The sequence below is a fragment of the Silene latifolia genome, chromosome 4 (assembly GCF_048544455.1).
Source record: "Silene latifolia isolate original U9 population chromosome 4, ASM4854445v1, whole genome shotgun sequence".
NCBI lineage: Eukaryota > Viridiplantae > Streptophyta > Magnoliopsida > Caryophyllales > Caryophyllaceae > Silene > Silene latifolia.
The window spans coordinates 17,681,741-17,825,919 of NC_133529.1; the positions used below are offsets into that span (position 1 = coordinate 17,681,741).

Sequence of the window (144,179 nt, forward strand, 5' to 3'; positions counted from 1 at the left end):
ACGAGTTTTACTCTTTCATGGATTTTTTTTTTCATTATTTTTCTATAGCATGCCCTTTGCCTAGAAACAAAACAAAAAAAAACTCTCTAATTTTCTCCCTCACAAATTTAATCGAATCCACAAAATTAGTCAAATCCGTCAAATTGCACAATTATGGATGGTAATTCTCGTATCGAACGAGTAATAACTCTAATTCTTAATTTTATCAATTATATTATAAAAGTATCAAATTAAAGAATTGATTTACCCTAATTAATTTAGGGTTTGTGTAAACTGTTCCGACATTAGCGTGAGGGACGGCCATGAAAGAGTATAGAATATCCCTATCTCCTATCACCAAACCCCACACAACTCTTTTCCTCCTATTTTATTACTTTTCTTAATGTTTTAGCCCCACAACTCCTTATTTAACTCCTAAAATTCATCTCTCTCATATCACCAACCCCACCAATGTTCTTTATTCATTTTTAATAGTATTCCTTAAGTACGCCAAAGACAAAAGGGAACATTATAACGAATTGGAGGGAGTATAAGGTAGTTTTTTACAAATACCTCTAAATATAAGATAATTTTTGACAAAAAAAAACCTTAAAAAAATGCATAATTTGAAGAGTCGCACCTTATTTAATCATACTCGTACCTAGACCTGGCAAAAGTAACCCGATTAACTCGACCCGAAAAGACTGACCCGAGACCCGAAATTGACCCGAACTATATCACCCAAATGTGACCAAAAACCCGAATTGACCCTACCCAACCATAACCTTGACTTTCTTGACCCATAACGAACCTGAAACCCGAAATAACCCAACCTCGCCTCAATTAACCCGAAATCAATGGGAGACCGAATTGATCATACCCGAGCTGGCCCGATCCAAACCCAACACGATTAACCCGTTTATCAAGTCTACTCGTATCTACTATTAAAAAAAAAAACTCCATCGTCAATACATTCTTCCATAGGAAACATTAAGGTACTGAAGCCATGTAGTGATCAGAAAGTGCCCTCCCTTTGTTAATAATGTTCACGCAACACCAAGCTCTCTTCATAGTACCGATTAACAATATGACTTTGAATCATACTCCCTCCGTCCCAACCATTTGTTCACCTTTAGTTTTGGCACACAAAGATCAATGAAAAATGAGTGGCTCATTTGGGGGTGGTATTGTCGAGTGACAAATAGACAATAGGTTATACGGATGATCAAATTATCCTTACAAAATATTCCCAACATAGAAAGGTAAGAAAATGACCGAGACACCCGTCTACACCTAACGGCTAACGCCGACACGGTGATGTGTTGAATGAATATGGATCGCCTTAAACTGCAATGGCAATCAAAATGGTTGCACCGACTGCTATGCCAACAATTCATCTAGATTTACTACCAAAAGGTAATATTTTACAGAACTAATCCTAATTAAATGAGTGTTCAGTTAACTAGTCATGCCACACCAAGGCAAAAAGAGCATGGTAACCGAGGGTCAGCAAACATTTACGCTTACAAAAGGACTTGACGTCAATCGAAAAGCACTTCAATGGATCTACGGCACCTTGTCTGATGACTTGTTGCCCCGTGTTCTTGAACCCGATTCCACCGCACAAGAGACCTGGGATCGTGTCAAAAACATATTCCTCAATAACAAGGGCGCTCGTGCAGCCAGGCTTGAGAGTGAATTTCATAATCTCAAGCTCGGAAAATTCCCATCTTTCGATGCCTATTGCCAACGACTACGAGAGTTGTCGGCCAGTTGAAAGATGTCGGAGTTGTTGTCACGGATCAACGATTGGTCCTTCAGTTGGTTCGTGGACTGCCCAAAGAATATGATACCGTAGCCGCGTACATCAATCAAATGCTACCCAATTTCGAAACAGCATGCAGTATAATTGAACTTGAAAACCATCGTCAATCCAGCCGTGAGGAAGCCACGGCCCTGGTTGCTCCGTCTGCTCCCACCACCGAATCCCGTGCCTGGGATGACGCTTCTCCTTCCTCTCGCAACAATAAACGCAACAGTAGTGGCAAGCGCGGGAATAACAAGGGTGGCTACAATGGTGGCGGGTCTCGCAATCAATCGAAGAATTCAACTTCCACTGCCTCTGCACCCCAGGCCTCTCCGTGGGGCCCTATGCCTGCCTGGCCTTCTCCATGGACACCACCTCCCTGCCTGTACCCCCACATACCTAGGGTGGACTAGTCCTTGGCAGCCGTGGCCTGCTCCTGCACCATCCCCTGCTTCACGGCCTGCTCGTGGTAGCTCTCGCCAGGCCCGGTTTACGCTATGGTCGAGCCCATTTGGCCTCGGATGATGGACAGCAGACGCATCCCACAAATTTAGCACAAGCATTCGCTGCACTTCAGATGCAGCCGTATACTCAAGGACCGTTCTACATGGACATTGGCGTTTCATCACATTTGAGTGCGGACGCATGTATGTTTCGTTCCCCACTCAATCCCAGTATACGATCCACTCTATTTACGTCGGTAATGGTGCTCGCATTCATGTTAATGGGTCTGGAAATACCAACTTAGCCACCCCGGCAACGGTGCCAAAATTTGATACCGTCATTATGTACCAAAAATAAAAACCTAAATATAACTAACAGAAGCTAGTGATAAATAGGGTCGATCTCCACAGGGAGGCAAGATATCTATCCGTAAGTCCGTCTATCTAAGTCACAAATGAAGGGGTACCAAAAAAGAATGGGTATGAAAACATATACAAAAAGGTACATTAAATTGATTTCTTAATAACTCAATGAGAATCCGTCTTTTCAAAGTTTTCAAATAAATAATGCTCCAATAAGAATAGTCTTCAACTCTTCATTGATCTTATTTTACAAAAATTATTGACTTGTTAAGAACTCTTTACGTGAATAATATTTTAAATGGGTGCAACATTTGACCTGAGCATATTCTTTTTTTTTTTGGCAGTTGTGAAAAAAGAGTTTTACATTATAGTGGTACGGCTCACTAAACCATATTTATAAACTACAACATAAAACACCATAGGGCTACTAATAACATAAACTAAATCATGGTAACAATTGCATCGGTAAACAACGTCGTGTTGTGACGTACGACGGAAGTCGGACACGCTCTTCAAACTCAAAATCCACCCCAATCTCCAATGGATAAGAAACGCTAGCCAAAGGAAGACACCCATCTTTGCTTGTCTTGATTGATGTAGCTTCAGAGAAATACCTGCAACAAGACTCAAAAAAAGGTCTTGGAGATTCATCTCCTTGGCTGTGAAAATCTTCCTCTGAAAACCAACGAGCCTCCACAGACTCATTTTTACTCGTCTTAATCAAAACAGCTTCAGAGAAATACCTACAACAAGACCCAAGAAAGCGTCTTGGAGATTCATCTCCTTGGCTGTAATACACCTTATTTGGACACCAACGAGCCCCTTGACCCAACGAGAGAAAACAAAGTGCACTTACGCCCCAAGGACATAGAAAGAAAAGGCGGAAAGTAGACCACAAAAATCTGTCTCCAGAGGAGAGTAAACTCCTACACTTTGTAACACAAACCCCGCTGACCAGAACCCCATAGCGAAGAAAAGCGAGTAAATAGGTGGGAACTAAATGAGGAAACTGACCGAAAGTAAATTTCATGAGATAGTCGGAACAACAAGAACGTTATTAAAAATAAGAGTATGAGTAGGGGTTGAAATAGAATATGAACCAATATGAGTTATCGGAAGTGAAGTGCCGTCACCGATAATGAGGTCGTTGGGTCCATCGTAGGGTTGATACATAGAAAGATTTTGGAGGTCTTTAGTGACATGGTGAAAAGCTCCACTATCAATTAAATAGGAGGAGGTGGATGGGTTGGAGACGGTGGCAGTGTTGGCATAGGGTCATGTTTGACGGATTGGTGGTGGATGGAAGGTAACATTGGGATCGTCACGCTTGAAGTCGGGACAATCACTAATCACGTGACCAACTGATCGACAATATTGACACCTTCCTTTAAAGGGTTTTGGTTGGTTGTTTGGGTTGTCACGGTTGGAGTTGGTGGAGTAGTATGGTTGACGGTTTTGGTGGTAGTTGGTGTTGTGGTTGTTGTGGGAGGAGCGAGTTTGGTTGGAGGTGGCATAGGGTCGGGTTGTGGCGGCATGGGCAGAAGGAATGACCAGGATGATTGGGGTTTGGTTTTTGTTGATTAATTCCTGATTAATCAATTTCTCATGCAGGAGCTCGAAACTAATTGGTTCATCTCGAGCATGAACAGCATCGATGACCGATTTGTATAGTGTTTGGTCGAAGCCATTGATGATATGGGTGGTAATATCTTCTTGGTCCATTGGTTTACCGAGTTGGGCTAGTTGGGTAGTACAAGCTTTGATGGAGAGCATGTACTCGGAAATGGTTTTGTCACCGAGAGATATGTGTCGGAGACGGTCTTTTAGTTGAAGGATATGGCCACGAGACGGGTTTGCATATGTCGTGGCTAGGGTTTGCCAGGCTTCATGGGAGGTGTTTGCATCAAGAATAATTGGGGAGACGGACTCATCGAGGGTACCGGCTAAGGCACCTAGGATGAGCTGATCTTGACGGAACCATGTGTGGTAGGCCGGGTTGGGAATGGGTTCGGGGTTGGGTTTGGCATCGGTAGGGGTGGGAGTGATGGTTGGTGCCGGGGCTCGGGTGGTGCCATCAAGATACGAGAATAACCCGTAACCTTGAAGAAGGCGAGTGATTTGATATTGCCAAGAGCGATAAGTGGTGGCAGTGAGTTTTGTGCATGTTGGGAAGGACAAGGAGACGAGCGGACGGTTGGGTTCGTCGGAGTTGGGAATGAGGTTATTGTTGTTGGATGCCATGGGTGAGACGAGAGCAAAAATAAGAACGATGAGGGTTACGATAGGTTGGATCGAAGAGGATCGTGATGCCATGTAAAGAATAGGTTTAATGATAATTGTTGATGGGGCATATTCTGCACCGCTGACCAAGTCAACACATTGAGCAAGGTCAAAGATATCCACAGCAAAGTCAACGACTTAGACAGCCTAGCCGATGCAGTCCATCGGCCTGTCACCTGGGTCTCGGCATGGCAACCAGCTAGCCGGGGCACATATCCGCGTACTCATATCCAAGACCCTCGGCCAGCCTGCCATAGGTTCATCGGCCGAGGGCACAACGGTCTTTCCACCTGATAGCCACTTGGCCACTTGGCCACTACGTGACAAAAGGTGAAAGTCTATAAATACTCCTAAACCTTCATTGAGGAGGAGATCCACGAATGAACCTAAAATACACTATTCATCTGGTAATATCTTCCTTATCTCTCTACAATACATATCTAGCCAAGTAACACAACTTAATCCTTTAAGTTTACTGACTTGAGCGTCGGAGTGAGTACGCTTGGCACAAAGCCAAGCCCTCAGTTCGTTCATTGTTGCAGGAGAGGCCGAGAGGAACGATAAAGGCAAGAAGGGTTCAACTCAAGACATTATTCTACAAGCCACGGGTGGTAACGATACTTGCTCTGGAATTACACCCGGAACAATTGGCGCCGTCTGTGGGAAAAAGATACTAGAAGCTAGTCACATTCATTCCCAAACAAAAAAAAAAAAAAACACGAAAACCCACCCAAAAAGCTAAGAGGATGTCGAAACAACAAGACGCAGTCGTGACCGACGAAACCGCATTCTACCAAGATGATACCTTCAACAATTCTGGGGTCGTGCAGCCCTCCACCGGCGGAGTAGTCCAACCGGAATTCGGGATGCCGATAATACCAGGCACGCCGCTGCCAGCCAACCAGGTCACCATCATGGGACATGTGGTTGACGTAGCAAAACTGAAAATGCTCCTGGACCTAATTAGTAATACGCCTGCTCACACTGTCACGCCGACAAGAGCGGCGGAAACCGTCCAGGAGACCAGGGCCCAGAACGTGACTCCGAGAAATTTGAACGGAGCACTAGGAGAAGCTGACCCAGCCAAGTCGCCGGGGGAGCCCAAAGTGGGCGTGGTAGACCTAAGTCCTTCCCGTACTCATGGGGGGACAGCGTCCCCGCAGCACGAACGAGGCATACCCCAAAGGAGCCAAAGGAGTCCAACTCAGCAGAGTTGGAGGAGAAGTCCGAGTCGAAGAAGGAGTCCTTCCCGATACGAGGGGAGGAGCCGGACTAGGAATGCGAGGAGCCGATCGCCGCGTGTCGTTCGACACGTGGTCGACAACCCCTCGGCGCCTACGTCCTAGAAGTCCGGGTGCCAACTAAGCTCAAGTTGCCACCTCTATCATACAAAGGGGACGGTGATCCGGCCGACCACGCCGAGGCTTTCGAGTCTTACATGTCGGTATGGGAGCAGCCCGATGAGGTCAGTGCCGAGTTTTCTCAACAACTCGCATGGGATGGCTCAAAGTTGGTACAAGGGGCTTCCCGACGGCTCGGTATACTACTACGCCGACCTAAGGGACGCCTTTCTAGCCCAGTACTCTTGCAACAAGAGAAGGGCCGTGGAGACATCGGACCTCCTAACTATCAAACAGGAGGGGGGCGAGTCTCTACGGAGCTATGTGAAGAGGTTCGATGGAAAGGTCCAGCAGATTCGGGAGATTAATCCCGAGCTAGCGGCCCGCGGCGATGAAGGGCCTCCCAAGGGGAGACTTAAAAAATGAGCTCATCAAGTGCGGAGGCACGGGCCGGGATGCCGCCGGGAGGATGGCCGACCAGGCCATCAAGGTAGAGGACTATCACAAGACCGGGTAGGCCCTAGCGAGGCCGAGCACTCAGAAAAGAAGAGCCACCGGGAGGACAACCCGGATGAAAGACGCCGTGACGACAAAAGGTCACGATCCGACGAAAGACGCCGCGAGAATAATTGGTCACGGTCGGACAAACTGCCAGAAACAGGACTCGACGGGCGCGGGTGGAGTTCAGAACGTACCACCGAGGCGGTATAATGATAAAACCCCTCTCGTCGTATCGCCGCCGAGGTCTTCGCCCGAGCAAAAACGAGGGCGGAAGTGGGAGAGACCTCCCAAGCCAAAAAGTGACGGTGACACGAGCCTGTGAGTACCACGGCCACACCGGCCACTTAACCAACATTCACGCAGCACCGAAGAATGCCATTGAAGAGTTGATCCGAAGGGGAGCCTCGGCAAGTACGTTGCCCAAGGCCAAAAGCGACCGATGCGGTTCGGGTAAGAAATCCGTCTTGAACGGATAGGAGTGATCCATGTTGTCATCGGGGCAACGAGAACGGAGGGTCCGCTAATGGGCACAAACGGCACCTGAACGAGCTATATCAGGCCATCAACTTTGTGCCCAACACAGCGATCCCTGCTTCCAACATCCCCGATATAACCATTGGAAGGAAGGACTACGAAGGAGTCATCGCTCCTCACAGCGACCCCCTTGTAGTCAATTTGGACATATCCAACCACCTGGTCAAGAGGTGCCTGATTGACACAGGCGCGTACACGAACATCATGTTCAGGGAGTGCTTCCTGAGCCTCGGCCTGAAAGTCAAGGACTTGAGCCCCTGCACCAACCCACTATACAGCTTCTCTGGGGCCGGCCTGGTACCACTGGGATCAATCAGACTCCCGGTGACGTTCGGCGAAAAGAACGCGGCTAAGAATGTCCTAGCTGAGTTCGTGGTCATCGACGGCTCATCCGCCTACAACGTTCTCATAGGCCGAGTCACCCTGAGCGAGGCTGACGCAGTGATGTCCATCCGGGCTCTAACACTAATGTATGTCTCGGACCGGGGGGAAGCGCATAAGCTTGTCTCCAAAGATGAGAAAGACGAAGTGGTCAACATCCAGATAGCTGCCAGAGGATGCAACATGCAATCCCTCAAAGTAGCCAAGAAATCAGAGAAAGAGAAAAGTCTATCCTTACAACAGGAGGGCGACCTCATGGATATAGCTAGCGGCTGACCAGGAAGGTGTGCATTTGATAAACCGTTAGGACACTGGTAATCCCGGGAAAACCCTGTGTAGCGGCGGAGGTGTCCAAGACGGCTGTGGGCACCCCGACGCATGTTTTTAACTAAATGAAAAATCGTCCCAATCTTCCATCAAAATGTTCATTTTCCCCAGTCACTAGGAAGCGGCAGACGTCGGCTCACACTGTCATACCGACAAGAGCGGCAGTCTCCATTAGTAAGCAGACGTCGGCTCACACTGTCATACCGACAAGAGCGGCAGTCTCCATAAAGAAGCAGGCGCCGTCGCAGTCACCCCAAGTAGTAGACGCCACGGCAGTCACCCCAAGAGGTTTGACGCCGTCGCAGTCACTCCAAGTGGTAGACGCCACGGCAGTCTCTATGAAGAAATAGGCGCCCTCGCAGTCACCCCAAGTAGTAGACGCCACGGCGATCACCCCAAGAGGTTTGACGCCGTCGCGATCACTCCAAGTGGTAGACGCAACGGCGGTCTCTATGAAGAAATAGGCGCCCTCGCAGTCACCCCAAGTAGTAGACGCCACGGCAGTCACCCCAAGAGGTTTGACGCCGTCGCAGTCACTCCAAGTGGTAGACGCCACGGCAGTCTCTATGAAGAAATAGGCGCCCTCGCAGTCACCCCAAGTAGTAGACGCCACGGCAGTCACCCCAAGAGGTTTGACGCCGTCGCAGTCACTCCAAGTGGTAGACGCCACGGCAGTCTCTATCAAGCGCCGTCGCAGTCACCCCAAGTAGTAGACGCCACGGCAGTCACCCCAAGAGGTTTGACGCCGTCGCAGTCACTCCAAGTGGTAGACGCCACGGCAGTCTCTATCAAGAAACCGACGACGGCTCCCACTGTCAATCCGACAAGAGCGGCAATCACCCTCATAAGGCAGACACCGCGACAGTAACGGCAAGCGCAGTCTGTTCCCGCAAAAACAATCGAAGTGCCTTGGAAGCGTTGAAACACAGTTGAGATACGCACTCTAAAACTGCCCCGGCCAAGCCGAGGCGGAAACAAAAGAGGCGCTCAATTAGTAATATAGGAAGACAACTCAGACAAAAACGAGACAAAGACCTCGGCCAAGCCAGAGGCAAAGTGAAAACGCTGAATACAGTTGAGACGCTCAACTTTTTAAAAGCGGAAGTAAAAGAAATAAAACAAAGGCCTCGGCCATGCCGAAGGTAACTCTTATTAATAATAACAGGTTACAGGTGAAAAGAATGCAGACGACGGCCATCCTCATTGGGATAAGCCAAAACACAACCTACCTAAGTTGTACAAAATTCAAGGAGAAAAGCAAATGCTACAATTATGTCATTTGAAGCACCAAAAGATGGCGGGGAGGAAGGGCTTAATAATTGGCCCCCAAACAGCTGAAGCAGATCTGCTGTAAACTTGTTCTCATCAAGCAGCACATGGTAGTATGTGAGGAGCTGAAGCAGATCTGCTGTAAACTTGCTCTCCTATGCCTGTTGCTGCCTACCATCAGCAGCGGTAGCCGCATCTTCTTCAGTAGGCAGCCCAGCAGCTTTTCTAGCAGCCTCAGCTTTGGCCTCGGCAGCATCAGCCGCCCTCATCCTTTCGGCTTCCTCCTTGGCCGCCTTAGCCTTCTCAGCAAGAGCTGCTTTCTCCGCGGCCGCCTCCTTCTCCATCTTCGCCCTCACCGCCTCCTTGGCCTTCTCCGCCACGGCTTTCTCCTTAGCCTCGAGCTTGTCATCAAGCAGCTCGTCAAATCTGCCCCACGGGAAGGAACCATCAAGAGGGAAAAGCTCCCCGATCACTTCCCTAGCAGCTCCTTCGGCCAAGTCCCGGAACTCAGCGCACAGGTTGGGGAGCATGACGGTTTGAAGCATCTCAATGTCCTCCTCCTTCTGCTTGATGATGGCCTCTTTGCTCCGAATCACCTCCGCCTGGGCCTTAAACAGGTCCCTGGACTCGTTCCTCTGCTGGAGATAGAGGTCGGCACGCCTCTGAACAAGGTCACACTTCCCCAGCAGCTTCGCAGCTTCGGCCGCCGCAGCTTCGGCCGCCGCAGCCTCGGCCTTAGCTCTCTCAGCAAGGACCTCCTTTTCAGCGTCCTCCCTAAGTTTTCTCTCAGCCAAGAGCGCCTTCTCGGCATCTCCCCTAAGCCTCTGCTCATTGAGGAGATCCGGCCGCCGACGCGACCACCGCTTAGTGGCATTACGCTCATAAACAGCTCGAGCCACGGCCTTCTTCTGCTCCATGAGACGAGCACCGGTAACCACGTTCCACCTCGCCAGCTCCCTAATTAGCTTCGTGCCTTCCTCTATAAGCTGGGAGACGGAAGCCTTCTGGGATGAAGGGACGGTGGTGACAATTTGACCACCAGCCTGCGGCTGGGAGACGGAAGCCTTCTGGGATGAAGGGTTGACGGTGGCGCCTTGATCACCAACCTGCGCAGAGGACCCCTCCGCCTGCTGCCCAACGAGAGCAAAAGCCGACTGCGGTTGGTCTGCAAAAATTTAATAAAGACATCAGTATCAACGTATATCGGCATATCAGAAAGCCTGGCTAAATTTGAGCCACAGAATAGATAGGTACCATGCTTGGCCTTCTTAGCCGGAGGAGGCACTTCCTTGCCAGCGGTAGAGGCTGTCTCTTTCCTCTTACGGATGAGGGGAGATCCCTCCGCATCAGAGTCCCCCTCATCGGGAATATCAACAATCTCCACCTTCTTAGGGGGGGGATAGGAGGTGGAACCAGGGTCGACGCCGTCGCCGCCGAAGACTGTGTTTTCCGTGTCCGACGCACTACACCGCTAACAACCTTCGCCTGGGCCTCCTCCCTGCTCAAGCCCTTCAACCGCTGCTCCATGAGATCATTCAATGACGTCCTGCGGTCATGGGCTAGGGCCTTGGGATGCAAGTTAGCAACGGTTTTATCTTTGTGCAGCCCCATTCTCCGGAGGATATCCTCAGACAGGTCCGGCCCGAAGTAGTCTGCGAAAGAAACAAAGCAAGAGTTAAATAGAAGAAATAAATCGAAGTTCGAGAAACAGGAACATTGAGAGCGGTGATGGGCCTCACACCGACCCCACTCACCCTGCGCTAGGGCTGGTATGAGGCCGACATAGCAGAGCGGCTCATCCTGAAGGATGATCTGCGTCGGGGGAATCCATCTCTTCGGCACCCCACTCTTGTCCACCTCAAAAAGCCTCATCGCCAGCTTCTCATCCTCCGTAAGAAGGACCTTGCTGGCATCCATTTTAAGCTTCTTCCGGCTGACCCATCTGTCATGCTCCGCCTTAGTCTCGCACCGCAAATTAACTTGGTGCTGGAAGGAGCAGGGCAGCGGATAGTCACCCGGCACCTTAACGTACACCCACCGACCTTGCCAGTCCTTGCAAGAAGAAAGTTTGTCAACAGAGACATAACCCTGCTCCATTTGCACACTGTACCATCCGACGCGGCCAGAGAATGGTTTGAGATGGTGAAGCCGGCGGAATAAATTCACCGTTGGAGCCTCTCCCTTGAAGAGACAAAGCCAGACGAAGCCGATTATGGTCCTCATAGCCAACGGGTGTAGTTAGGCAACAGCGACGTTCATGGCTTTAATGATGGCCATAACGTATCCATTTAGCGGAAATCGAAGCCCGTACTCCAAATGCCGCATATATACGCCGGTGTAGCCCGGTGGAGGGCAACAGACGGCCTGACCCTCCTCAGGGATAACAATCTTGTATCCCCTACCGAAGAAAAAATGGCCCTCGAAGAATGTCTCGCCGGAGCAACTGGCGAGCTTATGAGTCCAAGTACGGTCAAGACAGACCTTACAAGCGTCACCATGATCCATAACGTACTGCCTCTCCTCATTAGGACGAGGCCTTTCCACATCATCACCAAAATCACCACCGAAATCATCACCAAGATCACCAAAGGAATCATCATCCTCCCATTCCTCCAAAATTTGAGGATCAACTTCAGGAGAAGGAGACCTAGGGCCCCCCGACGCAGGTTTACTAGGTCCAAAGATCGCGAGAAGACATGATTCACAACAAATTACTAGCAAGAAAAATAAAAAAGTTTGCTTGTTTACCTTAAAGAAAAAACACTCGCCGGATCAAATACTCCGAAGATTAAGAAGACAAAGGCAGCCCTTGAAAGTTTAGAGAGATGAAGATTTTGGAGAAAATTTTCGAAAATAAAATGGAGGCCAAAATCACGGAATAACTGCCCTATTTATAGAGAAAAGCCCATGAAGAAGGACCAATCAGGGCACAGCCCATGAAGCGTCAACCAATCAGCGAACATACACGTGTCAGACATGCAACCGCGGAATGTCAATCGTTGCAACAGTTGAATGTCAATCAATACAACAGTGACCAAGCGTCTTCAACACGCCCATTCACATCTCTTCACCTGTTCATCTTCCTCAACAAACTCCTAGGTACCTGCTCTCCGCCGGCCACATGATCAACCAAGCTAGGAAGCACCGGCCTGGGGGCAATCAAAAACAACCGGCACTCTCAACCCTGGTCTCGGCCAGCGTCACTTTCTTTTCCACATCGGATGCCCCTTTTGCACATCCATGTGGAGGGGGGATATGGTACGGCCTACGAATGGTCAGGCCGAAGTAGAAGAAGCCGAAGCAGAAGAAGCCGATGCAGAAAAATTTTGCAAATCACTTGCGCAGAATATACGCTCAACATACATCGGAGCCCATACCACGGCATAGACTACGCTGGGGGCAAATTGATGGGCCATATTCTGCACCGCTGACCAAGTCAACACATTGAGCAAGGTCAAAGATATCCACAGCAAAGTCAACGACTTAGACAGCCTAGCCGATGCAGTCCATCGGCCTGTCACCTGGGTCTCGGCATGGCAACCAGCTAGCCGGGGCACATATCCGCGTACTCATATCCAAGACCCTCGGCCAGCCTGCCATAGGTCCATCGGCCGAGGGCACAACGGTCTTTCCACCTGATAGCCACTTGGCCACTAGGCCACTACGTGACAAAAGGTGAAAGTCTATAAATACTCCTCAACCTTCATTGAGGAGGAGATCCACGAATGAACCTAAAATACACTATTCATCTGGTAATATCTTCCTTATCTCTCTACAATACATATCTAGCCAAGTAACACAACTTAATCCTTTAAGTTTACTGACTTGAGCGTCGGAGTGAGTACGCTTGGCACAAAGCCAAGCCCTCAGTTCGTTCATTGTTGCAGGAGAGGCCGAGAGGAACGATAAAGGCAAGAAGGGTTCAACTCAAGACATTATTCTACAAGCCACGGGTGGTAACGATACTTGCTCTGGAATTACACCCGGAACAATTGTATTTGATGATTAATAAGATTACAAGAGCTTGATATATATACTAACTATACAACAACTAATAGCTAAAGTTAAGCTCACTAGAAGGCTAGAATATAGGATAGTTACAAACAGTATTTGACTAGTTAAATAACATGTGTTAATCTCAAGTTGTTAAGCTATTTACGTAGAATTAGGATGTTGTTGACTTTCGACCATTGACTTCGATATTGTATTGTTAACAGAAACCACTTAAAATTCCCCCTAATCAAAACCATCTCTGCAGACAGCAGAGAATTAGGCTCAACACAGACCCAATGCAAAGTACCAGTCGTCCTAATTAACCCGTGTATAAGAAACCACCAGGAGTTTATTAAATGAAAAAGCAGAAAACACACAACCACGAATTAAACATGAGCTAAAGATGGATTCCACCGCATCCGACCCGAACCAACAACACAGCCAACACCCGACTCCACCATACCCCACACATCTCAACCAAAAAAAGCCCCAAACACGACCTCAGACACAAAACAATTGACGCAATCGACGGATCACCAAAACCTTGACCGATGAAACGGAACAAGCTGACACCAAGACACCAACAACAACAACACCCGACACCAAAGAATACTCCCCAGGACCATCGGCCTGCATGCAACTAGATCAACCATAAGAGACACACATACAGACATAACCTGACTCAGAAAGGGACCAAAACAGGAGGAGGGGAAGGGGAACACAAGACCGGCCCCAAAACCGCCACCACAAAACACAAACAAACAGAGCTAAACTCATTAACGCCAACCGACAAAACACAAGGAAGATTTCTACCAGGGGCGGGGGAAGGGGAGACACCCCTGGGTTGCATGCGGAACTTTTAATGACAGGACAGAGCATTGTAAGAACGGGAAAGGCAGAAAAACAAACCAGGAAGTCCACCGAAAAGACCGGTCAAACCAAGATCCGGTCGCCGTCAATAGTCGAGGTCAATCGGAGAGGACAAAGACAGAGGAGAGATGCGATGAATCGCCGGAGATAGGCCTTTGGATGACCTCATCTCCGGCGATTGGGTAGGGGAGACGGGGAAGGCGGTGCGTGGTCGGAGGATGCGGCGGAGCAGACTAGAGGATTTTTGGAGTTTTTTGGGGTTTTTTTGGGAAAGTTAGAGAGAGAATAATTATTTGTCTTTGACCTAAGCATATTCGAAAGGGTAATTTAATAAAATGTTTATAAAAGAGATTTTTTTTAAGAAAAGTGGTACTATAAGGAAGTAATTTTTAATTTGATGTTGTAATGAATAAAAATCGTTTTGTGAAAATAAATTATGTTATTAATTCACTCTTAATTAGCTATTAATATATAAATTATAAACTATTAATAATAGGTCTCTAATATACGGAAACTAGAAGGTTTTTTCGATATAACAAAACCTAATGCATACCCTAGGTAGATTTCCAAAACCCTATTACGCAACTCGATCGAGGATGAAGATGAAAAAAAGGATGAATTGTTTACCTCCGGAACTATTATTTGAAATTTTGACATGTTTACCAGCGAAAGATTTGCTAAAGGTAAGGATCGTATGTAAATTATGGAACTCGATTATCTGCGATCGCAGTTTCCATCAAGACCATCTTCATCAATTACGCAAGAATAATATTCAAGGTTATAATAGGTATGTCGTATCATCTTATAGCTCAGGTTACATTAGATCAGTGAATATTATTAGTAGCGAAACTCTTGCGACTATTGAGAAGATTGAACTATGCAAGTCCCATGATGATCGTCCTATAAGTTCTATAAAGGGTTGTGTCGATGGAGTCTTGTTGGCCTACACTACGTTAGGCTTATACTCCAATAATGTTGTAAACGTGATTTTCTTATGGAACCCGACACTTAGAAAAGTCGTTGATATCCCCCTTTATGGATCGTTAAAGAAGAAATGCTATGATGCTGGGTTCGGTTTTGGATTTGACTCGGTGAGTAATATTTATAAGGTGGTGGCACTTTATTTGGAGAAAAATGATTTGAAAATCAAAGTATATAACCTTGGTACTCGTTCATGGACTTCAAATAAAGTCAAGAGAAGTTCAATTGACAATGTCAAGTATACGTCAAAAAATACTTCACGTGCCGTGAATTTTGAAGGTTGTGTTTACTGGCTCGCTAAGGCTGAAACAACGGAAAATAAGAAAACACATTACCTATGTTTTAATCTGTCGAGTGAGGCCTTGAGTTGCTCCAAATTGCCTGACGTTAAACGTGACGCACCAATAAAGGACGTGTTGAGGGAACTATCAGTTTTATATGATTCACTTGCACTTGTAGACACGTCCGTTCATACGTTGTACAGACATATTCGTGTATGGATCAGACGAAAGAATAATACAACAAATTATGTATTTTCTTGGGTTGAGCTCTATAATCTTGATTTCCATGGTAAATCTTTTCTATACTTGACGAATAATGGTAAGCTGTATCTACAAAGGCCTGCGTTTCGTGTGACGACAACATTTGTTTATGACTTGAAAACCGGCAAGGAAAAGGTTTGCTCAAAAGCGCAAGGGCATAGAATAAACTTCATGGATAGTAATCTTGAAAGTTTGGCATTGTTAAGGTAAATCAACATTATTTTTGTGTTTTCTCAAACCAATTTATGTACTCCATAATTTATTGAACTTTCTATGCAGTACGTGTTCGACCGTTTTGGAAATAATGCCGGCACTTGGCACTAAATGTTAATTATGTAGATCGAGTCATGTTGGGCTTCGTGTCGAATTCGTGTTTCACCTAGTAACGATTATTGTCTGGATCAGGTCGGTTTTATTTGAAGTGAATCAGTGATTGATGGCCTAGGTGAATTTGCCAACTACTCTCTTTTATTAATTAAGATGGTTTTGAACAAATATTATGTACCACAATTCTTGTCGGATTCGTGTTTCACCTAGTAACGATTATTGTCTGGATCAAGTCGGTTTTATTTGAATTGAATCAGTGATTGATGGCCCAGGTGAATTTGCCAACTACTCTCTTTTATTAATTAAGACGGTTTTAAACAAATATTATGTACCACAATTCTTGTCGAATTCGTGTTTCACCTAGTAACGATTATTGTCTGGATCAGGTCGGTTTTATTTGAAGTGAATCAGTGATTGATGGCCTAGGTGAATTTGCCAACTACTCTCTTTTATTAAGACGGTTTTAAACAAATATTATGTAAAACGGATCCAACCACAAAGAAACATGATACATGTTAGTGAAAAACCTAATCTTAAACCGACCTCTATTACAAGGTAGTTCATAGTTGCAAAAGGGCACCATATAAAGTAGTATTGTGTTATACTTCACCGATTCATTGATGAGTTCTTTACGTATTCTGTTTTGAGGCCGTTCCATTTGATTGTTTACGCTTTGCCAACAATTCATCAAGATTTACTACCAAAAGCTAAATTTTTACACAACTAATCCTAATTTAATCAGTCATGCCACACCAAGGCAAAAAGAGCATGGTAGCCGAGGGTTACCAAACGTTTACAGTTACAAAAGGACTCGACGTCAGTTGAAGAGCATTGCCGCCCTTGAGTAACTAATCGACTCAAACCTGTATTGACCTTGATGGTGCCAAAAAAAAAAAAAAACTGACCTTAAAATAGCAACATAATTTATAGCCTAATCGTTTGTCTTCAGTTGAAAAGAAGCCTAATGGTCCCCAATCCAAGTTTTAGCTTTTGTCACTTTCTCATTGGGTGCATTCTTTTTCCTTTACACCATATTCTCAATTCCAAGTACATCATGACTTCCCAAGATCTGGTTTAGGCATAATTTAAACATTAAAGAGTTGTGTGAGATAAGTTAATGTCGCTAAATCAATCAATTCTCGTCATATCGTGAGCTTAGGTAGTTTTTATTAACAATATCTCACCAACCAATAATTCAAAATAACAAGATCAAATCTTTACCTCATAATCATATCATTCTTGCTGTCAAATATTTGTAAATATAGCAATAGCATCAATTAGTTGATTGTACAAAGGCTCCTATCCTAATTTAACTCAATAGCTGTAGTATATATACATGTAATACTCAGTATCAATATATCATCAATTCTCATTACAATAAAACCTAGTCTTACCTTGTCTTATATGGTATCTTCGAGCTCCACACGATCCAACCAACTTCGACCAAAACGCCACCAATTCAAACGCTCCGCTCTTTCCTCATCCCTTTTAATGGCCACTGATCTCAGCAACACCGCCATCATCAACCCGCATAACGCTGATCAACCCCTCACCGCACCAAACCTTAACAATGTTATCAAACTGACCCCCTTGAACTATGTTTCATGGAGGTTTCAACTAACAAACATCTTATTTGGCTTGAGTCTATTCGGATTTCTCGATGGCTCAACACCGACTACGCCCTCAACCACCATTAATGAGGCAAACCAGGAAGTCCCCAACCCCGCCCATATGTCTTGGCTTAAACAAGACGGGCTCATTCTCGGTGCTCTAATGGGCACCCTCACTGCCGCCCTCCAAACCCTCATCATTCAGGAAAAAACGGCTAAAGAGGCTTGGGAAATCCTTGCCCATACTTACGCGAATCCTTCTCGCGTTCACATTCAGCAGCTTAAAGACCGCCTAGACTCGATAGTTAAAACCTCGGAACAATCCATTAGTGATTATATCCATTATATCAAGTCTTGTGTCGATCAACTTGCTCTCATGGGCAAGTTAATTGACCCAGAAGACATAGTTTCCAAAGTTTTAAAAGGACTCGACTATGACCTTTATAAACCCGTAATTTACACGATCCGAGCCCGAGACACAACCATCAGTTTTGAGGCTCTTCACGAAAAACTTTTACAACATGAATTATTGATTAAAACTCAACCAACCTCAAATCAATTTACCCCCTCTGCTCACGCTGCCTACCGCGGCCACCACCAAAATCGCAACCAAAATCGCTATTTCAATCAGACTCCGGCAAACAACCAGTATGTTGCCCAAACTCAGCCTCTCACTAATTCCAATCCTCGTCCTTTCAAAGGACGTTGTCAATGGTGCCGTGAAATCGGGCACGTCATTGCAAACTGTCCGCTGTTTCGCCGCCTCTTCCCCAACATCGTCTTCCCCGCGCCGTCCTTCAACCGCCAGCCATCGGCCGCACCTCAGGTTCACACTGCCACCAACATTCAGGCGACTCCAAACCCTAACCCGAACTTTCTACTTTACAGTGGTGCGAGCCACCACGTGACATTTGATCTGGACACCCTTGCCTTTCACTCCCCATACACCGGCTCGGATGACCTCTTAATTGGAGATGGATCTGCAGTTCCGATTGCTAATATAGGTAATTTTCAATTGAATTCACTCAATTTTAATAACGTACTTCATGTTCCCAGAATTTCAAGGAATATAATTTCGATTTCTCAATTATGTCGTGACAATAACGCGTTTGTTGTTTTTTCACATGACTCTTTTGTTATTAAGGTGATAGCAACGGGCCAAACTCTTCTCCGGGGCCGAGTTAAAGATGGAGTATACGAGTGGTCTCCTTCAAACCCGAAAGCTTACACCTCTATTAAAGGACCGCTCTCATTATCTTGGCATCATCGTTTAGGCCACCCAACGTATGATGTAATGAAATAAATTAATAAAAGTTTATCAATTACTATTCCAGATTATTGTCATTGTGAATCGTGCAATCTTGCCAAAAGCAAGAAATTACCGTTTTCGACCTCCACATTTAAAACCAATTCCGCACTAGAACTCGTTTTTCGGACCTTTGGACCAGTCCGATTTCCTCATACGACCATTATAAGTACTATATTGTTTTTGTTGATCATTATAGCAAATATATTTGGATGTATCCATTAAAACGAAAATCCGACACTACTAGTTTATTTTTACAATTTAAAGCGCTAGTCGAAAAATATCTTGACAAACCAATAAAACATTTTTTCTCCGATAATGGAGGCGAATACATCAAATTAAATAACACCTTGCTTAACAATGGCATTTCTCATTCAACGTCCCCTCCGCATACTCCAAAACATAATGGATATGCCGAGCGCCGATACCGTCATATAGTTGAAACGGGCCTCGCCCTTCTTAATCATGCACATCTACCCAACAAGTATTGGACTTTTGCTTTTAGTACCGCCACCTATCTTATAAATCGACTACCAACTCGGTCTCTCAATGGTCGATCTCCTTACTCTATTATTCACAATACAGAACCCGACTACACCAACCTTCATAACTTTGGATGTCTATGCTACCCATGGCTTCGCCCATATACAAAACACAAATTAGAAAACCGTTCTGTGCCATGCATTTTTGTAGGATACTCCAATACACAAAGTGCATTTCATTGTCTTGACCCAAAAACCCATCGCATTTACACTTTCCGTCATGTTAAATTTTATGATGACATCTATCTCTTTGCAAAACTCAACTCAGAACCATTACCCTCTCCATCAATCGATGAATGGACTACACTTACTATTCCGATTATTCCTCTTGTTGACAGCACCCCACCATCATCGGTCTCGACCTCCACTACTCCCCCACGGCAATCCAAACACCCCGTCCAACATGTCTACTCCCGTCGCACACCCTCCGCAGCTGCTCCGCAAAATGTTGATAAACCCATCACCAATACGGGCCCAGTTAGCACTCCTTCGGTCGACATTCCCACGGCCACATCTACTAATCCTTCCTCTACCAACACTAATGTTGCCGCTCCACCTAAAACACGGTCAAAACCCATCCCTCCTCCTCGCACGGTCAAAACCAGACTCACAAATAATATCCGCCAACCAAATCCAAAATATGCTAAAACCGCTAATGCATCAACCTTAATTACAAGCCTTCCCAACACCGTCAAACAAGTACTTGTCCTCCCTCATTGGCGCCAAGCGATGCAAGATGAATATGATGCTCTTGCACGAAACAACACTTGGACCTTAGTTCCACGCTCTTCCGCACACAACGTTGTAGGATGTAAATGGGTGTATCGCAACAAATTTAATCCCGATGGTACACTTAAACAGCATAAAGCCCGCCTAGTTGCTAAAGGTTTCACCCAGCAACCAGGCATAGACTACACTGAAACCTTCAATCCCGTTATTAAGCCCACCACCGTCCGTCTCATCCTATCATTAGCTGTAACAAAATCTTGGCCCATTCGCCAACTCGATGTTAACAACGCGTTCTTACAAGGCACTCTAACCGAGAATGTTTTCATGACTCAACCACCTGGTTTCGTCGATCAATCTAAACCAGATTTCGTTTGTAAATTACAAAAAGCTATTTATGACCTAAAACAAGCTCCGCGAGCTTGGTACACTGAGCCCAAATCCTATGTTATCACTCTCGGTTTTAGTCAATCCATCTCCGACCCATCTTTATTTATATTACAAACCAAGACCAACATCATATACATGCTCATTTATGTCGATGACATTATCATTACAGGACCTAATTTAACTCAATTACAAGCTTTCATTACAAACCTATCTAATCGTTTTTCCCTAAAAGACCTTGGACCGCTATCCTATTTTCTTGGTATCGAAGTTACTCCGAATAATCTCGGACTACACCTTAGTCAATCTAAATATATACATGACCTTCTAGTTAAATACAACATGGCCGACGCTAAGTCCATCACTACGCCGATGGCCACATCACCCTCACTCCTCCGAGAAGACAGAATACCCGTTCATAACCAATCAACGTATCGTGTCATCGTTGGAAGCTTACAATATCTGTCTCTCACTCGCCCTGACATTGCCTTTACTGTGAACCGTCTTGCTCAATTTCTTCATCACCCAACTGCCAACCATTGGACGGCCCTAAAACGTCTCCTCAGGTACCTCCAAGGCACCCAACACCACGGTCTCCAACTCTACAAAGTCACACCTCTGTGTCGTCATGCCTTCTGTGACGCAGACTACGGAGGTGATAAAGATACATACTTCTCGACGACAGGCTACATTGTCTACCTGGGACGCAATCCTATCTCCTGGTCTTCAAAAAAGCAAACCGGTGTCGCTCTCTCCACCACCGAAGCATAATTTCGCGCAGTTGCTTCTATCACAACAGAAACTCTCTGGCTTCGGAATCTCCTCTCTGAACTCCGTATATCTGTCACCCAACCACCTGCAATCTTCTGTGACAACATCTCCGCCACACTCTACGCCAAAAATCCAATCTTTCACTCCCGAATGAAGCACATGGCCATATCCTTCCACTTTGTCAAAGATCAGCTCCAACGACACAACATTCGAATCGCCCATGTTGCCAGCAAAGACCAGATCGCAGATATCCTCACCAAGCCACTGCACAAATTACAATTTCAAGAGTTACGAAACAAGCTTGGACTTATCGACCGAACGTCCAACTTGAGGGGGCGTATTAACAATATCTCACCAACCAATAATTCAAAATAACAAGATCAAATCTTTACCTCATAATCATATCATTCTTGCTGTCAAATATTTATAAATATAGCAATAGCATCAATTAGTTGATTGTACAAAGGCTCCTATCCTAATTTAACTCAATAGCTGTAGTATATATACATGTAATACTCAGTATCAATATATCATCAATTCTCATTACAATAAAACCTAGTCTTACCTTGTCTTATAGTTTTTGACCAAGAAAAGAGAAAACAAAGGTAGTTTAAAACAAGAAAAATAATATAAGATAGTTTTTTTACAAATACCCCTAAATATAAGATAATTTTTGACAAAAAAAGCCCTTAAAAATGCATAATTTGAAGAGTCGCACATTATTTAATCACTCATACCTAGACCTGGTAAAAGTAACCCGATTAACTCGACCCGAAAACACTGACCCGAGACCCAAAATTGACCCAAACTACATCACCCGAATGTGGCCAAAAACCCGAATTGACCCGACCCGACCATAACCTGGACTTTCTTGACCCATAACGTACCTGAAACCCGAAATGACCCAACCTCACCTCAATTAACCCGAAATCAATGGGAGACCCAAATTGATCATACCCGAGCTGGCCCGACCCAAACCCAACCCGATTAACCCGTTTGTCAGGTCTACCCGTATCTACTATTTAAAAAAAACTCCATCGTCACTACATTCTTCTATAGGAAACATTAAGGTACTGAAGCCATGTAGTGATCAGAAAATGCCCTCCCTTTGTTAATAATGTTCACGCAACACCAAGCTCTCTCATAAGGGCGAGTGTTGGGAAGAGTACTGATTAACAACATAACTTTGAATCATACTCCCTTCGTCACAGCCATTTGTTTACCTTTAGTTTTGGCACACAAAGATCAATGAAAAATGAGGGGCACATTTGGGGGTGGTATTGTTGAGTGACAAATAGACAATAGCTTATACGGATGATCAAATTATCCTTCAAAAATATTCCTAACATAGAAAGGTAAGCAAATGACTGAGACACCCCGTCTACACCTAACGGCTAACGCCGACACACAATGATGTGTTGAACTGAATATGGATCGCCTTAAACTGTAATGGCAATCAAAATGGTTGCACCGACTGCTATGCCAACAATTCATCTAGATTTACTACCAAAAGGTAAAAGGTAATATTTTACAGAACTAATCCTAATTAAATGAGTGTTTAGTTAACTAGTCATGCCACACCAAGGCAAAAAGAGCATGGTAACCGAGGGTCAGCAAACATTTACACTTACAAAAGGACTCGACGTCAGTCGAATAGCATTGCCACCCTGGAGTAACTAATCTAATCAAACCTGTATTGACCTTGATGGTGCCCAGAAAAAAAAAGCCAGACCTTAACATAGCAACATAGTTCACAGCCTAAGTATGACAGTATATTTTGTCTCGCATGAGAATCCTGATCAATGATCATGAGAATGAGCAGCAGAACATTTGTCTTTCATGTATCCTGCAGGTGACATGGAAACAGTTAGGTTACTGGTAGAACCAAAATGATGATCTGACTCCGGTTAGCATAACAAGGAATGCCAGATTAAAAGGTAATAGGTGTAGTTATACGTTTTCAGTTTTGTTCCATTCCTAAAGCAAATCATGAACATCCGGAGAAATGTAAATAATGACTAATTCCGAAGAACTGACCATGTAGGCTTGTATAATAAGACAAGTAAAACAAGTAATCAACTATAAGCACACTGACGGAGGCACGGAGCCAGGATTCGAAGTTATGTGTGCAAGAACATAAATTGAAAATTTCAGGGAGACTGTTAGTTACTTAGTTAGGCAACAAGGTAACTTGGGAAAAAATTGGAAATTTTAGCATCTGCAGATTTGTCATAAAGACATTTAATCAACCAAACAATTGTAAATCGTAAAAATATTTTAAAAATAGTGCTAAATTGGTAGGATTCCGACTCCCTCGCGGTTGTTCCCACACCGGGTTTTCCGCGTCACCAAAATTCCTCGTGTCACTCTCTTATTTTGTTGCATTTTCGCTTGTCCATATCATTGCATTTTATTTCATCAGGAGGCCATAACTCACAAATTAGAATAATAACCTGGTAAATTTTTACCAAAACAACATACACAAAGGTTATGTACTTGATAGCATAGGAATCTTGTTTTGTCTTCACTTGCAAAAATTGTTAGGCCCAAAATCTGGATATGGGCTGACTTGGGGCAGCAGGCCTGGAAGCATTGCGGGATGCAGGGTATCAGGGAGTCAGGGTGACAGCATCAGCAAGTAGCGCAGGATGTGGGCTTTGATCTGTGCGGAAGAAGCGTGTGAGAGTCCAACCTCTTGCCGAATCCAAAGAAGGAAAGTCCTACCCGGTGTCAAATTAGGAATAACTTGGAGGGAAAGCAGGAAACCCTAGCTCATCGAGCTCCCCTATATAAAGAGCCTCAATGCAAAGAAGAAAGATCATCAGAAAATACGAGAACTAAACCCTAGCATTCATAGCAAGCGAACAAACTGTACTTCCTCTCGAATTATAGTGAAAATATTGGTGGGATTTCGTCTCCCCCCGCGGTTGTTTCCCACATCGGGTTTTCCACGTCACCAAAATTGCCTGCGTTCTTTATTTACGTCGCTCATATAGGTTAACATACAACAATCTAACAAATCATAATTCAGACCTAACGTTAAGACTACTTTAACCCTAAATTGGTAGAAATTTACCAAAACAGTTTGGCGCCCACCGTGGGGCATAGTGGTCGTCTTCGTTAGCCAGTCCACTTAGCAATCAAAACATGTCCGGACACAAGGAAACCAACCCAGACAGCACTAGCGGTGCCCCAAAGAAACAGTGTACCGCCCCCTCAGCTCAAGAAGAACACAGTACCGCCCCCTCGGCGACACAGGCACCATCTCCTCGGCGGCCAGCAAAGCGGCAAAGACGTACAACCGGTCCGGACCACCACCGCTGCTCGGATACAAAGCGATCAGCGAGTCAAAGTTCCCAGGCAGCAGCAAGCCCATCTTCGGGGAGGGTCCAGACTAGAGATCCAGGAGTCGTTCAGGGACAGCAGGGAGTCACACAGTCTGAAAGAGGAGCACAATCTAGGCCACAGGTTCAGGCTCCTCTAAGTCCCACCAGCATCATGATAAGCGGATTGGACACATTGGCAAGGACAATCCGGACAATGCAAAACGAGAATAGAAGCATGAGAACCCAGATGGAAAAGGACAACAATCTCCTCCGAGCACAGATCAACGAGTTGAGGAGCCATGCCGCTAGTTCGGCCCCTTGGATGCAAGAAGACAGATCCGGAGGGCCACCAGGAGGAAGTGGAGACCGGAGGCAGACACAGGTATTGCCGCACGAAGTGGCGCTCAGGCTGGATATGGATGCAACACCGCAGCCAAGAGGAGGCCTGGTCCCAACTGGACTGGGGGCATTGACATCAGATGAGGAGCCAGCGCGCCAAGAGCTTGCACCCGCATCGGATGCAGAGGAACGCCAGAGGAACAGGGCTGTAGCTGCGGTCCCAATGATCAGGACTCCAGTTACAAATCAAGTGGAATATACCTGGGAAAGCACCCCGGCGGCAGCAGCGTCGCAGATGCACCCACCAGTAGTCCAGGAACAGCAAAACTTCGTACGAGGAACAGGACATCAGTCACAGGAGCATCTGCGACCCACCAGGAGAGAGACATACATAGAACAGCAGTACCAGGAACTACGGAGCCTCCTCCGGAGGGTCCCAGGAATGCCTCTGCCTATGGAGATGGCTGCACCAGAAAGCTATGCCGACTCACCGTTTCTTCGACGATATAGCTACGGTGGCCTTACCAAAAGGATTTAGCGTCCCAACGATGACCCTCTTCGATGGAACCACAGACCCCTGCGATCACATTAGTCAATTCAAGCAGAAAATGATGGTTACCACTGCCACGGGAACCTCAAAAGAGGTATATATGTGTAAAGGATTTGGTTCGACCCTAACCGGAGCAGCATTACAATGGTTCGTCGGCTTACCTAACGGGACCCTATCTTCATTCGCCGATCTGGTCAACGCATTCAACCAACAGTTCTCCAGCAGCCGGAGAACACCCAAGCAGCCAAGTGATCTATACAGGATCGTCCAGGAGATAGGTGAATCAATCAAAGATTACGTCACCAGGTTCAATGCAGAAAAAGTCTCCATACGAGGCTGCGATATGTCCACGGCCATCAACGCCTTTAGGTAGGGCCTGGACAAGGAATCAAACCTCTACAAGGAATTAACAATGTATCCTTATGAGAGGTTCGAAGAAGTCCAGCAGAGAGCTACAGCGGCGTTAAGGTTGGAAGAGGATATACAGGCTAGAAAGGGAATAACAAGCTTCGACAAGTCAAGCAGGAAATTGTCAACCGAAAAGAAAGACGAACGAGTTAAGCCGTACAGCAGACCCAATATCAGCAGAATAGCATAAAAGACTCAGCAAATTGACGACTCTCCGCATCCTCCTAAGCTATCTGAATACGGATTCAACACGGGAATGGAAGGGTTGTTGAAAGCACTTAGAAGCCTGGGTGATCAGGTGAGGTGGCCAAAGCCTCCCACTCAGGATCGACCAAACGACGACAGACACATCAGCAAGAGGTGTGAATGGCACCAGGACATAGGTCACAGGACAGAAGATTGCTACAGGTTGCGGAGGGAGGTGAATTTCCAGGTACGCAAAGGAAACTTGGACCACCTGTTATCACGTGGGGCAAGCGAGGGATAGGAGAGAAGCAAAGACAAATCGGGTGCTTCCTTCGCTCCACCTATATGCACGAAAATTATTAACGTGATAACAAAGCGGATCGAGCTATCAGGTTTGACATATTCCGCTGCCAAAAGGAAAGCCACCGTAAGTAAAGGGGATCATCCAGAAACTTCATACAGAGTAAGCCAGAGCAATTTACCCCCTGTAACTTTCGACGAGACTGACATATAAAGCGGTGCAGAGCAACACGACGATGCCCTAACTATAACGTTATCCATTGGCAATTGCACCGTGCGAAAAGCATTAGTGGATACAGGGAGTTCTGTGAACCTTATCATGCTCGAAACCCTCAAAACCATGGGTTTCGATAAAGAGAATCTGATAAAGAAATTTGTGCCCCTGGTGGGATTCAGTGGTGAGACTGCGCACTCAGTGGGTGAGATAACCATCCCAACATATATTGAAGGAGTTAATAAACTAGTGAGATACCTAGTCATCGAGGGTCCAACCACCTACAACGTGATACTAGGAAGACCGTGGCTGCATCAGATGAAGGCGGTGCCTTCAACATATCATCAGTGTCTCAAGTTCCCAACACCATGGGGCACGGTTACAATAAAAGGAGATCGAGAGGAATCCAGAAACTGCTACGCCCAAGCCCTCAAGGCTACAACCAAGCTCCCCTCATAGCAATTACAGGACCGGGGCACCTCGACAGAATACAAGGAACCTCCCTCAGAGGAACTAGACCAGATACACCTGGACGAGGAACACCCGGATAGGACAGTGTTGATTGGAGCAACTTGCAGTGAAGAGCTGCGCAGCCAGCTGATTCAATTTCTCAAAAACAACATGGATTGCTTCGCTTGGTCCCACAATGATATGGTGGGTATAGACCCATCCGTTATTTTGCATAAATTAAGCGTGAACCCAAGCTGCACTCCGGTACAGCAGAAGAGAAGAAAATTTGCGGCAGAACGAAATGAGGTCATTAACAAAGAAGTAGACAGTCTCTTAGCAGCAGATAAAATTAGGGAAGTTAGCTACCCCGAGTGGCTCTCTAATGTGGTAGTGGTGCCCAAGAAGAACGGCAAATGGAGGGTGTGCGTAGACTTCACAGATCTAAACAAAGCTTGTCCCAAGGACCCCTTTCCACTGCCACATATCGATGCAATGGTGGACGCTACTGCGGGACACGAGGTACTCACTTTGCTCGACGCATGGAGCGGCTATAATCAGATCAAGATGCATCCACAAGAACAAGATAAAACAGCATTCATGTCGGAAAGAGGCATATATTGTTACAAGGTCATGCCCTTTGGCCTAAAGAACGCCGGGTCCACTTATCAAAGGTTGGTAAATAAAATATTCAAGCAGAAAATAGGAAAGACCATAGAAGTATACATCGACGACATGGTGGTGAAGTCCAGAAAAGCAGAAATGCACATGGAACACTTGGCAGACACCTTCCAGACGTTAAGGGAATTTAAAATGAAACTTAATCCGTCTAAGTGCTCGTTTGGGGTATCTTCAGGAAAATTCTTAGGGTATATGGTGACCCAGAGGGGGATTGAAGCAAGCAAGGAACAGATAAAAGCAATACTCCAGCTGGAATCTCCCCAAAAGCCAAAGGATGTGCAAAGGCTGGCAGGGAAGGTGGCGGCCCTAAACAGGTTCATATCAAGGGCTTCAGATAGGTGCAAGCTATTCTATGATATATTGAGGAAGAGTCAGAAATTCGAGTGGACTATGGAACATGAAAAAGCATTCGCAGAACTCAAAAGCTACCTAAGCACGCCGCCGCTACTCGCAAAGCCGGAGCAAGGGGAGCCACTATTCCTGTACCTATCTATCACGGAAGCAGCTATAAGTGCAGTCTTGGTCAAAGAGCAAGAAGGAGTGCAGCACCCCGTGTATTACGTTAGCAAGTCTCTGCTTCCTGCAGAGACCAGGTACACTTCCTTTGAGAAACTAGCATTGGCTTTGGTTACTGCTTCTTATAAACTGCGGCCGTACTTTGAATCTCACACCATCCATGTAATAACAAACTACCCGCTAAAGACTATTATGAGGAAGCCTGAACTTTCGGGTAGAATGACTAAATGGTCGGTACATCTTAGTGGGTATGACTTGCAATTCGAACCCAGAACGGCGATAAAATCCCAAGCCCTAGCAGATTTTGTCTCTGACTTTTGCCCCGCTACCCGTGGGGAGGCAGAAGAAGGAATGCTGTCAATGATGGGGAGTCAGGATGGTGAGATATGGACCCTATACATTGACGGAGCCTCAAATGCAAGAGGGGCTGGTGTGGGTTTGGTCCTGCGATCTCCTAAAAGAGATATGATAGTACAAGCTATTAGGTGTGAATTTAAGGCAACCAACAACGAGGCCAAGTACGAAGCCCTTATACTTGGGATGCAGATGGCGTCAGGGCTCAAGGTAAGGAACCTGAGGGTGTATAGTGACTCCTTACTTGTGGTAAATCATGTGAACAACGAGTATGTGGCACGAGATTCAAAGATGATAGCCTACTTGAAGATAGCCACGGAACAAAAAGCAAAGTTTAGAACATTCAAGATCACTCAGGTGCCACGGGATCAGAACGTGGAGGCAGACGCCCTAGCAACGTTGGGAGCAACCTTCCAGCCCACAGAACTGTCAAACATACCGATTACCCATGTGTTGACCCCAGCCATCCAGAAGGAGCCAGATCAGGATCCAGTGAAAAAGGATGTATACATACAGTGTGCACAGGGAGCCAGAACGCTGGTTTCCACAGTAGGACAGCAGGATGCAGATTGGAGGGTTCCATACCTAAATTGGCTAAGGGATGGGACACTCCCTGAAGACAGAAAGGAAGCACAAAGTTTCAGAATAAAAGCTTTCAGATATATTATGATTGATAATATTCTCTTCAGAAAGTCATTGGCAGGGCCATGCCTCAGGTGCTTAAGCAAAGAGGAAGCAGAAACAGTGCTGCAAGATGTGCACAGCGGAGAATGCGGGAACCATGCTGGAGGGCGAAGTCTGTCAAACAAAATCTTGAGACAGGGGTATTTCGGCCCCCACCATATGACAGACGCCGTAAATCATGCCAAACGCTGTGAGTCATGTCAAAAGGCGGCTCCAGCAATCCACCAGCCAGCAGAACCAATGCATCCGATTATCTCTCCATGGCCATTCATGATGTGGGGCTTGGACATAGTGGGTAAGTGTAGATACCTCGTTTCTGCACCTCCCGCAAACCACCCGGTGATGATTGGGCCGCATGTTTGATACGCGAAACGATTTGTGACAGTTCGTAAGATTATCGTCAAGTGATTGCTCAAATATTAAATATCTACCTCTTAGATGTCATCTACGCACCGATACGGTCGTTTTGGCAGTAATTAGAGTACATTCGGAGTCCGGGTCAAAAACCGTCTCTATTTTCTGATAACCGTTAAATCCCGAGTCAGAATGTTCTGGAATGTTCCGGATATTTCTATTCCATACTTCATAAATTTTATCTTTTGGCAAATAATATCTCGTAATATTCATAAGATATTCGAATTATTTCCGTCCTACCATAACTCAAACGCGGAAATCTTTCTTCAGCAGGAGGAAACCTCCTGGGAATAGACGCAGCAGAGTCGCGCCTCTTCCAAGAGACGCAGTGTGGGCCGCGCCTCTTCCCGTGCCCTTTCTCGCATGTTTCACGTATCTTTTTCATATCTTTCCGAGATTCACTTTCAAAGAGCCTCTGAAACCCTAATTCCTTCACGTGATTAGTATAAATAGGAGCCTTCGCTCCTCATATTTCTCACGCGAGTGTCCGCCCTTCTCTTCTCCCTTTGCATTCTAGACTTTGTTCTTACTTATTGGCGCCTACGTGCTTGAACTTTCGACCACGTAAGCTCGGATCTTTCCGGGTACCAGCCTCTCCGTTGCATGACCGACCAATTTGACCAACTACACTCAATCAACTTAATTAATCAATCGTTTTCCTCTTACGAGGGCACTCTCTTTGCATTCGCGTCGAGCATCACTAATCGATATCTTAGTTCTTCTCGTTTCGTCAACATGTAAGTCTGAGGGTGTATAATCCTTATTTATTTATTGTATTTACTTTTCGTATCATCAATTGTAAGGTTTACGTCGAAAATACCGTTAAAATCGATTTCTAAAACCCTTTGTTAAAACCTGTTTTTGCGGATTTCCAGTAAGTAACCGTCGAGAAAGGACGCAACAACTGCTGTGCCTCTTCGAAGGAGCGCAGTTCATGCTGCGCCTCTTTGTGAGGCTGCCGCAGTTCCTGCTTCCTTTCTTCTTCGTTTGTCCTCTGTAATTCGTATTCAATTCTTTCTTTTGCTTGTTCGTCTGTTAATTCTTCGTCATGATAACATATAAATCACATGTGTATGATTCATCATTCATTAATATGTTTTAATTATCATAAATCCGACTTAAATCCCTTATATCCAATATTTGCGGGTTTTCGTCATTATAATTCAATTCCGGGTTTTAGAGGTTCAATTTGTTCATATTGGGTTTATGGAATTCGTCCTTGATATAGTTTAATCCGTCTTTTATCATATTCATTGCATATTCGTCATGTATCATCATGTTTAGACTAGTTAATTGATTTCAATAGAGGACTCATTAATATTTATCACTTCTATCATTGTTTCATAATCCGTTTGCATCTCATTCATGTTTTACTGTTTCTATGACCATCATTCACATGTAATTAACCTATTAATCACTTCCATCCGAGTAAATATTTTAATCCATCATTAAATTCATCAATTCCAATTAACGATCTGCAGATTCGGCTTACTGGCCAGAACTCACCCTTGAAAGACGCGAAAGAATCTGCTGCGCCTCTTCGTAAGCGCGATCTGCTGCGCTGTTCTGATGATTTCTGTCCCTGAACTCCGTTTCTGCCTTGACATAGTTTAATTAGCATACGTATAATTAACTATTATCCGTATTATCACTTTCTGTTTCGTTCGTTAATTTATTTGATTCTTTCTTTTATTCTTTTTTTCTCAAACTATCCGTTTTAAAGGTATTTTCGACATAAATCGCCTATCCTTTGTAATTAATTTAATTTTCATTATTGTAGTTTATAATTATTGTATTTCTTTTATTGCTTGTATGTTTTCACATGTAAATCAACATTAAATCCTATTTCGACATTAATTGTTTGCTAAATTATGTGTTTACCGACCTAGTTAAATTCTCACATGCTAGGATTAAAACTTGGATGTTGCATTGCATGCATATAGCCGACGATATATCAAGTACGAATAACTTCCCTAATCATTAGTAGAGGCCGCTATCGAGGCGGGCGGGATTAGGTGTTCGATCAAAAGAGCTTCCTAATACGTACCCTCACCCCTTACTCCAGATCTCCGTGAGCACCCGTGTTCATTGGCATCCACGAGAGTCATTATAGACATAGAATGCTAAGGGTAACGATTGCTTAGTGTTCATGTCACTACTTTGTGTCTTGACATGACACGAGGTATTCGAACGGTTCCAATTTCCCATAAAAATTGGTGGCGACTCCATACAAAATGCAAACGCTTGTTCCGACCTTCACCAAGCGCCCCCGTGGGCGGCCCGCTGTCCTTAACCCGAAGTTTCTGTCTTGTACAAACTTATTCCCTAACCTTGTTCAAGTTTCACCCTTGGCTACACGTAAGTGTATGATCGCCTAGGATGGATAGCGATTGACGTCGTCCATACCATGATGCTTACTCTTGTTTGTATCAAGGGCCTTCACTACTTGAGGAAATGGACTAGGAATCGGCCTTACTCTTGTTTGGCACGAGCCTCTCCACAGACTTCGGGTTTGATGGTTCGGTATGGCAACCCACCCTTTAAACTAAAACCCTTCTAAATGCACTCAGCATCCCGTTATAATGCTTGTATAAATGTGTAAACCTTATGTGATCACCACTTCTAAACAAAATCATGACGAATTTTCAAAAATCAAAACCCAATTTCAAAACAAAATTCCCAAAAAAGGCCTTCAATTAGCGCAAAAATCCGGTCAAAACTCTGTCCGTTTGTCGTGTCAAAATTCGGGCCACAAGCCCATTTCAAAACCTCACTTCGAGTCCACTCCTACAACTACACTACAGTTGACTAGGACGCACATTTTCAAAGACCTTGTCTTTCTTCAAAACTCACTCAACACAAGTGGCACACACCCACTTCACGAGTCAAAACTTTTCCTCTTTTAGCAAGTGTGATAGAATGGTCGGTCGTGTTCTGATTCGTCGCCGATCTCTTATCCAATTTCCAAGATGCCCGGATCAAGTGATGAAACGAATCTCCAGCAAATTCAAGAAAGTAATGATCGAATCCTAATCGCGCTAGCCCAAATGCAAGTTACCCAAGAGCAAACCTACGACCGCCTTGAGCACATCGAAAGCCGTATCTATGACGTAGAGGGAAGGTTGCCTCCCCTTAAAAGTGAAGTGCTACGTAATTCCGATGACGAGTCTAGGGATGAGAATCCTCTCATGGGGATGACTGCAGCTGAGAAAAGACTCCAATACCTAGAGGAGCAATTGATGTACCTTAAGGGAGATGACATTTATAGGGAAAACAATCGCAAGTATGAGGCCGTCAATTCCAAATTGCCAACTAACTTTAACATGATGGATATCCCTAAGTTCAAGGGGCATGAGAACCCTTTGAATCACATCCGCGCCTTCAAGGATTACATGTCTATCAAAGGCATCAAACCCGAGATGTTCTTAAGGATCTTTCCTTCATCTCTTGACACCATCCCAAAGCAATGGTTCTACACTTTAGATCACAAGAAGGTCGCTACTTGGGAAGACGCCGCAATCGAGTTCTCTAAACAATATGCGGATAATGCCGAGATCCAAGTCAACATGCGTACTCTAGAGGTTCTTACCCAAAATGACAAAGAAGGATTCACCGACTTTCTAAGTAGGTGGAGGAAGACTAGCACTCAACTAGTTGAACGCCCGGATGAGGCTACTCTTGTGGAAAAGTTTGTGGATAATCTCAAGCCCATATATGCCAACCATTTGAGATATCAAAACATCAAGACTTTCAAGGACTTAACCGTATTAGGGACACGAATTGAAGATGACATCCGTAAAGGACTCTTGTCCAAAACGGTAGGTCGAGGATATCAAGGGTCCACAAGTCGTTCATACGGCTCTACTAGCAAGACCGATGAAGTTAACCTTCTCGAGCCATCTAAGAAAACTACTCCACCAATAAAATTCACGAACCTTGGGGATACGTACTCCAACGCTCTAAAAAGGTTAATGAAGCAAGGTAAACTCCAACCCATTGGACCTACTCCCGAACCCGAAAGGAAGTCCAAGTTTTGGGATGAAAATTCATCTTTGTGAATACCATAGGGGCAAAGGACACGACACGAAAAATGCTACAAGTTGAAACACGTGCTTCAAGATATGATTGAAGATGGTCGACTTCCAATTCCACCAGGAGGTAAGCCCAACAACACTCAGAATCCTCTTGGAGTTCTAGTGATTACAAGTGACGAATCTACCTTAGATTGCTCGCATCTTATCTCCCCGAAAGAAGAGGTCATTAATGGGATATGGACGGATAGTGAGGAGGACGTCTATCTCCAAGATCTTTCCTTAATCAAAAGCGCCGAAAGCATCATAGATGAGATCATTGCCATGTTTGGGACTGCAGAAACCAACGCAAAGCAGCAGAAAGGGTGGAGAAAATCTATCAAATGGACTAATAATCAAGGAAGACTCTTCAAGCTCACCACTGGAGAAGGAGAGATGTTCAAAGGAGAACCAGAAGACGACGAGTTCGAGTCGGAGTCGGAGTCAGAGTCAGAGTCGGAGTCTAGAGAAGTCATTAGAGAGTCTACTTCTGTTGTCACCCCCACTCCCTTCGTTTCTCCTAGCTTAGCCTCGAGTAGTCACAGTAGTTCGGGAAATGCCCCAATTACTGTCCCTTTGCCGCCACTGATCATGGATCAGTTGGCTTCTTTGTTTCAACTTTACTCAAATCTTAATATGAATAAATCAGGTTCTGCTTACTCTTCGTGTTATCTTGAGTGCAATTCTGTTTACGATGATACCGAGGATGACCAAGACCAGACTTGCCGAAATACCTCCCTACGTAGCCAAAGAAATACTACAGGAAGGGGAAGGGGGACCAGTAATAGAGGACACCGAACCCATCAATGTAGGAACCGAACTAGAACCCAAAGAACTTAGGATAGGGACTACCTTGAGCTCTACTGAAAGGGCCGATTTCATAGACCTCCTAAATGAATTCAAAGACGTTTTCGCTTGGTCCTACAAAGACATGCCAGGGATCGACAGGGATATCGCCGAACATAGGATTCCGATTAAGCCAGGTTTCAAACCCGTGAAACAGAAGCTTCGACGAATGAGAACAGAATGGGCTCTAAAGATTAAGGAAGAAGTGGACAAGCAATTCAAAGCCGGATTCATCAAAGTTTCCGAGTATTCTGACTGGGTAGCTAACATAGTACCCGTACCCAAAAAGGATGGGAGAATCCGTGTTTGTGTTGACTTCAGGGACTTGAACAAAGCAAGTCCAAAAGATGACTTCCCTCTACCTCACATTGACATATTGGTAGATAATACTGCAGACCACGCATTACTATCCTTCATGGATGGATATGCGGGTTATACGGTAATGTTATACGGTAATGCTATACGGTAATGCCGTTCGGATTGATCAACGCCGTTCGGTTATACGGTAATGCTATACGGTAAGACCGCATTTGTCACCCAATGGGGAACCTATTGCTATACGGTAATGCCGTTCGGATTGATCAACGCCGGAACTACATACCAACGCACCGCAACTACACTTCTACATGACATGATGCACAAAGAAGTTGAGGTATATGTAGATGACATGATTGTCAAATCCAAGGAAAGAGAGGGACATATTGCGAACCTTCGCAAGTTCTTCGCAAGGCTACGAAAGTACAACATGAGACTCAACCCCCAGAAATGCACATTTGGGGTAACATCTGGAAAACTCCTGGGATACGTCGTTAGCCAACACGGTATAGAAATAGATCCTTCAAAAATCAAAGCTCTGATCGAAATGCCACAACCTCAAACAGAAAAAGAAGTCCGAGGATTCCTGGGAAAAGTACAGTACATAAGTCGATTCATATCGAAACATACGATGATTTGTGAGCCTATCTTCAAGAAACTCAAGAAAACAGACCACACCATGTGGGATGACGATTGTCAAAAGGCGTTTGACCGAATGAAGGAGATATTGGCTAAACCACCAGTGCTCATGCCGCCACAACGAGATCAACCTCTTGGTTTATATCTCACAGTAACGGAAACCGCCATGGGTGCCATGTTGGCTCAAACTGTAGGAAGCGAAGAAAGAGCTATTTACTATCTAAGTAAGAAGTTCTTGGAATATGAGTACAAATACTCACAACTCGAAACGACATGCCTCGCTCTTGTGTGGGCAACGAAGAAGCTACGTCACTACATGCTTAGCTACTCCGTCAAGATATACTCCAAAATGGATCCAGTCAAATACCTCTTCGAGAAACCCGTCCTCAACGGACGTACGGCAAGGTGGACTCGATGCTCTCGAATTCGACCTCAAATATGTGCCACTGAAAGTTATAAAAGGTCGCGCCGTCGCCGAATTCTTCGCAGAAAATCCTATCAACGACGCACAAACCATAGATACTTGGTCATTTCCCGACGAGGATATACTTCAAACAGATGTAGACTCCTGGGACCTATACTTTGATGGAGCATCCAACTTAAGAGGGTTCGGAATAGGAGTGTTGCTCATTTCTCCTGAAGGTGAGCATACACCGATTGCTGTCAAACTTGACTTCGAGGTGACAAACAATGCTGCAGAATACGAAGCTTGTCTCATTGGACTGCAAGCGGCAGTAAGCTTAGGCATTAAAAACCTCCGAGTACATGGGGACTCATCACTGATCATCAACCAAGTTATAGGATCTTGGAAAATCCGAAGTGAAAGCCTCGCACCCTATCAGGCTAGGATAGACCAAGTCGCTCAATTCTTTGATCATGTAACATACCTACACCTACCTCGGGAGGAAAATCAATTTGCAGACGCTCTTGCGAAACTTGCATCTTTGATAAATATGCCAGATCACATGATGGAAATGCCTTTGTGTATCGAGCACGGGTGGAGCGGCTTATGTCCATCAAATCACCGATGAAGAAGAAATCGCACAGGAACCCTGGTTCCAAGCAATCCTGAATTTCAAGCTTAATGGTACCTATCCACCAGATATGGACGAGAGGGGACAACGCGCTATACGCCTACTAGCTTCCCAATACATTCTGATGCAAGGAGAGTTATACAAAAGAACACCTCTTGGTGTAGTCCTACGATGCCTTGATCATTCACAGGCACGAAAGGTGATGGAAGAAGTCCACGACGGAGAATGCGGTCCTCACATGAGTGGGCCCATGATGGCAAAGAAAATCACACGTTTGGGATATTATTGGACCACAATGGAATCCGATTGCATCAAATACGTAAGACATTGCCACAATTGTCAAATCTTCAGGAATGTACAACATGTCCCTCCTTCGTTGCTCTACACGATGACATCTCCTTGGCCATTCTCTACATGGGGAATTGACATAATCGGGAAAATAACTTGGTAGGAACAGGAGGTCACTGTTTCATTCTAGTGGCGATTGACTATTTCACCAAATGGGTAGAAGCGGCTTCCTACACTGGTCTTACGGCCAAAAATGTGGCCAAATTCATACAAAATAACATCATCTGTCGATATGGTTGCCCACATGAGATCATTAGCGATAATGGGTCACACTTCCAAGCTGAAACCGAGCAATTGCTAGCCAAATACAAGATTAAGCATCACCACTCTTCGCCCTATAGACCATAGACTAACGGCGCGGTAGAGGCAGCAAACAAGAATGTTGTCACAATTCTCAAGAAAATGATTGACAACTATAGAGATTGGCCAAGCAAGATACCTTTCGCCTTATGGGGGTACCGTACATCTGTCAGGATGCCCACGGGGGCTACTCCTTTCTATTTGACCTACGGCATGGAAGCCGTACAACCAGTCGAGCTAGAGATACCATCCCTGCGTATTCTACTAGAAAGTCAAATCCCGGAGGCAGATTGGAAGAGGGACAGATATGAAGAACTCATCCTCCTGGATGAACGTAGGCTACGCGCCTTACATAATGTCCAAACATATCAATCACGTATCAAACGAGCTTTCAACAAAAGGGTTAGGCCAAGAAACATCAAAGAAGGAGACTTAGTACTCAAATCGGTTAGAGCTCTTTTACCTGTCGACCCAAGGGGAAAATTCAAACCTAATTGGGCCGGACCATTTCTAGTCAAATCCATACTCCCAGGGGGTGCGGTTAGAATTACAGACCTAGATGGGAATGAGTTTTCAAACCCCACAAACCTTGACCAATTGAAACGGTACTACGCCTAGAATAGGACAAAAAACGCGCCTCGCGTAAACCCATGTGTCGCTCTTGCGGCACTAAATAAACGGCCCCTGGCCAAGCTGAAATAAGCTAAATGTCAATGTGCTCTTGCATTTTGACAAGTTTGTCATCCTCATATCATCAAACAAACTAAATTCGCACCTCCAGAGTAAGTAAAAGCTCATGCTTATTTTCTATGTTCATTACAAGCTCTTGCTTCGAACAATTATTCTTTTACATTTACTCGAACTACGCGCAAGGGTTTGATTTCGCTTTTTAAGTGAATACGTAGGCAATCCTTCACAGGATTCAACCCATTATATCTAAAATATAAATAGAAGGACATTTGCATTGCATTTGAAATTCGAGAAGAATAATAATGTAGAAAATCTTAACGGTTCCATAACCATTTAACCTTTTTTATTTCATTCACTATCTAATAATAATAGTAGTACGTTACATAATAAAAATAGAATAGGCTAGGATTCTAAAAATCCCTCCTTTTTATTACAATAATAATAATAATAATAAAATAATAATAATAAAGAGACTTGAACTATTCCTCCATTTTCCCCTTGCCCTTGTCATTCTTGTCATATTTCCCGTCACGACCTCGAGCCGGGCGCTCTTGCACCACTTCAGACCTAATCACCAACGGTCTTTCTCGAGGCCTGACTCTTCCGTTCTTGCCAACCACCACCTCTGCGACAGGAGTAGTCTTTGATTTCTTTGAAGGATGAATGACTTGAAACCCGGCTTCTTCTTCTCCCTCTGTCAGATGCTTCTCCTTCTCTTTCTCTCCCTCGCGCACCTTGTAGTCAACAGGCTCGCGTTTCCTCAGTCTCTCGCGCTCTTCCGGAGTTGCGGCCTTTCTCCACCTCGGATAAGAATCGACACCCACAAAGCATTGGTGGAGAAGCTCAAGAACCACATGTTTCTTTGGGCCCATTTAATGGCCCACTCCCTTGCTTTCGTAGTAAGCGCCATAGCGATCTGCGGGGACGGTATCAAGCCTAGGGATCTTCTCGCTTCAGCCCAACTTGCCTCATCGGTCTTTCCGGAAAGATGCATACCATAAACTCCAATCCAGGAATGCGCACGGACCTAGTGGGATCCAAAGAAGATACTCGGTGACAAACTTGAGGTGCCACCACGGTGACAACCCACCTAATCAACGGACCATCATCATTCTTGACTTGTTCTTCCAATAGTCACGGACCCGGGTGAAGTCCACCATGTACAACCGCGTCCTCATCGCAATCGAACGAGCATGATAGGAAAGTGCATGAACTGGGGGCTCGATCAATCGGAGCCGTTTCATAAGCCAAACCTACCAGAAGCAGGCATTAGTCGACACAAAAAAAAAAAAAAAAAAAAAAAAAAAAAAAGATGATGTCTTTTATTTGCAAAATGACGGGACTCCCCAAGAACGGCAGATCGCGGTTGGATTTCCTATTGTCCAAACCCAAAATGATCTCTCCTAAGCACAAGCAAGCTGGGCTCCTGCGCAGCTCCATTTGCTCAATAAGACCCAAAAGACGGGGATCACCTCTCAGGTCTTCGTCAACGTGCCCCTAGAAGACGTACACGTGCAGCAAACAAAAGCCAAATGCCCTCCTCCTGGCAACATGAGAAACAGTAGGGTCGGCCCTGTTGATGAATCGGTCTACAAAGTCCAACATTCTCACACCTTTCGGGGTAACTAAGCGGTCCACCTCAAGTCTAGTCAGTCCAAACAAGTCTCTGAATTTGCTCTTATACCCTTGTGAAGTGGAAGGAACGGCAGGTAGATGTTCGGGGTCCCACCCACCAATAGCAGCAATTTCTTCAGGAAATGGGCAAATATCACCTCCTGGGAATGCGAAAACATGATAATTCGGGTCCCAATAGTCAAGGCAAGCATCCAAGAACGGTTTAACTACCTTAATGAGTTTCAAACTCAACAAAGACCCAAGGTTATAAGCACCCATGTCGTGCTTCTCCATATTCGAAAACTCGTTGGTCCATTCCTTCAAGCGGATCTCCAAAGTATTCATGATGACAATTCTCTTTTTGAAGATTTATTTTGGGAGTTTTATGTGAATAGACGAAGAAGAGACGAAAGATTTGTGTGAATTTAACGCCCCGTCGACGGTTCTATTTATACTAATTGCTGTTTCCAAAAATCCGCCAGAACGGACAAGCTTGGGAACAGGCGCAGCGCCTGCTGCGCCTCTTCAAAAGGACGCAGCTCATGCTGCGCCTTTTCCCCGGTCTCACTTCTGTGATTTCCGCGTTGGATCTTTCCAAATTCTATAACGCATGATTTCCTATTCCTGCGGGGTTTTATTTTGGTAAATACGAGAAGTTTACCATGTTTCAGACTTCCTAGATTCGCGGGCACGCATTTCAAGGCAACATCGACATTTCTGCCATTATATCACATATTTCATTTTAAACCTAATTTTCCCTTTAATTTTGGCTTGTGCATATTGATTTCTTTTATTTGATTTCTATTTTCTAAACTTATAGATTTCTTTTTTTTCTTTTTTTAGGGGGTAACCCTCCCTACCGTCCGGTCATTTCCGGCAAAATTTTTGCACTTTTGTGATCTTTTGCGTCTCATTTTGCGCTGATTAAAGGCCTTATGTATATAAAATGTATGTTTTGCGTGATTTCTATGTAAATTTCGGCAGCATGACGGCGTAAACCGTTATCTACCAAACCTATTCAAGAACTAACCTGCAGGTACAAGCAACACAACCCAGCAACAAAGGCACTCAGGCCATCGTATATACACCAAACAAAGCAAATGTACAAGAATCGGGGCTTGCGCCCGAACGAAGTCCAAAAGCACAAGCAAACTGGGGGCTTGCGCCCCAAACAGAGTTCAAAAATGTTTCAGAATCAAATGTCCAAATGTACAAGTCTACAAAACTACACAAGACTACTGCTGGGCGCCCTCCAACTCGGCAACTCTCGCCACCAGAACGGCGATCTCGGCGTCCCGAACCTCGAGCTCCCTCAACACGCGAGCGGTTTCCTCCCGAGACTGGGTCAACTCTCGCTCCAGCTCGCGGTCACCCTGTAAACAGCAACAAATTGGCTCATGTCAATCGATTCAAGCAAAATTGGAAATCAAAAAAAAATCAAACAAAATCAAAAGTCAAATAAGGTTCATACCTGACGACCTCGACCACCGACGAGTGCCTCGATGGCAGTAGCTCGCAGCCGGTTGGCCACCCTCCATAGCGCCACGAACCGGGACGGCCCGACCTGCATTATCAAAAGAAATTCTCAGCAAATTGAGCAAACTCAATCAAATGTGTTCTTACACAAAAGTCATACAAGTTGGAGGCTTACCCTCCGAATCGAGATCTTGCCAGTCATCTAAGCCGGATCCGTCACAGCTACGTCAAAGTCACGCAACTCGGAGATCGTCGTCCTCCCGGTCGCGTCAGTGTACTCGAGGGTCTCGGGGTACTCTGGGGGCTCGATGCCCGCTGCCTCAACCTCCTGCAAAGACAAATAGCTCTCGTTAATCGATGATCCTTCATCGCAATTCTCGAAGTCAAATCAAGAAAAAATGAAAGATACTCACCACTACCGGCCAGTACGCCAACCTCCCGTAAAGGAACGCCGAGTAGTCCTCGCCAGGCAGAAGAAGGTCGTCGCCACTGGCACCAGCCAAGTCCGCCTCCCTCTCGGCCTCGAAGGCTCCCTAAACATCGTCCGGGAGGATCGACGGAACCGTCAACACGTCCCGAGAGCACCGACGAGCCAACCGCTCGCCCAAGTACCACACAGGACCCATCGACGTCCTCAACAGCAGTCGACTCGGGCTCCTAGGTCGAAGGACCTCAGCGACAAAAGGAGGCGCTCCAGCGAACTCCGCCCAAGGTCTGGGCACCCACTGTAACAAGATAAGGCACAGATCATTCCTATGATCAATTAAAAGCAAAGTATAAGAAGAATAAATGAATACAAATGGGATACTCACGCTGCTCAGCTGAAGAGCGTTCACGTCCCGCCGGTAGACATTGTGAGAAGAACGCTTGCTCTTCGTCCGGCACATGACCCAATCCCTCACCACGGGATAGGCCCTCTCCAACGGCTCCGTCCTCTTGGGCGCGAGGCCCGGAAAGTAGGAGTACACCCACGCCTGTAAAACAGGATAATCAATGACGATCTTTCGTGATTTGATAAAGAAAGGAAGTTACTTTGGTCTAAAGGTTCATACCTCCAACAGTAGTCCAGGTCCGACAGCACCAGGAGAAGTCCCCTTCTCCATCAACTCCGGACGAACCATGGCCCTCATGAAGCGGATGAGGACCGCAAAACCAGCAGTGACCCAGTCCCAGCGCCCTAGGGAACTCAGGTCAGAAAGGAAGGAAAGGAGCTTCGTCGACTGCCTCTCGCCCTTGTCTCCGAGGTAAATCGAAGACAGAAACCACCAAAGCCACAGACGAGCCCTCTGCTCAGCTGTGCAGGGAGGAGGAGCCGTCTCCCTCCCATCGATCGTCACCAGCGCCGGGGTCTTCCCCGCAAAGTAGTCTCGAACGTAAGAACTGGGTACCAAACCCAAGATCGCAACGACCTTCGGCGACAAGTTCCAGCCAATCAACCTCCTCGCCTCGGCCGAGTCCGCCCTCATGGCGATCTCTCCGGCCACACCATCTCCTCGGTCCCACACGGACGGAAATCATGCCGTAATCCTCCAAAGTGACTCCCACCTCACCAAAAGGTAGGTGAAACGTGGAAGTCGTGTCCCAGAATCGGTCCAAGAAAGCACGGACCAGGCTAAGGTTAGCCCGCAACTTCCTCTTCACGATATCCCTCCAGACCTGAACCAGAGGACCGAACGCTCCACGCTCGATCATGGCCCTCTCCTCCGCCGAATTTGCTCGTAGTGCTCCATCATTTGTCGTATAACCCGAGAACGACCTGATGTTCCCGGCCTCCTATTATGATTTGAAACAAAGCTATCCTTAGTTTTGAATGAAATTTGAAAGAAATTTGGACAAAAAGAATGAAAGAGGATGAATAATGAGTAGTGAATTCCTATTTACCATGCTCTTCACCGTCCTGTAGGACAGGTGACCCTCTGCAGCCCACACGAGGTGCCTACTCTCCCAAGTCTCAGCCCACGCAGGAGCTCCTCTCAGCTGATGACCTCCTCGCCCGACGTTGGCCCGTCTCGGGGCCTCCTCCTCCTCGACGGCCTCCTCCTCGTGAGCCTCGTCTCCAGCAGCCATCACCGCAGCGGTGAAGGCCTGCTCTACAGCCTCCTCAACAACAGTGGCGTCTATCTCCATGGGAGCTCTCCCAGAAGTAGAAGCCTCATCACCTGCAAAGCAAATTCAGGCCACGTCATATGACGACGAGCCTTTGTTAAGGGGTTTTCAAGCCTTCAAAGCCCTGAAACTACTCCTCCCGTGCCATCATTGGCCACGTTCCCATCAACCCGGTCGCTCATGCGATAAATTGGGTCAAGTCAAGTCCAATTCGAAGCCTAGTTCTGGGTTCGAGTCGGAAATTCGGCAGCATTTCGCTATAACGGTGATTATGCCCTAGAAAGGTGTCCTGAAAAAGTTGTCACAAACCAAAATTCCGATATGGTAGGAAGTTTACCCATCATTCAAGGATCCCAAATATCAAATTTCATCGCCAATGGGCAATCCTAAGGCTATTTTCGAAGCAATTTACGGTTCAGCTGTAAAACCGTCTCAAAAATTCACTCAAAGGCTCAAAACTTGACGAAAATTCGAAGCGAATGCATGGTTATGTTTCTAACATCACCTACTATCCATTTCTAGTGTCAATTTGGCAAGGCAAAACCATTTGGGGGAAAACCCCAAATTTTCGATCAAAAGGGTCGAAAACCCTAATTTTCGCGGCTCAAAATTCGACAAATGTAGAAGATTAATGCAAGATCAAGACACATACCTCGATTATTCATGTTTAAAGCAAGCTTTTGAATCAAACCTTGGCGGAAATGGTGAAGATTTGAGAGAGAAATCGTGTGAATTGTGTTTCGAAATAATGAAACAATGCCTCTGATTTCGCGTTTTTACGCAGGAAAGCCAAATTGGGGAAAAGACGCAGCAGGCGCTGCGCCTCTTCCAAGAGACGCAGTTCTTGCTGCGCCTCTTCCTTCTGTTCCCTCCACACGGATTTTCAAAAATCCGTTATAAGTTCGTTATTTGTGGGCCCATCTTTGGTGCGCCTCTTCCTCGATGCTATTTTACTCTTTTGGTCCGTTCGACGATTTTCTTTCGTTCCGGCTCGCATTTCCAAGCCAGTAGCGGACTGTCATTCCTTCCAAGGCTCATTTTTCTTGTCGCAACGAGCATTTACTTACTTACAAAAATTTGACACACCTTCATTATGTCTCAAGCGAGAGTAAGCGTACGCGCTGTCTCTCTCAAGACGTGAGGATTGACATCTACCTAAGCAGATTTTTCCCTCTAGCAGTTCCCAACCGCGTCCTGCCACTCGCATTTGTTCCCAGCGTAGCAGTATTTTGCAGTATTGCTCACTCAAGATTTCTTCCATGACGATCAAGATGTTCCTAGTCGTCAAAATATTTGTCCCACAGCAAAAGATATTTTGCGATTATTGCTCACTCAAGATTTCTTCCATGACGATCAAGATGTTCCTAGTCGTCAAAATATTTGTCCTCGCCGCAGTGATATTTTGAGTATTGCTCACTCAAGATTTCTTCCATGGCGATCAAGATGTTCCTAATCGTCAATATATTCCCCAACAAGAGTTCGCTTGAGACCGACGCAAGCCGATTCAACCTCAAGTTTTGCCAGAGTTCGCTTGAGACCGACGCAAGCGGATGCCCCAGTAGTTTCTACCGACGTCCTGCTACCCTTACTATATTTTGTGTTTCCCCGCGGAGTTCGACAGGGTGTCGTTCTCCAGAAGTTCCTATACCCAAACCTTAGCTACCTTTAAGTTGACCTTACTGTTAGGCCTCCTTCCCGTCAATGCTTTCCTTTAGGGCCCCATACCCTAGCATAATCCTTATATATACCCTTTAGGTCTTACCCTTAGCTCCCATGCTCAACCTTAGCTCCTACGCAACTCCGAAAGCATCTCGAGAAGAAGTCTCAGGTATGGTCTCTTCTTATGGCTGGCGAGCCTCCTTACGTAGTCTAATGGACTTTAAACGACCCTCCCCGATAGTCGACAGACTCTAAAATGTTCCCGACGACAGGTCATTGGCTCAGACCCCTTGAGCCGCCTCGCGTCGCCATAGTCGTCAGGTTTTAATCTTCGATTGACCTGATGGCTATACTTTGACTTTCGCCTTGTCCAAGCCTCAGTCAAAGTGGGGGCTATGTAGATACCTCGTTTCTGCACCTCCCGCAAACCACCCGGTGATGATTGGGCCGCATGTTTGATACGCGAAACGATTTGTGACAGTTCGTAAGATTATCGTCAAGTGATTGCTCAAATATTAAATGTCTACCTCTTAGATGTCATCTACGCACCGATACGGTCGTTTTGGCAGTAATTAGAGTACATTCGGAGTCCGGGTCAAAAACTGTCTCCATTTTCTGATAACCGTTAAATCCCGAGTCAGAATGTTCTGGAATGTTCCGGATATTTCTATTCCATACTTCATAAATTTTATCTTTTGGCAAATAATATCTCGTAATATTCATAAGATATTCGAATTATTTCCGTCCTACCATAACTCAAACGCGGAAATCTTTCTTCAGCAGGAGGAAACCTCCTGGGAATAGACGCAGCAGGAGCTGCGCCTCTTCCAAGAGACGCAGTGGCTGCTACGCCTCTTCCCAGGCCCTTTTCTGCATGTTTCACGTATCTTTTTCATATCTTTCCGAGATTCACTTCCAAAGAGCCTCCGAAACCCTAATTCCTTCACGTGATTAGTATAAATAGGAGCCTTCGCTCCTCATATTTCTCACGCGAGTGTCCGCCCTTCTCTTCTCCCTTTGCATTCTAGACTTTGTTCTTACTTATTGGCGCCTACGTGCTTGAACTTTCGACCACGTAAGCTCGGATCTTTCCGGGTACCAGCCTCTCCGTTGCATGACCGACCAATTTGACCAACTACACTCAATCAACTTAATTAATCAATCGTTTTCCTCTTACGAGGGCACTCTCTTTGCATTCGCGTCGAGCATCACTAATCGATATCTTAGTTCTTCTCGTTTCGTCAACATGTAAGTCTGAGGGTGTATAATCCTTATTTATTTATTGTATTTACTTTTCGTATCATCAATTGTAAGGTTTACGTCGAAAATACCGTTAAAATCGATTTCTAAAACCCTTTGTTAAAACCTGTTTTTGCGGATTTCCAGTAAGTAACCGTCGAGAAAGGACGCAACAACTGCTGCGCCTCTTCGAAGGAGCGCAGTTCCTGCTGCGCCTCTTCGTGAGGCTGCCGCAGTTCCTGCTTCCTTTCTTCTTCGTTTGTCCTCTGTAATTCGTATTCAATTCTTTCTTTTGCTTGTTCGTCTGTTAATTCTTCGTAATGATAACATATAAATCACATGTGTATGATTCATCATTCATTAATATGTTTTAATTATCATAAATCCGACTTAAATCCCTTATATCCAATATTTGCGGGTTTTCGTCATTATAATTCAATTCCGGGTTGTAGAGGTTCAATTTGTTCATATTGGGTTTCTGGAATTCGTCCTTGATATAGTTTAATCCGTCTTTTATCATATTCATCGCATATTCGTCATGTATCATCATGTTTAGACTAGTTAATTGATTTCAATAGAGGACTCATTAATATTTATCACTTCTATCATTGTTTCATAATCCGTTTGCATCTCATTCATGTTTTACTGTTTCTATGACCATCATTCACATGTAATTAACCTATTAATCACTTCCATCCGAGTAAATATTTTAATCCATCATTAAATTCATCAATTCCAATTAACGATCTGCAGTTCCGGCTTCACAGCCAGAACTCACCCTTGGAACAGACGCAAAGAATCGCTTGCGCCTCTTCCGAGGGCGCGATCTTCTCTGCGCTTTGTTCCCGGATGATTTCTGTCCCTGAACTCCGTTTCTGCCTTGACCTAGTTTAATTAGCATACGTATAATTAACTATTATCCGTATTATCACTTTCTGTTTCGTTCGTTAATTTATTTGATTCTTTCTTTTATTCTTTTTTTCTCAAACTATCCGTTTTAAAGGTATTTTCGACATAAATCGCCTATCCTTTGTAATTAATGTAATTTTCATTATTGTAGTTTATAATTATTGTATTTCTTTTATTGCTTGTATGTTTTCACATGTAAATCAACATTAAATCCTATTTCGACATTAATTGTTTGCTAAATTATGTGTTTACCGACCTAGTTAAATTCTCACATGCTAGGATTAAAACTTGGATGTTGCATTGCATGCATATAGCCGACGATATATCAAGTACGAATAACTTCCCTAATCATTAGTAGAGGCCGCTATCGAGGCGGGCGGGATTAGGTGTTCGATCAAAAGAGCTTCCTATTACGTACCCTCACCCCTTACTCCAGATCTCCGTGAGCACCCGTGTTCATTGGCATCCACGAGAGTCATTCTAGACATAGAATGCTAAGGGTAACGATTGCTTAGTGTTCATGTCACTACTTTGTGTCTTGACATGACACGAGGTATTCGAACGGTTCCAATTTCCCATAAAAATTGGTGGCGACTCCATACAAAATGCAAACGCTTGTTCCGACCTTCACCAAGCGCCCCCGTGGGCGGCCCGCTGTCCACAGTAAGCTGCCCAGGGCTCCAGGAAACAGAGTATATATGCTAGTTATGACCGACTACTTCTCAAAGTGGATTGAAGTAGAGGCAATGACAGAGGTAAAAGAGCAGCAGGTGATCTCTTTCATCAAGCGCAACATCATAAGCAGATTTGGGATACCATCCGAGATCATATGCGATAATGGGTCCCAGTTCATATCAGATAACACTGAGGGCTTCTGTGCACGATGGAACATAACACTGAGAAAGTCAGCCCCTAGATATCCACAAACCAACGGCCAAGCCGAGTCCAGCAATAAAATCATTGTGGAGAACCTCAGAAAACGGCTGGAAGAGTTGGGGGGAAAATGGGCAGATGAACTGCCACTGGTACTCTGGTCAGACAGAACAACACCAAAAATGGCAACAGGTCAAACTCCATTTAGCCTTGTATACGGAGCGGAGGCAGTGATACCCTCAGAAGTTCTGGTACCCACGCACAGATACGGCTGTCAGACGGCAGAGCAAAACAAAGTCGAAATGGCTAGGAGCCTGGATACAATTGATGAGCTGTGAGAAAGCGCTTACATACGTATGGCATCATATAAACAATCCGTAGCAAGGACATATAACAAGAATGTCAAGGTCAGGACCCTTGAAGTAGGGGACCTCGTACTCAGAAGGGTATTCGAAAATACCAAGAACCACAAAGCAGACAAGTTTGCCTATAAATGGGAAGGGCCATATCAGGTCGAAAGCGTTATCAAGAATGGGGCATACAGGTTGATGACCATGTACAGTCAAATCCTGGATAAACCCTGGAACATCCGTCACTCGAAATGGTACTTTGTCTGACAAAGTGCCAAAACTTTAGTGTACAAAGGACCTTTCAAAAGTCCGTGAAGCAAAAAAAAAAAAAAAGAAAAAAAAAGGGGGTGGGGGTTAGTATAGGCTTTAGGCGTTGGTGTGTTTTCAAAAACTTTTTTCTTTTGTCTTCCTTAGTTTTTCTTTACTCAAATAGAGTCGTTTTTAAACCAAGTATTCCAGACTGTGGCTTCCTGGATCCAGGTGTTGCCCTGGAACACCATGAGATAGCACCAGGTAATTTGCACTACTTTGGACTTTATAATGCTTCTACGAAGAAAGGCTTTGGTACTAATGTTGGTCACTTGTCAGATGAGGCACACTTTGAAGGTCCAGCCATGTGAGGCTACGAAGACGTTTATCTTAAGTCAAGCCACATGGAGAGCATACGCCGAGGTAGCGCGCAGGGTACGGCATACTAAGACCACCCATACCTTAATGTTAACTCAGTAATCCCATAGCTATGTCGTAGATCAAAGAGTGCACGCACGGATTTCAAACGTCTGGAACCACAAGGGACGCAACATTCCTTGTTAGTCAGAAACATTCAATGAAGGTACGCTCTAATCAGCTAACCCTAGTGATAAGATATTTTACGTCATGGGTAAAATATGTTATCAAAAGTCTACCACCAGGAGCAGGAGCTGTGCACCTGGAGCCAGGTCAGCTTCTTGGGTACACCTACGTGGAATCAAAACTCTAGATGTAACACCCGCGAATTTCAATTTTGACATTTAAAATTTATGAAACCGTTTAATCACTTTATTATATATCTTTGAATTATTCAATTTAATTAATTTTATGTCAAACAGGATTTTTATAAACGTATTATATAAAAGCTCATTTTTATAAAAATACGTATTATTATTAAATTATATTTTTGAGGCATAATTTATATAAGAATATATGTATACGTATTTTTGGTCGGACAAAAATAGTGACAGTAATAATGTTAGTTTCCGTCTCAAATTGAAATAAACTCGAGACGTTTTTCCGTCTAACAATAGACCGTCACATTTTCATATGTAAGGTTATTCTTAATCTCGACCAATCAAAATTCAACAACACTCATACACCTACTCACTCACACCCCACATCTATATATTATTATTATTATTCATTATTATTATTATTATTATTATTATTATTATTATTATTATATATTACTATTATTATACTCCTTGTTGTCCTAATGCTACGTCCCCACACACCCACACTCCTTCTCCTTCCTCTTCTTTTCGAAAACAGCAGCAGCAACACGAAAACAATGCAGAGCCCGTACACCATTAAATCGCCTCGTCCAAAACCAAGATCTCTCCCTTATTTCTCAACCAAACTCCATTATTTTTCCACCATTAGCCTCCCCTCCTCATTCTCTTTCTTCCTATATAAAAAAGAGCCAAGCTTTCGTCTGTTCCATTTCGGCCATCTTTCAAGGACGCGGTTTCTGGGCTAATATCTTCCATTTTTGGGTTTAGAATCACCCTTGGATGGTTCCTTGGACGTTTAAGAGGTCATAAACCGGTAACGGTGATAGGTTACTCGACAATAAGTCGATATTCCGCCCCTTCCTCCTCTGTTTTCACTTTTTTTTACCGTAAAGTTAAGTCCTTTTTGTCTCCCTCTGGGCTGTGGTTTAGTTAGCGGTGTTAGTCGTTACTTCCCGTGGTTGTTTGGATAGTTGGACTCGTTTCAAGCTGAATTTGGGTATGGGGGAGAGCTGTCGGAGTCACCGTGTGTCTCGTGTTTATGTGCTACCGCTGTTCTTGTTTTCTTCCCTTCCTGAACTTCACCTTGGTGCAATCTGTGTTGGTCAATCGTGCCTTAAACGTGTTTGTATCCGTCTTAACATACTTATATTTCCGTCTCGTGGTCCGATTGTAGAGGTTTATCGGTCTGACTTTGTAGTTCATGGACCACGGCGTGCCTGACAGGGGACCTGGCTGGGTGGTAGTAGTGGTTGGCCGTGGGTTAGCAGCGTGGCCACGGCCTGGCCGCAGCTAGGGTGTGCACGGGTTAAGTAGTGGGTAACCACCTTATTCCCTCTTGCACTACACTTAGTGAGTTATTTGGTTTTTGGGAATTGGGCTTCTTGTTATTTCAGACTATTGGACTACTCTTGTTGCAAATCGTTTTGTTGCATTGTTTTAGTTTGGGCCACATTGGGTTACAATTTGTGGTGTGGTGCCTTGGACTGGTTTACACTTTAGGTTATTGGGCCGGATTTATAGGATAGTGTGGTCTTGTAAATGACCGTTTGCGTTCACTTATAATTTAGTTCGTGTTTTAGATAACGTAAATTATTCATTATCATTCATTATGTCTTATTTAATCGGCATGTTAAATTATAAAATGAAATATTTATCTGCATAAGACAAGTATGAGATATTTATTATTAAATAGTTATTTGTGACGAGTCATATCCTTGATAATGTCTTGTATTGTTCGGTGGTGTGGGTCGTGGTCCTATCGAACACTAGGGGTGAGCCATAGGCCTTCTAGTTGCGATATGATCGTCGGAACCGATGTTCCCATCCGTACTTATGGTGAGATGCAAGCCATGAGTATGAGTGTGACATTAATAATCCCGTCCCATGTACTTGTTTGTTGTACTTGTTTATTCTATTTAACCGGCATGTATAATTATGGAATGAAATGTTTATTTATATGTTACAAGCATGAAAAGGTTATTATAAATAATTATTTGTAAGAGTCGTATTCTTGTAGAAATGCCATATTACCATCGTATATGCTTGACATACATTTTTGCCCTGCTTGTGCTGTTCTGGCAAGCACGGGTTTGACCTACTTGTCTTTGATTCGGCAAGTACGGTATTGGCCTACTTGTCTTTGTTCGCAAGTACGGCTTTTGGCCACTTGTGTCTTTGTTACGGCAAGTGAGTCTTATCTTAGTCTTTCCGCCACTTTCGTGTTGTTTTGGCGATTGGGGTACTCGGTCTCCATGAGTAGTCGAGTCTTGGGTGCGTCTTTGTCTTTGGCGCACGTCGAATCGGGATGTACACCCGAGAATCTGCAGATTTAGACTAGGACCGTATTATTATCGTAGTCCTACCCGGGGAAATTATAGTCTAAAAGTGATAAATGTCTTGCATTATTGGGATGGTTACTTTGGTCATGTCTCCTTGAAATACGTGCTCGTGGCTAAGTGGTCGTGTCTGTTTCCTTGTCTTTCTTTTCCATTTATTTATTGTTGCTTATGCCTCACTTGTTTATTCCATCATTTCTTTTATTCTTGTTGGTTTAAACACGTATGATCCCATGTTTGGTTATAATTCGATTCACCCATGTCTTATCTAATATGATTGTTTGTTTATGTTCTTTGTTATGTTTGTTTCGACACATTGTGGCTGGGAGAACCTTGAGTTACTCCCCACTGACTGTGGCGTTCATGTTTACATGAATGACAGGTTGTGAAGATGCTTACGTGGGGAAGACGTGTGGGCTAGCGAGAACCAAACCCTTGGACCTTAGTTTCTAGTTCAGAAACCCTTTATATCTTTATTCGTGGGATATCTTTTCCCCGCCTTCTAGACTTGGGTTGTAATAACCTAATTTTGTCTATTAATGTATTTGTTTCGTTTTATTTTGGCACCCGCGTGTTAATCTTTAAATAATAACAAAAGGTTTTTTAAATATCACAATTTCCGCTTTAATTTATTAGTTATATTTTCCGCATTATCGCGGGGTGTCACACCAGAAATCAATGGCAAAAACACAAGTATAACAAAAGTGGGGCCTAGAAACCTGGGCCCAGAGCTACTTTAAGTTAAGGCACCTGCTACCTTTAGCAGGCGCCATCAGAAGTTCAAAACCTGCACACCGGCAGGCACAAAATGAGCCAAAACAAGAAAGAAAATAAAAAAGAGTTTTTTATAAAACTTGCGCCACACAGGGCCAAGTCCCCAGATAATTTGAAATAAAATTTAAGAGAGGTCAATCCTCTCGACAACTGCATCCTGACCATTGCTCTGCTCCCCGTGCTCTACTTGCTTCTCCATTGCAGGTGCCTGGACAGCCTCAAGATTTGTAGTGGCGCCATCACCAGTCTCCCCCGCCAGGATCTCCTCCACAGTCCCAGAGATGGTTCCAGAGATATCCATGGCTGTGACATCAGGCTCCGGGTTAGCAGCTTCAGCTTCAGGAGGAAACAGGGCGCTCAGGTCCATGCCATTGGGAAATGCGCGGGCAAACTCGGCCAGCTCCTCCTCCAGGTTCCAGGATGTGTGCCTCCCCTCAGTATAAGCACGGATGCAGTCAATCCGCCCCTCAAAAGCAGTGTAGGCTCCCACATTCTTGGCTAGCTCAGCCATCTCTTCAGCACGGGCCTCCGCCTTTGTCAGCCCAGAAGTCAGAACGCAGTTAGCTTCCTGCGTCCTCGCCAGCTGGTCTTTAGCAGCCTCCTTCTCTTTTAGAGCCACATGGAGCTGTTCCCTCAGTTTGGCCCAGGTAGTTGTGAGCTCCTTATTCTTCCCCACGGAAGCCAAGCACTCAACCTTGGCTCTCTGCAACATCTTGCGAAGGTAGAGAGATGATTGAAGAGCCTGCAATAAGTAAACCGAGAGTCAGGAAAGCACAGGGGAAAAGAGAGAAAGGAGATAGTGAGGGAAGACTCACAAGGAAGCAGTGTTCAGCAGCCAGGTCAGTCATCTCCTGGGGGGCAGTCGAGTCAAATGCCTTAGAGCAAGCCGGAGTCAGGAACCTTTCCAGCGCAGGCCAGTAGTTGGCCTGATCAGCATCCCCAAAGTTAGCAGGAAGGCGCAGCAGCAGCTCGTCAGCATGAACAAGGGACCCAGGCGCATGCGATATTGGGGTCACTTCAATAGGCTCTGGAGCAGGCCTAGAGGAGGATCTCCTTCTTTAGGATCAGCAGTTCTCTTTCTGGCATGGCGCATCAGGATTTGAGAGGCAGACGGTCTAGCACTTCCTACAGTGGCACAAGAACGCAAGGGATCAGAATAAAGAACCAATGGGTTAGGAGGTTCCTAAAGATTGAAGGGTATTTACCAGAAGACATGGTTTCTTCAGTAGCGGAGTCGGCTAAGCCAGAGAGCAGAAGGGGAAACAGTCTACGGTCTTCAGGAATGGAAAAGAGCTTGGCAACAGAAGTGTCCTCGTCCTCAGATTTCTCAGGGTTCTTGAGTTCTGCATCAGATCAAAGAGTAAGGACAGTGAGTGACAAGAGCAATCAAGAAAAGACATGCGAAATATACGTACTCTTAGCAAAAACCCAGTTCTCGAACAAGTAATCGGCGTGAATGGGAAGAGAGTCAAGCTTGACATAGAAGAAATCCTCGTACCACCCATCATCCTTCCCCTTGGCAGCCGACTGAAGAAAATTCTCAGTCTTCTCCACGGCCCTAAAAGTGTATTGGCCATGTCCCAATGACCGACACTCAAACCTATGGGCCAGATCTGATAGTCCAATTTCAGCGCCAGCCGTTGTTCGTGAGCAACGGTGGACAAGAGGATTCTCCATGCATAGGGGGCAATTTGGGCCATGGGTAGGGAGTTCAGAATGAACTCTTGAATCATCAAGGGAAAAGGGAATCTAAGGCCAAGGGCGAAGGGGTAAGTGTATAAGCAGATCCACCCCGCACGGAAGGCGTCTGCTTTCTGACCAGGTTTGGGGATGAGGAGCACCACGTCATCACCCAATCCAAGCAGGACTTTGATTCTAGGGATATCCTCTTGGGTTAGGTGGGAGTCGCCGGAATGCGGTCTTTTGAGAACTCCCTGTGAAGGGAAGTCATCGTTTTCGAGGTCGATGGTGGTGGAGGAGGATGATGTTAAACGGGTCTTTGCCATGGTAAACAAGGAGAGAGAAGCAGAAGTACCTGAGAAGACGGATGAAGGCGGCGCTGACAGTGAAAGGACGTTGACGAAGAGGGATTTGGGGAGACGGAAATTTGAAGATTTTCAGGAAATGAAATGATGATGAAAGAGAAAAAGGCGGACGAGTGAGATTAAATAGGAGGGGGTAGTTGGGGTTTTGAGAAATGTGAATTGAAATGGAGTATGCGAGAAGTCACTCAACGATATACATCGCAATTTCCGCTCAAACAATTAGGGTTGCACTTTCGCGGAAAATTGGGGGCAAACTGTTAGGCCCAAAATCTGGATATGGGCTGACTTGGGGCAGCAGGCCTAGAAGCATTGCGGGATGCAGGGTATCAGGGAGTCAGGGTGACAGCATCAGCAAGTGAGAGTCCAACCTCTTGCCGAATCCAAAGAAGGAAAGTCCTACCCGGTGTCAAATTAGGAATAACTTGGAGGGAAATCAAGAAACCCTAGCTCATCGAGCTCCCCTATATAAAGAGCCTCAATGCAAAGAAGAAAGATCATCAGAAAATACGAGAACTAAACCCTAGCATTCATAGCAAGCGAACAAACTGTACTTCCTCTCGAATTATAGTGAAAATATTGGTGGGATTCCGTCTCCCCCCGCGGTTGTTTCCCACATCGGGTTTTCCGCGTCACCAAAATTGCATGCGTTCTTTATTTACGTCGCTCATACAGGTTAACATACAACAATCAAACAAATCATAATTCAGACCTAACGTTAAGACTATTTTAACCCTAAATTGGTAGAAATTTACAAAAAGAAAAATGTGGAGATATTTTCCTTGAAGAAAAGAAGCCTAATCCAAGTTTTAGCTGCTGTCACTTTGTCATTGGATGCATTTTTTTTCCTGTACACTTCATCATATTCTGGTGAAGAAGTATAATCAGTAGGGTCAGCCGGTCAGGTGATGTTACTATTCGAATTTTTGGTCAAAGTGAGGCTTAAATCAAACTAATTCGTGCTTTATGGCTCGTTTTAGAGTAATTATTATCAAATACACTCACGCTTAATTCACATTTTTTTCATTTCAATTTTTTTAAAAAATTTACACCTAAATTATTTGCTCAGGTTATATTTTGCACCTAATTCCATTTTCAGGCTATATTTTCGTCAAAATTCAAATTTGTGACAATTACCTAATACGGTTGTACCACACCAATGGTAACATTCCTTATTTGGCCCACAATATTACCAAATTATCCTTATACTCATTTGATATTTAGACAAAATGTCATTAAAAACTACAAATACCAACCGACAATTAAACTCACAATTACATACTCACTTATTTTTCCCTCTTTACCCTTACTTTTTACTCTTTTTTCTTAAAAACCCAATTTTTTACCATGTTACCATTGATCGGGTATGGAGAGAGTATAGTATATAGGTTAGATTGTGTTCTTTTTCCTCATTCATCCCCTTCTTTATCCAAAATGAAATACATACATTTTGAGCCACAATCTAAAAAAGAAGGGGTATGAAAACATACATAAAGGTACTTTAAATACATTTCTTAGGGGTTGTTTGGTCAAGCTTTAAAAGTGTTGTTGTAACTAAAAAAGTAGTAGCTTGGCCAAACACCCTAAATTAGGAGTTTTAAAACTACTTTTAAAAAGTTAAAAACTAATTAATCACCCCCAAAAGTAGAAGTAGATATTTTCTACTTCTACTTCTACTTTTCACATAAACAACCAAAAAAGAAAAACAAAAGTAGTATGGAAGTAGTTAGACCAAACACATACATTTTATATAAACCGCTTTTACAAAAGTATGGTCAAACATCCAAAACTTTTACAAAAAGTAACTTGTGAATAAACCCCTTTTAAAAAGTAAAATCTATTTTACATAAACAAGGCCTTAATAACTCAATGAGAATCCTGTCTTTTCAAAGTTTTCAAATAAATAATGCTTCAAGAATAGTCTTCAACTCTTCATTGATCTGATTTTACAAAAAATATTGACTTGTTAGGAACTCTTTACCTGAATAATATTCTAAATGGGTGTAACATTTGACCAGAGCATATTCGAAAGGGTAATTTAATAAAAAGTTTATAAAAGAGATTTTTTTTTTGTAAAAAAGTGGTATTATAAGGAAGTACTCCGTAATTTTTAATTTGATGCTATAATGAATAAAAATTGTTTTGTGAAAATAAATTATGTTATTAATTCACTCTTAATTAACTCAATAAAGACCATCTGTCCCATTTTTGTGTCTAATCTCCTGTCCCATACTCTCTCCTTTTGACACATAAACATAAAAACCATATATATGGTACTCCATCCGTCTCAGTCAATTGTTATCTATTCCTTTTTACACAAAAACCAATGCATATGACTCAAACTAATCAGGGGCGTAGCTACTAAGTAGCATGGGGTAGCAGCTGCTACCCCAAATCCAGAAAATTCAACGAGAAAGATGAAGATCTGCTACCCTGTTTGTCGCTGGTTTGGTTTCAAGAATAATTATAAATCACTTTGCAGTGTTTACATCAATTAGTTTGTGGTCTAGTGGTCATGTTGTTGTCATTTTTTGCAGGAAACCCGTGTTCAATTCCCCTTAGATGCATTTTTTTTACCTAATTTAGTTTTTCTCTCCACACATCGTATTCTTAAAATCCCAACCTATTGGATTACATAAATTTATTATACTAGTCCTTTAAGCACATGGCTAAGACGGAAAGAGTATGATATATATTACGCTTTTCACTTTTGTCTCATCTATTTTATTTGTCCGTTTTAACCTCAAGACGGATATGCAAGACAAGAATTTGTGTGTAAAATATAACACGTTTTCAACAACGATGACGACGACAATAATCGCGAAAACATTTTACCTTATTTCCAAATTTTTTTAAAAAAAAGTGATTATTATAGATAATAAAAAACTAACTGGTACTATAAAATCTATATTTTTCTTATGCTTACGCTTCTTTTAATAGGAAAATAACTTATAAAAGTTTCGCTACCCCTTAATTTAAATCCTGGCTCCGCCCCTGAAACTAATAAAATAAAGGAACAATTGCCACTTCCATACACTAGCCACTTGTTCAATACTTGCCCAAAATAAAAATAGATAACAAATGAATGATATACCTCAAAATGGAAATAGATAACAATTCACCGGGACGGAGGGAGTATATTTTTTATTTCCTATGTTGATGTGTCAAACAAAGAGTAACATGGGACAGGAGATGGGACACCATATGGGGACAAAGGATCCTCACTGTAATTAAACTATTAATATATAAATTATAAACTATTAATAACAGGTCTCTAATATACGGAAACTAGAAGGTTTTTTCGATATAACAAAACCTAATGCATACCCTAGGTAGATTTCCAAAACCCTATTACGCAACTCGATCGAGGATGAAGATGAAAAAAAGGACGAATTGTTTACCTCCGGAACTATTATTTGAAATTTTGACATGTTTACCAGTGAAAGATTTGCTAAAGGTAAGGGTGGTATGTAAATTATGGAACTCGATTATCTGCGATCGCAGTTTCCATCAAGACCATCTTCATCAATTACGCAAGAATAACATTCATGGTTATAACAGGTATGTCGTATCATCTTATAGCTCAGGTTACATTAGATCAGTGAATATTATTAGTAGCGAAACTTTTGCGACTATTGAGAATATTGAACTATGCAAGTCCCATGATGATCGTCCTATAAGTTCTATAAAGGGTTGTGTCGATGGAGTCTTGTTGGCCCATACTACTACGTTAGGCTTCTACAATAATGAAGTAAACGTGATTTTCTTATGGAACCCGACACTTAGAAAAGTCGTTGATATCCCGCTTTATGGATCGTTAAGGAAAAAATGCTGTGATGCTGAGTTCGGTTTTGGATTTGACTCTGTGAGTAATATTTATAAGGTGGTAGCACTTTATTTGGAGAAAAATTATTTGAAAATCAAAGTATATAACCTTGGTACTCGTTCATGGACTTCAAATAAAGTCAAGAGAAGTTCGATTGACAATGTCAAGTATACGTCAAATAATACTTCACGTGGCGTGAATTTTGAAGGTTGTGTTTACTGGCTCGCTAAGGCTGAAACAACTGAAAATAAGAAGACACATTACCTATGTTTTAATCTGTCGAGTGAGGCCTTGACTTGCTCTAAATTGCCTGACGTTAAACGTGACGCACCAATAAAGGACGTGTTGAGGGAACTATCAGTTTTATATGATTCACTTGCACTTGTAGACACTTCCGTTCATACGTCGTACAGAGATGTTATTCGTGTATGGATCAGACGAAAGAATAATACAACAAATGATGTACTATTTTCTTGGGTTGAGCTCTATAATCTTGATTTCCATGGTAGATCTTTTCTATACTTGACGAATAATGGTAAGCTGTATCTACAATGGCCTGTGTTTGGTGTGACGACAACACTTGTTTATGACTTGAAAACCGGCAAGGAAAAGGTTTGCTCAAAAGCTCAAGGAGATGGAATAAACTTCATGGATAGTAATCTTGAAAGTTTGGCATTGTTAAGGTAAATTAACATTATTTTTTGTTTTCTCAAACCAATTTATGTACTCCATAATTTATTTAACTTTCTATGCAGTACGTGTTGGAATAAAATATTAGTTCTTTCTCTTCGTTCCAACCATTAGTACAGCTTACATCCTTTTTTAGGGATCAAGCTCTTATTTTTTGATAATCATAATCTTCTATACATTTGTTTGTTGAATGTCTTTGGTAGTCTCTATCAAACACCCATACGCTAATATTTTCCATGTAATGACAGTCTAAAACAGTTAACGACGTTTCATAACTGACAAACGTCGAGAATCCCCTAAATTCTTCCCAATTTTGTTGTATTCATCGATCCTGAGGCAGACTTACGCAAGAATATCTCTCGCTTGACAAATCAAATCGAAGAATAAGAGACAACCCACAATTCTTGTCGGATTCGTGTTTCACCTAGTAACGATTATTGTCTAGATCAAGTCGGTTTTATTTGAAGTGAATCAGTGATTGATGGCCCAGGTGAATTTGCCAACTACTCATTATGTTATTATAAGTTACTCTCTTTTATTAAGACGATTTTAAACAAATATTATGTACAACGGATCCAACCGCAAAGAAACATGATACACGTTAGTGAAAAACGTAATCTTAAATCGACCTCTATTACAAGGTAGTTCATAGTTGCAAAAGGGCACCATATAAAGTAGTATTGTGTTATACTCCACCGATTCATTGATGAGTTCTTTACGTATTCTGTTTTGAGGCCGTTCCATTTGATTGTTTACGTTTTCCTTATATGGACTTCCTTTAATCAACTAATTGACCAAACTACCTCTATTATGTAAATCATGTATGTTTAGTTTAGACCTAGGCTCTTCCGGTCTTCCATTTACTCATACGAGCAGCACACACCTGATGGAAACGCGGAAATTTAAAGATTGCCACTGAGCTAGTCTACTCAAAGTAGGTTACCCAAGCTCATAAATCCCCCACCTACATGGCTACATCTAACGCCGAATTGAAACACAGTGATGAGTTCAACTCAATATGGATCGCCACAAACTGCAATGGCAATCAAAATGGTTGGACCGACTGCTTTGCCAACAATTCATCAAGATTTACTACCAAAAGCTAAATTTTTACACAACTAATCCTAATTTAATGAGTCATGCCACACCAAGGCAAAAAGAGCATGGTAGCCGAGGGTTAGCAAACGTTTACAGTTACAAAAGCACTCGACGTCAGTTGCCGCCCTTGAGTAACTAATCGACTCAAACCTGTATTGACCTTAAAATAGCAACATAATTTATAGCCTAAGTCTTCATGTCCTGGTCACGAGAATGAGCACCAGAACATTAGTCTTCATGTAACCTGCGGAAGACATGGAAACGGCTAGGTTAGCGATAGAATCAAAATAATGATCTGACTGGTCTTATATACAGATCGCATAACACGGCATGCCAAATAAAAAGCTAATAGTTGTAGACTTGTAGTTATACATTTTCAGTTTTGTTCGAGTCCTAAAGCAAATAATGAACATCCGGAGACATGCAAAGGATGACTAATTCCGAAGAAGTGACCATGTAGGCTTGTATAATAAGATATGTAAAACAAGTAATCAAATATAAGGCATAAGCACACTGACGGAGGCACAGAGCCAGGATTCGAAGTTATGAGGGCAAGAACATAAATTGAAAATTTCAGGGAGACGGTTAGTTACTTAGTTAGGCAACAAGGTAACTTGGGAAAAAATTGGAAATTTTAGCATCTGCAGATTTGTCATAAAGACATTTAATCCAGCAATTATTAATTGTACGTCTCACAAATTTCTACGTGAGTCCGTCTCACAACAAACTAACCGACAAAATGTAAGACCTGAAATATTTAATGCAATAAATGAGACAAGTAGTTGGAGACGAGAAAGGTATTTACCGTTACACCAATGCATGACTTCAGGCTTTAGCTTCTGCAGATTCATCATCACTTGAAGCATCTTCATCATCAGTAGCATCCTCATCGCCAATTTCATCTCTATTAGAAGAGCCAATCACATCCACCTCTTTGGCATAAAGAGCACAGTATTCTGAAATTTGCTTACAGCATAATTAACACCAATAGTTACATAGCAAAAAAACACTAATAAACGTAGTTAGTTCATGTCAAAAAACGGCAAGCCAGTAACCATAAAGGTGACATTGATATGTTTTTTCCACCATTTACTCATTTATATCTCATCTACGGAGTACTAATTACAAAATGAACAGAGTAATAATGCAAAACAGAACACATTTGGTAGCATTATCTATGCATATATACTAAATCTTGCAGAAGAAATCTTGGAAAAGGACAGTTCTAGGCTTCTAGCACCCGGTTTTGACAATTGGGTGCCTCTAGTTTGTCAAGCAATGGGCATACAGATGTAGGGAACGGGGCTCAAAAGGGCAGAAACGAAAAAATAGACCCGATCTGTATAACCTGGCCCGTATTGACCCATCCCGATCCTGAATTAGGCAGAGCTAGACAGCTCATGTAAAATCAAAAACCCGAATCAACCAGAAGTGACACTATTTTCAGAAATACCTTATTAGTTTGGTACTCTGGATTCATATATGATTTGATCCAAACTGAGCCGGAGTGAAATGACTATGTATGCACATCCAAAACAAATTTGATCCCGAATGGCTCATTTGCAATGTCATAAAGTACAATGAATACGGAAATCTCCTTGTAAACGATCTCCAGATACCTATTTCGTTCCTTTTTAAGAACACTACACTTCTTTAACAGCCCCAGCCATCTAGCAGTGAACAACTGAACACACACACATTTGCAAAGAGTAAAAAGCTTATGGCTTCTCCATTCGCCGATGAAGCCCTTAAAAGGCTTCATTAAAAAGCGTGAAAAAAAAGAGTAAAATTTAAACCAACAATATTCAAATCAATAAACATGGCATATAAGTGTAAAAGCCAAGATGACCAACATAAGTGTTTCCATCTATATTCACCGGTACACATTTGTATACCACGAGTCCACGAGTCAATGATGCACAGGTGTTGTACCTTTAACTTTCTGTTCATATTGCTCTTTGTCCTTAGTCAGTAGGTTGATGGCATCTAGATTGAAGCCATGTGAAGGATTTGGGTAGAGTAAGAGCTGAGGTAAGAATATTTCAAACACATTCAGAAGATCTGCAACGATAAATTCACGCAGTGAGTGAGTGCTTCGACTCCCAAGAAAGATACTTCAACTTCTTCTATTAAGGAGATCATTTTGGCCGATGAAAAAAAAAAAGGCACTGTAACAATCACAATTATGATGAAAATAAAACAGCAAAAAAGAGATAGTTACTACTTACCAGACATAGGACTCCATGAGTGGTTAATCACATTTAAGCATATGGAACCTGAGCTGAAGTTTAAGAGAATGCAGTGTCAGCTACCGAGTGCTTTCTAAGAAGCAATTTAAAATTAGCTCATAAGATGTATGGGAGACTCACTTCTCATCAATATTTGGGTGGAAAATTTTGTTCAGGAATGTAATTTTAGGAGGTTTGAAAGGATAGGCATCTGAAAGCCGAACATGTAGTTTCCAGACTCCGCCCTCGTAAAGGCCTGCCACCACAAAATCAACAAATGTAATAATTTCCAAATACAAAAGACCGTTACCATTCAATTGTTCTCCAAGAGCCTTGTTTGGAATTTGGATAGAAAGGGGAGGAGGATGGAGGAAACAAGGGATGGTGGAGGGGATCAAACAAGGATGTATTCCTTCCAAATTATTCTAGGTTAAGAGGGATTTTGATATCGCTTGAAGGCAGGGAAATTGATCCCTCTGATCCATATCTCAACTACTTGACTTGCTAACCGAACATAGAAATTGTCCCCATCCTTTTCCCTTCATCCAAACAACGGGTAAGTCTTAACTGAACAAAGTTGTCATCTAGTTTTCCCATCTTTGGATATGGACAAATGATGTGTCATGTTGATTGGCCGAGATAAAAAAAAAAGTTTGACAAAGGAATGTGGGGCGTCAAACAAAAAAGATAAGAGACAATTCACTTACTCTCCTTCGGTCCATGAAAAACCACCGTGAAATCATCAATTCTATCATCTTTAAGCTCCACAGAGAAATTGCTCATCATCCTTCATGAACCATGCATTAAAGCAGTGTTTCCATCAGAGCAATCATCTTCCAATAACATCGAAAGGCACAACTTTTGAAAGGAAACTTGCTAAATTGTGCCTCAATATGAAATAAACAACACTTTGACAGGAAAAATTCAGTAATTAAGATGCTAACATTAACACTTCAAACCCGTAAACAAAATTATAAGAGTCAAATGAAAACACCAAACGAAAAAGCAGAAGCAACAGTTCATTAGTTAACGAATACATTTCACACCCTGCAAATCTGCAATGAAAAAGAATCCCTTTACGAACAACATCATTACCCAAGTGACTCCATGAGTGAGTGGCTCTTGGCCACAGGTGGGGAAGACGGTATGCACTCAACCTTTAACCCTATGTTAAAAACATAGATAGGCTTTTCCGGGATGACCCATGATGAAAACTGCAATCATAATTTGCAACAACACTCTTCTATTTTGTAAAAGAGGAATCATACAGCGTTCATAATTTGCAACAAAATTATCCAAGTGACTGCATGAGTGAATGCAGTTAACGAATACGTTTCACACCCTGCAATGAAAAAGAATCCTTTTTCCAACAACATTACCCAAGTGACTGCATGAGTGAATGCAGGTTGGGAAGACAGTATGCACTCAACTTTACCCTTATGTTAAGAACATAGATAGGCTTTTCCGGGATGACCCATGATGAAAACTGCAATCATAATTTGCAACAACACTCTCCTATTTTGTAGCAGAGGAATCATACAGAGTTTACTGAACTATTTCCTTTATTCCACTACATTCCGAAGCTGAAAAAGATTGAATCTTTCACCCCCATTGCAAATGAAAACAAAAAAGAATCTTTTTTTTAATTAATGGTAACCCAAATGGAATCATGTGAGAAATATACACAAGATATAGGAAGCCATGAACAGAACATTAAAATCAAAAAATCTACTTACAATTTCATAACATCTAACTCTCTTCTCTTGCTCGATGAAGAAGACATCAGATTAGAATCACAAAATGCTTAAACCCTACAACAGATACAGTTTCCTTGTGATTAATTTCATGGTATAAAAACATAAATTCAATCAGATCAACAAAACAAATTTCAGAATGATATCATCTACTTATAACTTACTCCGTATAAGTTAAGTCCGTAGTCTCAATCATTTATTCACCTTTTCTAGTCATTGTGAGAGATACTTTTAGCAAACGTAAACAAATGTAATTTCAGAATGATATCATCTGCTTATAAGTTAAGTCCGTCATCTCAATCATTTGTTTACCTTTTTTATTCATGGTGAGAAATATTTTAATCAAACGTAAACAAATGATTGAGACGGAGGGAGTATAAATGTATAACACAATTCTACTAAATTGCATGCATCAATACCATTGATAATAAACAATTTTTACCAAATACAACCCATCAAATAAAACTTAATTTTTCATCCAGAGTTCAAACCCAGATATAATATATAATCACAGGAAAATTGAAAAGCAAACATGATCATTTGATTTTACCAGTGTTGAGGAAAATTGATGGATAAAGTTAGATGATTAAATCCGAAAAATAAATTGAAAACCATTTCAGAAATTGAAACTAACCAATAAGAGCTGAAATGTGAATAATCCAAGAGAAATGGGAAGAAAGGGAAGCACACCCACAGTATTTCTGGGTTGATACTTGATCGTGTGGATATTTCAAAATAAACCCAGCAACAAGACTGCTTATTTCAGCAAAATTCTTATTTTTTTTTTGGTACATTATTTCAGCAAAATTCTGATATGGTAATTAATAATCGGGGGCGATATCCTGCTATAAAAGTATAAACCGTCTTATAAAAGATCGTCTATTTTTTGTTGTTGTAAAAGGAGCCACGAGAAGGATTCTAATGATGACGGGATTCAAACTCTGGTCATGATTCATGAGTATATACATCACATGACTTTACCAACAAAATTAGTTGACAACTACAAATTACTATGTTATAAAAACATCGTTTATGTTGAAATGCAGTTTATATACTATACGATTAGTTATAATAAAATTCTTTTTTGGTACAATAGAGGGGACGAGCTCCAAAGTAGAAACTTGGTAGCTTAAACACGCGGGGTAGAGTGTAATACTACGGTTTTCTATGTCTATGGGATTTATCGAGTGGGCTTACTCGTCGAGTAAGTAGTTTTTGACGCAAAAAATGAGTCCACTGTCAGGGTACTCGATCGAGTAGGTTGGGTACTCGATCGTGTAGGGGGCACTCGATCGAATAAGTGCCTTACTCGATCAAGTAAGTGAGTTTTACGGGTTGAGTTTGACGGGTTTTGTTAATAATGCGAGATAAGTATAAAAGGTTGTCCGTCACTTTTCTTAGTTTCTTTTATCTATTCTAAAACCTAAGTGAGGAGAAAAGGAGTTACGTAGTTTGTTTGTCATCGCATCATTAGCGAATCCCGGAGCTAGAGGTGTCGGATTTCATCGTTCTTTACACCGTTGTGATCCCTGCGTCAAGGGTAAGTCTTACGTATCATTTTTATAGCATTTGGGTAGTTTTGGTTAAACCCTAATTTGGGAATTGGGGGTTTTTTTATTATATTGTTGTGGTAGTGATTGTATGAATATGTGTATAGGAGGAGGGTTCATAGAAAAAAGATTTTGAGACAGCTGCTAGATCGTCTGAATAGTGATTGCATTCCAGATAGGGTTTCCCTACTCAGTATTAGTTACATGATGTGTGTGGTGATTGTGCTGTAGATAATAATTGTTGATTGTTTCAGACGGTTGAGATATTGTATTGTTGATTGTTTCAGACGGTTGTGATATTGTACTGTTGAATGTTTCAGACGGTTGTTGAGGTTGTGTTGTGATTACTGTCTAATTGTCTGTGATCTTCGGGGTGCGTCCCTGGCTGAGTGAAGTCACTTGCGGGAGTGGCTTCACGCCCTTGATTCGCCTTCTGTGGAACCCGCCACAGAAGGGATGTGCACATTAATGAACATGGGTTTATCGCTCGGATGAGATGAGCGGGGCTTAGGTGGGAACGGCTGCGGTCCCTCACTGGCGGTGTGGAGTATCTGTTGCGATGGGTACTCTGGCAGGGCTGCACACTTTAGTGTGTAGTCAGTTGTGTGGAGAATGATTATGGAGACTGGGGTTTGATGTGACAATTGAACTGTTTGGCATTTGTTTTATCGTGATTTGTATTGTGTAATTAGTACTGACCTCGTTTAAATGTTTTAAAAACTGTGGTGATCCATTCGGGGATGTTGAGCAGTTGTTGAGCAGGTTTGATACGATGCATTTGGGTTAGCTGGGATGAGTCATCACTTGCAGTTAGAAGAGTCTTCCGTTGTGTCAGACGATGTCCTTTAGTTGTTCAGTTTTATTAGCAAACAGTATTGGTTTGATTGTATTTCATTTAACAGTTTTGACTTGACACATGTAATTGCTTAAACTATATTTACTTTTAAAGTACGTTTCTTTATTGTCTTATGATTATCATTGTCTCGGGTAACCGAGATGGTAGCACTTACATGCCTTAAGTGGTCCTAGTAAGGCACTTGGAATATGGGAGTGTTACATAGAGACCCCTTGAATATCTTCCCTTAAGATGGTTTTAATCTATGGAGGAGGAGCATGATGGTATCGATCGAAGAATTCGCTCTTTGGTTAGCGAACCAATTGCTAGCTCGATAAGCCTCTCTATAACTATGCTCTAGCTGGATAATCCAATTCCCTTTGCACATAAGATCTTTGCAATGAGGTTCGAGCAGACAAATATTGTTATTACTCAATTGATCCTCTTGAATTAGCATACACGGTGTGTTGTCCATATTGATAATAAGACGTGAGGCGGAGTGTTCTCTAGCTCTATCTAGACCAGCGAGGAATGCTAATAACTTAGGTCAAATAGACGTACACATACTACATGAAAAGTAGAAGGCAGTTATAAAATTACCCCTCTCATCCCTAAAGATTCCTCCACAACCAACAGGACTTGAGTTCCATTTAGAGGCCCCATCTGTATTAAGTAAAACGAAACCATGAGGACAGAGACCACCGAATATACCTTCTTTATTATGAGTAGGACAGGAATGCGATATAAAAAGGGAGAACTTAGGCAATGAAGTAGAGGTAGAAGACATTATACACAACCATGTTGGATAACCTTTTTTTTCTCACCAAATTAGCAAATTTCAAAGCGGCCGCGAATTTCACACCAGGTTGAGAACGGAGTTCTCTATAGGTCACACTAGAACCGGTAGGGCTCTTATGGAAGATCTTTTGGTTATATATGGCACTCAAACCTAATGTTATAATCAATTCATTTCCAAGATAAAATCAAACTTCTCCAAAGGAAATTAATCTCAAAAGGTTAGAAGGAAATATGGTTTCTCCAATTACAAGGGGAGCATCGGAATACAAATAGGAACAACACAACTTCTTCGAAAAGTAAAGAGATAGGAGTCGATTCACTACTAGAGAAGAGATTCGTCAACTTGAAACAAAAGGAAACATAAACAAAGGATAAAGATAACCGGTATAAAAAAGAACATGACAAGGGGCACCATAAATGAGAACCTTATTGGTGATGATGTCGGGGTTAGGAGCGGCCTCCGCTCTACTCATTATATAGATTTTAGCATTCGCTTTCACTATGGAAGTCCTGGTGGTAGAAGGTAGTTACCTATCCACGCAATCATTAGCACGATGTTCGGTCTTTGGGTTAGAAAAGTATGTAGTAGAAGTACCATCACAATTAAAGTCAGAATGGCAGACCTTCTTGCACTTAAAGCACCTGTGATCCTTGGTGATCCTAAATTAACGCCTTTCTTGTTATGCTTGAACTTTGTTTTAGCCGCAACTAACGTGAGAAGTGGAAGAGGAATTAAATGGCGTTTTTCCAAAATACTTATAAGAAGGGATATGAGGGGTAGTAGTCGCGGTGGCACCACAAAGATTCATTATAAAGGCAATGAAAGAAAATCAACCTTTTTTAAAGGGGTGAAAAACATTCTCACACGTCCTTGAAGTAAAACTTGCACTCATATTTATAACTTGACACATTCGCTAGTTCCAAGAAAATTATTAGTAAGTTTGTTTACCATTCTTACATCTTTTTTAGAGTTGTTTAATCCATAATACTTGTTTGTTTATTTGATTTTAAGGTTTTATATCAAAAGTGGCCAGATGTAGTTCCTAGCAGAGTTGTTTCACATGTTGATAATGAAGTCTCTTCTTGATCAGAATTGTCTTGCTTTAGAAAACTTTTTCCATGTGCAGATGATAGAAGAAAACCGACACAGAGAATGCCATGTTTTTTAGACGAGATCATGACATCTTTAAAGCATTTGAATGTGTATACGACGTGTCTCTAATGGAAGCAAAACATTGGTAGGCTATTTATTGTTCAATTGCTCCTAATCTTCAAGGTTTGACATTCAAGTTGTTAGGTCAACCTTCTTCTTTTTGTAGAGAGAAATTGGAGCATCTACAAGCTTATTCACTCTTATGCTAAAAACAGACTTACTCGAAAGTTAAAGCAGCCAAAGACTTGATAAGAATTCATAATAATTTGAGTTTGATTTCTAGAAATAATGAAGAGTGTGTCAATGGGAGAACCAATATGTGGAATATTGGTGAGACGTGCATGATCATCTTGACATTGAAATGATGTTCTTTGGTGGTGGTGAATTTCGTGAGTTTGATGATAATGTGTAGAGTATAGGTGACCAAATGGCTCAAGCCTATCAGCCCGGCCTGGCCCGACCCGCTTTTTTGAAGGGCTTGGGCCTTATATTTTGGCCCAAAAGGCCCATAGGCCGACCCAAAAAAGCCCAAAGTATTTTTGGTCCAAGCGTTTGGCTCAAATTTTGGTCTGGCCTGGCCCATATTAATTAATAAAATAATATTTTTTCTTATAAAATTTGTTTATATAGCTTTAAAATTATAAATAACTCTTTACAAACTCATGTATATATTTATTGAGATTTAAAAGTGATGTTTACATAACATATATCATATCTACTATACATGATTAAGCATTATAATGAGTCGATAGTTGTCTTTATTTTATTTTATTTTATTTTTAGAGAATAATTTATATGCGCTTCATCATATTTTGTACGATTTTATAAAGATATGTTATTAAAGTACTAGTTGAAGGTATTATCGTACTTTTCTCGTTCGGTAAGTAGTAAATTTTAAGGCCAAAAAAAACCGTTTTGGCCCGAAAGCCCAATTTAGCCCATAAGGGTCGAACTTGGGTTCGCTAAATAGGCCCCACACATTTGGCCCGCCCCGACCCAAGCCCGTGTGTATTGCCATTTTTATTATCTCGGCCCGGCCTAAGCCCGCATAGGCCCCGGCCATGATCACCTCTTGCATAGAGTAATGCTTGATGGTCTTGTATATAAACCTTTTATGCTTCTTATTATTTTATAAACTTAATATTTATTTGAATTTAGGTTTGCAACGTGTAACTTTGTAAGATATGTTGATTTTGAATGTATAAGACATTAGTTTCGTTTTGTCATTTTACGACTTTTTTTTTTTTTTTTTTTTGACAGTGAGGGAAAAGATATACTCAAACCATAGCAGATTTGGCTATAGAATGGGCAATCCTATTAAGGTTTCTAGGACAATAACTAATGAAAAAACAGTGAGTAGAAACTAGTAAATTATCAAGCGAAAGAAGGATGGCTTTTGCATGATGGTCCAAAGCAGCAATGCCAGCAACCTGGAAGGCCAGATTCAAACAGTGTGTAGTAGCCTCAATGTGTCTATAACCACGTCCAATAGCATCAGAAATCCCATAGTGCAGCGCAGAAGCTTCAGCTTGAAATGCAGATCTTGCCCAGAATTTTGCATGATTTTGATGGATGATAGTACTAGCATCATTTTGAAAAAAAACATCCCGCGGCAGCTTTAAAGTCTGTTTTCTACGCAGCGTCACATTTAATCCTAATGTAGCCTGAACAAATCCATGTACCCATAATCATATGAGGATACAAATTTCGAATTTTAGTTGCTTCAGAATTTAAAGCGTCATCAAGAGAAAGCTCATTCTTAATAGTACGCTTTCCGCTACACAAAGTATCAATGACCAAAAGGGCTTCATTCTGCAAAGTGGTCATCGAAGAAATAATATTCACCATTGACATTCCAAATTTAGCACCATTCCTCATACACCATATCCTCCAATAATTACTAACAAAAAAGGTTATAGAAGAACCAGATTTGTCAGTCTTTTTTAGCAAAAGAAGCCAGTTAATAATCCAGGATTGTATGGAAAGATTGTTGCCACATGAACTTCTAATGCCAAGAGGAGAAGCCGACCAAATCCTAGAAGCAAGTGGACAATCCCGAAAAAGATGACACATTGTCTCAAGCTCATTATTAGAGGAACAGAAGCAACAGTGATAATTCCAATCAAGTCCCCGCTTTTGAGCTTCCTCACCAACAGGTATGGATTTTGATAAAATTTTCCATAGGAAAGTTTTCCATTTCCCAGGAATAGCTAAAGACCATAACCCAGCTTTACAAAACTCAACAGCATTGGCATCCATTCGATTGACATCAGTGACAGAAGCTTTAACATCCCAAAGCTTACTGAAGGCCCTCGAGTAACCACTGTTAATGGAAAAGCAGCCATTACTGGTTGAAAGCCAATAAATACCATCAACAGAATCAACCAATGGGGATGCTATTGATAAAATAAATGGAGCAGCTACAGCGCCACAACAAGAAAGAACTTTATCAGCGTCCCAATCACCTGCTTCAGTTTTAAGTTGACAACCCTTAAGCGAAGGCTTATCGAGTAAGTCAGCATCAGAAATATTAAGAATTTGTGTCAGCGTAGAACCATGTATCCATTTGTCCCTCCATATATCAAGAAAAGAAAGATGACCCACTTCCCAAGACAAATTAGTTTGAAGTAACTCAATACCCCGTAAAATCCCTCTACTCCCCCAAGAAAGGGAACCAGTCATATTAAGTGCAGACGACATAACTCTCTCAGCAGAAAGTTTAAGTTTGCAACCCAAAGTACGACCAAGTAAACCATCTGGCTTTTGAATAATATTCCAACCAATTTTTGCCAGAAGACTTTGATTTAGACAGCCGACGTTTCGAATACCTAAACCACCTTTAAATTTAGGAGCATTAATGAATAAATTACTACTCCAGTGACCAAAGTTTGGATGTTGGTTATAAAAGGCTTTAAGTTCCCCTTATTTCAATATGTATATTTTTTTTTACCATGTCTCAGATTCTGAAAAAATTGAGTACCGTTTCCATGTCTATGTACGTGTTTAATTCTGTTTGGTACTACCTAAGTTTTGGCCATGTTGTGATAACTGATACTTCCCAATCTTAGCATACTTGTAACTTGTCAATACTATATATATAATCCGGAAATCAAGGGATTTCAATGTAATCAAATAAATCTATACATATTAATTATACTATATAGTTTTAAATCATAGCACTGTGTGATACACAAATACTATCCTACAACCGGTTGTATATTAGCATTGTATAACCGCCTCAAAGTTGTTGAACTCTTGCACAAAATTGTTGAGCTCTTACACAAAGTTGTTGAGCTATTTTACAAGTTATTGGGTTTAATAATTATTCTGTTAAGCTCAATAACTCTGTATCATAACTCGATAATATTGTTAGGAGAGCTCGATAACTTTATAACAAAGCTCAACTACATTGAATAAGTTGTATATACAACCAGTTGTATAATACATTAACTGCTGTGTGATAGACCTTACCAATAGACTTCAATGTAAATATTATATAGTTTTGGTTAAATGTATAAATTTAGAAAACAACGGAATATGGTGATTTTCCTTAAAATAAACATGCTACTTATGGTATTAATTAGTATCATTATAGAATCTAATATATCAGTATTTCCTTCAATGTAAGTAGATAAATAGATACAATGTCATTATACTATATATATAGTTGATTAGATATACAAACATGTTAATTGTTTAACATACACAATTATAATATAAATAGATAGTATTTTGGAAACTATGTAAAGAGAAATAAATCAGGCTTGCTTCAAAAGATACAATATTCCATAATATGTATATTCTATAAAAATGGATAATCATCTGATTTAAAAGTTAAATTAAATTAAGTAACAGAATTATTTAGTGCAAAAATAACATTGTTTATGGGAAAATAATTGTAGTAACATTGGATATACTCCCTCCTATTCTAAATAAAAATCCCATTGTCCATTTTCGTCTATTCACAATAATGTCCCATTGTCCATTTTTGGTAAGTGTTGTGTGGTCCAAATTCAGTTCCATTTCCGTCTATTCACATAACTGTCTCATTGTCCGTTTTGTGTGGTCTAAACTCACTTTCTTAATTCTTGTGCCATATTCACAATGGGACACTTATCTAGAATGGGAGGGAGTAGCAAATATGATAGTAATCACTCATATGAATAATAAAAGTAACAGTAATAGCAGTGGAAGTAGTGAAAGTAATAATAACAACGGAAGTAGTGAAATTAACATTATTAAATTCGGGAGTAGTAAAAATAAACGGTAATGAAACTGATGGTTTGTCATTCTGTGAACACTTTCCATTGTATGAAGTCTGCTTTTGACTTACGATCCGAACTTTGGTCTAACACCGCATCAGAATCTTGCCCCGGCTTATCACACCCTTGGCCGAAGTTGAACAAGGCATCTCTGGCGCAGCTTAGCATTTGAAGTTGAGCGTTGAAGATATGAATTCATCTGGAAGAGGGAGGCTTATGCACTCTACTTGCTTTCTACCAAAGGAGCGGCTTCATGTGTTCTCGGGCTAACAAAGTAAGGGGATAAGCATCATCTTCGTAAATGAGTGTAGCGGAATCCTTTGGGAACTGCCCCCAAAGGGAAGTTGCCCCGCACGCACGGCGATACGGACTCGACCCGAAAGGACCCACCGAAACCGGTGGTCCCCTCGAACTCGAGTCATTCGCTTCGCCCCAGCTCCGAAGGGAAGGTGTAATACCCCGAATAAAATTAATTTTAAGATATATATAATAATAGGACCATTAGAAACTTTATAGAATAAACTCGTATATTTTTCTGTATACACGAAGACGGCTCCATTTTAGTAATTTTGTCTAAAAGTATATGAGTCGGAATCGCTATGATTTTTACTACGCTATTAAATAATTATGAAAAAGAAAAAAAAAAAAAAAAAAAAATTTACAACAAAACACGTGGCTTTGGAGGTGACTCACCTAGGCTAGGTGTCTTTCTCTTTCACACTCATTAAGACGGAAAAAAAAAAAAAGAGAATTGGAGTTCTTGTTGGTCGAAACATAAATGGGGAAATTCAAGGCAGAAGAAATATGGGAAATTCGGAGTAGGTAGTTCTCACTTGTCAACCGGTCCGTATACTATAAATAAGGTATGATTTCGAAACCCTTCGTCGATATAAGTAATTGTTTACTTTTGAAATAAGAGATTAGAAATAATCGGTTTATATTTGTTTTATTGTTAATTTCGTCTTATGATTGTTATACTGCTCACATGTTATATAGGTTATCGTCTTATAAGTATATTACTGTGATAAGGTTACTGTTGTCATATTGCATAATTGGCCAATTGTAGAATTCGGGATACGATTATTGGTTTGAGATGACATTACAGGGAATAAAAAAACTGTGTACACAGTAGGAGCGTTGGCTCCATACAAGGGAGCAACGTTGGTATTATAGACGTTGGCTCCAGGGCGTTGGCCCATAGTAAAAAGGGAGCATTAGCTCCAGGGCGTTGGCCCATTTTAAAAAGGGAGCGTTGGCTCCATACAAGGGAGCAACGTTGGTACTATAGACGTTGGCTCCAGGGCGTTGGCCCATGAGAAAAAAGGTAATATCTATATCTCTTCAGTAATGGTATACCGGTAGTAGTGTCATATGAATATATATCCTGTTGGTGTGGTAGTCATATAATGTTTTTGGGATACCGGGTTGGTTCCGGGCATGGAATGCTGTATTTTGGTAAGTTATTGTATTGGGTGATATATGGTAATAAGGAGAATTCTGATTGAATAATGGATATGATATAAGGCCGGTTGAGAGAACTGGAGTCATACTCAGCCTGTGGTTGGCTGATTCCGTTACTTTCACTCTTTTTCAGGTACAGGTATCGGGGAAGGTCAAGTGTGAGGATTTGACATTATAAAGGATAATAAGTATAAGTTGTAAATAGTTTTAAGCTTTAATAGTTTTTTTATTTTTATTGTAAGCCTTGTATTCTCCGAAGGGGGGATACGGCGGTGACGCCCTTGTAATTCCGCTGCTGTCTATTATTAATAAAAGGGCTATTTTGAGCTGCCTGCTTGATTTTCGGGGCGTTACAGAAGGTAGGATCCAAGGCAACAAGAATTGGTGGTAACGAATGTTGTCCACATGTCTGGGCCATCCCAACCTTTTCAGTAGGAGAGAAATCGCTTACAGTAGTAACAACAAATATAATTATATGAAAGTAATAGTAGAACAACGCAAAAAGTATGAAAAATTAGCTTACAATTATATTTAATAAAAATATTTTATTTATTTAAATATATGAGTGATAAAATTAACGGAAATAATATTAACCGTAAAAAATAGCGTGACCAGTTAAAGAAACAACAGTATCCGGAGGAGTAATGAATGTAATAATATTAATATGGGATGTCGTGGAAGTAATAATATTAACCACGCGAGTAGTGAATCATGAATGTGCCTCATGGTTTGTTGATAAATTTTACGTTTAATTATAAATGGTAAACGTATGAGTTAAGCAAGTCTAACATAGTTGTATTTAAAAGTTTCCTATAAAATAAAATCGGAAAATTCACATGGTACCCCTGAACTGTCATTTTGTACGTGGTATCCAACTTTTTAAGTTTGTGCGCAAAGTACTCTTGAGGTTTGATTTTCAAGCATGACGTGTCCTTTTTATCATTCTTAAAATTTTCAATTGAGCATAAATCATAGACTAGAAATCGGATTTTAGCAAAAAAAAAAAAATCAAATTGATTAACTCTTCGAGATCTATAATTTGACAAAACGAAAATGGTTATTCGGAAATTTAAGAACAAAATTATGGCTGATTTGAGGTTTTTGTTCCAAAAAACGCCCGACGTCGACAAAACGTGAGTCGGCAATTTTTTTCCCCTCAAATCATAGACTTTGACGAGATAATCATTTTAGAACAAAAATTGGCCGATTCTGAATTCCGGTTTAGGAGTTATGCTCAATTGAATTTTTTTATAGCGACAAAAAGAGTATATTATGCATGAAAATCAAACATAAAGGGTATTATATACATAAACTTAAAATATTGGGTAACATGTGGAAAGTGGCAAAGTTAAGGGGTAGCACGTGAGTTAACCGAAATAAAATTTGACAATAAATAGAGATAGCCAGACGGGGTCGGGTATCAAACCTAGTTAATAACAAAGCTAATAACACACCCCAAAATTAGAGCTGTTCATGGGGTCGTCTCGTCCATTGAACCCGGCTCATCCCGCCTGCTAAATAAGGGGGTACGGACAATGCATTTTAAGAAAATTAATAATGCCCAGCCCATTAATCCGTCCCAAACCCGCTAACCCGCTTATCCGTGGGCAAAAAATTTAACATGAATCCGGCTCATATCCGGCACAAGCCCGCATTTGATCACCTCTACCCAAAATATACCCAAACATAAACTCAACCCGATTCATTTTAAATCCCAATCTCACCTAAAAATTCTGAACCCGATCACACCCGATTCATACCCATACGCATACCCTCCTTGGGAGGTAAACAGGAATGAGACTGCAACAAGAAAACCCAAAGAAAGAGTCATTGTCTGGGGTTAATAAGTGACAGAGACCACCAAACCTTTACGGCTTCACCTGACCACCACCTCCATCTTCTTCCTTCTTTTTCTTTACCCACTTCCTACTTTTTCAACTTCTCTTTCTCATACTTCCACACATCAAATAAAAGGTAGTGGAACCATACATCTTTTTAACTCTAAATTTGTGCCTAAATTTCTCAACTTTGGGCCCTAAATCATTACAAATTCAATACCTAAAACTCCCCTTTGCCAATGTACTACCAACTTCATTGCATCAATTCTCCCTAATTTCTAAGGTAGCTCACCAAATCTCCTCACTTATACCCATTTTCCCTTCTTTTTTCCCCTAAATTCCTCAAAGATTGAATCTTTTTAGCAAATTTAGAGCAAAAATTCAATCTTTTTAGCAAAATTATAGCAAAAATTCAATCTTTTTAGCAAATTGATAACAAAGATTCAATCTTTTTAGCAAATTTATAGCAAAGATTCAATCGTTATGGTTTAGCATTCTTGTTTTACTTCCTGTTAGCTTGAGGAGTTGGTTTATATTGATTTACAGTCTTTGTAGGTTATCCAATTTACTGTATTTTTTGACTGTATGAGGTTAAATTGAGATTGACCCATTTGGTAAAAATGTCTAAATTAGTTACCCAATTGGTAAAAACTGGTGACATTTTGATATCACCACCTCCTGCTTCTCAAATTCCTGTACTTCCTTCACATTCTTCTGTATCTTCTGGTAGTAAAATTAGTCCTACTGTTCTTTTGATTATAGTAATTCTAGCTGTAATTTTCTTTGTTTCTGGTATACTTCACCTTTTGGTTAGATTCTTAGTGAAAAGACCCTCTTTTTATTCCTCAGTTTCGCACCCGAATCGACACTCAAATAGTAATAATGTTAATAATAGTGGAAGTAATAATGCAAATTCTGAGGCACTTCAAAGGCAATTGCAGCAGTTGTTTCGACTGCACGATTCGGGTTTAGACCAGCCTTTAATTGATGCATTGCCTGTGTTTTACTATAAGGATATAGTGGGGTTGAAGGAGCCATTTGATTGTGCTGTTTGTCTGTGTGAATTTTCGGAACATGATAAGTTGAGGTTGCTTCCATTGTGTAGTCATGCTTTTCATATCAGTTGCATTGATACATGGCTGTTGTCGAATTCGACATGCCCTCTTTGTAGGGGTAGTCTTTTGAGCCATGGATTGGAAAACCAAGAGTTTAGCTTGGATTATTGGAGGAAATTGTCGTTTGGACGGTCCATTAACAGTGATTATGACCATGGTATTATCCACAGCAATCATATTACTACTGGGCAGTCTTTCAATTTTGGTAATAAGCCTACTATCATGGAGGAAAATGCAAGTGAAAGACGGGTTTTCTCAGTCAGGCTTGGGAAGTTCAAGAGCCTAAATAATGATGAAAGCGAGACAACTAAGGAGCCTGAGCGTGGGCGTGAAATTAGCTCTAGTAGCACCATTGGCAGTAGTAGTAATAGACAATTAGATGCAAGAAGATGCTATTCACTGGGGTCATATCAGTATGTGCTTGCTGATTCCGACTTGCAGGTTGCATTATCAGACGAAATCAGTGCCAGTAGTGGAAATATCAGTAAAGCAACTGGTAGTAGCGAAAACCCTTTGGTCGATGGTGATGTCGATGTCGAAGGTAAGAAGATTAGTAGAAGAAATAAAGGGGAGAGTTTCTCAGTATCAAAGATTTGGCTATGGTCTAAGAAGGGTAAATATCAAGGTTCTTCAGACAGTAATGTTGTTAATAATAATGGTGGTCCTCATCCTATTAATGTTGTCTTACCATTGTCTACTAGGGATTATGTCCCTTGACTGTTTTTTCAGCTTCTTGTATTTTGTAACATTCTTTTTGGTCATCTTGATTGATGAATGAAAGCTCATTATGTGACATTCTTTCTGATGTTTTACATTTGTTGCTATATCACATGACTTTTGTTGCATGACTTATGGTTAATCGAGTATAATGACACCAGATGTCAATTAGCTTAGTTGGTAAAGTCATGAGAGATGATGCTCATGACCTATGTTCAAAGCCTGTCTACATCAAAATTGCTCTTGTAGCTCCCTTTAACCAAGCACAATGATACACCTCTGAGACATGTTATAGTTTTTTTTTTTTTTTTTTTTTGGTGTAAACCGGGGTGTCTACCATCGACAACAGCGTATAATCCCTTCGCCACGGGTGCTCTCACGAAGAGATAAACGACTAACCAAAGAGTTTGCTCCATTCTCATGGGCTGGGATCGAACCCCTGATCTCATGGTTAAGGGATGAGGTGAGCAACCATCACACCAAACCCATTTGGTTTCTAAGGCATGTTATGGTTAATCGAGTATTTAGCTCGTATCGATATTTGGTAGTGGCTCATTATTTCCCATTTGAATGGAAAGTAAACGGAAGATTAAGATGGTCCATAGATTGCTGGGGCTAAAATGAACAGGGAACTTTAAATTTGTGGAAAAAAGTGATGATTACATTGCTTTTTTTCTCCACTTAATAGATGGCAAAAAAAGGACAGAATTTTGTTAGTACTCAAAATTTGTGCTCCAACTTATGATGAATGTCGTTTTAGTCAACTTTGTTTAGATGCATACATTTGTTTGAAATCTAAGCATGTAACTTTGAAATTGGCTTACAGATTTTAGCTGTCAGACAAACTTATTAGTTAGTAGGTGAGGAGGAAGACAAATGATCCTATTAACATTGCACATTATAGCACATGTGAGTTCGAATCTCATCCGGATCAACATTGTTCCTAACTTTCTATAACTCCTGGTACTTTGCAAGATCGTAGCAAGCGTGAAATGGATCCAAACATATATCTCTAGTATTAATTAATGTTCATTACTTACTGATATACGAATTACTTCAAATCGTTTTCATGTTTACACCGTCTTAAATAAAACTTTATAAAATATATGTCGAATAGAGCTCCATATATATAGGATCGAAAATTATTCAATCAAAACAAACAAGGTTTAGGTTGGCATGACACTTAGGGTGAACTTATTTGACCAAAGTAGCTTATTTGACCAATTTCAATTACTGATCTTTTTGCAAGTGTTTGACAAGTAGCCTATTTGTCCAAATAAGCTACCTAAAATGAAATGCTACCTAGAGTAGCATTTCAGATTTTAGGTACCTGAAATGAGTTATTTTGCATTTTTTTACCCCTTCAAATCAATAATATTAAATAATTATCATATATTTTTACGTCATTTTACCAAAAATCAACTACCTTCTCAGGTAGTTTGCCAAACAATTTTTATATAATCAGTTACCATATCAGCTCATAATTTATCGTGAGCCATGATATAAACCTTGAAGAGGTTTATTTGTTGTTGGTAGGAGGTTTGTAGGTAAATGAGTTTGTATATTAGCTTATGTGGCATGAGAACAAACCTCTTAGAGGTTTGTCTATTGCTAATGCCCTAATTTGTTAACCCCTCTCATCCATGAACCTCAACACTCGTCACCAACAATAGAAGGTTTGTAGACAAACCTCTAAAATGATGGACATGTCATCCTACAAACCTCTTGATTAATCTTTATTGCTAAGGGCATTAGCAATAGATGAACCTTTAGGAGGTTTGTTCTCATGCCACATAAGTTAATTTACAAACTCATTTACCTATAAACCTCATATCAACAACAAATGAACCTCTTCAAGGTTCATATTATGGTCCACTATATTTTTTCTTCTCTCACATTCTCTCTCCACAAACCTGGTTACTAATTTGTAACCCCCCCTCTCATCTATGATTCTATGAACCTCAACTCTCATCACCAACAATAAAAGGTTTGTTCACAAACCTCTAAAATTATGGACATGTCATCCCACAAACCTCTTGATGAACCTCTATTGCTAATGCCCTAATACCCTTATTATAGACAGGAGATATTCGTCTATAATTATAGATGGGCCAAATATCCACCCACTTTAAGCATAAGACAAGCAACAAGTTGCATGGTTGGGCTCAAAAATGTCACCACTTTAAGCATATTTCACCCGTCTTTCACTTTAGACGGATATATCCGTCCGTGTATAATGAGACTAATTGTTGTACATAAAACAGGTATCTTATTGAGTCGTTGACCAATGTAACAAAGTCGACTAACAACATAGCGGGTCTAAATGTTTTCTTGTAAAGCGGTTTTACAATAAACTTATGTAAAATAGTTTTATAGAAATATTTTGAATGTCTAATTATACCAATTTTTTATAACAATTAGTCTCACTATAGACGGATATCCGTCTATAGTGAAAGACTGGTCAAATATGCTGTGGTGACATTTTTGGGATCCACCATACAACTTTTGCTTATCTTATCTTAAAGTGTGTGGATATTTGACCCGTCTATAACTATAGGTGGATATATCTTCCGTCTATAATTAGAATTTGTGTTCTTATAAACACGCTTTTATAGTTCAATGCTGATAAGTCATATTCAAGTGATAAGAGCTCTCTTACTCTAACTATGAGGTTGGGGTTCAATTTTTACCCGCAACATAGTGTGTTCATTTGAAAAATAAAATAAACAGTTCTATGCAGCCATATTGTACAATTAATTAGCTCGTTATACAATTTCCTTGACATTAATTCGATCAAAAATCCTAAATATCAAACAAAACTAATATATATGAGACAACATTTTATACCAATACAAATTTCTTGAGTTCAAAAGAGAGGGAAAATCACGTTGACGTAGTTACATTTTTACCCAAATCCATAGATGTTCGACAAAACGAAGGAATAGACGCAAAGCGAGAGGAGAAATCCGGAAAATAACCGTCATCCTCATCAAAATGACGATTTTGCCCCGGGCCGTCATCAAAATTAAGCGAATAACTCAAAGGGTCATAATTAAATTTCCCAGGCGCTGAACCGGCCGGTTTAGCAGTCCTATTATTAAACCGGCGGATAAAGGTTTTCCACTTGGGCCCGGCTACAATCTCGGACCACTCTCTGACCTTCTTCAGGCCCATTAATGGCCCGGCCCACCACTTGTTCTCGATTACAGCCGTCTGTTGTAGCCTCTCCCAAACGGACGAGGACGATGACGTCCCGCATCGGGCCGGGCTGGGCCTCGGCCCGAAACATGGGAGGTAGAAGCAACAACCGCTATGAGGTGTGTATGATTCCATTGACCCGTCGTCTTCTTCTACTTCCGGTGTTGACTTTGATGTCGATGATGGTGTTTCCGCTTCCTTGGCCATTTTGTTCTTTTCCAAGAATGAGACGTAAGTACAGTACAATACAAAATATAAATTATGGGGAAAATATAATGGAATAAGGGAGGGGAGTTTGAACCTCGAGTCGAGTTTGGTGGTAGTAATGAGAGATATAATTAGTGAGAATGAGGAGAAATGGAAGAAATGAAGAAGTGTATATAAGTTGGAGGTGACAGTAAGGAGAAGGCTGGCATAATAGAGAATCAAATACAAATCATCATTGTTCATGCTAATCATTAGTCGTAATATGTACGTGAAATGTAAAGAATATTCATAATACATTAGGTTTTATTTGTACTGAATCAGAAAAATAATGATTTAATTGTCTTATGTTTTAGGTGTAATTTGATGTTTTTTGGCTAAAAGAATGATCTGTGGCATAGAGGTGGTTAAAGATTCCCAAACAAAAAAAAAAGTTGGTTGATTGAAATTGATAATTTGGAGCCAAATTGTTGAATCACTAATTAAAAAAGACCGTTTCTTAAATCCTAACTCGCTTTAAACAAGTTTACGAGATAATAAATCTATAATAATGTCGTGTAACCAACGGCGGATCTATTAACAACATTTCGGGGTGCGCGGACAGCGGAAACAGAATTTCTTTTGCGTATTTTGTCTAATTTTCAGGCTAAAAAAATAAATTGTCTATAAATTTTAAATATTAATCATGACCTAAGAAAGAAATTTTTCTGGATTCGCTAATGCGTGTAACTAAACGAAAGAGGGTAATTCTTATGTTATCGTAGATAGATTATGGATATCAACTCTCGATAACTTGACCAGATACAGTCGTCAAGGTTTACACGAAACAGTTGTATATAGCTATAAAATGTGGAAGTCAACTAACTGTACAGAAGAATACATAAAAGGTGACGGCAAAGGAACTGATAGTGGGACACAAATACTTTGTACAGCTGAAGTTAGGGTGTCTAATTGTGTATCCCTGGTAGGTCAATATGCTCCGTCTCAATTATCTCCTTACCAAATCTTTTGCCTCTATTTTTAATTGCCTATTCCAACACCACAAATATTTGTCCCCAAACTTTACAAGTTTCGATAATTATTGTATAAGACGGTTTCTGCCTAGTGTTAGCAAAATGTCTTCGAATACCTCCTAAGTTTATGATATCGCCTTATTCAATAATCTGTTTAGAAGTTTTTCTCGGTTGACTTCGAATAGGTTTACTTGCTTCAGATAAAGCTTTAATTCTTCCCAAGTTCATGATACGGCTGAACGTCGACTACTTTTCTGCATGGAATTCTAGTAGTCTCATTCGCAATCTTGCAATTATAAAAATATGCTTAAATCAAATGAATATCACTTGGTTTTTACTCGGTCCATCTGAACATAACAAAGGTCTGAAGCCAAACATAACTTAGGTCTGCCACTGCAGTTTCACAGCTCCGGGATTTTTACGTCATTTTGAACAAACTTGCAAAATTATCAATCATACAATTGATAGACAGCAAATTTAAAGAGAAACTGTGTTAAATAAAGATATATTTACAAGAAGGTTTCAGGAGGACAGATTACAGAGGAAGGAAACACTGTATGTAATGTCTAATCGTATCAGTAATCCGAGGCTTTCTTATAAGTTATAAGGGTAGTCATAACGTCACATCAGAATGTACTATGTCACTCAAAACACACATTAGAAAAACCAAGTTGTTAAAATAATGCTCTCAGATAACGAGTTAGAGTGAGAGTGAGAGAGTACGTTTCATCTTTGACGTTATCATTCCCTTTCTTGTAGGAAAAAGTTCCTTCAAAGAAAGATATATACGGAGTACAAACCAATTTTGTTACTCCGTATCAAGTCAGGCAAACTAACCCACTTTTATATCAACATTTAACCCCCAAAACCTAAAAACCGAAAACTTGACCATATTTGAAAAATGGCATACCATGTTAATCATCCAAATTTTCACCGTCATCTCTATAAGTGTGACACCGAGAAATCTACAGAATTCCTACGAAGAACTCTCGAAAGAAACTCGATTATGCTGAATGAAATCTGGCTTCCCACTCGAAGCGTTGGCCAACCCTTCAATTAGTTTCATGACATGCACAGTGTCATTCAAGTAATACTTGGCTTTGCTAGGTTTTTGACCGACAGTGCAAGCGAAAATCTCGGGAGCAACTGGCCAGGATGGGGAAGCAGCTTTGCTTAGAATACTCTCGAACATGTCCTCGTCTGACCGATCATCCCCTACGCACAACAGGAAGTCTGGTGGCTTCAGTTCAGAAAGTACCTTCTCTGTCACCAACCCTTTGCTAACTCCCTGCAAGTTAACAATGATTAAATGACTTTTCCCACACTAGAAATCAAAAGAATGCAAGGTAGACTAAATGACGAAAATTCAAGAGTTCCGTTAGCATCAACAAAGGACATGGGGTCGAATTTATGTACCTGTGGCTTAACTTCAACGATATTATGGCCCCTGCTCACGACGACAGGCTCATTAGTGAGAACATTTTCTAGGTGATCCAACAACTCTTTAGCTTGGCAAGAGCCGAAATCAGGGTCCGCGTCCTGATAATGCCATACAATGGCACTCTCCTTCCTCTCAATATAAGAACCATCTGTCGCCTCAGTATAAAGCTGCATCACAGGTTCTGCCATTTTCTTCCAATCATTATCAGCGGTTATGGGGCTTGTTTCCCAATCGAGGTTCTTGTTCCACCTACACAATCAGAGAAAATGTTAATAAGACTTTCCAAAATGAAGGATTGAAAACGAGCGTAAATTGTTCCCAGATTTCAAAGTGCCCTCTTCAATCTCTAATAAATCTCAAAATGAATGAGAAATTATGAAAATAAACTCGCGTTCTCTACTAATGTAATGATGCAAGTTTCATTATTTTCATAAAAATGGACGAGTACAGCAGAAACATATGCCGAATATAGCAAGACAACACAATTTGCATACCTCAAGAAGTAACCATGTTCAGCAGCTAATCCCAACTTGTCACAAGGGGAGAACCATTCACCAAGTGAATCTCTTCCCCTGCCACTAACAATGAAAACAGTGTTCATTGGGTCGTCCGAAAGGGTGTTCAGTAGAGAAATGAGTTCACGACTAGGGCTCTTAACAATTGACATATCGGATACAACAGTTCCGTCATAATCCAAAAAGATCGCCCTACTATTTGCCTTCTTATATGCCGAGACAATATAATCAACTGAGAGCTTTCTAAAAGACGGGGAGAGAGCGATGACCCGGAAACCCAGCCCGAACCCGATCCCCCAGCATCTTTTGCTGTAGTGATCCTTACAAGCGCGTTCCAAATCCTGAACAAAACTTCGAGACCAATACTCCACATCATGAGAGCTAACATACCGGTAATGCTTCTCGTGCCTTAGCTCCTTCTCTAAATCTTTCATGCTTATGGCCATCTTTATTGCATCTGATACCGCCTCAATGTTCCAGGGGTTGACCCTAATAGCACCACTAAGAGACGGAGAGCAACCTATGAACTCTGAGACAACAAGCATACTAGAACGAGGATTTCCTGGGGAAATTGAAATACCCATTGCTTTGTCGATCTCCGGAGATCCTTGCCTGCATATGATGTACTCATATGGAATTAGGTTCATCCCGTCCCTCACAGCATTCACAATGCAACATTCTGCCATTGAATAATAGGCAGTTTTCTCGATGAGTGTCAAAGGGTGATCAATTAAAACTACGGGTTCGTATCCTGGATAACCATATTTCTTGTTAATCCTCTTGGTAATCAAATAAGTCTCTGATTTTGCTTCCTGAACATCCTTCCCTGTACTTCTTGCCGGGTTTACAATTTGTATCAAGACCAGCTTTCCTTGCAATCCACGGTGTTGCTGCAAAAGGTGCTCCATGGCTAGCAATTTGAGACTAATGCCCTTAAAAATATCCATGTCATCAACACCAACTATTATCCTTTTCCCCGTGAACTGACTTTGGATCTCTTTGACCTTAATAGATGCAGAAGGATCATTCTTTGCAGCTTCAAGGCGGCCCAAGTGGACTCCAACAGGCAATATCTTAACATATACAGTTCGGCCATAATAATCAATCCCAAGATAACCCCTCTTGGATTCATAATTCAAGCCGAGGAGCCTACTACAACACGAGAGAAAATGTCGAGCATAATCAAACGTGTGGAAGCCTACTAAATCCGAGTTCAGAAATGCTTTCAAGATTTCAACTCTCACCGGCAAAGTCCGATAGATCTCTGAAGAGGGAAATGGACTATGTAGGAAAAAACCCAACTTTACCCTGTAATATCGTCTTCTTAAGAATGTGGGTAAAAGCATAAGATGGTAATCATGAACCCAAACAAGGTCATCCTCAGGATTCAGGATCTCTATAACCTTATCAGCAAACTTCTTGTTAGCAGAAACATAGGCTTGCCAGAGCAATCGGTCAAACCGGGACCCATGATCTGAGGACATCGGCAACATATAGTGAAAGAGAGGCCACAAATATTGCTTGCAGAAACCATGGTAAAACCTCTTTTGTAAATCCGGGGGCAGAAATGTAGGCACACATTGAAAATCCTCGAGTAAACTTCGGGCAACTTCCTCTTGCTCAGAGGGGTCCACATCCACTTTCAAAGATCCAACATAAAAAACTTCTGTTCCAAGAGGAAACCCGTCCTTGAGATGTAAATAAAGTGAATCTTCATCTAGACTGAAGCTCCATATACCAGAGTTAGGGTCCTTTTGAGCATTTATAGGAAGAAAATTTGCCACTATGATTTTTCTCTCACGGTAATTGGATGAAGTAGCATCTTGAACGGAGTCTGAATCAGGAATAACGCCAGGAACATTCATCAAACGGGGAAGGTTTCTGGGAGTCTGAGGTATATCAAGCAATCCTCCAGCTGAAGCTGCTAAATCCATAAAACTCGTACACGATCTTGAAGCCATAACTGCAAATCTGCGATTTCAACACAAAAAAGACTTGAGTGAATATCAAATAGAAACCTGCCACCCAAAAAGATCTCAGAACAGAAATGAAGGAAAATTGTGATCACGAAAAGCATTCGGAGAAAAAGAGAACAGACACGACAATAGGTAGTCGAAGCAAGGATAACTATTGTCTATATCCAAAAAAAATTGTTCCATCACATTACTCACACTAGTTGATTATAGCACATAAATGCAGGTCCGTTAGACATTAAGGACACGTAGTCAGCCTCGGTAAGCATCATATTCATCGGAAACTAGAGAACGCGAAGTAAAGAAACATAAGAACTTTAAGAGGTGGCTATTACCAAATTCGTATATGAAAGTGAGAGATGGAAATTTGCAATGCAAACCATCAAAACAGTTTAACAATCAATCACTGTAATATTTTTTCAATAACTAAATTTCTAAGAAATAAACTAATTTGAAATTTAAGAATGAAGTTTAATGTAAACAAGAACTTGCAAAATGCAGAATCTCAAAGTTAATTGTGAAGGGTGATAATTTATGTGTTATTAACTCAATTTGAGGTACTTGGCAAATTCCTTGGGAAATTTCTAGCATTATCAAGGATGTAAAATTAGACCTTCATTTTTTCGATGAAGTGATAATTAAACATTGCTTTCGTGAAGCCAACAAGGTTGTTGACTTCATGGCTACTATTGGACATTCATGTCCAACTCTTTCGAGGTGGTTTGATAGCCGGTGGCTTCAACTTACCTCCCTCATTCGAAAGGATGAGATAGGTTGGTCCTACCCTAGAGGATCAACCTAGTTTTCTTACCTAATCAAAAAAAAAAAAAAAAAAAAAAAAAAAAGAACTTGCAAAATGCAAACGACATGGGAAGCATGATAAATCAACGTAAAGTAACAATATGAGTCGTCATCAGTTTATCTATTACGAAAAATGAATACCTCATATAAAGGTTTAGGCGATGGAGGGCCTTACATGACTGAAATACCCTCTCAAGATACTATCCCAATATATAACATCTCAACCTTCAAATACACACCATAACAAACACATTTTCCCATATCGAGGTTATTTACTCACGTTACCTTCATTCTTATCTACACTTACTTGCTTTCATCCAATATCGAAACCCATACGTTGTATATTTTCCTTCTATGACCATACTAATTATTGCATTATTCAAGTTAATCTAAGTTTTGTTGAGATTTCAACAAAAACTCGGTCAATAAACTACGCAACAAACGACTTGTGCAGATAAAGCCTTGCATTACATTTGAACTGGTTACTAAATCAGTATTTTAACTTATTATGAATACAAATTCAGTGGATATCATAAAACCTGACAACCTATCCATTTTGTATAATGAATCCAATAAAGAGACAGCCTTGCACAACCTAAAAGGTAATCAATCACTCATTCAATGTAGCTGACCTCTTCAGATTGGTTTACCCATAAATATAATCCTCAAAAGCCAAATATCCGCCCATTTTATGTTCTCACTTCTCAGATTAAAACCCGCGGCCATTTGGCTATCGAATCCAAAAATCTAATATTGGACCAATCTAAATACAATACAGTTATACTAAGCTTTTTATTTTCTTTATCTAACAGCAAAATGCTAGTTACAATTATATGGGTTAACATTTCGACATTTCGATTTTATTGACTGCATAACCTATATGACAACACTCACATATCAAACAATAGGAATGTCAAGAGAGGGGATTTTGCTCTTGCTTACCTATGTTTCAAAAACAGGAATAAAAAATTCACAATAACCATTTTCACTAAAGACAAAAAAAAATACTACTCCCTCCGTCCCGGTCATTTGTTGTCCTTTGGTTTTGGCACAAAGACCAAGGAAAGGGTAGGGAGCCAATGACTAAATGACAAGTGGAATAAATTGAGTGTGAATGATCAAATTACTCATCAAATTCAATCTTAAAATAGAAAGGACAACAAATGACTGAGACACCCAAAAATGGAAAAGGACAACAAATGACCGGGACGGAGGGAGTATTTGGATAAATGGTCAACATTGCTAATAATATTAACATTTGACCAAGAAAACACAAATACAAAATGTCCTACAACTAGCCAAATATTGAAATTCTACTCAAGTAATGTTCTGAAGACCAATATAAACGAAAAGTAAGTCTCCCGTCTTAAGCTTGAGATGGATAGTGCCGCCTTAAATGAGAGTTTGTGAGAAATAAATAAGGACTATTTACGAGGAAATAAAACTAGATCGATCCTTTATCCATAACCAACTTATTTCATTATTGCAAACGAGAGACGACGAGTAAAGTCATTGGCTTTCAAACCACCTTGAGTTATCTCTATTGTAAAATACAGTACTAAATACATACAAGAACAGGATAAATTATCTTGAAATGGCTACCAATAAAGCATCTATTATCTAGCTAGTAGCTACCCTCAAAAACAAAGTGTGTGACCCAATATAATCCTAGCCAAGAGTTTTCTTCCCAAATTTTAACCATATATGGATAAAAAGACAATAAATTGACAAGTCACTATAATCTACACATTTACATGGAATAATTTCAATTCAAGTATCATTTCACCAAACCATATAACTCAACAATTACTCTTGTATAAAACCGTCTTACATAAAATCGTATAAAACGGGTCCAAATCACAAAAATATCATGACACATATTAATGTCGTACTTGTAATAGTAGTAGTCATTTGTTTACTTTTAATTAAAATAACTCTAACCATGAAATAAATATAAAAGGTAAACAAATGTCTGAGACGGAAAGAGTACTAGTTTAAGGCGGTCTTACACAATTAATTGTGCAAACTCAAATCATCAACAACAAGAAAGTGCAAAAATCTATGATTCCAGAAAATTACATAAGTGGGTATGTGCAAAATCAAATCATGAATCAAGAAAATTCAAGAATATATGATTAAATGCTTGGAAAAATGAAAATAAAAACTGGGATTTTCATTTTATTACCTGAAATAGATGAAAAAGTGGAGCTTGAAACAGGTGGGGTAAATGAAACAAGTTAATAATATCTTTCATCAATCTCTATAGAGATTATATGAAAAAGATTGAAACTTTTCCCAAGAATAAGAAATTTCTTGAGGAAGATTATTAACATTAATACTATTATTCATATTATTAAGATTTATTAATTTATTTAGGATTTTATTATATGATGATGAGTGTTTGTTTGAGTATTAATTTAGGAAGAAGACAGAAAAGTGAAGAAGAGATAAAGTGAAGATCTTTGTTATGTGATTATATACGATTTATGTGTATATATAGAGACAAAGATTGAAACTTTCCAAAGGAAAAGATCAAGATTTAATGGGGTTTTAATTTTAATTGGGTTTGTTATGAAGAATTGAAATGGTTAATTGAGATTTATTTAGTGAAAGAAAGAAAAAAAGGAAAAGTAATGGATAAAGATTAAAGAGAAGGAGAGAAGAATTGGATAAGGGTTATATATACTTTTGTTTAGTTTGCCACATGCCTATGATGTAACTCATCTACTGTCAAACTGTGGGTCTCTCTTGTGTCTAGGAGACTCATAAAAAATCAATTTTAAACTTAAGCGGATAGTATTGTCTTAAATAAAAATTTGTACTTTTTAAATAACTTAAATTTTATATTCATTTTAAATAGAATTTACACCATTTTTAACATCGTCTTGGCTTAAAATGGCTTTCACGTAATATTAAAATAGAGTTAAAAATAAAATTAGGTTGTGAGAGGTTTTAAGTTAAGACGATTTTAAATAAATAAATGGATATTTATTTTTTATAAGAATGTCTAGTCTATATGGATTTGTTTTTAATATGGAGTATTTATTTAGAGCGCGCATAATTTAAATTAGGATTGAGGCCCGATGTTTTTTGACAATAAATAGTTTATTTTTTGAGACTAGATAAACGCGGTGTCTTTTATTTATATGGTTGGTTATCAATCCGACTTTTACAAATAAAAGACTATATATTCAGTTATGTATTTGCAAGTAATTAGTCTTAAATTTAATCTGAATTATCCAAGTTGGTTGGTATGAGTGGTAAGGACGATTTTTGACTCGTATGAATGAAAAAAACCAAACATAAGAAAAGTTTACTCATTAAACTAGTTTACTCCCAAGCAAAAAATGCACGGGTCGGTTTTAAATTATCATATACTGACCTTGTATGAATATAGTTAGATATAATATTTATTTTATCAACAAATAAATAAATAAAATGAATTGAAATTAAATTAGAGAATTGACATTGAATGAAATTGAAATGTAGTAATAATGAATTAAATAAATTAGCCAAACACTTATAGATAATTTGTTGGAAATTTTAATTAATTGTTATTAAAATCATGGATAGGCCTCACATTAGAAAATTACTCTCTTACCCCTAAAATCAGCAAGCAGCCAGACACAATTCTCCAAAAAAAAAAAAAAAATTACTATCTAGACGTAGATTGCCAGAAATACCACAAAAGAAATTGCCCTACATGTCCGTTATCTTTCTCGTGAGTCGTTCAAAACAAACATAGGTAAATTTTATAATTTTTTATTTGATTTTTTTGCAAATAGAATAAAAAGTTTGTAACAACCCCATTTGTGTTTGGACAATATTGAGTACTATTCTATTAGATTTGTTGTTTGAAATTGTTGTTAGGTATTCCACTAAATTGAAAAAAGGTGGAATCGTGTCGAATTTAGGTCCATTGTTTACACTTACCACTAAAGAAGAAGAAGAGGTTAACAAAAGTAGACTGAAAATTAAGCAACGAAATCAAACAGCTTACAATTAAGTTTTGGTGGGTTAGTTGTTTTTATGAGCAATACGAAAGTGGGTAATGTACTAATGTCTATATTAATAAGTTAGTGGCTCCTACTTCAATTAAATTGTCATTGTATCCCATACGTTTTTATTATCTTAGGGATTGCACCAAATTACTCCTATAATAACTTAGTAATTCTTCTCAAATCTCAATAATGGTATGAATCGCAAATATTTGAGAAAGACGGATTCTTATTAAATTATTAAGAATCATTATTTCAAATTTTTTTTATGTGTTTTTGTAACTCTTACGGAGTATTAATTACTTAGACCAAAAAAAAGTGTTGCATATTTATTTATTTTATCTTTAATCATGATTTATACTTGTATTGTTATTAGCGATACTATACCTGCTTTTACTTATGAAATGATCTCATAATAAATTTATTATGAGACTGTCTTTAAAAAATTTCCATAGAGTAGATAATTCTTACTAAGTAAATAAGTACCCTCTTTTTAGATTTTTATTATTTGTTTATAAATTAGGGATTTCACGCCAACAATAGTAGTTAATCTCTTCGTCGTGGATTAGTGAAGTATATACAATAATCCCTCCATTGAAGTTTGAATTGCTTGATTTTTTTTTTCGACAAAGGTTTGAATTGCTTGATACTAGTTCATAGGGTGCATTTGGTAGTGAGTCGTTTATGTTCCATAATAAGTCAAAGGCAAGTATGAGACAAAATTGATAAGTCTCCACCCTATAAATTAAAGAAGGTTATCTTCCAAATTAAACATTTCATTATAGATTTGTTATAGCCTATCCTATTACACCTTTAAACGTTTTTGTCTTGTATAGTTGTATGCTTTGAAATTTATTTAACTTGTACACATTCTTCATTTATAATAAAGTAGTTGACGTGGTCAGCTAATACCCCTTCACTAGAGAAATCTTGCCACGTTTGAATAATTTTGCATGGGATAAATATCTAAATACAACCTCAAAATTGGAGGCTCAAATGTTGGAGAAAAATAGTGTTCCGGGTGTAATTCCAGAGCAAGTATCGTTACCACCCGTGGCTTGTAGAATAATGTCTTTGGTTGAACCCTTCTCGCTCCTATCGCCTCTCTCGGCCTTTCCTGCAACAATGAACGAACTGAGGGCTTGGCTTTGTGCCAAGCGTACCCACTCCGACGCCCAAGTCAGTGAACTTAGAGGTATAAGTTGTATACTAATTGGCTAGGAATGTATTGTAGAGAGATAAGGGAGATATTACCAGATGAATAGTGTATTTTAGGTTAAGTTGTGGGATCCTTTCCTCAATGAAGGTTGAGGAGTATTTATAGGCTTTCACCTTTTGTCACGTAGTGGCCAAGTGGCCAAGTGGCTTATCAGGTGGAAAGACCGTTCTACCCTCGGCCGATGGACCCACGGCAGGCCGGCCGAGGGTCTTGGATGTGAGTACGCGGATATGTGCCCATTTGGCGGGTTGCCATGCCGATACGGAAATGCAGCTAGCGGGCCGATGGGTCGATCGGCTAAGCGATCTAAGTCGTTGACTTGTTGTGGATATCTTTGACCTTGCTCGGTGTGTTGACTTGGTCACGGTGCGAGAATATGCCCCATCAATTTGCCCCCGCCGTAGTCTATGCCGTGGTATGGGCTCCGATGTATGCCGAGCGTATATTCTGCAGAGTAAATTTCGAAAATATTTTCAGATCGGTGTCTTCTTGTGTACAGCGTGGCTTTTGCTAGGCCGCTCCATATACCATATCCCCCCTCCACATGGATGCGTAAAGGGTATCCGATGTGGAAAAGAATACGACGTTGGCCGAGACAGGGCCGAGAGTCTTGGTTGATTTGGATTGCCCCGCCGTGCTTTCCCGGCTTGGTTGACCGGTAGCCGAGCGGAGACTAGATACCTAGGAATTTGTTTGAGGGAGATGAACGATCGAAGAGATGTGAATAGGCGTGTTGAGGACGTTTGGTCACTGTTGCATTGATTGACATTCAAGCGTTGCGACGATTGACATTCGCGGTTGCATGCTTGACACGTGTGTGTGTTGATTGGTTGACGCTTCATGGGCTTTTCTCTATAAATAGGGTAGTTATTAGTGATTTTGGCCTCCATTTTATTTTCGAAAATTTTTCTCTAAAATCTTCATCTCTCCAAACTTTCAAGGGTTTTCTTCTTCTTAATCTTCGGAGTATTTGATCCGGCGAGTGTTTTTCTTTAAGGTAAACAAGCAAACTTTTTATTTTCCTTGCTAATAATTTGTTGTGAATCATGTCTTCTGCTGATGCTGGACCTAGTAAACCTGCGTCGGGGGCCCTAGGTCTCCTTCTCTCAAGTTGATCCTCAAATTCGGAGGAATGGGAGGATTCGACTCTTTTGGTGATCTTGGTGATGATTTTGGTGATGATGCGGAAAGGTCTCGTCCTAGTGAGGGGAGACAAGACGTCATGGATCACGGCTATGTCGTAAGATCCACCTTGATCGTGCTTGGTCCCGTAAGCTTGCCGTTGTTCCGCGGGAAACTTCTCGAGGATCATTTTTTCTTTGGTAGGGGATACGAAATTGTTATCCCCGAGGAGGGTCGGCCGTATGTTGTCCTCCGTCGGGTCAGACCGGGCGTATACCTCCGGCATTTGGAGTACGGGCTCCGGTTTCCGCTGAACGGGTACGTTGTGGCCATAATTAGAGCCATGAACGTTGCGTTGCCCAACCGCACCGCCGCCATGAGGACCATAATTGGTTTTGTCGGCTTTGTCTTTTTAAGGGAGAGGCTCGACGGTGGATTTATTCCGCCGGCTTCATCATCTCAAACCGTCACTTTCTGGCCGTGTTGGATGGTACAAAGATACAAACGGAGCGGGGTTATGTCTCTCACGACAAACCCTCTTCTTGCAAGGACCGGCAAGGTCGGTGGGTGTATGTTAAAGTGCTTGGGAGGACTATCCGCTGCCCCGCTCCTTCCAGCATCAGGTTAATTTGCGGTGTGAGACTAGGGCGGAGCATGACAGATGGGTCACTCGGAGGCATCTTAAAATGGATGCTAGCAGGGTCCTTCTTAAGGAGGATGAGAGGCTGGCAATGAGGCTCTTTGAAGTGGACAAGAGTGGGATGCCGAAAAGATGGATTCCCCCGACGCAGATCATTCTTCAGGATGAGCCGCTTTGCTATGTCGGCCTCATACCGGCCCTAGCACGGGGTGAGTGGGGTCGGTGTGAGGCCCACCGCCGCTCTTGATGTTTCTTTATTTTCGAACTTCGATTCATTTCTTCTGCTTGACTCTCGCTTTGTTTCTTTTGTAGACCATTTTGGACCGGACCTATCTGAGGATCTTCTTCGGAGAATGGGGCTGCACAAAGATAAAACCGTTGCCGACTTGCATCCCAAGGCTCTAGCCCATGATCGCAGGATGTCGCCGAACGATCTCATGGAACAGCGGCTGAAGGTTTTGAGCAAAGAGGAGGCGCAGGCGAGGGTTGTTAGCGGCGTGGTGCGTCGGACGCGGAAAACAAGGCCCTTGGTGGCAACGGCGTCGACACCGGCTTCAACTCCCATCCCCTCCCTTAAGAAGATGGAGATTGTTGAGATTCCCGATGAGGGGGATTCTGACGCAGAGGGGTCTCCCCTTATCCGTAAGAGGAAAGGGACAGCCTTCTACCGCGGGCAAGGAAGTGCCTTCTCCCGGTCAAGAAGGCCAAACATGGTACCTATCTAGCTCGTGGCTTAAATTCAGCCGTGCCACTAGGTATTTCGATGGGTCGATATCGACATCGATGTTTTAACCGAATTTCGCAGATCGGCCCGCATCGGCTATTGCTCACGTTGGGCGGCGGCGGTGGGGTCTTCGCACGGGTTGGTGGTCAAGGCACCACCGTCAACCCTTCATCCCAGAAGGCTTTCGTCTCCCGGCCCGCAGGCTAGTGGCAGATTGCCACCACCGTCCCTTCATCCCGAAGGCTTCCGTCTCCGAGCTTATAGAGGAGGGTACGAAGCTTATTAGGGAGCTGGCGAGGTGGAACGTGGCTACCGCCGCTCGTCTCGGGGAGCAAGAGAAGGCCGTGGCTCGGGCTGTTCATGAGCGTAATGCCACTAAGCGGTGGTCGCATCGGCGAAGCGGGTCTCCTCAATGAGCAGAGGCTTAGGGAAGAAGCCGAGGAGGCGCTCTTGGCAGAGAGAAAACTCGGGGAGGACGCTGAAAAGGAGGTCCTTCTTTGAGAGGGCTAAAGCCGAGGCTGCGGCCGCCGAAGCCGCGGGCTCGCCGAGGAAATGTGAGCTCGCTCGGGGGCGCGCCGACCTCTACCTCAAGCGAGGAACGAGTCCCGGACTGTTTAAGGCTCGGGCGGAGGTGGTTCGGGGGCAGAGATGCCATCATCAAGCAAAAGGAGGCGGACATCGAGATCGCAAACCGACCGCTTCCCAAGTCCGTGCGCCGAGTTCCGGATTTGGCCGAAGATCGCTAGGGAAGTTATCGGGGAGCTTTCCCTCTTGATGGTTCCTTCCCGTGGGGCGGGTTCGACGTCCGCTTGACGACAAGCTTGAGGCTAAGGTGAATGCCGCGGCGGAGAAGGCCAAGGAGGCGGTGAAGGCGAAGATGGAGAGGGAGGCGGCGCGGAAAAGGCGCTCACGAGAAGGCTAGGGTAGCTAAAGAAGAAGCCGGAAGGATGAGGGCGGTGAGGATGCCGAGGCCAAGGCCGAGGCCGCTAGAAAAGTATTTGGGTTGCTCTTTGAAGAAGATGCGGCTTGATGAGAACAAGTTACAGCAGATCTGTTTCGGCTCCTCACATGCTACCACGTCGCTTGATGAGAACAAGTTTACAAAGAGATCTGCTTCACTGTCCGGGGCCAATTACTCACCCTTCCTCCCCCCTGTCTCTTGATACATGAACATAGTGGTAGTTTTTGTCTTCTTTTTGTACAACCTTGGTAGGTTGTGTTTCGGCGTGTCCCTATGGGGGGACCGTCGTCGTATTCTTTTCACTTGTAATTTTGTAACTTCTAATAATAATTTGTTTCCCTCGCCCTCGGCGTGGCCGAGGTCTTTGTCTCATCTTCGTCGAGTTGTCTTCCGTATTCCTAATTGAGTCCCCTCCTTTTTTTTTTTTTTTTTTTTTTTTTTTTTTTTTTTTTTTTTTTTTTTTTTTTTTTTTGGCTTGGTCGGGCCGTTTTAGAGTGCGTATCTGTTGTGTTTCAACGCTTCCAAGACACTTCGTCCTGTTTTTGCGAGTGTAGTGTGCGATGACCGCTATCGTCGTGGTATCCGCCTTACGAGGGTGATCGCCGCTCTTGTCGGGTTGACGGTGTGAGCGGCGCGTCGTTTCTCGATAGCGTGTTACGTGGCGTCTACCACTTGGAGTGACTGCGACGGCATCAAACCTCTTGGGGTGATTGCCGTGGCGTCTACTACTTGGGGTGACTGCGACGGCGCTAGACTCTTGATGGAGCGCCGCTCTTGTCGGTATGACGGTGTGAGCGGCGTCTGTTTCTCGATAGCGTGTTACGTGGCGTCTACCACTTGGAGTGACTGCGACGGCATCAAACCTCTTGGGGTGGCCTAGTGGCGTCTACTACTTGGGGTGGCTGCGACGGCGCTAGACTCTTGATGGAGCGCCGCTCTTGTCGGTATGACGGTGTGAGCCGGCGTACATTTCTCGATAGCGTGTTACGTGGCGTCTACCACTTGGAGTGACTGCGACGGCATCAAACCTCTTGGGGTGGCTGCCGTGGCGTCTACTACTTGGGGTGACTGCGACGGCGCTAGACTCTTGATGGAGGCGCCGCTCTTGTCGGTATGACAGTGTGAGCGGCGTACGTTTCTCGATAGCGTGTTACGTGGCGTCTACCACTTGGAGTGGCTGCGACGGCATCAAACCTCTTGGGGTGACTGCCGTGGCGTCTACTACTTGGGGTGACTGCGACGGCGCTAGACTCTTGATGGAGGCGGCGCTCTTGTCGGTATGACAGTGTGAGCGGCGTCTGTTTCTTGATATAGACCGCCGCTCTTGTCGGTATGACTTGAGTGTGAGCGGCGTCTATTTCTTGATAAATAAGCGATGGGGAAATTTTGTTTTGATGGAAGGCGCGGGTGGTTTTTCACTAGGTAAAAACATGCGTTGGGGTGTCCACGACTATCTTGGACACCTCCGTAGCTACATAAATTTTACAAGATTACCAATGCCCTAACGGCTCATCACAGGCACATCCCCCCCAATCGCCCACTAGTCGTATCCATGAGGTCGCCTCCCGCCGTAAGGACGGGCTTTTTCCTTTTTCGGACTTCTTCGCCTCTTTGAGGGATTGCATGTTGCAGCCTCGGGCAGCTATCTGGACGTTGACCACCTCATCCTTCTCGTCTTTGGAGACGAGCTTATGCGCTTCCCCCCGGTCCGAGACATACATCAGTGTTAGGGCCCGGATGGACATCACTGCGTCAGCCTCGCTCAGGGTGACTCGGCCTATGAGAACGTTGTAGGCGGACGAGCCGTCAATGACGACGAACTCAGCTAGGATGTTTTTAGCCGCGTTCTTCTCGCCGAACGTCACCGGGAGTTTAATTGATCCCAGCGGTACCAGCCCGGCCCCGCAGAAGTCGTAGAGGGGTTGGTGCGGGGGCTTAAGTCCTTGATCTTCAAAGCCGAGGCCGAGAAAGCACTCTCTAAACATGATGTTCGTGTATGCACTGTCGTGTCAATCGGGCACCTCTTGACCAGGTGGTTGGATATGTCCAAATTGACTACAAGCGGGTCATTTTGTGAGGGGCGATGACCCCTTCGTAGTCCTTTCTTCCGATAGTTATATCGGGAGGCTTGCGAGAGGGGATCCTCGAGTTGGGCACAAAGTTGATGGCCCGATATAGCTCGTTTAGGTGCCGCTTGTGCCCATGAGCGGACCCTCCGTTCTCGTTGCCCCCGATGACAACATGAATCACGCCTATCCGCTCGAAGACGGACTTCCTATCCGAATCGCTGCGCGTCGGTCTTTTGGCCTTTTGCAACGTACTTGCCGAGGCTTCCCTTTCGGATCAGCTCCTCTATGGCATTCTTCGGATGGCGGCGATCGTTGGTTAAATGGCGGGTGTGTGGCCGTGGTACTCACGCGTATTGGCTCGTGTCACCGTCGCTTTTTGGCTTGGGAGGTCTTTCCCACTTCTGGCCCTCGTTTTGCTCGGGCGAAGACTTCGGCGGCCGATACGACGAGAGGGGTTTTTTCACTATACCGCCTCGGTGGTACGTTCGAATTCCACCGGCGCTGCCGAGTCTTGCTTCCGGTCGGATCGTCCGACCGTGATCGTTATTCTCACGGCGTCTACTGTCGGACCGCGAGCCTAAGTTGTCGCGGCGTCCTTCGTCCTGACTGTCCTGCCTGTGACCCTTCTTTCCTGATTGCTCGGCTTCGCGGGGATCTTCCCAGGTCTTGTGGTAGTCTTCCACCTTGATGGCTTGGTCGGCCAACTTTCTGGCGGCGTCCAGGCCCAGGCCTCCGCTCTTGATGAGCTCGTTTTTAAGGCTCCCCTTGGGAGGCCCTTCATCGATGCGAAGGCCGCCGGCTCGGGGTTAATTTCTCGAATCTGCTTGGACCTTTTCATCAAACCTCTTCACGTAGCTCCGGAGAGACTCGCCCCCTCTGTCGATAGTCGGGAGGTCGACGTCTCTACGGCCCTTCTCTTATTCGAGCAGAGTCTTGGGCTAGGAAGGCGCCCTTGGTCGGCGTAGTAGTACACCGAGCCATCGGGAAGCCCTTTATACCGGCTCCGAGCCATCCCATGCAAAGTTGTTGGGAAAATTCGGCACTGGACCTCATCGGGTCGCTCCCATACCGACATGTAAGACTCGAAAGCCTCGGCGTGGTCGATGGATCACCATCCCCTTGTATGACGGGGGTGGCGGCTTGAGCTTATTTGGCACCGGGACTTCTAGGACGTAGGCGTTAAGGGGTCGCGTCGACCACGTGCCGAACGACACGCGGCGATCGGCTCCTGCGTCCCTAACTCGGCTCCTCCCCCGTAGCGGGAGGGGCTCCTTCTTCGGCTCGGACTTCTTCTCCAACTCGCCGAGTCGGACTCCCGGCTCCTTCGGGGTGAGCCTCGTTCGTGCGGCGGGGACGCTGTCCTCCCACGAGTGCGGGAAGGACTTAGGTCTACCGCGCCCACTTTGGGCTCCCCTGGCGACTTGGCTGGGTCGGCTTCTCCTAGTGCTCCGTTCAAGTTTTTCGAGTCACATTTTGGGCCCCGGTCTCCCGGATATTTCCGCTCTTGTCGGCGTGACGGTGTGTGCGGGCGTACACTAATTAGGTCTAGGAGCATTTTCACTAGCTACGTCAACCACATGTCCCATGATGGTGACCTGGTTGGTTGGCAAAGTGGCGTGTCGGGTATTGATGGCATCCCGAACTCCGGTTGGATTACTCCACCAGGTGGAGGGCCGTATGACTTAATTGTTGAAAGTATCATCTTGGTAAAATGCGGTTTCGTCGATTCTGATTGCATCTTGTTGTTTAGACATTTTCTTAGCTTTTTGGGTGGGTTTTTGTTGGGTTTTTTTTTTTTGTTTGGGAATGAATGTGACTAGCTTCTAGTGTCTTTTCCACGACGGCGCCAATTGTTCGGGTGTAATTCCAGCAAGTATCGTTACCACCCGTGGCTTGTAGAATAATGTCTTTGGTTGAACCCTTCTCGCTCCTATCGCCTCTCTCGGCCTTTCCTGCAACAATGAACGAACTGAGGGCTTGGCTTTGTGCCAAGCGTACCCACTCCGACGCCCAAGTCAGTGAACTTAGAGGTATAAGTTGTATACTAATTGGCTAGGAATGTATTGTAGAGAGATAAGGGAGATATTACCAGATGAATAGTGTATTTTAGGTTAAGTTGTGGGATCCTTTCCTCAATGAAGGTTGAGGAGTATTTATAGGCTTTCACCTTTTGTCACGTAGTGGCCAAGTGGCCAAGTGGCTTATCAGGTGGAAAGACCGTTCTACCCTCGGCCGATGGACCCACGGCAGGCCGGCCGAGGGTCTTGGATGTGAGTACGCGGATATGTGCCCCGGCTGGCGGGTTGCCATGCCGATACCCTGGCTAGCAGTCGATGGGTCGACGGCTAGCGCCTAAGTCGTTGACTTGCTGTGGATATCTTTGACCTTGCTCAGTGTGTTGACTTGGTCAGCGGTGCAGAATATGCCCCATCAAATAGTACTCCTTCCCTACCAGTCAATTGTTATTTATGGCCCTGTTTGGCAAACGGTAAAAATAGATTTATGATAGTATATAGCATTAGCAGAATACGGTTGATAGATTTTAGTAACAGGTTCGACCACAATATTAAATTAGCACAGTTAAGAAAACATGTTTGGTAACTAGCAGATTATATGACAAATCTCCCATCTGAAGCGGGTTTGTATCGGTCGTGTCGGGTTGTGACTAGTATTTGGAGGAGAAAATGGAACGGTCCAGTCCCATAAAAGTGGGCTTCGTGTCGTGTCGTGCCGTGCCATGTCATGCCAGTCAAATTAAAATGGCGATCTAGGCATGGCCCACGACCCATGTGTGTGTCGTGTTGTGCTTGAATGTGCCTTAACAATTCCTCCTCTTAAACCCAATTTCTTTGTATTTTAAGCATGTCTGATCGTGGCGTGCCCAGGTTTGTCATGCCAGTCAAATAAAAATGGCGGTCCAATCACATGGGCCTATAGCGTGTCATGTTGTGCTCGGTCATGCTAATTCTTTGTCGTGCTAAAATGGGATGTGCTGGGGCGTGCCAGCTCAACAGTTCGCGTGCCAATTTCCAACTCTACATGTAATAAAGTTTGTATGAAACATTTCATATGATATAAGCTTTTTTTTTTTTTTTTTTTTTTTTTTTTTTTTCGATATTGCCATATCACAAAGACACAAATTCACAAGTCCACTTATCCAATTGTCAAACCTTACCAAAAATAAAAATAAATAACAATGACACATCACAAAATAAATATAGCTCTGTTTGATAAACATAATATTAGGTGAAATTTGTAGATTTTGGCTTAAATAATAGTTTTTGACCTATCAATCTACTAATTTCATATAGTACTTGGTTAATGACATATTCGGATAAAGATATTGACCGGAATCTACTTGTTTTTGAAAATGCTACTAATAACCGTATATTGTAATAACATATACAAAATCTCATTTTCATGTGGCGATATCCGTCACAAGCTTGTGATGTGACGGATACCATTTTTCTCACAAAATACCCATGAGATGTGAGTGGGAACACAAAAAAGTCCCACCTTGTCCCTTCTCCCTTTTTGTGAGAGGCCATAAACAGAAGAATTAGATAATCACAGAAACGACTTTTTGAATAACATATTGAGTTCATGAACCATCTTTAATTATATTACATGCAACATAAAAATTAGCAATAGTATCATAACGTGTCATTTGTATTGGGAAAACGTCAAAAGCACAAATAGATTATGCCAAAACAATCGTCAAAATAACAAGAGTTTTTCAAAAAAAAAGAATAGAACAAAAACAGATTTAGTCAAACTATTAAAAGCCATGTTTTATTGAGTACATGTCAATGAACACCAAACTGTTTCAATGTAATTTGCTGTATCCCACATCTGTCTCTTACAAACCCACATTTCGAGAGATGGTCTCGTGAAGAAAAGTACCCCGATAGTTTCTCTTGCTAGATAAGAGCGAGGTGATACTGAGTTTCAAAATTACTATTTCGTATATTATATATACAATGTAAATTTTACATATAATGGACTTAGAATTGGGTTTATTAGAAATCAAAGAGGGAAGAATTGCATAAAGGAGTGCTCGTATTATTGATATTCGTTCGTGATTCTAACTATTACAATTACGGTGTATATATAATACAATCGAAATCTCTTAATATCGGTAACCGAATATATTATATGCTATAAATTCACAACATTATTCTCTACGATATATCACGATACCGTATTTCCTAATTATGAATATGTTGATATCTCGACATATCCCGATATCTCGTAACGGGGTTGAATTTATCTTTGTATGTGAAATCGTGAAATTGAAAGTCAGTACTATTATATGACACTGTTATATTTTCTGTCCACATAATCCCTTTATTTCTAATTGGTTTCAAATCGATCATATAATTTGGTTAATTTTGAAATTAACTATGAAGTGATTCGTTTGTTAATTATAAGAATACTCACTCTTATACGGATTACGGAGTGATAACTATGTTTTTTACCATTTATTTTTGAGAAATTAATAAATTAACTATCTAATAAAAACATTGAATAAAAATTACTTTAAACTTGATTTAAATGATAAAGGTTTATAACATACTCTTATGTGTCACTGAAATTCCAGCCTTCGATATGTAGAATCGAATTTAAGGTTCGTCCCTGAATGTTGCAATTCTAGTGAACGAGGTGTAGCATCTTATGGATGATCAAAATTCAAAACATGTTTCACAAATTCTCATTTAAGATGTGTATATCCGTTTTAAATTTAAAACGGATAAAATATTAAACAAACACAAATTCTTGTTTCAGACGAACACTTTTGGTCTTATTTGTCAAACGGATAAAATGTTGACATTTTTTAAGAAAATATAACCAATTAATTTACAAAATGTTATGACTAAATGTGTCATTTTTTACCCTGAAAATGATGTGAACAATAATGGTAACATGTTATCAAAAAATAACAACATTTTATTGTAAAATGATGACATGTTACCCGTCTTATTTCAGACCAAAAACAATGGTCTTAAGAAAAACGGACCGATAAACAAAATGTATTTAGATTATCAAAAGATTTATCCAACTATATAAGGGGTGTGTCATAAAATCCAATTTATTTACAAGGAAGACCAATTAAAAGTCGAAACGTGTTACCGAAACTACAGTAAAAGTAAAGAAAATAGCATGCGGCTTCTCGACCACGCAGCTGCAGCCTGCAACTCGCCGATATTGTTGGTAATTGCACACCAGTCAAGAAAATGGAATGAAACCACAAACACACACGGATAAGATTTATCATTAGTCAGCAAAGCAACACGCCAAGTCTAATTCGGATCCTTTTTATCTTCACAAATTGTCATTGAAGACATGATATATCCGTCACAAGCTGAAGACGGATACCATTTTACCTTACAATGTACCCACTTTTTCTCTCTCTGCAACACTATTCATGTGGTCCCCTTTCTCCACTAACCCATTTTGTTACCATTTTATCTCACAAAATATCCGTCACAAATGATAACCCGTCACAAGGGAGACCAATTGTTTTATCTTCCCACTTATGAACCGCAATAAGTCTTTTTTGTAAGACGGATATATCTGTTTTAAAATTAAACAGGTAAAAAGCATGATAAGTATGAAGTATCCTACTTGTATATGTCTCTAAGAATATTCGAGAAAAGACTTCAAAAAGAAAGTTCAAATAATATTTGTCAAAATTAAAATTGTATATGAAGGGCCTTACACAATTTTAAAATAAAAACACCTTCTTGTTAATCTCTTATTGAGGACCGTTCAAAATAAACCGAACTGCAATTATCGAACCAAAAACTGAAAAAAAACGTGTATTTTTAGGTTCGGTTTACTGAACCATTTCAGTGAAGCAGTTCGGTAAATTGAACTGTTATCTTTGGCATGAAATGGTGCGGTTTCGGTTCGTAATTTTAGAAAACTGTTTTAATAAAAAATCAAGGGAAAATAAAATATAATATAAAAAAATTGCTCTTTCAATTCATTTTCCTAGTGCCTCCAAACTAAAAATTTGTAAATTGATTAAGATTAGAGTTTATAATGAGATCACTAGGGAAAAAATGGAAATTGAAAAGAAAGTGTTAGGTAAAGCGATAATATTCAGTAACCATTAACAAACTGCTTGTAATCGTTTAAGTGGTTAACTAAACCTTTTAAAACCGTTAGTTTGGTGTGGTTTCGGTTTGGAGATTGTCCGTACTGGACCGCGGTCTGAACAATAAAAGTAGCCTTTATGGATTATGCACTTTATTAATCACTCTTTTTTTTGAAAAACACTTTATTAATCACTCTTGATTTTATACTATTGTATAGCGATTTTGATTGTGAAATTGTAACCTTTTTACTTAGTACTCCATATATTAGTATCTATTATCATAGACCTAGTAAAAAAAAATTGTAATCTTTGTCATTTTAATATGTAAAATTATTTCATTGGAATACCAAAACAATTTTATTTTTTTTAGATTTTAAAGTATTGGCCAAGTTAAACATATCATATTATCCTCGTATACACCACCATGTAGTGATGATATAATAATGTCATGATACTACTACGTTTGATCTTTTGTCGCTTTGTTGGGTAATGACCTCCACGTCATTTTCATTTTTTTCCGACCTTTTGGATTTGGTTAGCAAGCTAAGTCAATTTAGCTTTTTATTTATTTATTTAATTTACCTGATTTTATGATGACATTTAGACTAATTATAACAAACGTAAATATATTAAAAAGAATCAATATAAATATTTGACAAGGATGAAGTTTTAGACAAGTATATGCTGGTATATACCGGGTAATTAACTAAAATTATTAATATTGCATGGCCAATTCCAATTACGTGGACATGCATCAAAATTCATTATTCTCTACGCATAGTAGATATTTCAACAATCTTTTATTTCTTAATTATATATAGGAAGTTATTTCAGCCGGAAACCTTTTAATTTTCACAAATAAAATTTCAAGCGAAATGGTCCAAACTTTCATAATGTATCGCATGAGAATTGAGACATGCATGGCTCAACACGTACTATTTATTCTTACTGGCTAAGATTGTCACTGTCTTCACCTCCATCTCACCATTCCTGGTAAGATATTCTGCCATTAAATTGTTTCTAGATAAAATATTTAAAAACGAAACAAAGCATTATTATTTTTGACACATTTACGTCATATTTTTAGACATTTACAATAGAAAGAGTTACTCTTCTGAGTTTTGAGAGACGAATCTATGATAAATTTATTGTAAGCTAAGGCTACTTTATAATGTAAAGTAAAAATGATAACAAAATTAATAAAACAGCCTAACAAGTATGAATCAAAGTAAAGATAAAAATATGTTTATAATAAAAGTATTTACAAGATTAAATGAGTCATAATCAATGATAAATGATTCAAAATACATATACGTACTCTATTTAAAAGAGTATTACGAATACTAAACTTAGTGAGAAACCGTATTTTCGAATTTGGGTACGATTGAGAAGGAGCATGCAAAACAAGGGAGTAGCATCGTTTTCGTGTAAAGGAGAACGTGGAAAGTTGTCTATATCTAGGTAACGTCCCACGTATCTTAAAATCGAGTCAGCATAATCCCAACAAAATAAGAGTCAAAATATAATAGCCATATTAAACTCGTCACAAAGTTAAAATAAAATATACCCTTATTATACTACTGCGTACGAGTATTAAATAAACAGTACAGATTATTATCCATATGAGTAGTTAAGACAAAAATAAAAATATTTAGGAAGTAACAAATGATTTGGTCTTTATCTACCTATGTTGATTTTATTTGACCTATCATAGATTTTTGACGATATTATTCGCCACAGATGAGAACTTGTGTTAAATATAGTATGAGGAATTTGCCAACTTAACCAAGTAGTACTCCTTCCGTAACTCCGTTCTAGTCATTAATTTACACATAATTTATTTCCCTTCACAAAATAAATTAAATTTAAACTATTTACTGAATAAAGGAGTATGTATTTATCAGAATTTAGGGAGCGGGGTCCCACCGCAAAATATTGACGTGGTTCGGGAGCCATAAATTACGGCCCCATGGGAAAAGGAAGAGCCGACGAGGTGCATTGAGCATTGTGGATATACTTGGCGTGTTAGTGTTATACGTGGCTGACCACCTCACTAACTGGCCCACCACCCATCCTATATATAGGCTTCTTAATTAAGAGCTGGCCACGGGCTGGGTTAGGGCGGACTTGACCATGATCCAGGGTTAGGACCACCCAATCATGACTTGTCTCTAAGGTAGGTTCGGGTGGTGTTGGCTAAGGCATGATCCTGACTTGTCCCGAAAATGATAGGGGTTTGGTTATGCCATGTTAGGTCAGGATTGGGTCTGGGTTGGGTTTGGTTTGAGGTTTCTGACATTAACATTTATTTTATTTTTTAAAAATTATGATACTAAAAAAGATGATCGATTTGAAAAAAAGCTATCGTCATTTTTGAACTTGTAAATACAAGTTATGACTTCTTAAAATTTTCCTAGTAAAAAAAAAATTACGTATTTCGTCAAAATGTCAAATCTCAGAGATATCACTTGCATTTTCCGTTCCACTTTTACGCAAATAATAATTGTGGGAGTCTAAACATGGGCCTGAAATTGAGTAACGGCCTGCAGCTCCTTAACCTCCTTTTAAATCAGCAGCCTGTATCTGCCAAATATAGGGCCCATACTTGGAAAGCCCAGCAGAGTCAATACAGAATTACAGATGCATAATGCATAACCGCATATGACATGCTAATAAAACCCGATAAACTAGTCGCCTTGCCTCGAATTTGTGTTCGTATCACATGTAAATGAGTTATCTAATACTCAATTTACGCCTAACACCATTGCCTTAAATATGTCATATTTCATTTAGCTCAACCTAACCCAACCCATTTAACTTTCTTATTATCATTACCGACTTGTTTACTTATATAACAACTCGACTTATTTTACCCTTATTTTAATAGCTCATTTCATCTTATTCAATCCGCCTACCCCGAATGACTTATTTAACTCAAAATGACCCATTTAATGCACCTGTTTAACCTCTTCTACATCTTAAGATAATTTAATCAAAGTGTAAATTTTTTTTTTTTAAAAAAAAACTTTAAATCAAATAAAGTGTTAATTTTAAAAAAAAAAAATCTCTCCTTTTAAAAATTTTAGGTGTCAGTCATAGTAAAAGTGTAGGAATTCATCATTTCATTTGGATATTCTTTTAGCTTGGTCTAGACCCATACTTAATGAGTGATAACAAGTCACTAGGTTAGGTTAATGAGTTAACATGCCAAACCAACCTAATTTCAACCCATCTAAATAAACGGGTTATTCGTGTTGCAAAACCCCAATCTTAACCCGAACTATTGAACTTTTATGTAATGTTCATGTTGACCAAATTACTTAAATGAGTTAAAAACTCGAATCTACTAATTTCCTATCAGATAGTGGTCATATTATCGGGTCAAATTACTATTTACTAGTTCTAATGCTAATTTTTTGGGTGAGTCGGTTTCTGTAACACCCAAGAGACATGTATACTAATATCAAACACAAGTCATGAAGTCATTGCTCCTTTGCACTATCCTTTTCTCATTTCATAATCTCATTGTTTTCCAATTGTGCAAGGTAAATTTTCCTTTCATACTTTGCACCACAAGCCAACTCTAAAAAATATCTTGTCCATTATTATACATAGCCAATTAGGTGTCTTGTTCTCGAGCTTCATTTCTCAATTCCCAAAATATCTTGTCCGTTTTCAATATTAATGTTTACCTTACGTGTAATCTAGACTCGCCTTTTGACACTTGTGTGGTTTTGAGAGACATAATTTCTCCTTTGTAGTTATTTACTTCGCTTTGTAGCTACTTTACTTATATTATCGTTTGACTTTACTTGTAGTAACTTTGCGTATTTTATCAAAGTTTTTAAAACACACGAATTCTATTGCATATTTTCTTGTTTTACTTATTGTTATAACTCCGAGGGTATGAAACTGCCTCAAGTTTCCAAAATACTCTTCACAAATCTTTAAAAACGGGACAATTTCAAAAAATCAAAAATACTATAAATAGTCATATACATTATACACACTTTTGGAATGGGAAATTCTTGAGAATTCCCAAACTAGTTTTGCTATTGTTGACCTTGACGGGTTGACTTAATCCTTTTAAAGTTTCAACTTGACTTCATATTTAGTATGAAAAACAGATAAAATACAAACTATTTTTGGTAATAAGCAAATTAATTACTACAAGAAATTAAATCCGAGTAGAAAGCCATACTTCATGGAAAACTACAAATTGAAAAAATGTTGCTATACAAACGTCGTATTTATCGGATAACCAAGCTATATTACCATGATAATAATGTTTTAGGTCATCACTTAACTAAAAAAACACTTATTTTCACTTAATAAACAACTCATATTATTTGTGTTTTCAATGTATTACATTATTTGTGCTCATCAATTATTTTTAGAAACTTTATATTTAAAACAACTATGATTTACTCCTTGTCGTCGAAAACTTTCTCTTTATAGTAATAAGTATTTTTCTTAAATAAGAAGAACATAATCGAGATTTAATTCGAGTGCATTTAAGTTTTTGTCCATCTCTTTGTCTTTGAGTAATTTTTACGGGGTTGTAATTTTTGGAAGTATTGTGAACTCGTACAAGATGGTGGATCCAAACACAGCGAGAAACATTATCGGCATTATTGGTATGTCCTCATTAGAAACAACACTAAAACTTGGGAGAGACGGTCTCTCACTAAGTTATTGAGAGACCAATATTTCGTACCCTTTTATTTGTATTTCGTACCCCTTCTGTTGTTGATCGTGACATAGTAATTTCGTACCTATTTACATAGTAAATGTACCCATTTTATCATTAATGATGATTTGTATCTATTTTATTACCTTTAGAACCACTTTTTCTTAAAATTGTACAATGGTCTCTCAATAAAGCTTATTGAGAGACCGTCTCTCAGGAGACCTACTCTAGAAACAATTGTGGTAGAATTTTTCATAAGTGAAAAATATGATTTTTATATTTATCAAATTATCAATGATCAGGGGCGGGCGCAGAGATTTCTAACAAGGGGGGCACCCAAAAAAAATTAATCTGATAAATAATATTTTAGATTTTTTCCCCATAAAACTAATGTTGTATATAAAGTAAAAATGAAAAAAATATTTAATCCGGGGTAATTTTGTAATCCCATAAATAATATTTTATTTTGAATTTAAAATAAATATACTTATAGACTATAGTTAATCATAAGATCTTGTATTATATGTTATATTACATTTTAGTACTAATATAATCAATAAATACAACTGGCTCATTGGTTAAGACGATGGTGTATTAGCTTGAGGTCCAAGGTTCGAATCCTACAGCAGTCAATTTTTGCATACAGATGATCATAACAAGCAGCGAATGAGATGGGCCTTGACCCAAATTACCAAAAAAATTACTTCACAAAACATAGAGCACCAGGAATCGAGCCTGGGGACCTTGACATACAAACAGAAAACTTAACCAACTGAGCCACATTACACTTGTGACTATATTTGATCCTTATAAATATTTATTTCTATATTTTCATGGTGGGCACGTGCCCACCCGGGCCACCCCCTGGATCCGCCCCTGTCAATGATTGAGCTCTAGTAAAATGTTTCATAATAAAATATAGACTCTAATGTCACGAAATTAAACTAAATTGTTGTTATTATTTCAGGAAATGTCATATCATTTGGGTTATTTTTGTCTCCGGTGTAAGAGTTTCTCCGATACTAAATTTATTTATACTCCATTCAGTAATATTTGTTTACGATTATTTAAAATACTATTGAAAAGGAATAAAAAATGAAAAAATGATCGAGTGAAATGATCACTAAATATGATCCAAATGCTAATTTTTCAAATTTATGACAGGCCAACATTTATGCGAATAATCAAGAAGAAATCAGTAGAACAATTCAAGGCAGATCCATACATTGCCACAATACTAAATTGTGCAATGTGGATATTATATGGTCTACCTTTTGTTCATCCAAATAACTTTCTTGTCGTAACAATCAACGGCATTGGATTAGGCATTGAGATCATCTATGTTTCCATCTTTCTTATTTACTCCCCTTGGGGTAAAAGGGTACGTGTGTCCTTTGATTTTAATGATTTTTATATGAATCCGTCTGTCACGAGCACATCCGTCTCACATACAAGAACGTCTCATGTTCCACATTTTTTTTTTGCAGAAAAAGATCGCGATAGCTTTGATACTTGAGACCGCATTTTTCGTGGCGGTTTTCTTTATTACTACTGAGGCATTGCATACTATCAAAATGAGGACAATATTTGTGGGTGCCTTATGTGTTGCCTTCAATGTTATCATGTACTTCTCACCTTTAACTGTTATGGTATGTGCTTTCTTTTTTCTCTTATTAACAACCACCTCTTTCGATCATAAAAAAATTTCGACTTTGCCCTACATACTCGATTTATAATCGTTTGAGTCGAGTAGTGCCACAACGACAACAAAGTGAGCCTTCATGTATCGAGTTATCATCAATATACGGTCCTTGTGATTTGGCAGAGAATGGTGATCAAGACCAAGAGTGTGAAATACATGCCGTTTTGGTTATCAATTGCAAACTTCCTAAATGGAGCTTGTTGGACAGCCTATGCATGCATCAAATTTGATCCATGGATGGTGGTAAGTATTCTCAACTAATGTCGCATACTTGTATACGATTTCTGTTTCGCTCAATTGTTTACCTTAAAAGTAAAGGTAAATAATTGAGTGAGACAGAGACAGCTCCTCGTAGCTGCTTGTTTAATTCATCAAGACACGATACCTAAACTTGCTTACGCATTTGTGTTAATAGATACCAAACGGGTTAGGAACGTTATCAGGAGTCATTCAATTGTTATTGTTCGCCATCTACTACAAAAGTACCGATTGGAGTGAACCAAAGACAACTGAGCTCACCGGCCAACCTTGAACTTCTACTTCTTTCGCGATTTTATATCTCCATAAGTGTCTCTTAATTGACACACCTACAAAATTGATGAAAAATCATGCAAGCTCCACGAGAGTCCGATAATGAAGTGATCGATCGACAAAAATTTTAAAAAGAAGTGGTTCCATCGTCTACATAATGAAGTGATCTGATAAGAGTTCCGGACCTACAGCGCTATAGTCGATGTAGGTCCTTAGCTGCGTCCATAATAAAATTGTTGGAAAAAAAATTCTTGGTGTCGTGTGCCAGAATAAAACTAATGGAAAAGGAGATTAATTTTTAAGAAGTTTGTTGCAATGTATGTGTACTTGAAAAGGACTAATATATTTCGGGTTTAGAAACAAAAAACGACCAGACCAGATCAGACCAATAACGAGAAACACAAAAACAACTGAAATGACATGGTAACCGGACACTTGGATGGGCCAAACATACAATTACCTGATTCAAATGACCCGTTTGCCATGTCGATTCATAAGTTGGCAGCAAGATGTTTCAGTTTCTTTTAAAGTTTTGTATAAAAGACAAGAAAGTAGGATATCAAGCACAAATGCACAATGGTAAAAGAGGAAGGAGCCATAGATTCATAGAAAAATCAGGAGAAACTGATTTTACAAAGGTAACAATCAATAGTTAAAATGTAATGTCCCATGGTTTAGCTTTTTCATAGCTCAACTTCTCACCATAATTACAAGATTAACGATATCTTCACCCAAAAGCCAAAGCAATGACCGATTGTGATTGTGAGGAGGTGTTCAAGGCCCTCGACGTCTCTGGAAGCAGAAGCAACTTTGTTGCTGGTCAGGGGGGATCATTCCACCTCCTTTGGAAGTGTCTATGGCTTCCAACAAGGTAACTACCTCATCCATTTCGGGACGTCTATCGGGATTTGCATCCCAACATTTCTTCATAACGTTAGCCAGGGAACTTGGGCAACATCTTGGAATTTCTGGCCTTAGGTTCTGTGATTCCAGGATGAGAGTTAAGCATCCACAAAAAAAATCCATTACCCATAAAGTTTTTAGTACGAGAGAGTATTCCGCAAAAGATCAATCCATTAACCCATCCGTTGAGTCATTTATGAGTTATGACCAACCCATTTAACCGAAAAACTCACTATTTACTCACAAACCCACATAATCTAAAAAGTAAAATAATAACCATCCTATTATATGGACCCGTCGTCTCATGATACTCTCATAATAAGTCCGCCTCATGATAAAGTAATGATGAATACATACACATAATGGTGGTTCTCAAATGTTAGTCGCATACAAGACTCGCAACAAAAAGAAAGAAGGGTAAATAATGATAAAATGTAAGGTTTTAAGGAAAATGTGAATATACCTGACGAACCACAGCGGAAGTAACCTCCGCGAAACTGAGGTCGGGATAGGGCATGTCGCAACAATATATCTCCCATAAACAGATGCCAAAACTGTATACATCACATTTTCTGTTGTACGGATCGCCATTTAAAACCTGAAAATTTCCATTTTACAATAATTCACTTCAGGTCATTATGCCGGTCAAAACTAAAGCAAAGCAGCTAAAAAGTTCAGAGATCCCTTTTTTTCCCCAAATTTTTAGTATTTTCCAGTTAATAATGAGGTACAAAGGCCAATACAATATGAGACCATCTCATATAATTTCTTTATGTAAACCTAAATGCTAGTGGTAATCCCGGTGGATGGGTTTCTTGTCGTTGTATGCTAGTTGCGGTAACAAGGAAACCATGCAAGCAAAAAAAATGTTGATAATTTGAGTGGTTCCTTCCAAGTCAAACACCATTTCCAGAACTCTGAAGACGTTTGTGAATCATCGCTCTTTGTAACAAATTGCACGGACTAAAATGTAACAAATGAAAAGGGATGTGGGGGAGCACACCTCAGGGGCCATATAACCAAGAGTACCAGTCTCCCCGGTCATGTCACTAGGATTCGAAGCCTCAACACGTGCAACACCAAAATCAGCTATTTTAAGAGTACGCGATTTGTCAAGTAGCATGTTTTCAGTCTTCACATCTCTGTGAACAATTTTCTCCGCATGTAGATAGCTCAAACTGCAGAACATAATGAAGTAGGTTGGAAGTGATTTATCAAATATAGAAAACACGTAAATGAGACGGTCTAACATGCAACACCAACCTATTAACTCGATAGTTAGGGAATACAAAATATTTGGCTTGGTCCAATACATGAGAAAATCGCATACAAGACTCAATTAGCAAAATTCCAAACACTAGTTTCACAACCATGTTTAAGAGCAAAAAATACTAGAAAGGAAACATGTAAAAGATTGTATTTTTTATTACCCTCTAGCAAGATCAAGTGCCAATTGGACGACAACCTTGAAAGCAAGTTTCCTTCTTCGATTCTTTATTAGGTAATTCTTTAGTGCACCTCCAGGAAGGTACTCCACAACAACGCAGCAGATATTAGTTGGCATGCTGATGAGACCAGTTTCAGTTTGTATTTGTAGCCCTGATGCTCCCATCTTCGCCCCGATAAACTGTAGCATTAGTAAAAACAATTGGTAAATAAGGGCTCCGGCAATACAATCTTAAACTCATAATGCATGCATTAGATATTAGCAGATGACTTTCCAGAAATCTAAAACCACAATAAAGCCTACTTCCATTTCATTATATGCAAAGCAATAATGGTGCATATATTCCAGACACGGAAACACACAATTAGGGCTAATAGAGTCCTTCCTTTTCCAGGTGAAAGCATCTTAAATCGAAGGTTAGAACCTTGTGCTTCTAAATTTGACAAAAAATGTAATGTGAGGTAATCTCAGTACGGAATACAAAAGTCGACACATACTCTGTCAGCCTTCTCCATCCTAAGTATATGGCAGCAAACAAAAAGATAGTTAGATACCTAATGACCGTTATTACTAGCTGCTGCAAAACCTAATGTAATGTTGCTCCTTCCGACAAATGAAGCATAAGAATTTGACGGTCGAAAAGAAGACAGATTCCATTTCTGATACATAAGCCGATATCACGCATCTAAAAAAAGGTTTTGTAAATAACAAGTAAAGTGCACATAGTAAAACTGCAGCCAATCCCACAGACTACAACTGATGTCCTAAATCAGTGACAGAGAAAAAGACTTTGATAAAATGGTCGGAATGACACCAATGAGGCAATGACCCATTAGGCTGTGACCAATGATTACCAAAACAAGCATGTGTGACATACCGGAGTATTACTTATCCTCAAAAGAACCGAAAGCCTTCTCTATTTTTAAAAAACCTAATGTCAATAGCATCAACCTAGTCAACACTGCAAGCAAAGGATAGTTTCGATGGCCTAGAAACCAGCTAGAATCTAACAGTGTATGGACGCAACTCCTACAGTTTCTATTCCTAATGCAGTGAAAGTCTCACTATTCTTTGGTGGTGTGGTTGTTGTCCATGTCCACAGATACAAGACTTGCGATCAAGTCATCAACTTCATGCATTACATAGACTTAAATTTCTAGACACGTAACTAGATGATTTCCTTTCATCTATTGGCTATTTCAACATCTATTGGCTATTTCATATAAAGTTGAGATTAATTTTATTTAGAATAATTAATTTGACCAATGCTATATAAATTTAAGAGTTTTTCATTACAAAATTTGGCCAGATGTACCTTGTTCATCTAGGGTTCATCGCCGGACGTATCAGGCTGAGTTACTCGATACACATTAGAAATCGGCCGTCTCGGCCGATTTTTTTCTATTTTTAATTTACACAATACATCACGGGATTTTGCGTATCGGCCGCCTCCGATACCGATACATCTCGGCTGATATTTTAAACCATGTCTTAAATCGAAGGTTAAAACCTTGCCGCTAAATCTGACGTTAAATGTAATGAGGTAATCTCAATAATCAATGCAAAGGTTGATGCATTTACTCTGCCAGCCTTCTCAGTCCTAAGTAGATGGCAGCAAACAAATATATACCCAATGACCATTACTACTAATTGTTGCAAAACCTAATGTAATGTTACTCCTTGCGACAAATCCAGAGAAAGAATTTAACGGTTGAAAAGCAGGCAGATTCCATTTCTGGTATATAAGCTGAGCGGGTATCACGCATCTAAAAAAAAGGTTTCGTACATAAGAAGTAAAGTACACATAGTAACAGTGCAGCCAATCCAACTGGCCACAACTGATGGCCTAAATCAATGACAAAGAAAAAGACTTTGATAAATGGTCGGAATTATGACACCACTGATCCATTAGGCTGTGAGTCTGTGACCAATGACTACCAAAAAAAACACGTGTAACATACCCCGAAGTATTACTTATCTTCAAAAGAACTGAAAGCTTCCTTTATTTTTAAAAAGCCTAGATGTCACTAGCATCAACCTACTCAACACTCGGCAAGCAAATGATAGTTTCGATGGCCTTAAAACCAGTTAGAGTCTAACAGAGTATGGATGCAACTCCTACAGTTTCTATTCCTAATGCAGTGAAAGACTCGCTATTCTTTGGTGGTGTGGTTGTCGTCCATGTCCACGTACAAGACTTGAAATCAAGTCATCAACTTCATGCATTACATAGACTTAAATTTCTAGACACGTAACTAGATGATTTTCTTTCATCAGCGTTATTGCAATTTCCATGTTTAAGAGCACACTAGTTCACCAACACACGACACCTAGTTTCCGAAATCAACATTTCTATATATGCAACTCAAGTAAACTCACAGGAGGAAGTCACTCCTTCAATTGTAAATAGTACCCCCTCCCCCATATAACGGCTAGAATCAGAATAAGTAAGAAAACCAAAATTTCAATCATTTGCTATTTATTCCTTACTGCATCGAACCTGTGCTTCTAAATTTTCCCTTTTGTAGTAATTCAACATCAAGGTAGGAAGTCTAAGACAGAAACCAAATAGAGCATAATAACCTTAGTCACATTTGGATGGTTAAGCTTATGCCACACTGCAACTTCTTGCGTAAAGGCTGCTCGGAGTGAAGCTATCTCAGAGGCCGTTCTTTGACCCTCTTCTCCCCAATCCAGCAGCTTAACTGTATAAAAGCAAGTTAGATTGAATTTTGTCATTCTCGGAATCAATAGTTCACAAAGAAGAATTTAATGCATGCACATGAAAAGATAGCTTTGAATTCCATCATACCTATACAAGAACAATAATAATAAATCCGATACATCAACTTTCAAATAAAGATATAGCATGAACAAGTGGGGTTACAATGTATCAGTACAAAGTTTGTATTTATTTCCAAGAAACGCCTTTTTTGTGAATGTTCTCCTTCATGTCACAGCTTGGATCACATGAAAGGTTGAAAATATCATCAACCAGTCTATTGTCAACCACAAACTTCAACTTATACCCGTGCTTTGAATCACAGAATTATTTTCAGAATCGCCAATCACCATCATTTTAATCCAAGTCGTAACCAATCAAAATCCAAACTACATTACTACCAAGTAGCAAATCAATTCGCAGATATCACCAAGCTTAGCTGCTAAAGTCACGAGGGGTGGTGCTCATGACCTGGGTCCAAATCTCGTTAGATTCAAACAACAACATTTTCCCTTGCTAAGTCTCATTGGAGACCGTCTTCCGACATTTTCCCTTGCTAAGTGCTTCACTTAGTAACTATAGCAACTATGTTGTAAGATTAAGACGGTCTTAAACAAAACCGACTCCATAAAAACAGTTTACAAGATAAAGCCAAGTTTTCTACAGGACCACACTGAATGCCTAATCCTACATGGACCGACCAAATCTTGGTGGACCTTAAACAATTACAGAAAGCAAATTCAGCATCTTCTAACTCAATCAAAATCCCTCCATTATTGACATTAGACGAAATTCGTGTCCAACTAAACAACCTCACTAACAATTCCAATTAATCACATCTATAACTAATCATAATTAAGATAATTAAGACGGTTGTAAGCGTAAAACAGATCTAAAACAACTACCCAAGTTAAAAATAAAACCGTTTTACAAGAGACTTACTAGTTGACAAGTGTAAGAAAGATAAAATGACAAGTGGGTGATATAGAAAGCATACCAGCAACATCAAGACCATCATAAATACCACGATGAACGGTGCCAAAAGTGCCACGTGCAATGACAGTTTTGATGATAAGTTTAGAAGAATCAATCTCCCATTCATGTCTAGTACCATTATTTTGTGGACTATTATTATCACTTAATTCATCTTTTTTCTTGTTTTTCTCCATTGTTAAAGCTCTATTTAGATGTCTCTCAAGTTGTTCATCTAAACTCTTTAGATCAATCTGATCTGCTCTCACAAACCCACCTCCACTTTCTCCACTTTCCTTCATTTTTCGTCGAATCGAATACAAACAATGAAAATTTTCTTACTTATAAAGATTCAATCTTTATGGTTTTAGGGTGAAGAATCATTAATGGGTAGTTAGTAAAAACACATAAAGATTGAATCTGTGGGTGAAGATGGTGAAACGTTTGATGGGTTTTGGAAAATGAAGTGAAAAATACAAGAAAGTTGTAAGCTTTTTTGAGATGAAGATGGGTGAATTAAATGGGAATGAAGGAGGGAATGGTGAATGAATGAATGAATGGTGTTGTTTCTCTCACTAAGTTAAAAGAGAGGGAGTTTGTGTCAAGAGCATGTGAGCACATGGAGGTGCCAGAAATTTGACTTGATGTCGTTTTTAGACTCACAAGCATGCCTTTTAGTCTTCTTCACTTCTTGAGTCATCTCATTTATTATTGCCTTCTTTCTACAATTTCATTATTTTTTGTTTGATTTTAAATGGCCTAATAATTTACTCTATTCATTCTCTTTTGTTTAGAACTTTAGATGGAGTTATAGACCTGATAAAGTTGTTCTGATCCGAATGATTTGACCCGATAAAAGTGATTAAAGAATTAAATTTATCTTGCTTTAGTATGATTTGAAACTTGAATTAACTTGGTCAGACCCAAACCTGACTCGAACTTTGATTGACGCAGTCCGAAATAACCCGATCAAAACCACCCGATCCGTAGTTGGCTCGGTCCAAAATGACTCGAAGCGACCCGAAATGATTGGAAAATGCAGTTTAAAGGATTTTTGGTTGGAGTTATTAGACTGTAAGATGCTTGATGGGGCATATTCTGCACCCGCTGACCGAGTCAACATATTAAGCAAGGTCAAAGATATCCACAAAGAAGTCAACATATCGACAACTTAACCAACGCACTGTCATCTGTCACTGGGTCTCGGCTAGGTAAACCAACCCGGTAGGAGACAACCGCGTACTCACATCCAAGTCCCCTCGGCATGGAGTCAACCAGCCGGCCGACCGCCATGGGTCCTCTACGAGAGTAGAACGTCTTTCCACCGCTGGCCACTTGGCCACTACGACAAAAGGTGAAAGTTATAAATACTCCTCAATCCTCATTGAGAAAACGATCCAATAATCCACAATTCACCCTAATACTCACTATTAATCTGGTATAAACTCTCTTATCTCTCTACAATATACTTTGCCAAGTAACACACAACTTAATCTCTTTAAGTTTACTGACTTGAGCGTCGGAGTGAGCACGCTCTGCACAAAGCCGAGCCTCGGTTTGTTCATTGTTTCGGGAGAGGCCGAAAGGAAGAGTCAAGCGAAGACGGCATTCACCAAGCTTACGTGGTCACAAACACTGCTCCGAAATTACACCCGGAACAATTGGCGCCGTCTGTGGGAAGAGATACTAAAAGCTAGTCACCTCCCTTACAAAAAAAAAAACAAACCAAAAAAACCATTCAAAGAGCTAAGAAAATGTCAAAACAGCCAGAATTTGTGAGTGTAGAAACCGAACTCTACCAGGATGACACATTCCCTAATTCTGAGATCAGGCAGTCCCCCACCGGCCGAGTGATTGAGCCGGTGAAGTACGGGATGCCAAGTGAGCCAGAAACACCGCTGCCCGCCGGCCAGGTCACTATCATGGGACATGTGGTCGATGCAGCCAAACTAAAGCTATTCCTGGACCTGATGGGTAGTACGCCGATTACCCCCGCCGCAAGGACGGTGACGACAGCACACCCACATGTGACCAGGGCCCATAAAGTGACCCCGAACAACTTGTCCGGGGCGATACAAGGAGCCATGCATACTAGGACGCCGGCGGAGCCCGTGCCGCCGATGGCGAGACCAAAGTCCTTCCCCCACTCGCGGGAGGACAGCGTCGCCGCGGCAACAACGAGGCCACCCCCGAAGAAATGAAGAAAGAAGTCCGACTCTCCAAAGTCGGACAACAAGAAGCCCTTCCCGCCACGGGGAGAGAAGCCGGACTAGGGCTGCGAGGAGCCGATCGCCACGTGTCATTCGACACGTGGTCAGACAGCCCCTCAGTGCCTATGTCCTCGAAGTCTCCGTGCCGACCAAACCGAAGTCGCCGTCCCTATCATACAAAGGGGACGGTGACCCAACCGACCACGCCGAGGCTTTCGAGTCTTACATGTCGGTATGGGAGCAAACGATGAGGTATGGTGCCGAGTCTTCCCAACAACCCCGCACGGGATGGCCCGGAGTTGGTACAAGGGGCGCCTAATGGTTCGCAGATATCTTTGCTACGCCGACCTAAGGGATAACTTCATAGCCCGACGCCCGCAACAAGAGGAGGGCCGTGGAGACATCGGATCTCCTCACTATCCGACAGGGGGAGGACGAGTCTCTACGAAGCTATGTGAAGAGGTTCGACGCAAAAGCTCAGCAGATCCGTGAGCTGAACACCGAACTGGCGGCCTTCGCACTGATGAAAGGCCTCCCGAAAGGCGAGCTCAAAAATGAGCTGATCAAGTGCGAGGTCCTCAACCTGGACTCCGCCAGAAAGATGGCTGACCGAGCCGTAAAGGTGGAGGACTACCACAAGACCTGGGTAGGCCACAGTGAAGCTGGGCACCCAGAAAGGAGGAGCCGCCGGGACAACGTAGATGAAGGACGCCGTAACATGAATAGGTCACGGCCTGAAAGATTTAATAGGAAACAGAACTCGGCGGGCGCCGGGGGGAGTTCGGGACCATACACCCGAAGCGTACACGGTCTCACCCCCCGGTCAAATCTCGCCGAGGTCTTCGCCCGAGCAAGAATGAAGGGCGAAGTGGGCAAGACCCCTCAAGACGAGGGCGGAAGGCGACGCAAGCCAATTTTGCGATTACCACGGCCATGCTTGGCCATAAGACCGACAACCGTCGGCATCGAAGAATGCCATCGAGGAGCCGATCGAGAAAGGGGCCCTCGGCAAGTACGTAGGCGGGGCCCCGAAACGAGCTCCGACGGGCGAATAGAAATCGTATTACGAGAGGATGGGAGTGATCCAGGTTGTTATCGGAGGAAACGAGAACGGAGGGTCGCCTAATGGGCACAAACGGCACCTAAATGAGCTTTACCAAGCCATCAACTTTGTGCCCACCACAGCGATCCCCGCTTCCACCGTCCCCGATATAACCATCGGAAAGAAAGACTACGAAGGAGTCGTAGCCCCGCACAGCGACCCGCTGGTAGTCCACCTGGACATAGCCAACCACTTGGTTAAGAGGTGCCTAATTGATACAGGCGCCTACACGAACATCATGTTCATGGAATGCTTCCTCAATCTCGGCCTGAAGATTGAGGACCGAGCCCCCGCACCAACCCACTATACTGACTTCTCTCCGGGGCCGGCACGGTACCCCGGGGTCGATCAGGTTGCGGTGATGTTCGGCCAGGACGTATGCGGCCAAGAATGTTTTATCCGAGTTCGTGGTCATTGATGGTTCGTCCGCCTACAATGTTCGATAGGCGGGTTACTTTGAGCGAGGCCGATCTTTGTAATGTCCATCCGGGCCCCGACATTGATGTATGTCTCGGAACGGGGGGAGGCACAAAAGCTCGTCTCAAAGGACGAGAGAGACGAAATTGTCAATGTCCAAATATCCGCGGAGGGTGTAACATGCAATCCCTCAAAGTGGCGAAGAAATCAGAGAAGGGGAAGAGCCCATCCTTACGACAGGAGGGTGATCCGATGAGCACCAACAACGTCAGCATGGTCGAGGGAGCCGAGACCGAGCAAGTGGAAATTGACCCAGGACGCACCGTAATCGGTGTGTCGGCACTGGAGCCAAAATTCGAGCCGATCTCCTAGACCCGCCGAGGAAGAACAAAGACGTCTTCGCGTACTCGCCCGCCGAGATGCCGGGCGTGAGCCGAGAGGTGATCGTTCACAAGCTGAACGTGCTCTCCACCGCTCGCCCGTCAGCGAAGATGAGGAACTTCTCGGCCGAGAAAGATGAGGCCATCAAGGCCGAGGTAGACAAATTGTTAGAGGCAGGTTTTATCATGCCTTGTACTTACCCTGAGTGACTAACAAATGTTGTAATGGTGAAGAAGTCATCAGAGGGGTGGAGGATGTGTGTTGATTTTACAAATCTTAATAAAGCATGCCCTAAAGATTGCTATCCCTTGCCTCGAATAGATAGCTTAATTGACGCAACGGCAGGCTACACTATGCTAAGCCTCCTAGACGCCTTCTCGAGGGTACCATCGGTATTCATGGCCGAAGAAGACATGCCTAAGTGCGCATTCATCACCATACACGGCACATACATGTATAAAATGATGCCGTTCGGTTTGAAAAACGCTGGCGCAACTTACACTAGGCTGGTGGACAAAGTGTTTCAAGATCAAAAAGGGCGAAACATCGAGGCTTACGTCGACGATGCTATTGTAAAAAGCAAGTCTGACAGCGAGCACTTGGCCGACTTGAGCGAAACATTTTGTTCACTAAGGAAATACAAGATAAAACTTAACCCAATGAAATGCAACTTCGGTGTCCGGGCAGGTAAGTTCCTCGGCGTGCTTGTCAGCGCCAGGGGAATTGATGCCAATCCAGAGAAAGTCCAAGCAATACGGGACCTACCGGAGCCGAGGAATCGAAAAAAGGTTATGATGTTGACCGGGAGGATGGCGGCTCTCGCCCGTTTCATCTCTCGGTCAGCCGACAAGAGCACCCCATTCTTCAAAGTATTGAAGGGGAATAAAGACTTGGGGGGGGAGGAACATAGCACGACTTTCAGCAATCGAAAGCTCATCTTCTAACTCTCCCGACCCCGTCCAGCCGATCTTTGGGGAGACGCTATATCTATACATAGCAGTTACCTCGGCCACGGTTAGTGGCGTAATCATCAGAGAAGAAGACAAGCAACAACACCCAATCTACTTTATCAGCCATACACTGCTGGCCGCCGAAAGAAATTACCCACTGATCGAAAAAGCAGCCTTTGCTGTCGTCGTTGCCGCAAGGAAACTGAAACCTTACTTCGACGCACATCCCGTGACGGTCCTAACCGACCAACCATTGGAGAAAGCATTGGAAAAATTCAAAAAATCCGGCAGGCTCATCAAATGGGCAGTAGAGCTATCCGACTTCGGCATTCAATACAAGCCGAGGCCCTCGATAAAGGGGCAGGCACTTGCAGACTTCCTGGCCGAGTGCACATATCAAGAAGAACCAAATCCCGGAGTGTGGGAAGTATACACCGACGGGTCCTCCACGACGAACAGCTCAGGAGCCGGCATCCTTATCATCAGCCCAAACGGGGACGAGTTTGAGTACGCCTTGAAGTTCACCTTCTCGGCCTCAAACAATGAATCCGAATACGAGGCGGTGATAACTGGAGTCGAGCTAGCTAGAGCTGCCGGGGCGGAGCATGTGGTGGTGAAAACAGATTCACTCTTAGTCACTAACCAAATCAGAGGAGAGTATGAGGCTCGAGACGACGGGATGGTAAGATACCTGGAAAGGGTAAAAGCTGACACCGCTAAATTGAAATCTTTCCAAATCCAATGCATCCCAGTCCGAGAACAACCGAGCCGACGCTCTCTCAAAACTTGCCGGTTCAAGCATCAAGAATGTCGGTCGAACCGTCTTTGGTGGATATCGGGAATGCTAAAAGCATCACTGAGACCGTCGGCATGGTGGGCGACATAGAAGCCGAGACGACGTGGATGACTCCGATAATGAAATACAAACTAACAAAAGAGTTACCGGAGGACCGCAGTCTCTCCCAGAAGATAAAAAGGATCGCCGCAAGGTACTTGGTGTTCGAAGGAGAACTATACAGAAGGTCCGTAATAAGACCACTTTTGAAATGTGTCGGCCCAGCCGACGCGGAGCTCATACTGACAGAGATTCACGAAGGCATCTGTGGACATCACATGGGGGCAAGAACGCTAGCCCACAAAGCTTTCCGAGCCGGCTACTTCTGGCCTACCATGCTTGAGGATTCCAGAGCTAAGACCAAGAAGTGCAAGAATTGTCAGATGCATGCTCCGGTGATACACGCACCTTCCCGAGACCTGCAACCGGTACTTAGTCCCCTGCCATTTGCACAATGGGGGATGGATTTACTAGGACCCTTTCCGACGGCCTCCGGAGGAAGGAAGTACCTAATCGTCGCCGTTGATTACTTCACCAAATGGGTCGAAGCTGTCGCGGTACCTGCCAAGACCACGGCGGCCGTAAGAAAGGTAATCTGGGAGAACATCATAACTCGTTTTGGGTTACCCCAAGTCATGGTATTTGACCACGGCCGAGAGTTTTGGAGTGACATGGTGATGAACTGGCTAGAAGAGCTCGGTATCAAGTTTGCATACTCCTCCGTCTGCCACCCACAGAGCAACGGGCAGACGGAAGCAGCTAATAAAACAATCTTAAACGGGCTGAAAAAGAAGGTTGAAGATCTAAAGGGAAGGTGGGATGATGAACTACCCGGCGTCCTGTGGTCCCTTAGAACCACGGAGAAAGAAGCAACGGGGTACAGTCCATTCCACCTAGTCTATGGGTCCAAGCCGTCCCGCTAATTGAAGTAGCGGTGCGGACATTGTAACGCAAACCTTTAACGCAATCGAAAATGAGGAAGGCTTGAAAGCCTCCCTAGACCTGGTCGAAGAAAGCCGAGACACGGCACGACTTAACTTGGCAGTATATCAAAACCGAATGAGAAGAGCATACAACCGTAGGGTCCACAAAAGAGACTTAAGAGTAGGAGATCTAGTCCTAAGAAAGTCAGCCGCAACCAACAAAGGAAACATCCATGGTAAAATGACGGCCAACTGGGAAGGACCCTACAAGGTGGTTGAAGAAATGAGGCGGGACATACCTGGGTGACAGACATGGAGGGAGTGCCTCTAATGAGCCACTGGAACACAGACAACCTAAGGAAATATTTCATATAGCGGCGGAGGTGTCCGAGACCGTTGTGGGCACCCCAACGTGTGATTATACCTTATAAAAAGTGATCCAAGTTTTTCATCAAAATACTTGTCCCCTCAATAGTCATGCCAGAATAGACGCCGCGGCCAAAGCCGGGCAGTCACTACCGAAGTACAAAAGCGTATAAGCACTGTTGAGACGCAAATCTGACTGCCCCGGCCAATCCGGGAGTGGCAGAGGAAGCGATTAATATGTCTATAGATACGGAAAGCAGTCGAAACGTAAACTCGGTTGCCTCGGCCAAAGCCGGGAGTGACGAGGGAAACGCAATTTGCCAACAGCAGTTGATACTCGCGAAAGCGACCAACATGCTTAGGAACGTATAAGTACGGTTGAGAAACGCAAATCGGACGCCTCGGCCAGACCGAGAGTGAAAGAGGAAGCGATCAACACGTCTACAGATACGAACGCTGTCGAGCCGTAACCCCGATTGCCTCGGCCAAAGCCGGGAGTGACGGGGACACAACGACCGATACGCTAACATGTTCACAACGGCGGTTGGGAAGCGCAAATCTGACGCCTCGGCCAGACCGAGAGTGGAGGAGGAAGCGACCGACATGCCAACATGTTTAAAAACGTTAAGTACAGTTGAGATACGCATTCTAACTGCCTCGGCCAAGCCGAAGGTAGAAACGAAAAAAAAAGCGCTCAATTAATAATGAAGGAAGACAACTGAATGAAGGATTGTGATCAAAGCCCCGGCCAAGCCGAGGGCAAATAAACAAACTTTATTAAACATGTTTACAGGTGATACAAAACAAAGTCGACGGCCGTCCCAATAAGGATAGCCTAAACTCAACCTACCAAAGTTTTACAAAAAAAGAAGAAGGAACAACAAAAAGTATCACATTGAGACAATGAAGCGCCAAAAGGATGGCAGGGAGAGAAGGCTCAAAAGTTGGCCCCGAATAGCCGAAGCTATCCGAAGGGCAGTGAGTCCGGGTGACGACCGCCCGTCTCCCTATGCTTGTTTCGCTCGCCACCACCAAGAAGACATCATCTTTGGTGGCCGGCCCAGAAGAAGGCTTGGCAGCTTCACGTGCCCTTGCCCTTTCAGCCTCCTCTCTGGCCTCCTTCACCTTTGCAGCATGGGCCGCCTTGGCCTCCGCTTCCTGAGCAGCCTTAGCCGCCTCTGCCTTCTCCGCAGCATCGGCCTTCTCATCCAGAAGCCGGTCAAATTCTTGCCACGGGAAGGAGCCTTCAGGAACGAGCTCTTTGATTGCCTCCCTGGTAGCCTCTTCAGCTTGGTCCCGATACCGGGCACACATGTCAGGGATGACAACGGTTTGCAGCGTCTCAATGTCCTTCTCCCTCAGGGCAAGGACAGCCTTTGTGCGCTTATGCTCCTTTACCTCAGTCGAATGCAGGGACTTCCACTTTTCCCTCTGATCAACCATGACATTATACCCGCCCTCAAATTTGGCTTTCTCCTCCAGCAGCTTAGCAGCGTCAGCCACCGCAGCCTCAGCCTTGGCTCTCTCGGCTAGGACCGCCTTTTCAGCGTCCTCCCTAAGCTTTTGCTCAGCGAGGAGGTCCTTCTTGACGGCCTGGAAGTCCTCCCTCGACCTCTATGCCTCCTTCTTAGCAGCGGCAAGATCGAACCTAAGCCGTTCAACCGCAGGGGCAGCTCGAGCCATGACCGTTTCTTGCTCCATAATATGAGCGTCGACTAGTTCATTCCACTTCGCCAGCTTCTTGCACAACCTTGTGCCTTCCGCCACAAGCTGAGCGGCGGAAGGCTTCAGGGATGAGGAGTCGACAGTGGCATTTTTATCGCCCGTCTGCACAGGCCGCTTCTCCAATTGCCGTTCAGTGAGAGGGACAGCCGGCAGCGGTTGATCTACAAAAAATTCAGACAGAGCATCCATGTCAACATTCATTGACATGTCAGAAAGCCTGTCATCAGAAATGCCTAGTGAACCAGCTAAATTTGAGCCATAGGTTAGATCCGTACCAGCCTTGGCCTTCTTGGTTGGAGGACCCTTTTCTTTACCGGCCTCGTAACTAGAATGCGGCAGACTCGGTCTCTTTTCTCTTATTCAAAGAAGGAGGAGCCTCGCAATGTGACCTCCTCCTCAACATCGATGACCACCTGCTGCTTTTGGACCACATGGATTGAAGACTGAGCCGGAGTTGACGCCGTCGCCGCCATAGACGTTGTCTTTGGTTTGCGGCGCGGCACGTTACTGGCAATCTGCGCCTGAGCCGCCGTCACATCCAGTGCCTTCAACTGCTGGTCCATGAGTTCGTTAGGAGCCGGTCGGCGATCACGAGTCTGGGCCTTAGGATGCAGCTCAACAACTCTCCCGTTCTCGTCAAGTCCCAACCTCTGGAGAACAGAGACAGACAGTTCCGGGCCAAATCGGTCTGCAAAAAAAACAAAGCAGGAATTAAACAATGGAAATAAACCAAGATTCAAAATACAGAAACATAAAAAGCAAAGATGGGCCTCACACCGACCCCACTCACCCTGTTCGAGGGACAGTATGAGGCCGACGTGGCAGAGCAGCTCATCCTGAAGAACGATCTGCGTCGGGAGCATCCATCCCTTCGGCGTCCCATCCTTCTCGGCCTCAAACAGCCTCATTGCCCGCTTTTCGTCCTCATTAAGATAGACCTTCGAGGCGTCCATCTTAAGCTTATTCCGGGAGACGTATCTGTCATGCTCCCCTTTATTCTCGCACCGCAAATTGACGCGGTCTGGAAGGACCGGCGTGGATATCCTCCGGAACCTCAACGTATACCCACCCCCCTCCGGTCCTTGCAGGACGTCAGCTTGGAAACGGTGACGAAGCCCGGCTCGGTCTGTATGCTGTACCACCCCGAGCCGCCTAGGGTAGTCTGTTTAAGATGGTGGAGCCGGCGGAAGAGGTTCACCGTTGGGGCCTCCCCTTTGAAAAGACACAACCATACAAAGCCAACAATCGTCCTGATGGCCAACGGATGCAGTTGGGCCACGGCGACATTCATCGCTTTAATGATAGCAGCAACGTATTCATTCAGAGGAAACCGGAGCCCATACTCCAGGTGTCTGATGTATACGCCGATACAGCCCGCGGGAGGGCAACAGACGGCCTGACCCTCCTCAGGGATAACAATTCTATACCCCCTGCCGAAGGAGTAATGGTGTTCAAAAAGTTCAGAACCGGAACAACTGGCGAACTTGTTCGTCCTGCACGATCGGGATCGATCGAGCGAGCATCACCGTGCCCCGAAATAAGCGGCCTCCTTACGACAGAAGGGGTCGCCTCATCATCATCATCATCATCATCATCATCCTCGAAACCCTCCAAAAATTTTGGATCAATCTCAGGAGAAAGCGGCTTGGGACCCCCAAACCCTATCGGGGTGACAACCAATGCCTCCTCTTCATCAGGACGCGACGGTTCGCCCCGTGCGCAAGAAATCGGGTCCAAAGATCGTTGAGAAGACATGACAACAAATACTTAACAAATAAAAGTTGAAAAATTTGTTTGTTTACCTTGGAAAAGTGTTACGCCGGGTAACGCTTTGAAGACTAGAGAGAAGTTTCTTCGAAGAAAGTTAGAGAGAAGAAATTTTTTGAGAAAATGAATTTTTGATGGCCAAAATCAGGGGCTAAATGCTCTATTTATAGAGCAAAGCCCATGAAACGGACCAATCAGGGCAAAGCCCATGAAGCGTCAACCAATCAACACCGAGCCACGTGTCAAGCATGCAGCCACAGAATGCCAATCGACGTATCTTCTTCAACACGCTCCTTGACAGAATGCCAATCGACGTATCTTTTTCAACACGCTCCTTGGTATCTACTTGCCAAACGACCCGCTGTTCAACCAAGCTTGGCAGCACCGGCCGGGGGCAATCAAAAGCACACGGCACTCTCAACCTCGGTCTCGGCCAGCGCCATTTTCTTTTCCACATAGGAAGTCCATTACACATCCATGTGGAGGGGGGATATGGTACGGCCTGAACAGAACCAAGCCGAGGAAGAAGAAGCCGGGGAAGAAATTCAACTTGCGCAGAATACGCTCAACACTCATCGAAGGTCCATACCACGGCATAGACTACGCTGGGGGCAAATTGATGGGGCATATTTTGCACCCGCTGACCGAGTCAACATATTAAGCAAGGTCAAAGATATCCACAGCAAGTCAACATATCGATGACCTTAACCGACGCGACTGTCGTCATCATGTCACTTGGGTCTCGGCTAGGTAAACGGCCCGGTAGGAGACAAATCCGCGTACTCACATCCAAGTCCCCTCGGCATGGAGTCAACCAGGCCGGCCGACTGCCATGGGTCCCTCGGCCGAGGGTAGAACATCTTTCCACGCTTCGCCACTTGGCCACTTGGCCAGTACGTGACAAAAGGTGAAAGTCTATAAATACTCCTCAATCCTCATTGAGAAAACGATCCAATAATCCACAATTCACCCTAATACTCACTATTAATCTGGTATAAACTCCCTTATCTCTCTACAATATACTTTGCCAAGTAACACACAACTTAATCTCTTTAAGTTTACTGACTTGAGCGTCGGAGTGAGCACGCTCGGTACCAAGCCGAGCCCTCAGTTTGTTCATTGTTTCAGGAGAGGCCGAAAGGAAGAGTCAAGCGAAGACGTCATTCACCAAGCTTACGTGGTCACAAACACTGCTCCGAAATTACACCCGGAACAATGCTATTTGTGAATCACAATAATCTAATACTCCCTCCCATCCATCCTTTTTTTCCCCTTTGAAGTGGGCACGGAGATTAAGGGTGGGGAATATAATATTGATAAAGATATGAGTGGGGTTTGGTAATTGGAGAGAGGTATGAATAATTATGATTAAATATTAATAAAGGAGATGAGTGGGGTTTGGTTATTGGAGAGAAGTAGGAATAATTAGAATTAAATATTAATAAAGTATATAGTGGGGTTTGATGAGTGGAAAGAGGTAAGAGTATAATATTAATAAAAACTTTCTCAAAAAGGAAAGGGGAAGAAAATCTGAATAATCCGTTTTAGGAAATAGGGAAGAAAATAGTGGATAGGAGGGAGTACTAAATTAAGTGTTTTAACCACTGACCCAATCCAAAATGAGTCGTAGTAAATGACCGAATAGAATTGACCCGACTCGAAGTAACCCAAACCCAAAATGAACCCGACAACTTAACATCTAAAATTGTACTGAAACCCGATATGGACAACTTGACCAGTCCTAAAACGAAATATGTGGCAGATTCGAAATGACCCAATCCAAAACTTGACCAGATTACTCCATTTACGAGTTGCCACCTCTAAATGAAAGAAAGTGAAAAAAAGTCAATTTTCAGCGTAATAATACTTTCGTCAACTTAAGGATGAATTTATTATCCTATTTTTTTTTCCAAAGTGTCTTGCTTGTAATGACACAAATGTTACCACTTGCTAAATGTAACCATCTATAATCAAATTTTCTCATTAAAATGGTCATATTTTAGGTCCATCACAAAATATGACGTATTCACACCTGTTACAAATGAGAATTTGTGTTTCCGTATTTCTTTCTATATGTTTGCTAACTTCTTTTTTAGACAAATCATCCTCAATCACTAGATTATGTCGATTATACTCCTCCAATTTCAATTATGTTGTCCATATTTCCTTTTTGAGAAAGTTGTCACAAAAAGTGGTGAGATTATAATTTTCCACTTGAATTTAAGACAATATTATTGTGGGAAAAGGATTCTCTCCATTATTTTTTGATCCATTTCTCCTTATAAGAATTATTCTATTATATATTTCACTCTTATCCATTTATCTTTCTTTCTCAAATAAATTTACAACCATCCGATCGGGCCAGAGTTAATCCGGACCATTGAGAAGTAATGGACTTCCATTTCTTTTCGAGAAATGGAGAGGATCCGTACTCTATTATGTGATGGATGAAGTGGTAGTTTATTATCAAAGGGTAATAGGCGATGTTTACTCACTTTTTTTTTTTTTTACTAAATTCAGAAATTGAGCAATTACTTGGTATAAATTTAGAGGGAGGAAATGACAAGAAAAATGGAATGAGGGTGTTATACTAAGCAACTTCCTTCATTACGGAGAAGCTAGAGTTCATAAGCAGTTATAATTCACGTGATTCGCGGTAACCAAGCAATTTACCTGTTTTGTAATTCACATGAATTAAAATGTATCTTTTAAAAGATGATCACAATTCTATTAATGAAGTGTAGTGTTATAGTTAAAGTTTTCTGCTCATACAAAATTTTCCTCCATAACGCCTAATTTTTTTTTTTTTTTTGTGATTATATTATTAGATATATCTAAATCTAATAGCCATGATGCATACACAAGAAGACTTTCTCAAAACACCAACACAATCATTTACTCGTATATATATTGTTGAGAAGCATCTTAGGAATACATATTGATGATAGTGATCACAATTGATCTAAAATTAATAAATAAAGGTAAATGTATGGAGATCACACTTTTATGTGTCAAAATCATGTATGACAAAAAGGAGGTTGAAATCCGTCATTATTTGGGATGAAATTTAATGATTTTATATTGAAAAAAATATATGTATCGACATCAAAATGATAAATAATAACTCAAATCTCATGTCATCAAAATTGATTCGGTCAAATTTTATGACATTAACTTTGAACGACTTTTAATCGCTAAAATAAATTTGAACTACCTTTTTAATTAGTAAACAGTCGTACTCGGTATTATAGTTAAAGCCATCTTTATTGAAAATTAAAATGTCGATATTCCCAAATAACCCATCGATAAACCTCCCATCAACACGAAACAAGTGTCGGTGTTTGCACACTACCCAAGTAAACAGAAATTCAAAACCCAAACACCAAAAACAACAGACAATCAAACATGAACTCAACAACAATATCCACCTCTAAAACCCTCCTTCCTACACCACAAACCCCCTCAATCCAACCGATTCCGCCACCAATTCCCTCCAATCCCGCCAACCGCCGCCACCTCCTCGCCGCACTCTCCCTCTCTATCACCACCCCTCTCACTCTATTGACCTCTCACACCCCCATTTCACCCCCTCCTACATACGCTCGTGGCCTCTTCCAAATGCCGCCATTTAAGCTAAACAACAGGTATTTTCTGGTGAGGGCAGGGGAGTCACAGTATGAGAGTTTGGGGGTGATTAACACTAACCCAGTAGCGAAAACATCGGTTGATAATGGGTTGTCGGAAAATGGGAAAAGGCAGACGATAAAGGCGGCTTTGGAGTTGAAAAAGATGGGAGCTTGTGAAGGTAGTTGCTGGATTTGGCCTTCCATTACTCAAAGAGCTTATCAGGCTGCTGAAATCATTGCTTCTGTTAATACAGTTGATCGTAGGTAATGCGTATAACTTAAACTTCATAAATTCTTGTTTAAGTCCGTCTTAAGTTAAAGACGACATTTTTGTTAATAATAAAAGAAGGGCCGTGAAAGGTCTTAACTTAAGACGGTCTTAAATAAGACCAGCTGTTTCAACTTAGTAATGCAATTTTGTTCTGTTTTTTTGGGAAGTTTATTACTGTATAATTTTATGCTCTCAATGCAAGATGTTGGATAAGATTTATGTAGTTTTAGACCACACAAATCAACTGAATGATATAGGTTGTTTGGTCCTTTTCGTGGATCGAATCGTTGATGATAAATCAAGCAATATGATACAGCCCATGGTTTAGAATGTTTAACTTACGAGTTACCTTATTACACGGTTACAAAGTTGCATCGATAATTGACACTATTTATTTCGACTAGTTAATAATCGCATGGATACATCGACATCATCTCGAATTGGCCGTATCAGTCAAACACTATGATTTTACGAAAGTTTCGACCTTTATGTAGTTAGTGTTCTGTCTTTCGGAATTTTGATTATAAGAATGACAAACTGGTATATGGATGCAGCCGTATAGTTCCTGAATATAGCTTCCTGGATGCTCGTGGACTCGGAGCTTATGAAGGCAGGCCATTAGAATCACTTTCAGAGGTGTAGTTACTAGCTTTAGTAGTTTTGTTACATTTCCGAGTCGACAGCTCTCCATTTACTACTTATGTGCATATTTACACAGGTTTATGAATCAGATGGAGTATCTCCAAACCTAAAGCCGCCTCCCACGAGTGACGGAACACCCAACGAGAGTGTCGGTGATGTGTTTGTCCGCGTGACACAACTCATGTCGATCACGGAAACACAATACTCAGAAGAAACTGTTATAATCGTGTCTCCAGACTCCGACAATTTAACGGTTCTACAAGCCGGTCTAGTTGGGCTCGACTTTCGAAGGTACTGATACACCATGATTGAAATAGTAATAAGCATTCTTGATCAAGCTGTTAATATTCTTGCTCATGTCGCCTCATTTTCAGGCATAGAGATCTTTCTTTCAGTCCCGGAGAAGTGAGATTAGTCGATGTGAAGAGCATACCTGCATACAAGAAACCGACTACAAATGTCTACAAATGCCTTAATCCACCGAACTGTAGGTAGATAGCTTTAGGACTTCGCATTGTACATAGCTTGTCGAAAGCAGACGATCATAGGGAAATGTTGTTCAAGGATTGTCACTTGTATGATCATACATAAAATTCGACTTGGTCAGGTACAGCGTACTAAGTACTATATGCGGTAGTAACTCGAGAAATCCAACTTCCAAATCGCAAGGCTCAACCAGACAGGATATACGAACTCGAGTTTTCATTGTATTTAAAAAGGTCTATAATGCTCCAAATATATATATATTGGTATGCTGTAAATACAGTATAAAGCAAGCAGTACATTGATTTTTTTTTTTCTCCGATAAGTAGTTTATTAAGGCTAAAAGCCAAGAACCCATCATGCAGCACCGAAGTCAGGTAACTGATACGGATGGCTTTTAATAAAAACTAGAAGCAAAAGTACCTAATCTAGCTTCAAAGCTCATACCTCTGTAGCTTCCTCTTGAATCTCACTGTAGTTTATCTCGGAGTTCACAATTCCGCCATTCATCTCAAGCTGACCGCCTGATTCGGAAATCTTAGTGACTCTCTGCAATTCTTCAAGTCCACTAACAGGCTGGGCTGTTTCTTCAGCCCTCAAAGTATTATCCTTTGGAATCGATGATGATTTAGGTTGTCGAATGGCTATAGCTGCTTCCGGCATTGAAACTGGAGGCGGCTGGGGTGGGACCCACCTGCGCACAGGAGGACGATCGACTACAACGGAATCATTTGATCCAGCAACAAACTTATGGCCATCCCCGTTCTCGACCTCAGTAATTCTGACATTTTTTTGCTGCCACCAAGAAGATGAGCTATCATTACTGTACTGATAGGCAACGCCATTATCTTGGGCTGAGTAGCTAGAACCTTCAGCAGTTGGTTGATTAGTCTCCCATGGCTATTTGTATAGCAACAAGAGAACAAATGCACATGTCAGAATTCACCAGAGATATAAGAGTGCAAGATAATTTTTCCGAAAAAAACAAAAGACAAGAGTGCAAGGTAATTGAATGGATACCTTAGATCGAGGAGCCAGGCTAGGGTTTGAAATTGGTTGATTGGGATTTGGCGGGCGATCATCAATATCCTGGTGTTTCAGCAAAAGTAAAATAAGTCAAAATTGTATGTTATAGCATTCTAGCTCTATGTCCCCGCAGATAGTTACGTGTGTTCCAGTTTAGTCTGTCTAAATCAATTGTTTACGTTTCTTTTTCAGTGTGGCGTACTGTGGAAAATGCATGTGGGCTTCTTAGCCCATTTGCATTGTTTCTAGACAAAAAATCGACCCAAAAGCAAACGTAAACTATCTGAGGGAGTATAAGTTATTTCTTCTGCCTAGGAGAAAATCTTGAAAACGAAATTTTGGGGGTAATGTTACAAGCAACAACTAATTTCAACATACTCTGACATTAGGAGGTTTTTCCCCTCTCTGCACCATGGCCATGATCTGAAAAAAAAACGAAGGAAAGACATTTTCAAGGATCACAAATTTGGTATACAACGGATCAAGGTATCAAGCAGTTTTTGGTGGAAGAGCCCTGTAGAATAATTGTGGAATAATCTAAATAACCACGAAGATAGAAGAACTCTGAAAGGCTGAAAGCTATACCTCAGCGTACGATTTTGGATGAGGAGGTTCAGCAGATACAGGTGGTGAAGTAGACCTCACTGTAAGGAATGTTTAGGTTAGACTACTAGCATATCAAAACCAGATTAACGAGTTAAGTAAGAGAGTAAAATGCCAGAGCAACCTGATCGTGTGTCAAACTCGTACTTGCCGTTTGCTGCCTGCTGTAAATTCGGGATCAAACCATCAATCAGTGGAGTTTTAAGAGACCAGCTAAAGGATTGAGGTACACAATTAACTTTGAAAGTTTGAATCAGTCTCCTGAGAGACCGTCTCATATTAGAATGATGTGAGACTGACCCAAATCAAACTAAAGTTCTCACCCATATACCAAATAAGGCAATAACCCATTAAAACTGCAGATAAAGTAGTAACCCAAATATGGGTCTGTCTCATAATAATCTTATTATGAGACCGTCTTTAGATGAGGATTTGTTTTTTTTTTTGGTACTCTCATATGAGGATTTTTTATTAGCTTTAAACTCACCATGGAACGCGTGACAGACCCATCTAGATACTCTTCTCTGGAAAGGTTTCTCCCAATACTGCTTGATTGCCCTAAACACGTTTGGAAGGTAAAACGGAAGTGAGAAAAGCGAGGAGTTGGCAACCAACAAGACTACACAAAATCTACATCTTTAGTATATCATTTAACCATACAAATATCTGAGACAGGAGGGAGACAAAGAAGGTAGATTGAGGTATTTACTAAACATCGAAACTCATTCAGGTTGGCAGAACAATTTATTTTATTACCCTAACATTACAGCTTCATCCCTGATCCTCCTCCGCAAGCTCATAAAATCTTCACCATATATACGATTATACATAAGATGTGCATTCAAATGTTCAAGCATTAGTAAAGAAGGTACTAACTGATAGTTTGGGCCTAGACAATGATATGCGAGTTTTGAAATTTTGGCGTGATATTAAACCATTTATTAAAACTTTCCAACACTGCATTAACCTATGTACTTGATGTGAACATTAAGTTGCCTCCAGTGAAGTATTGAACCCAAACCAAGTATACAAAAAAGAGCGGAACGGCTTTAAGCGCGCAGAGAAGCAACAATTCTTTGAAATCTATAACATACCTTCTAACTTTGAAATTGCATTTCTCACTGTCCTCATCTCATGAATTTGTACGTCCAACAAACTCATAAATTCAGCAAAGCATTTCTTTTCTGAAAGAATATAAACATAATAACAATAAGACCGAGACAAAAGAAGGTGTAAAACTATTTAGCTAAAGCTAAGGAGGGACTATTAAAAAGGAGGCACCTTCTTGTTTTGTAAGTAACATTTCTTGACTAGCCTTTGCCACATCAGCTGCTGCAGCTGCTGCTGCTTTTGCAGCAGCTGTAGCTTCTTCAGCCAACGTTGGTTTCCTAACAGACTTTCCCTCAACAGATTCCTCTTCATCCAAGACCACCCTACGAATCCAAGACTTCAGCCTGGGAATAACCGAATTCTGCAGAAGACGCATCTTATGTGAGTCAAAGAAATAAGATAAACCCAAGTATTTTCGTGCTCTCCGTCTAATATATGTTATGTAAGACCTCATGTCAATATAATGAGAGAACTATCCATTTAACTACAAACCCCCACCCACATAGCCATTAAGCCACTAGGTCAAATGAATACCTACCAAATTCTTGTTCTCATATGGGTCAGTTGTAAGATAATATTATCATGAGACCGCCACATATGAGAATTTGTGTATATGGTTAATGAAATAGTTTCATACATAAGACCGTGACCGTCTCAGACAATTTATGAGGTGACAGAGTATCCAAGAAAAAGGCAACAGTTACTCTGTCGTGGAGCTGGGGATTTATAACAAATAAAAAGGGATTGGATGAGATCACACATTATAGAGAGAATAAAGACGATAAAAAAAAAAGTTAGTTCATAGACCATACTTTTAACACTACAACTGTTCCAGCACCAGACATGGCCAACAATCCTATTGCAAGCACTGCATGTGACCAGTGAAATCTTCTCGTCATTGTCGACATCACACCAGGCGGAGCAGCTGCCACTGGCTGCATCAACTGAACAGGGGCCTGTACTGCAGCATTTGTAGCAAGCCCAGCCTGAGCATCTGTAATGAATAATAAAGAATACATGTAATATACAAAGGTAAGCCAGCCACCAACAAATTTTGCCCACCCTAAATCATTTTGGGACTAGGACTATGTTGTTCGATTAAAAATAAACAAAAATAACTTTCCTGACATTAAAAAGATTACCTTGATGTGTGCTAGTTTGACCACTGGTTGTGGCAGGAGACGGGTCCTGCGAAATTCGTAGTATGTTAAGCAGCACAGTTTAGAGAGAAAACCTCAAAGGAAAACAAACATGTGCATACAGAAAGAGACAGACTATAGGATTCTAAAAGACCCTCGCAAATATGATTATTACTATATACTGAGTACTTCATTTTAAAGTGTATGGCAGTAACTTACAGGAACACGCCGAAATGCTTCATCAATCTCTTCTTTTGTAAGACCTTTCTTTTCAAGAAAATTCCTTCGGTGAAGGACAGGGGACCCTCTTACTCTTGGGTGAGATAGGAACTTAATAGCATTTTGCACCTGCTCCTCTCTTATAGGTTCAGAGTTTACAAATACAGATGCTTGGGAATTTTCTTGTGGGGGCTCTGTTGCAGCTTGGCTATCGTTCAAGGCCGTTTGTGAGGGTTCTGAACATGTAATTTACAGAGAGTGAACACACCAGACATAAATCCAAACTAACGCACCAGACATCAAGAACACACAGATGATTGCACCGGATACTAATCTATCTACTAGCGTTCAGTGGTTAACAAATCACGAATTGCTTCATATATGAAAGGTTACAGGGTAAAAAATGGTTTGCAATAAGAAACGAGTTGAATCACTGATGGACAAGATACCTTGAAAGACATGTCATTTAATGGTTTGCAATATTAATAGACAGCTGAAAACAATCTTCCAACAAATCGACCAGACATAAAAAATGAACATAGCTGAAGAATATATTATTATATTCCAAGTCAGAATTTTAAAAAAGAACTGAAAACAAACCATCATACTAAAGCTGAGGCTAATAGTTTCTAATTGGTTACTTCCATTTAAAGCCAAGCTTTCTCATTCTATGAATGCGCGGCATATCATTTCAAGTGCACATCATCATACTAACTACTCCAGCTGACTTTAACTTCCTCGCTATGAGTTCTTGCCATCCCAATTCGAAAATGAAATCAGCATTCTTAGTTCTGTTTGAATCCTATCATTCCTTAATCCTACGGGTTTGTCTTAAATAGCGCCCCATTCACTAAGGAATCCATTTCCTTAGACATACAACACTACAAAAATCCTTCAAATATAAGCAAAATTTACGGACTATTTGCCAAACATAAAATGCATAACTAATCACAACAGACAATGATCATATCATATCATATACTTCTGAATTCTGAATAAAAGTTCCTAATTTTACGATTTCCTTCTAAAACCAGAAACATGCTGAATCTTAGACTATAATCAATTCAACAAGATATAAATCGTCACTCTAGTTTCTTCAACTCAACGGCCACAGCAATGAGCATGATTGTACCAAGTAAATAGAAAATAAACACTTCAGAGATCATTCTAGTTTATCAAGCTATGCTAAAACCAAAATCAACCCATTTAATAGAGTTAAATTACGCGATCATCGATACAAAATACTACACCAACACAACATATGCTGAAACCACACATCAAAATCAAATCTTTGCTCCAATTTCAGTTCAACAACCACAATCACAAGCTTCAATTTGAACATCTAATCACAGATAAGCAATTCAGTAAGTAATTCACAGTTTAAATCCCTTCCAATGTACTCAACCTCGTCCCAATCAATTGTTTACCTTTTCACTTTCGGGGATTTAAACAAAGGTAAACAAATGACCGGAACGGAAAAAAAATTAGAAGTGCCCATCTTCATCAAATTAAACATACCCAACTAAAAAGATTGAATCTTTATACTTCTAAATCATACATAAAACAATACAGAAAATAAAAATAACAACAATAACAATACAGAAAAGAAACCTGAATTAGTGGGATTAGGAGGAGGTGATTGGGTTGCCATTAAACTTAAGATTGATTTAATTCATCAAAATATTAGCAAACCCGCCTAATTTAAAATTGAATTAAAATTATAAAGGGGAAGAACAATTAAGAATTTCTTGCGGGAGGAAGTATAGATAGACTGTAGTACAGAAGAGAAATAAAATTGGTATGATGAACCTTTAAAATTCAATGTGTGTTAATGATGTTTTGATAAATAAATTGGAAATTGGGTGGTTCTTCTTTACTGGTGTTCATGTGTTATTCAATAGCTCCGTTTACCGAGTGAATACCCGGTAGGTATGAGTAACTTGACTAGTACCTCAAACCCGACTCGATCCAAATGAACAAAATTCAACCGAATTCGTTAATAACCGAATGATACCCGAACTTGATTATTTCCAAGCCGATAAGAATCGAACCGATAAATCTGAAGTTTAAATATTTTTTTTCTCATAAAATCGCTCTTATTTTAGGTGTTTTTTTAATTAATTCTTTATTTATAAATGTTATTATGAATTATTATATTCAAATTGAAAAGTATAAACCACATTTAAACTAAATTTTTGACATTTAACCTAACGAAATTATGACCCGAAACTCAACTGAATTGAAATTGACACGACTGGAACCGCACCTCTGACTCAAAATAATACAAACGGATTAAAGTGGCTAACCGAAATGAACCCGATTGAAATCAAACTGAAACCGAAATTAAAGTTAACCCGATTTAACTCGAGCTTATTTAATCTGGTCCGAACCGAACCGAACCGAATGACTCTTTTACAAGGTCTTTTTTACGCGTTTTCGACCCTTTTATAATGTATTTGTTTTAGATTGAAATTTATTAAAATAAAATAAATTGAAATGATTTGAATTGATCTGAATATAAATTAAATTCAAAGAAAATATGAACTTAACGGTCCTGAATTTTGACCCATTATTTCCAAAACTCCTTGAGGCAATAGTATAAGTAACGTTATAGCTCTTGTCACACACTCACACCCGTCTTTAGAAGTGATCAAATATATCGAGTGGTTTCAAAACATAGCGAATCTATTCATCTCGACTCTCCCTCACTGAGCAACAAGCCATTCTTTGAGAGGATGTTGTTGGAATCTCTTTTCCTCATTTAGTATCTAGGTAGTATTGCTTTTTCATGATTTCTATCCCTCTTTTGTACAAAAAAGAAAGATCAAATAGCTTACTTCCACCGAAAACGGTTGGACCGTAAAAGACCCAAAAAAACAAGGATCGGGCCCAGAATAATTGGTACACGACCCACAAGTATCAGATATGGGTTGGGTTTAATGTGTAGAGAATATAAGGGGAGAGTAATTGTATTTGTATTGTATTATTAATTGATTGTATGATGAATCTTACTAAGAGATTAACTCATCTAACATATTCTCGCTCAACTAAGCAAATTGCGCTCAACTTGCATATATTACGGTATATTCCTTTGATAGGTCCATTTTATATATAGTTTACTCTCTATTTTAGCTCGGTTTTATTTGATTATTGCACTTTTAATAGTGTATTTGTGAGCTAATTCCGTGTTCTATGTGTTTTTGCTCGTATTCATTGCATTTTGTAGGAAATGAAGCCTTTGGTAGCTTTTTCCCGTCAAATTAGCATTCACCCAAGTTCACGAGGCTAATGAGAGCAAGTCTTGACCATGCAAGGGCGTTCCGGGAAGTATAAGGGTATTTTGGGAAGAATTGGAAAATCCCGAGCACGAAACTAACTTGGGTTGATGCACAAGTAAAGAAATGAAAATGAAGCCCAAATAAAGTCCAAATGATCAAGTGGACTTGCAAGCTTAGGATTCCAAATTATGCATTAAGACGGAGGAATTAAGGAGCATTAAGACGAAACTTTGGATTCCTCATGCAAATTAAAGACGGATTTAAGAGAAAAGCCAAGAAACCCACGACCCCGATCGGGGTTACCTCTTTTTGACTCGTTTACGTTTCATCCCCTTATCCTATATAAGGGGTGTTATATCCAACACTTTTCCATATATTTTTTTCATATGTTTTAGTCTTAGTTTTCAGAATAAAATGTAGTTTACATTTCCTTTAAGCATTCCCTTATTGTTACAAACAATTTCCTTTACGCATTCCAAGTTATAATACAATTTACATTTCAAGTTATTTCCATTTGTTATCTTGTTCTTCATTTCCAAGTTTTATTTCCATGTCAAGGTAATCTCATTTCTAGTATTACTTTTTTTTATTCATTTGTCATTTTCATTACTAGTTAGTATGTTCATGTTTATCATTTCATATGTCATTGGTTTAGTTTTCATTATGCAAGAGTAGTTCTTTTGTCTAGGGATGAGGGGAGCCATGTATAATGCACATGTAAATATTGAACTGGGATGCTATAATATCGATTAAAAGTTTATATCATATGCTTGTATTGAATTGTTAGTCTTTGATTATTGGCCACAATCCTAGATTAAATTTGTTAATTCTTTCTATAAGTCGAGAGGCACGGAATTGCATTAGACTAAGCATGTTTTAGTAGACCGATCTAGTCATAGCGAGAGCTCGCTAGAACATGTTCTATGGTTGACAACAAGGCCGAGAGGTGGTTGTGATCTTTAAGCCTAAAACAATTATCGTTATTATCAATTTCCTAGTCTGACATAAACATTTACATAATTTGCATGTGTGACCCGACTTCCCTAGGCTCTTTCTTTATTATTATTGATTTCTTTCATTGCTTTATAATTGTTTTACAAACCCACCCAAACAATCATACGATAACTGACCTTGATAGAATTCACTCCATGACAACTTCTTTAGCAACTCCCGTCTCCTTGTATTCGACCTCTATTACTACATTCATTTGTTACTAGGGTATTTATCTTTGTTAGGTGTACGATAGCCTATCATCCTTTCTATTCCATTCTGCCGCTCAAAGAATATAAAATGAAATTAAGGGACCCACTGTTAATTGGGTTGCAATCAAATCTTTTATATTCTCGGTAATATTCTCACTAATTAAACTAACTGGAATTAGCTTCACTAATTAGCAAGTATGACAAGTATATACCGTAAATAAAGGGGCCTCATAACTCCACGACTAAAGTTAAGTGCCACGAAAATCTGTAAGGCAAATTATCACATCAGTGTATTCCCACTATACTGAATATTCGTGGCATTAGTAAAAGTTGGTGTGGCATTATCATTGCCCTAAATAAATAGTCTTTTTAGATGCGTAGTATATTGTTTTTACCGGTTTTCTTTATATAGGTAATACACCACGTGTTAATTAGATTTTACATCTAACATAAATGTATTATTAATATCATAAATTAGTTGCATGTAATGATTTAACATTAACATTATAGTGTTATTAAAAGTTTAAGACATGGGATGTACCAAAAAAAAAAAAAAATAGTTTAAGACAAAAATAACTTAACATAAAATGTCCTTTTATGATAGTAAACTTTCTTTTCTACCTCTTACTAATATTATATCTAATGCAATAAAAACATTAAACTAAAAGTACAGTTAATTTATTCAAATAATTTTATTCAGAGTGACTTTTTATAAATCAAATCTAAAAATTACCGTGCTATAGCACGGGATCTATAGTAGTTGATAAATAACTAGTATAGATCTCGCGCGAATGCGCAACTTTCTTAAATATGAATATTAAAGAAAATAACAATTATCAACTGATATTTAACTCAATTTGAAATCTAATTGTAAAATTAATTATTATTATTAATGTTTTATTTTAATCGGTGGAAAAGGAAAGTTCATTATAATGCAGTTGTAGATATAATATAATGAAAACCCAATTACAGATATAATATAATGAAAGCCCAATTATAATCAAATTCATTTTTGGCGGGAAATTTTTGGATATTTCTTATTCTTTTAGTATAGGAGGGATTCTATGTTCTTGTGGATCCCGTGCATGCAACATGCACAATATATAGATTTTAAATTAACAAATAATTAACTTTTTATATTTTAATATGAGAATAAAAAAACGGAAAACTAATCAAAAGAATTTAGTAGAGTCATTAAATATGTGTTTTAATGAAACATTTTTACCACATACTCCGTAACTAATAATTCCAATTTATAAATTTTCTGAAAGAGTTTTAATGAATTTTGTTTTCACACAATTAATAATATCAGTTCATATTTTTTTTATACTAATTAAGTACATGTTAAGCTTTTTTTTTATACGAAACTAATAATATCAATTTATAGGTTTTTCATACACAAATTTTTATATTTATATACCAGTTTTGTTTTATTTTAATTAAATAAATATAATGTAGTTAAAAAAATATTATAATGATTAAAAGATTATATGTTACTTAAAAGATAATAATTTAACGAAAAGAAAGCATTGTTTCCCTATTTAAGGAGATTTCTTTTGGAGGGAAAATGTTTGAGAATTTTATTCTCTTAGTATATAAGAGTATTAGAATATATGAGACCCATATATAAACATAGTACAAGACGGTTACCTAAACTAGAAGACACAATATTATTAAATATCTAGTTTCCTAATATCAATAATATTATTTTCCTAATAGCATAACAATAAGATAAGGGACTTGCTAAATCCCGCGCATTTTGTCTTATAGTTCCATAATTACCCTTCATCTTAAAAAAAAATCCCCCCTCTCTCTCTCAAAACCTAAATAATTAGTTAAAAATTCGATAATTTTGAATCTTAATCCGCACATATTACATCAATAATTAGATCAACACACGTTTTTTAATGATTGATTATACATTTATACTTCGTATGTTTTTTGTTTTTAAAAAAGGGTTTTTACAATTAGGGTTGGATGGGTTATTATAGAGGGTGGTTGGTGGTGGTCATCAGATTTTGCCGGAGTATAATTGGTCAGTGGATAACTGGCTGATTTGTGGAGTCGACGTAGCGGGAGTCAGGCGGGGTGTATGGTGTCGCGGTTAGAGACATGCGAGTTGGTGAAAGATTGGTGTAGGGCGTCGTAGGAGGCGGTTGATACTGGGCTGTTCTGCCGCATATTGGCCATCAACGGGAAGGACACCGGAAGTTGTGGCCGGCGCTGGGAGGTGTCATGGAAGGGTGGTCGGAGGGAGGGACAATCCATGGTGGTCGTGGGTTTTGGGTTTTTTTTGGGAAAATTTCATTGCTCTTTTTTTTATTTGTGGTGGGAGGTTTCTCTAATTGTGTGTGAGAAGTGAGAGGGGCGAAATCAGAAATAGACGTGAAAAATGAGCGGGATTGAGTATTTCCTTGCGAGGGATTTAACAATTACGTAAGATAATATAATTGTCTCTAACACATTATATGAAGGCAAGGAGATGAGGCATCGACAACATCTTCGAAGAACTGGTAACCAATCTACGACGCTATCTTTAAAGAACGGGTAACTAATTTGTTAAGGGGTAGCTAAATATGGTAGCTAAGATTACAATGGTGGCCATGTAAGTGACCAATTTTATAGGGTTAGCCGCGTGAGCAACAAAGTTTATAAAGGGTTTTCCACAAAGATGCCAAAGTTTTAAAGGGGTGGCCACAAAGACACAAGTTTAAGAGGGGTAACCACAAGGGCAGAAGCATAAATAGGGGTACAAGGGCACAAAATATAGGAAGGGTGGCCACAAGAGCACAGAGTTTAGGAGGGGTTACCCACAAAGGTGCCAAATTTTAAGGGTCACCATATTGCCAACGACAAAAACTTTAGTGCCACGACATATTTAAGTGTATTATTTAATTAGTATTTTTATTTGCATGTGCAAACGTTCGTGGCATTATAACTATCAGTCGTGGCATTATACTCCCCCAAGTTTATGAGAGGTGGTCCACGGGGGTGTTAAAGTTTAGAAGGGGTGGTGCACAATGACACGGAGTTTTTTAAGGGTGGCTTAAGAAGGGTGGCCACAAGGGCGACAAAGTATAAGAGGGGTAACTAGTACAAAGTTTTTAAGGGGTGGCCACAAGTGTGACAAAGTATAGAGACCACGATAAGGAACAAAATATGTGATGATGGATGATATATATTAACGATAAGCAATCGGAGAAAAAGTAATGAGCACCCAGAAATTGAAGAGATTGAATTAAGATGGAAAATTAACTATACAAAATGTGTGACGCAAAAAAAAAAAATTGGAGATTTGATAGGAATTTTGAATTTTTATTAATTTAATTT

At 41.3% G+C, this 144,179-nt stretch overlaps 9 protein-coding genes across 15 annotated transcripts; 5 read left to right on the forward strand and 4 right to left on the reverse strand.

Annotated features, from left to right (window-relative positions):
- Window positions 1–16,609: 16,609 nt before the first annotated feature.
- On the reverse strand, window positions 16,610–64,709 carry LOC141653130 (ubiquitin-conjugating enzyme E2-23 kDa-like). 6 transcript variants are annotated; one of them, XR_012547344.1, is made up of 9 exons: window positions 64,535–64,709; window positions 63,883–63,957; window positions 62,854–62,933; window positions 62,288–62,402; window positions 62,147–62,199; window positions 61,851–61,979; window positions 60,724–60,874; window positions 60,105–60,162; window positions 16,610–16,868 (listed from the first exon to the last, which is right to left on the reverse strand). XR_012547344.1 is itself a non-coding variant. In XM_074460793.1 (8 exons), exons 2-7 carry the CDS (start codon window positions 63,927–63,929, stop codon window positions 60,744–60,746), a joined length of 555 nt encoding a protein of 184 aa, XP_074316894.1. In that variant the 5' UTR covers window positions 63,930–63,957; window positions 64,595–64,709; the 3' UTR covers window positions 59,888–60,162; window positions 60,724–60,743. The 6 variants fall into 6 exon arrangements, 5 of the variants coding, with proteins under 5 accessions (XP_074316894.1, XP_074316893.1, XP_074316892.1 ...); XM_074460793.1 differs by lacking the exon at window positions 16,610–16,868 and having other exon boundaries at window positions 59,888–60,162; window positions 64,595–64,709; XM_074460792.1 differs by lacking the exon at window positions 16,610–16,868 and having other exon boundaries at window positions 59,888–60,162; window positions 64,591–64,709.
- Window positions 26,269–31,244, forward strand: LOC141651171 (uncharacterized). Its single transcript, XM_074458893.1, has 4 exons — window positions 26,269–26,335; window positions 26,613–26,980; window positions 27,071–29,579; window positions 31,180–31,244. The coding sequence occupies exons 1-4, from the start codon at window positions 26,269–26,271 to the stop codon at window positions 31,242–31,244; spliced, it is 3,009 nt and encodes a 1,002-aa protein (XP_074314994.1).
- On the forward strand, window positions 54,228–58,817 carry LOC141651172 (uncharacterized). Its single transcript, XM_074458894.1, has 2 exons — window positions 54,228–54,337; window positions 57,866–58,817. Exons 1-2 carry the CDS (start codon window positions 54,228–54,230, stop codon window positions 58,815–58,817), a joined length of 1,062 nt encoding a protein of 353 aa, XP_074314995.1.
- An 11,108-nt stretch (window positions 64,710–75,817) lies between the features above and the next one.
- On the forward strand, window positions 75,818–77,703 carry LOC141653131 (RING-H2 finger protein ATL46-like). The gene has a single exon (XM_074460796.1). It carries the CDS (start codon window positions 76,418–76,420, stop codon window positions 77,627–77,629), a length of 1,212 nt encoding a protein of 403 aa, XP_074316897.1. The 5' UTR covers window positions 75,818–76,417; the 3' UTR covers window positions 77,630–77,703.
- A 4,812-nt stretch (window positions 77,704–82,515) lies between these two features.
- Window positions 82,516–89,524, reverse strand: LOC141653132 (putative alpha,alpha-trehalose-phosphate synthase [UDP-forming] 10). The gene is made up of 4 exons (XM_074460797.1): window positions 88,960–89,524; window positions 83,980–85,971; window positions 83,461–83,734; window positions 82,516–83,332 (listed from the first exon to the last, which is right to left on the reverse strand). The coding sequence occupies exons 2-4, from the start codon at window positions 85,959–85,961 to the stop codon at window positions 83,021–83,023; spliced, it is 2,568 nt and encodes an 855-aa protein (XP_074316898.1). The 5' UTR covers window positions 85,962–85,971; window positions 88,960–89,524; the 3' UTR covers window positions 82,516–83,020.
- An 18,380-nt stretch (window positions 89,525–107,904) lies between these two features.
- LOC141653134 (bidirectional sugar transporter SWEET5) lies at window positions 107,905–110,846 on the forward strand. Its single transcript, XM_074460799.1, has 6 exons — window positions 107,905–108,244; window positions 109,265–109,301; window positions 109,462–109,678; window positions 109,785–109,946; window positions 110,123–110,242; window positions 110,415–110,846. The coding sequence occupies exons 1-6, from the start codon at window positions 108,202–108,204 to the stop codon at window positions 110,529–110,531; spliced, it is 696 nt and encodes a 231-aa protein (XP_074316900.1). The 5' UTR covers window positions 107,905–108,201; the 3' UTR covers window positions 110,532–110,846.
- Window positions 110,847–111,110: 264 nt separating this feature from the next.
- On the reverse strand, window positions 111,111–117,243 carry LOC141653133 (serine/threonine-protein kinase 52-like). The gene is made up of 6 exons (XM_074460798.1): window positions 116,600–117,243; window positions 115,464–115,585; window positions 112,864–113,060; window positions 112,437–112,611; window positions 111,897–112,031; window positions 111,111–111,511 (listed from the first exon to the last, which is right to left on the reverse strand). Exons 1-6 carry the CDS (start codon window positions 116,874–116,876, stop codon window positions 111,305–111,307), a joined length of 1,113 nt encoding a protein of 370 aa, XP_074316899.1. The 5' UTR covers window positions 116,877–117,243; the 3' UTR covers window positions 111,111–111,304.
- Window positions 117,244–130,573: 13,330 nt separating this feature from the next.
- LOC141653136 (uncharacterized) lies at window positions 130,574–132,443 on the forward strand. The gene is made up of 4 exons (XM_074460802.1): window positions 130,574–131,140; window positions 131,702–131,783; window positions 131,866–132,080; window positions 132,164–132,443. The coding sequence occupies exons 1-4, from the start codon at window positions 130,656–130,658 to the stop codon at window positions 132,282–132,284; spliced, it is 903 nt and encodes a 300-aa protein (XP_074316903.1). The 5' UTR covers window positions 130,574–130,655; the 3' UTR covers window positions 132,285–132,443.
- Window positions 132,444–132,477: 34 nt separating this feature from the next.
- LOC141653135 (peroxisomal membrane protein PEX14) lies at window positions 132,478–138,293 on the reverse strand. Of its 2 annotated transcripts, none has more exons than XM_074460800.1 (12): window positions 137,981–138,293; window positions 136,370–136,605; window positions 136,154–136,199; window positions 135,824–136,005; window positions 135,183–135,372; window positions 134,996–135,085; window positions 134,389–134,459; window positions 134,026–134,065; window positions 133,884–133,942; window positions 133,677–133,721; window positions 133,293–133,361; window positions 132,478–133,172 (listed from the first exon to the last, which is right to left on the reverse strand). In XM_074460800.1, exons 1-12 carry the CDS (start codon window positions 138,018–138,020, stop codon window positions 132,714–132,716), a joined length of 1,527 nt encoding a protein of 508 aa, XP_074316901.1. In that variant the 5' UTR covers window positions 138,021–138,293; the 3' UTR covers window positions 132,478–132,713. The 2 variants fall into 2 exon arrangements, with proteins under 2 accessions (XP_074316901.1, XP_074316902.1); XM_074460801.1 differs by having other exon boundaries at window positions 134,026–134,062; window positions 137,981–138,229.
- Between the last annotated feature and the right edge of the window lie 5,886 nt (window positions 138,294–144,179).

Excerpts from the sequence above, each read along its gene's own strand:
- LOC141651171 (XM_074458893.1), top strand. The coding sequence starts at position 26,269 with ATGGCACCAGGACATAGGTCACAGGACAGAAGATTGCTACAGGTTGCG. Across the intron at positions 26,336-26,612 it reads GGAGGGAGGTGAATTTCCAG|AGCAACACGACGATGCCCTA; the intron begins GTACGCAAAGGA and ends AAAGCGGTGCAG. Across the intron at positions 29,580-31,179 it reads GTGGGGCTTGGACATAGTGG|ATTCGGCTTACTGGCCAGAA; the intron begins GTAAGTGTAGAT and ends AACGATCTGCAG.
- LOC141651172 (XM_074458894.1), top strand. The coding sequence starts at position 54,228 with ATGGTGGTGGAGGAGGATGATGTTAAACGGGTCTTTGCCATGGTAAAC. Across the intron at positions 54,338-57,865 it reads GGCGCTGACAGTGAAAGGAC|GTATGTCGTATCATCTTATA; the intron begins GTTGACGAAGAG and ends TGGTTATAACAG.
- LOC141653130 (XM_074460793.1), bottom strand. The coding sequence starts at position 63,929 with ATGTCTTCTTCATCGAGCAAGAGAAGAGAGTTAGATGTTATGAAATT. Across the intron at positions 62,934-63,882 it reads GAGTTAGATGTTATGAAATT|GATGATGAGCAATTTCTCTG; the intron begins GTAAGTAGATTT and ends TGGTTCATGAAG. Across the intron at positions 62,403-62,853 it reads TTTTCATGGACCGAAGGAGA|GCCTTTACGAGGGCGGAGTC; the intron begins GTAAGTGAATTG and ends TTGTGGTGGCAG.
- LOC141653131 (XM_074460796.1), top strand. The coding sequence starts at position 76,418 with ATGTCTAAATTAGTTACCCAATTGGTAAAAACTGGTGACATTTTGATA.
- LOC141653132 (XM_074460797.1), bottom strand. The coding sequence starts at position 85,961 with ATGGCTTCAAGATCGTGTACGAGTTTTATGGATTTAGCAGCTTCAGCT. Across the intron at positions 83,735-83,979 it reads GAACATGGTTACTTCTTGAG|GTGGAACAAGAACCTCGATT; the intron begins GTATGCAAATTG and ends CTGATTGTGTAG. Across the intron at positions 83,333-83,460 it reads TCGTTGAAGTTAAGCCACAG|GGAGTTAGCAAAGGGTTGGT; the intron begins GTACATAAATTC and ends GTTAACTTGCAG.
- LOC141653134 (XM_074460799.1), top strand. The coding sequence starts at position 108,202 with ATGGTGGATCCAAACACAGCGAGAAACATTATCGGCATTATTG. Across the intron at positions 108,245-109,264 it reads AAACATTATCGGCATTATTG|GAAATGTCATATCATTTGGG; the intron begins GTATGTCCTCAT and ends TTATTATTTCAG. Across the intron at positions 110,243-110,414 it reads AATTTGATCCATGGATGGTG|ATACCAAACGGGTTAGGAAC; the intron begins GTAAGTATTCTC and ends TTGTGTTAATAG.
- LOC141653133 (XM_074460798.1), bottom strand. The coding sequence starts at position 116,876 with ATGAAGGAAAGTGGAGAAAGTGGAGGTGGGTTTGTGAGAGCAGATCAG. Across the intron at positions 112,612-112,863 it reads GCACTTGATCTTGCTAGAGG|TTTGAGCTATCTACATGCGG; the intron begins GTAATAAAAAAT and ends TATGTTCTGCAG. Across the intron at positions 111,512-111,896 it reads CTTCCGCTGTGGTTCGTCAG|AACCTAAGGCCAGAAATTCC; the intron begins GTATATTCACAT and ends CTGGAATCACAG.
- LOC141653136 (XM_074460802.1), top strand. The coding sequence starts at position 130,656 with ATGAACTCAACAACAATATCCACCTCTAAAACCCTCCTTCCTACACCA. Across the intron at positions 131,784-131,865 it reads CATTAGAATCACTTTCAGAG|GTTTATGAATCAGATGGAGT; the intron begins GTGTAGTTACTA and ends ATATTTACACAG. Across the intron at positions 132,081-132,163 it reads GTTGGGCTCGACTTTCGAAG|GCATAGAGATCTTTCTTTCA; the intron begins GTACTGATACAC and ends CCTCATTTTCAG.
- LOC141653135 (XM_074460800.1), bottom strand. The coding sequence starts at position 138,020 with ATGGCAACCCAATCACCTCCTCCTAATCCCACTAATTCAG. Across the intron at positions 135,373-135,823 it reads GAACAGTTGTAGTGTTAAAA|AATTCGGTTATTCCCAGGCT; the intron begins GTATGGTCTATG and ends CGTCTTCTGCAG. Across the intron at positions 134,066-134,388 it reads GGTCTGTCACGCGTTCCATG|CAGGCAGCAAACGGCAAGTA; the intron begins GTGAGTTTAAAG and ends CCGAATTTACAG.